General features: G+C 38.0%; 2 protein-coding genes across 4 annotated transcripts; both read right to left on the reverse strand.

The window, feature by feature from the left end:
- Nucleotides 1-493: 493 nt before the first annotated feature.
- On the reverse strand, nucleotides 494-67,678 carry ATF2 (activating transcription factor 2; the record flags this gene model as incomplete). 3 transcript variants are annotated; one of them, XM_079710168.1, is made up of 13 exons in its annotated part: nucleotides 494-751; nucleotides 2,639-2,674; nucleotides 5,191-5,296; nucleotides 15,526-15,732; nucleotides 18,964-19,113; nucleotides 36,580-36,666; nucleotides 39,127-39,241; nucleotides 40,813-40,991; nucleotides 44,342-44,470; nucleotides 44,610-44,728; nucleotides 47,792-47,888; nucleotides 60,093-60,162; nucleotides 67,647-67,678. In XM_079710168.1, the coding sequence occupies 13 exons, from the start codon at nucleotides 67,676-67,678 to the stop codon at nucleotides 525-527; spliced, it is 1,554 nt and encodes a 517-aa protein (XP_079566294.1). In that variant the 3' UTR covers nucleotides 494-524. The 3 variants fall into 3 exon arrangements, with proteins under 3 accessions (XP_079566294.1, XP_079566293.1, XP_079566295.1); XM_079710167.1 differs by lacking the exon at nucleotides 2,639-2,674; XM_079710169.1 differs by lacking the exons at nucleotides 2,639-2,674; nucleotides 39,127-39,241; nucleotides 40,813-40,991; nucleotides 67,647-67,678 and having other exon boundaries at nucleotides 60,093-60,140.
- A 36,551-nt stretch (nucleotides 67,679-104,229) lies between these two features.
- ATP5MC3 (ATP synthase membrane subunit c locus 3) lies at nucleotides 104,230-108,103 on the reverse strand. The gene is made up of 5 exons (XM_079710758.1): nucleotides 108,072-108,103; nucleotides 107,773-107,884; nucleotides 106,497-106,574; nucleotides 105,185-105,378; nucleotides 104,230-104,495 (listed from the first exon to the last, which is right to left on the reverse strand). Exons 2-5 carry the CDS (start codon nucleotides 107,809-107,811, stop codon nucleotides 104,381-104,383), a joined length of 426 nt encoding a protein of 141 aa, XP_079566884.1. The 5' UTR covers nucleotides 107,812-107,884; nucleotides 108,072-108,103; the 3' UTR covers nucleotides 104,230-104,380.
- Between the last annotated feature and the right edge of the window lie 36,076 nt (nucleotides 108,104-144,179).

Raw genomic sequence — 144,179 nt, forward strand, 5'->3', positions numbered from 1 at the left:
ATGTGCAAAATAAAAGGCAAAAAGATTAAAAGCAAATTTCTATATTTCTCTTGCTAGTGCTTTATGACCTTGTTAACACTACAAAGTCAATAGGGACTATGCAGAACTTTGGTATAAATGATATAACAATACTACCATCCCAGTTGAGGGTTAAGAGGTGGTCAAAAGAAATGGAAGTGGGAAGAGAGATTCAGTAACACCCCCATTTATTAAAACACCACAAAATTAAAAGTGAAATAAACCACAATGAATTATAATACAATTTACACATTGAGCACAGAAAAATGAATAAATCTAACAATATTTATAAAAAAAGCAAAATCAGTCTTTTTCCAGAGACTAAAAATTGTTGTTGTTCAGTCTGATCATCAACTGCTGCTACACCAACTTTAGAGCCCAATTTAATTTCAAGTAAAAAAAAAAATTTACAACCACAGACTTCGCATAAATGGAAATTGGTCTTTCCTTGATTTCCCTTTGAAGTCACTAATGAGTATCTAAAACTGCTGCACTGAGGTTTTTAATCAACTTCCTGAGGGCTGTGACTGGGAGGAAGGAGCCATGACAATCTGTGAAAGCGCAGGCTCTGTACTCTGGTCCGCCATCTGCGTGAGGACTGAAGTGGCTACAGCTTCTGCCTTGGAAGTTGAACTGACTCCATTGGATGTGCTGACAGAACTATGCTGTATAGCTTCAGTATGTGGACTACTCGGCACTGACAGGTCTTCTGAACTATCATCTTTATCAGCAGCTGAGTGGAAAAAAGGAAACTACTCAGTTTCTTAAAACAGTTGTAAGAATTTATCAGGTTGAGTCAATGCACAGAATAAAAAGTTAGATGGCATTTTACAAAATCAGTTTAGAGAAGTTGGTATGACTGGAATTGAGTAATTGAAAGGTGGCTAGAAGTCATGAAGTAGGCAATTTTGCCTGTAACAGACTAAACAAGGCACAAGCATGCACATGGAGACACCTCAATGCCCAGTGCCACATAAAAGAGAGCCGCAGAATTATTTGCTAAATAGTGTTAAGAAAGAAAATTGGGTAGGAATTTGGGAGATAGGTCTCTTATAGATATAATCAAACACTTACCCCAGCAACACATTTAACAAAACCAGTCTGTTTGCCTACATGCCATTCTTATTAAAAGATTAAAAAATTTATAACCATATGCATAAACAAAATGAATTCTAACATACAAATTATATCTTCAAATAATTCCCTCTGCAGAACTATTTTTATTCTGGCTGACTTTCCGTCTAAGGCAGCAATGGATGATTGTAACACCTGATTCTAATGATGCATACACATGAGAATAAGCAATATTTAGAATCTAAATGCCACCAGCTGTTATAGTTGCATGAATTAATTGAGATTCAAATAAAATGCATATAAAACTCAAGATACTGTAATTGAAAAGATATTCAGGAAAGGGCATTCTAAATATTTATGAAAATATATCTACCATTTTTTAGGCTTTAACAACAAATCTTCAACTTTCTTATTTTAATGGAAGAGAATCCAATAATTTCATTTAGTGAAAAATCTGATAAGTACAACACACACCAATAATTATAGTGTATGCAAGTTATGAGACACAATGATAGCATGAACGCCTGTGAACCCAGCCCCCAAGTTAAAGAGAAAATTGCTAGTAACACTCGTGCTTCTTGGAGGCTCCTCTCTTCACCAAAGGCAATCACCATTCTGATACGTATTTCTTTTACCATTCCCTTGTTTTTTCTTTGAAGTTCTACCAAATAGGTATATATCCCTAAACAGTACTGTTTAGCTTTGTTTCTTTCTGAACACTCTAAAATAATTTTTATTGTTTAGAGTGATAATAAGCTGGCTTTCTATCAAATCTGACAATACATACTGGCCTGCTTACTGATGGCCAGGTGCTCATTCTGAAAGTCAATTATTAAAAGACTGTGGACCCCACGAAGTAGGACTTACCCCATGATTTGTAATGTAGAAGACAGCGGGGGAGGAATCTGGCAAGTACAACTTTAGTTCAAATAAAATTCTTCATTTTGAGGGTTTTCTGAACTATAGTACCTCTTACAGAATTTTAATGTGATAGAATCTCACCCTCTCTATAAATCTGCTTTAAATGCAAAACTACACCACTGGATAAAAATCTGATCTCAAGATGCAGTTAAAAAAAAAAAGCACAATCAGTAATCCTTTTTAAAATTATATAAAGCAGAAAGGATACTGTTCTGATCAAGCAATAATGAATGTTATAAAGTATTTACAGTTCAGTTATATAGCCAATACAATTGTTACGCATTCACAGAAAACACTGCCAAATGACAGTTTAACTAGAGAGAACAGTAAAAAGCCCTCTATTTCACCACTATTCAACATGACAACAAAATGTCCTTTCTCTCAATGTTATGTTCTAGGGATATAACAGCTTTCAGAAATAAAGAGGCTGCTCTGTGATGAGTGGTATAAGGAAATGTAAATATATTGTGGAGGCTATGACTCAAAATGAAACAGTAAGTTGTAAGGGACAAGTGCTTATCTACCTCCAGGCTTTCAGAATTTGGTAAAACAAATCTTCAGGCTGTACAAAGAAGCAAGTACTCACTTATAAATTATGTAATTATAAATTTTATGTGCAAAATATCTTTATAGTGTGATACAGCTGCACCTATGTCCAGTTCTAGATGGTAAGGGGAGAAAAGTTACTAATATAATCACAAGCTCTAGAAAGATACAAGAGATCTTACTGCACTCACAGAGCCATTTTTGGCCCTACTTAAAAGAAACCAGCTGTTTGACAATTCACTCTCTCTGAAGTTCCACCCATGTTTCTACATATTTTCATTAATGAAAATATAAGCTCACAATTTAGGGCCCAATAAGCTTTTCTTCCCACTTAGGATTACAGCAACAACTATAATACAATGTTAATTATGCCCAGAGATCTACAGAATATGAATTAATGGCAATAAGATTACTCTTAGGTTCTACTCTTCAAGGAACCCAAACATTAAAAATGTTTTCATATTTTCATTCTCATTTTATATACTACTTGACCCTTAAGATCAACAACTGTCACGGTTTTCCCATGACTGAGGGGTTTCCTAGGATGTGGGACTTCCTAGTGTTAAAAAAGAGACCCTATGAATGTGTGACTTTATAACTGTCACCTTTACCAGCAAGATATTGTAATATTCCTTAACTTCTACTAAACCTTAGTTTTCTATATACAATGTTTTGAGTAAACTAGCATTATAGCTCACCACTATTAGCAACTGCTATGTGCTACAATGTGATGGATGAATAGTGTTAGGTATTTGTGAATTTCTCCACATTTTCTCCAAGATTTAAACATTTACTTAAACAATCTTTATATTTACCTTGACTATTAAACAACAGAGAAGTCAGATTTTTCCCAAAGACTTCAAATTTGAAAATAAAAATTTTGAAATTTCTACAAAATCCAATTATCTCCCAAGAGCTGAAGAGAACTAATTTTATGCAAGAACTACACTTACCTCAGTCAATTTGATTATCTAGATAACTGGACAGGATAAAAGATAGGAACTGTTCCCAAACCCAAAAATGTCTTATTCATTTCTTACATTTTCACAACCTCGTATACCTTCACTAAAAACTTATTAATCTAGATTTTCAGTTTGAGGATATAGCATATAAAACCATATATATATATATATACACTTAAAAATATCTTAATTGCTTAAAATAAAAAATTGGCTTGCATTTGCTGAGCATATACTGCCTGGATAACAGGGATAAAACTCTTGGGGTTATCCAATAAATTAACTAAGATTAAAAAATTGAAGATAATTTTGAACTGAATGCAATTTAAGAGTTAATTTTCCTTCTAATTTTATAGAATCACTTGTATATTTCTTTCTGAACTATCAAAATTCAAGAGAGCTGTCTTGTTAAGAAAATCATGTATGCATAATGCTGAACTCAGTAACTTCTAAAGGAAATTATGTTAAGTCCGATGGGAGCCATAATGGCCTCATCCCTGCAGCAATCATTGTTAATACAAACCCCAAACATATTTCTATATGGTTCCAATTTACTCCACAATGTGTTTCACAATCCTGTCAAAATGACTAGATATCAAAGGACTGAGATTTATTTGCTCAAAACTGACAAAAATCAATGTTCTAAATATATATGGCAACAGAGAGTTGCTAAATCTACTGAATCTTTTAAATTAAAAAATATTGCCCATTCTGATGAAACTGCTTACAATGACTACAAGTAAAGATGGTGGCCATTAAGTTTTATCGTGAGCACCTGAGGAACTGTTTGCATCCAATACAAAATGTTTCTTTCTTTTGAATTACTGACACTGGCAAATTAAAACGAAGTGGATACATATGGTTGAAACAATTTTTACATTTACAAATATCCTGAAATATCACTAAATCATAAAAAATGAAAGCTGTGGGTTATATATTATGAATGTTGCTTAATGCATTCCCAGCTCTGTTATTTGTTACAAATTTGTGTACGATGGACAGAATTGGCCATTTATTCAAGAGTAACAGCTGGTTCCAACATTGTGCACCTTATCAAAAAAGGACATTACAAGAAGGAAAAGCACAATTAACTTCTAAAATGCTGAAAACAGAAGAATCTCATTTTGAAGGTAAATATTTAAAAGGAAACTTAAAAGCAGATAATCTAAATACTGTTCTATTTTAGCATTTTTATGACTAACTAGAAGACTCAATCTAAAGATTCAGAAAAATAAAATTGCACAATGCTGATATCTAAGAAAGAACAATAGGATCTCATACCTAACAATAGGATCTGCTACAGATTAAGTGAAGACAAAAAAAATTACTAAACGGAGGCTAGAAAAGAAGTAGTGTTTCACTATGTCAGTCCAAGAAAAGTATTACTCTGAGACTATAAACAAAATATCATCAGTACTTACACTATACTTTAAATTATTAACCAACCCATTTAATTTATAGTAATCTCTAGAAAAAAGCTAGAAGTAGGAAAATTAAAAAACTCTAGATTCTAAGAAGTATATCCCCCATTCTATAATAAACTTGCAGAACTTCTGATATTTAACATTAAATATCAGAACTGCAGTCTCCACTTTTTTAATGGTAGCTTGGTTCACTCTGGCAGTATTTCACTGATGTAGCCTAAGGCTATAGGTAATGGAACATTACTCACTATGATAGCCAGATTTCTTCTGCATGGCGGTTACAGGGCAATCTTTATGAGCCAGAAGAAGCTGTTTCAGCTGTGCCACTTCATTTCTCAGCAGGGTGACTTCACTCTGGGGAAGAAACAACTTATGTACCTTACCAGCATCAGACTAAACATTTTTTACTGTTTAAAACAAGTGAAGATTAAGATATGAAAATCGGACATCTTTAAAAGAACACCAAGGAATAAACAAAATATGCTGCTTAAATGTTTAATCATTACACATTAGCTTTTATATTTTAGTATTTATATAGAACCTGCAACTTACATAAAAATTTAAATAACACCACAACTAGATAGCATATTTCAAAGTTATTTTTTACATTATCATTTGCCTTGTGACTGCTTATATACTACAGGTTACCTATCAAAGGTATTTTTTACCTGCTCTTTTTTTTTTTTTTTTTTTTTTTTTGCATTACGCGGGCCCCTCACTGTTGCGGCCTCTCCCGTTGCGGAGCACAGGCTCAGCAGCCATGGCTCACGGGCCCAGCCGCTCTGCAGCATGTGGGATCTTCCCAGACCGGGGCATGAACCTGTGTCCCCTGCATCGGCAGGTGGACTCTCAACCACTGCGCCACCAGGGAAGCCCACATGCTCTTTTTGATTATTTGAACAATTAGAAGTATCAGGGGAGTCAGGATAAAATTTCACTGACTCTATTCACTTGGAAGTAAAAATTTTGTCCTGGAAACTAAATTAAGCAGTTTTCTAGAAACTAGGAAAAGCTCCATAGGGGAAAACACAAATAACCAAAGAATCATGGATACATAAAATGCATCACAAGGCATTGTGTTGGACACAGAACCAGTGACAGCAGATGTAATGTTGAAATGGCTTAATTGCCGTTGACCTAGGCCATTTGTACACATCTAAAGTTAAATCTGATAAATCAGTGGTGATCTGTCCTACGCCTTATTACAGAATGAGCAGTTTAGTCTGTTTTGGATGCATTAATCTGACAGATTCTATGTAAAAGTTCCAAATTGAGAGAGTCCAATTAATTCCTTTGGGTCACCCCCAAATATTAACACATAAATTAGTGATAATTACCAATACTCAAGAGTTAGAAATAATATGAATTTAATAAATTGGTAACATTAAGAAATCTTAACTTACAAATACCTCTACTTATTTGGACTTACATTAACCATTCACATTTTATCCATGAACCCAAAACTAAATGAAGAAATACAGCAAAAAAAAGGTGTACATAAAAGCTCAAGCACTTCTTTTTCCATCCCTCAGTCTCTTAACCATAAAGCTGAAGGTAAAATACTTTAGTAGATTAGACTCATTATGCCTCCTTAAGTGATCAATGACAGAAACATACAAATCAAAAGAATAAAAGTTAAGCAATCCAAAGGCAAGTCTGTCAGGTCAAATAGTTCCTCACACCCCAATAACAATAAACCGTTACCCTGTATTAAAGCACAGAACAAATGCTTGTTCTTGATGCTTACAAGAACTCTGAACCATTCATAAAAAGGTTAAATTATGTTTAGAATATTGTATTTGAGACAAAAATGGGTGTATAGTGATTAAAGTACAAAAAGAAAAGGTTAAAAGTTTGCTTTAAAAAACAAGCTGTTATTTAGAAAACTAATTTCTATGGAATACTGAAGTCGTCATTAGTGTCAATATCGCTAATTATAGCTCTTTATTAATGACACTATTTATGGGAACCCATATTATGAATAATCCAACATATATTGTCCAAAAAAAAGTTTCTCTCTCTGATGTGTCAGCTTGATTTTGAGACTCACGTCTACAAGTTTCTCTCGTTAATTTTTATAATATGAAATAGGGCTGGATATGTATTTTTAGTCAAGAATACACAATCTTTTATAATCTGGTAACTGTGACCACCCTTCTCATTAGTTTGAACCTATTAAATAATCAATATTTAATCATTTTGACCTATAAAAATAGAAATTTCATAATGCTAACTAAATATATACTGTTGCTTCCATCTAGAAAACCTTTTTGCCTTGCTAATTATTTCACTCATCTTTAAGCGTCAACTCAGTACAATATAAATATGCATAGGAAAAGTTAGGTGTCAATTTCTGTGCTCCCACAGCCGTATATACATGTATGTATGTATGTATGTGTGTTTGTATGTGTGTATTTACATAGTACTTATCACACTGGATTGTAATTTTTAGTTTACTTATTTGCCACCTCTGCCAGATTGAGGTTTCTCAAGGGCAGGGATTATCTTGCTTTTTGTATCCCCAGAGCATAGCCCACAGCTTGGCATAGACTGAGTACACAGAATTACCATGGTCTTCTCTAAAATCTATTTCCAGGGGGTAAAAAACACCAAAGAAGGTGAAATGAAATAGCTTAAATAATATAAAACTGGTCAGGGGTCCTAATTTCATTATTTGTTGCCAACAACCTCACCAACGTAGTCACACTGTTAATTTTCTCAGTCTGAAAATGAAAATTGGCGTGTTTAATAGCATCACCTCAATTACAGAATTTTAAAAATCACAAATGCCTTCTCAACTAAATACTCTATAAGGACATTCATTATAAACCATATTATGAAACAAAATGCTGTATTAGATAAAATTCCTGAGCAGTTACAAGTTGATAATCTGATACAAAATAGTTAATTTAAATAATTCTGGGGATTAACCAATAAAACAATATTCCTATGCACTCAAAATTAAATATATACATTCAAAATCTCTCTTTAAATGACAGGTTTGAAACTGATGGATGGAATATCAGTTTCTATATTCAAACTTAACAGTTGGTGGTGTTTTGGTTGTTCATCTAATTAGACTACCTGGTCCATTGACAAGTGAAGAAACTAAAGATGCCACTAGCTAACAATGGGTAATGAACATTAAGGACTTCAGAGGTAAGGTATTTGATTCCTGTTACAACAACTTACTTGTATTTGTGTTAACTGAATTTAACTGGAGTCACACTTAACAGAGCAAACAACTTGGGGAAAGAAAAAAACTGGAAGAGAGGAGGAAATTAAAAATAAAACCGTTTGAACATTATAACATATATACCTAAGTGATAACAGTACACAAATATGCTATTCTTCATCCAAAATTCAAATAACCCAATTTTCCCCCTACACCTTTTAAATGACAGAAATTGTAAGAAACCCCCCCCAACAAACTCAAGCTATGCTCAATACAAATTTAGTCTAATTTTTTACATCATCCTGATCTAAAATGTTTTACAATGGTAAGAGATTTTCCTAATGGTAATCCTGAAGCTCAAGTGATTTTTGATTGAAAGGTTAAATTAAATCAATAGTTTGTATTATTATTGTATCCTAATATTCAATTTCTTTAAAAACTGGTATCAAGCACTAGACTGAAAGCAGCAAATGGGACATGGTTGCTAGCAAAGAATTGGGACTGTGAGAAATACTGCAAAGCACACAGGTGGAGTTCTGATTAGGAATAAGAGAAGGCCAAACCTTGAAGGAAGTGGATTTAGTTGAGCTGTAGAGCCCTAAGTGTGAGCATAAGCTTGTGGTCAAGATCAGGTCAAGCAGAGGTTGAAAATAGGAGGCTCATTATGGTATATAACCTTTACATTAGGCAGAATTATAAGAGTTTGCCAAAGCCCGGCCAGCATTTTTAAAATCGTTTGATAAAATGTAGGAAAATTCAACAAAATAATCCAAACATTCAAGAATTATAGTCTCATACCCATATGTATAAAGGAAAGGACTTAAACATAAAGATAGACAATATTTAGATAAGGTAGTTGCATAAATCATGACTTTAACTCTGAAATGTTTTGACAAAGAAATATCGGAAGACAGGTAGAATCAGAGACAAAAGCCTCCATACATATAATGAGAAGAGTCCTGAAGATCCTATGGAGAGACCTCAGAATGAAAAAAAAAAGAAAGCCATAACAGACCACATCCATCCATTCATCCATCCATCCATCCATCCATCTATCTATCTATCTATCTGTCTATCTATCTATATATATTTGTATTTATATAAATATATAAAACCAGTTTGCTTAAGCCAAAGTGAATCTGGAGGGGATACATGTTAAGCCATAAACAGATTTAATATTAAATGAAAAAAGAAATATTTATACCTCTACTATCTGAGGATTATTTTAAATTGGATTATAATTGGATTTAGCCTCCAAAGCCTTTCTGGTTAGTTTGTTATTTAGTATATTTGCAGAATATGTTAACTGTCTTCCTGGATCATTCTGAAGATGAAGTGAAATAAGAGACATGGAAACATTTGGAAAACATTAAAGTCCCATTCAAATGTGAGCAATTACTGATATTTTTGTCAAAGTAAAGTGTATTTGGTAAGATAAAGTAGATGCTGAAGAAAATTACTATTATGGTCTAAAAGAAAATGTAATTATTTTGGCACTGTCTATACCATTGCTCTCCTCTATTTGTATCTATTCAAAGGTTAATTACATACTGATGAACAAATAATATATTTTTTTAAACAGTCTGTCTGAAGCAGATCAGCCTGATGAAATAATGACAGGATAGCCAATTGATTAATCAGTCAAAAATTTTCACTGATATCTGACCACAGATTGATGACCATGTACTCCATAAATTCATGATCTTTGACTTTCTAGTTCAGCTACTACCCCCCAAATTAAAGAAATAATATTGGATAGTTTCTTCTTTGGGGAATTTCTCATTGCTAAAGATAAGCCAGTCTTCACAAAAATCAATGATTAAGTATCTTAACTTCCCACCACAAGTTTTAAGGGTTGTCATGGATGCAAAACCTTATACTTGAAAACAAAATAGTTCTTTAATTTTTATCTTCAACAATAGAAAAAAAGATGACAGGGTTCCTAATATTTTGCAAATATTCTGCAGAATGAATGGGAATGACTCTTTTCCTATTCTCATACTTTAATTACTTGTTTCACATCCGTCTTCTCTGCCAGACCACAAATTTTGCAAGTGTTAAGGACAATGTCTTTTTTCACAGTTCTATCCCGTGTCTAATAACATGCCCTGCACACAATAGATGCTTAATGACAGAATGAATAATAAATAATTAGCATTTTCACAGTGTAGTTACAACATACTTTTCTATTACCTCTCTCATTTGATCTTCAAAATAGTACTTATTCTATGAGTTTGACAGATGGGGAAGTAAAGTCTTGGGAAGATTTTAGTAAAGGCTAGTAAAAAGAAGTACTCAGAATAAAATGCATGAGGTAGAGGTGGCATCACTATTATCCTTTCCCCCTCTAGAATATAGTGAAAAACTCAGGGGGGAAAAGGAAAACAGTTCTATTTTTTTTCAGGAATTAAACAGATATTGTATACCATCTCCCAACTGCTGCCATTCCTTTCTATTTCAGGTGATAAATACTAAAGTAAAATATCATTTAGGTACCAGGAATAAAAGATTTGATCCCATTCCCCTTAAGTCAATGGACCAATAAGCAAAACCTTTTCCATATTATTATCTTATGAGTGAAAACTCCTCACATATCCTGCTATCAAAGAATGCTTCCATTAATTTACTGAGCTTCCACTCCACACACATTTTGCAATACCTAGGTTTTAAAAGCAAAATCCACAACAAACTCTCCAGGTTTTATCCACAGATTGTTAAGGAGCTCCTATTAGTAAAGAGAAGAGTCAGCCTTTTGTTCATAAAGGAAACGCTGAAATTCTAAACTGAAAACTAACCCCCACGATGAGTATAGCTGAAAGACAAAGACATAACGAGGTTAAAACCATTTCAAGTAAAAGACAAAAATCATATATTACCTTTAAAAATATAATAGTTTATAACCAACAGTATCCAACTCTTGGTCTATATGACCATAAATGTATCTAACACAATTTGGTAAAATTGCTCTTTTAAAGCAATGACTCTAGAAAGCTAAAATATAATTAAATTCAGTGAGTGGGGCAACAAGGTTGAATAATTAGTATTTTCTTTGAAACCTAATATATATTTGGTAAAAATATGAAGAGTCACACCTCAACACTCATTAAACCTTTTATTATATATAATATATAAGCAACCATGGGTCATTACTGCCCACTACACTACAGCTAAGCCTGTATGTCACGTGAAGGATTATTAAGGAAATGTAGAATTGATGAATGTTTTTACATAGAGTTTAATTATTTCTTTGACATTCAATTTTCTTTACAAGTCATTCTGTTCTTCACAGTTAACGGTTTTGCTGTTGGCAGACCGAATGAAATTTTTCTCCAGAATCTATTATAAGCACATTAACTCTTCATACTCTGAAAACTAGAATGTGTCACTTACTCTTTAAGAACTGTTTTTATTTTATATGACAAATAACTAAAAAACAACCAAAACATCATATATCCACTTGAAACAATAAAGTCATAATTGAGGAACCCTTTCTTCCCAAACCATCCATGCTTTCCAACCCCCTCTTCATCACTGTTACAAGCTGGTACATGTCATTCTTAAAATTTTACTTCTATTTAAAGAATCATTTCTATACTGACTTCCACACCTACACATTTATCCATCTAACTATAAACCTTTCATTAATGAAAAAGAATTATGTTACACATTTTAGTATGCAACTTTAATTTATTGAGGTGAAATTTCCATAATATAGAATTAACCATTTTAAAGTGAGCAGTTCAGTAGCGTTCAGTACATCTGCAATGTTGGGTTACCACCACCCCCTATCTGTCCATTCAAAGTAAAACCCCTTATCCATTAACCAGTTTCTGCCTATTTCCTCCTCCCCACCAGTCCCTGGAAACTACATTTGCATTTTGTCTCTATGGATTCATTTGTTCTAGATATTTCATATAAATGGAGTCATATAATTCATGACACTGTGTGTGGCTTCTTTCACTTAAGCATAATGTTTTGAGGTTCATCCACATTGTAGCATGTACTTTCACTCCTTTTTATGGCTGAAAAATATTCCATTGGATGTATATGCCACAATTTATCTATTGATGGACACTGGATGGTTGGTTTCCAGCAACTTTCTTTTTGCCCATAATAATATATTACAGACATTTTTCCAAGTTAATACATGCAGAAGGACCTTATTCTCTTTCTTTTTTGCAAAAGTATTTTTTAAAAAAATCCCTGATAACACATCATTTCACCTATCTTCATATTTTGGTATGCATCTCTAAAACTAAGAACACTTTCTTATCTAACCATGATGCCATCATCACTCAATACTGATTTTTATGCTTAGTGACATAAATGAGAGAAAGACCAATACTGTACGATATCACCTATATCTGGAATCTAAAGAACAAAACTAGTAAATATAACAAAAAAGAAACAGATATTGAGAAAAACAGAGCTTACCAGTGGGGAGAGAGAAGAGGGGAGGGGCGAGATAGGGGTAGGGGATTGAGAGGTAAAAACGACTATATATAAAATAAATAAGCTACAAGGATATATTGTACAGCACAAGGAATTTAGCCAATATTTTATATTAGTGTAAATGGAGTATAACCTTTAACAATTATGAATCACGATGTGTACACCAAAACTTATATAAGTGTATATTATACATCAACTATACCTCAATTTAAGAAGTATACTGACTTTACTGGTTCTGTTTGTAATTTGAGGCATTAACTAAAGTTATGTTCAACTGTAGAGTTTATGTTCAACTGCAGAGTTTAACTTAGTGACTTCTTGAATTTGACTTCCATTTAAAAGTTTTGGGACTTCCCTGGTGGTCCAGTGGTTAAGAATCCGCCTTCCAGTGCAGGGGATGCAGGTTCAATCCCTGTTCAGGTAACTAAAATCCCACATGCCACGGGGCAACTAAGCTCTAGAGCCTGCACGCCACAACTAGAGAGCCCGTGTGCTGCAACTACTGAGCCTGCACGCTCTGGAGCCCACATGCCACGACTAGAAAAGCCCGTGTGCCGCAAGGAAAGACCCCGCATACCGCAACGAAGATCCCACATACCACAACTAAGACCCGACACAACCAAATAAATAAATAAATAAAGTCTTTAAAAAAAAAAAAAAGTAAAAGTTTCACACTTGCTTCAAAACTAAAGTGTTAGGTAACTTTTACCTAGGTGATAAATCTTGCCTTTATTCCTCTAATCAAGAAATTTCTACCCAAATTAGGAAATATAAAAATGTAACACAATTTACAATAATGATATTTTAATCAGTTTGGATGGTAGAAAAAGCAAGAGATCAATGAAGTAAATTTTACATTTATTTTGAATGCTGAATTTTCCAAGGTTTTCTGAAATAATAAAGCACTGCTGCTATTCATAATGGTGACCAGTGCTGCAGTATAATTAAAGAAATAGCAATGTCTCATTAAAAGCTGTTAACACTGCTATGCCTTGGGTCAAAACAGAAAACTGGCCCAACCTAAATAAAGTCCAATACCATGAAAATAATACCATATACTTATATACCACTTTATAGTTTTCAAACATTTTTACTTCTTAAAAAGGCACAATAAGCCAAATTACAAAGAAAAATATTGATAAATTAATCCTATTAAAATTAATATATTTAAAAATATCTGCAAACATTCTCATTCAACTGATGTATGTAACAACCCACAGCAGTAGGACCAGCAAGTATTATTATCCTATTCTAGGGATAAGATAAGTGAGGCTAACAAAGATATCTTTAATATCATATAACTGTAAAATAGCTGAGTCATTCAGAAGAATGATTTTGTTAAGAACAGAAAAGAAAAAAATAGGTCCTCCTAAATCACTTTGTTAATGTAATATGAACATTTAAAAATTTAAATGATGATAGTTAATATTCTAACAGAAATCTGGTAAATAATAGACATATTTATAGTATATAAATAAACTGGTATCTATAATCTGTTTCACTTTAAGAAGAAAAAATTCAAGTTTTTTTCTTAAACATTACGAAAATAGTTCTTGAATAAGAATTCATTTGTCAGATAATATATTATTTCTTAACATATCCTAGTATACAAGTATTTTTTTAAAATTTTTTATTAATTAATTTATTTTTGCTGTGTTGGGTCTTCGTTTCTGTGCGAGGGCTTTCTCTAGTTGTGGCAAGCGGGGGCTACTCTTCATCGCGGTGCGCAGGCCTCTCACTATTGTGGCCTCTCTTTTTGGGGAGCACAGGCTCCAGACGCGCAGGCTCAGTACTTGTGGCTCACGGGCCTAGTTGCTCTGCGGCATGTGGGATCCTCCCAGACCAGGGCTCGAACCCGTGTCCCCTGCATTAGCAGGCAGGTTCTCAACCACTGCACCACCAGGGAAGCCCCCAACATAGAGTTTAAAAGATGTCAGCCTCACGTATGAAAAAATTTTGTTATAAAATTTACATTAGATTAAATGCTATGCCTGGTGCTAAAAAGCTTCTTCCTAAGCATTTAACAAGACACTCATATTGGTGACATTTTTAAAGATATAAGAAGAGAGCAGGTCTCATCATCAATTCTGATTACACAGAAGATTCATTTTTAACTAGGAATGGATAGCTCAGAAGGTTGACCAATAACAACTACAATTCATTAACATCAGTTTTCTAGTTGATGCTCATCAGTTGGTATTTTAGAAGTTTTTACTTGAGAATATTCACAACACTAACAACAACAATAAAAAAGGAAGAAAAAACAGAAGGAAGGAAACAGACTTAGTGCTGCCCAATACCATCATTGCAAATCTTACCAAAGACTGAACAGGAAGGAGCCTTAAAACTTTATACCCCATAAGGTTCCTAAGAAATGTATCTGAGGCACACTGGCAGGGCAGTATGAAATGATGTTTACTGCCACTGGCCATATTGTACCTGTTCTGTGGATAATTAGAGTCCTTCAGTTTCCAAAGCTGTCAATCTGGTACCTTTCACGAGCACTATATTCACTTTAAATAAAACAAACAAAACAAAACAAAATTTATAATTCAAAGAACAAAAGAACTAAAAACAAACTACAAATTGCAGCAACTTTATAGTTGTGATATAAACCAACAAATAAGTAAAATACCAGTAATATCTTACATTTTGAGATTCTTTGTTTGAACTCTATTTCACAACTTTATAAAGTTTAAGCCAGATAATTTAGGTACTTTTGTACTATATAAGTAAACACTTATATTTAAAAATTTCTTCACTGTATCAGTGTTGAAAGTTTTATATTACTTCATCTCGGTATTCAAATAGGTTTATAAAACTGCACTTTACTATAGATTCCATACACACCCAATATTGTGTCCTAAAATGTCTGTATGGCTAACTAGGAAAAAATAGGGAAAATGTGTGTTCATAATTATTAAAAATAAAAACAATTTACATATATGCACCATACCTGCAGTTGACCATTTAATGAACTCAAGTCTTCTGCTTTCTTTTCTAAAGATTGAACCCAGACTTTTCTTTTTTGTCTGCATCTTGAAGCTGCTGCTCTATTTCTTTCCAGAAACTTCCTTCTTTTTTCATCAGGATCTTCATTAGCCGCTCTTCTTCGACGACCAGTTGTATTTTGGGTCTGTGGAGTTGTGTGAGCTGGAGAAGCCTATAATAGACACAAATGAAAGTTTTTTATATTTGTACCTAGTGATTAAATTAACACAGGCAGTAAAGGGTGGCAAAGGTGAGAGCCACTAATTTTATTTTCTAAGTCTCATTGTATACATCAATATTGGGGAGCAATGTGAAAATCACCCTGTGGTTTAACAAATTCCTTGAAATAAATGAGCATTGCTAAAACAAGATTCTCACTAATTAACTATCACAGTGAATGTATTCTTTAAAGTTTGTATAGTATTTTCATTTTTATAGAAATAATACAAAGAAATTAAAAATGCAATACAAATGATCATGTACAGATCTTGTAGTTTTCCATCTTGTATTTTTCCAAGTGTACTTTTAAGCAAACATTGTGGTATTATTCAATCCTTTGATAATTATTAAGGTACTAAAATAAAAATAACTTCCTATTTAAATTCATTATGAGAAACCATGTTTTCTATGCTATTTTTTTTTTTTTTTTTTTTTTTTGTGGTACGCGGGCCTCTCACCGTTGTGGCCTCTCCCGTTGCGGAGCACAGGCCCCGGACGCGCAGGCTCAGCAGCCATGGCCCACGGGCCCAGCCGCTCCGCGGCATATGGGATCCCCCCAGACCGGGGCACGAACCCGTATCCCCTGCATCGGCAGGCGGACTCTGAACCACTGCGCCACCAGGGAGGCCCCTATGCTATTTTTGAAATAAAAAATAGCATTAAATCTGTAAATTTTCTTAAAAAATTGGTTTCTCTAAAATTAAGGAGTTGAAAGTACATACATATTTTAGTGTATTCAGCTCTTCTTCAGTTTTTGACATTTGGGGTCAGTCTTTTTCTAAGGGTCAGGTTCATATAATTATTAATGCTCATTTTCCTGGTGGGTAGAATCCCAGAGTCTAGATTTTCATTTTAATTGGTCCCCCTGCCCTGCCAGATCAGCCAGAGACAGGAATCTTCAGTCACTAGTGATGCAGTCCAGTGTTTAGGACTACAGAATAACATCTTCAAGCTTCTCACAAATCCCAAAATTGTGCCACACAACACTTAAATACAGGAGACAGTATATGAACTCTTAGAAATAGTGCAAAAGAAACAGCACTTTGTGGCCACAGACACATGATCCAAAGAAGCAGCCTGAAAAACCTCTGCTTAATGGTATTTTAAAATGATGTGAACAAAAACTTCTATCTTCTCTTAATCTATACAATAAGCAAAAATCTTAAAAACTTAAGATAAGTTCTGCAGGGAAATAACCTGAATTAGTTCTCACTCTACAAACTCCAAAAAATCAAAGTTATCATTCCTTTTCCAAGTAACTAGCATTAAATATTGTGAGGGTTATTTCATTTATACTGTATTTTAATTGTAATTAAGATCAAGTATTAAATCATTCTTTTACCTACATAATTGCAATTTAATCTTTTAGAAAAATCTTTCTATGGCTGGCTTTAAGAATGGTAACTTTGAAATATATTCTTTTCTTTATCCTCAACTTACTGATAATAGCAGGTTTTAAAATTTTACTGAATAGGAGAGAACAGTTTTTGTTTTTTGTTTTTAATTGACAACTTGGTTACTATAGCAAAGGCTAATCACAAGTATTGTAAGCAGAAACTATTACAGAGTTATATTTGTATATCATTACCCCTAACAAGGACTTGAGGCTACTTAGAAGCACATATTCCTCCTTCTCTCTCTCCTTCCAGTGATTCATTCATTCCACTTCATTAAAAAAAAATATAGGAGCTATGCTAGTGATACAGCAGTGAACAAACATAAAAGTCCTGCCCTCATGGAGCTTCATTCCAATACAATAAAATATAAAGCTATAAATGAAACCTAGATCCAGGGAAACTACAGTTAGTATAAGAAAATAAATTATATTCATTTATTTTCTTTTAAATAAACTTTTAAAGATGTAAAAGCCATACTAAGCTTACAGGCTGTACAAAGAAATAGCCATAAGCTGCATTAGGCTCATGAGCTAGTTTGCTAACCCCTGAATTATGACATGAGAACATATTCACTTTTCCCCTCTCTTGGCCCCTAAGTAAAGCTGCTTAGTGGATGACAACCACAGCTACATTCCACTTTATCTTAAGTTTCACAAAGATAAAATACAGTAATCTAAATACCTATGCTTAGTAGGCAGTCTAAAACTTGCTGTGTAACTGTGTTTCTTTAATTGGAAAGTTATACTTTTAAATGTGAATATTCTTTAAGTAGAGAAGATAAAAGGTCTAAATAGAGCTCTGAAACATTTAACAGAAATATAGTAATGCTTACTGTAGAAATATACTGCAGACTTATAGAAATATCAATCATCTAATGGGTGGTAGCAAATTAAAGATAAGTGAAAAGGGCCTCTGTATAAATAGCTGCCATTAAGCCTATCTGCTCCTTTGGTGTATTTCACAAATGTTAATTCAAGAATTGTTTGACTTATATTAGTAATATAATACCTATATACATTACTTGTTGAATACAATCAACAGAAAAAAAAGTTTTCTTTAAAAAGTATTGATGGGGGCTTCCCTGGTGGCGCAGTGGTTGAGAGTCCGTCTGCCGATGCAGGGGACACGGGTTCGTGCCCCGGTCCGGGAAGATCCCACATGCCGTGGAGCGGCTGGGCCTGTGAGCCATGGCCGCTGAGCCTGCGCATCCGGAGACTGTGCTCCGCAACGGGAGAGGCCACAACAGTGAGAGGCCCGCGTACCACACACACACAAAAAAGTATTGATGGAGGGCTCCCCTGGTGGCGCAGTGGTTGAGAGTCCGCCTGCCGATGCAGGGGACATGGGTTCGTGCCCCCGTCTGGGAGGATCCCACATGCCGCGGAGCGGCTGGGCCCGTGAGCATGGCCGCTGGGCCTGCGCGTCTGGAGCCTGTGCTCCGCAGCGGGAGAGGCCACAACAGTGAGAGGCCCGCGTACCACACACACACACAAAATAAATTAAAAAAAAAAAGTATTGATGGACATTATGCCATGTCAAACCAACATACACTCACAGAAACATTTACAGGGTGCCATGAGCAGTAACAATTGCTTGATTATTTTTAATTATTTTTTGTATCAATACTTTTACATGGAACTACCTTTTCCTAAGGCTTTTTATACACTTTTGGAATAAAATTTTACCAGAAAAAATTTTCAAAGCATATAGTCATTTAAGTTACACTGTGTTTGTTTGGTTTTTTTTAAGGATAACTGAGCACTGAATGATAAAAACAACACACATACCGGAGTTTCTGTAGTGGATGTGGCTGGCTGTTGTAATGACTGTGGTCGAGACTCCTCTGATTGAGTCCTAACCAGTCCACTACCATGACCTTTGACAGTATCGCCATTGGTAACTGGAGGATGTTGCTGGGTCAAAGCAGCTTTTAATCTCTGAAATGCAAACACCAATTTAAAAAAAACGTTTCCTGCTTTCCACCCAAATCCAACTCCCAGCATACTCTTTGGTTAACCAAAAGAAATTATTTGTTAAGGAATACATAAATACATTCGGCTTTAATATTAGTTTTGATTTATCATATTCCACTGCATTCCTAAATATCAGTAAGACAAACAGGACCTTTGGAAAGTTTGCCTGAATCTTTTTTGTCTAGTACTACTAGAGGGTTCTATACTTTGCTATTCCTAATCAATTTTGAGAAAAGAGTGAAAACTAAAAACACTGTTGACTGAAAATAACTAGATTTGTTCGACTAAAATAAGCAAAACAAGTTAATTATGTATGTTCCACCTATTTTCTCCTACCCCATTCCTATATCCCATATCCCAGTCTTTTCAGGCTCTGCCTAGATTCTTAGACCTAAATATCTTCTTTTTCAGATTTGAGTCCATTTGATCTCTGCTTGCAGGTCTGATGTCACTGCTTACTTGGACAATGACCTGATGTTGCATTTTTTAGGCCACTGCACTGACTGTCAGACTGAACCTCCTCCTAGCACCCACAGCTGGGTTTGCCTCCCTTAGGTCTTCCTTGTCACCAGTAAGCAGACCTAGCTCCAAGTCTGTCCCTTCTACTATGTTCCACTTTGCCAGTGAACTGTACCCAACTCACTGTCAAGAGTATGGCAGATCTAGCGTTATAGTGAAGCTCTAGACATTTATGGCTACTTCTTTAAAACAAAACAAAAAAACACCATTTGAGTAAAGCTTATTATTCTATCAGCAAAAATATATGAGTATCTTATCTCCTCAACCAGACAGTAAGTTCTTTAAGAGCAGAGATTGCTTTTTATTTCTTTGCATCCCTTTTAGCAACTGGTACATTGATTTGCTACATAGATGGACAACAAATATATTTGCTAATGGACAGAGAAATTGGTTTCTTTGAAAATGGCACATGGGATCTTTGGGGTGGTTTTATTGTTATGATCTATAAATATGAAATAATTAGCACAAAATAGTCATATTATAGTATCTTAGCAATGAAAGGGATCTCAGGGATCTGAGAGACCTGGGACTATTATTGATGATATTGTTCTTAATAACTCAGAAGTAGCCCTTGAGCTCAAAATACAGTTTTATAACAAAATCTGGTGAAGAGATATGTCATTACATTTTCCTAAGATCCACACTCAGGTGCACATGTGGTGGGGAGGGAGGTTACAAATACTGATATAAGAACTATGCTGCAGTCTACCCAGTGCTCCCCACACTTCCTAGAAGTCAATTAACTGCCTTGGTATCACATGCTAAAAACAGATTCTTGGCAACCTTTCCTCTCTTCTTTCCCTGGAAATAGCATAAAGGGGTAGATAATAGAGAAGAGCTTTAGAAAAAGTCTCCCAAATGATTCTAATACAATTGTTTTCATTTATTCCAACTAAGAACAATTTAGAAAATTTGTAATTTCTTTATTTTCACCTGTACATATCTTCTTACCATCTATAATTGATCCAGATGCCTTAAAAACTGAAGCACAGGACTTCCCTGCTGGCACAGTGGTTAAGAATCCACCTGCCAATGCAGGGGACATGGGTTCAATCCCTGGTCCGGGAAGATCCCACATGCTGCAGAGCAACTAAGCCTGTGCACCACAACTACTGAGCCTGTGCTCTAGCACCCGCAAGCCACAACTACTGAGCTCACAAGCCACAACTATCGAAGCCCACGTGCCCTAGAGCCCTTGCACCGCAACTACTGAGCCCATGTGCTGCAACCACTGAAGCCCACGTGCCTAGAGCCTGTGCTCCGCAACAAGTGAAGCCCCGCTTGCTGCAAATAGAGAAAGCGGCGTGCAGCAATTAAGACCCAACACAGCCAAAAAATAATAATTAAAAAAAACAAGCATATATGAAAAGATCAAAATTTCCACTGAAGCAGTAATTCTAACTAGACAAGTGTTAATAGACATTTTCTACTGCTAATCATTGTAGATTCTAGGTATGATTTTGAAAACAAAGTCAGTAGTGTAAAAAATGTTTTGTTGAGGTATAAGTTACATAAAATAAAATGAACTCTTTTTAGTGTACAGTTCTGTGAGTTTCAACAAGCACATACAGTTGTGCAACCACCCCCTACAATCAGGATACAGAACAGTTCTATTACCCCCCCAAAACTTTCCTCATGCTTCTTTCCTGTCACACTCTCCTCCCACCCACAGCCCCTGGAAACCACTAGTCTGTGTTTTGATCCCCAAAGTTTTGCCTTTTCCAGAATATCATATAAATGGAATCATACAGTGTATAGCCTTTTGAATCTGGCTTCTTTCCTTTAGCATAATGCACTTGAGATCCATCCCTGTTGTTGCATTATCAGTAGTTTTTCAATGAGTTTCTAATCAACAGTATTCCAATTTTACAGATTAGGACACTAGAGATCATCTGCCCAAGGTCACACAGCCATTAAGCTAGTTAAAATCTTAGATTTGAACATGGATCTCCTTAATTTTAAAGTGCACAGTTTTTCCATGGCATCATGTTACATATGTTATCCTACCAAAAAAAAAGGAAAAAGAAAAAAGGAAAAATCAAGAAAGAAACAAGAAAAAGGAAAAAATTAAGGAAGATAAGGAAGATAAAAATTAAGGAAGATAAGGAAATTAAGGCTGGATGGCTTGATGATTCAGAAGACAACCACAAGGGAATTCCCTGGCAGTCCAGTGGCTAGGACTCCACGCTTTCACTGCCATGGGCCCGGGTTCAATCCCTGGTCGGGGAACTAAGATCTCGCAAGCCACACGGCATGAAAGACAACCACAAAGGATTAGGAATGCCAAGTCTGATACTGCAACTGCTAAAGTCCTGTCACTCCAGGATCAGGTATGTTTTTTCCATCTTTTCTGACTGAATACTTCTTTATGAATTGCAAATAGCACCACAATAGGTTAGTATATGTAATGTATACCGTATACATATTAGCATACATAATGTATACAGCTGAGAAGACACTTTATTGTTTAGAATTTAACTCTGCCTCAAACAATCTGTGTGACTCTGAACAAATCATTTCAATCTCTGAGTCTGTGTTTCCTTGTTTGTAAAACTGGGAACAATGATAATTTCCTTGCAGGGCTGAGGTAAAAGATTAAATATAATATGCAAAATTACCTGATTCATAAAAGGATTTCTTAAGTATCAACTTCCTTACTTTTTTCTTTTTTAAAATTTATTTATTTTATTTATTTTTGGCTGAACTGGGTCTTTGTTGAGGCACACAGGATCTTTTGTTGTTGTGTGCAGGCTTCTCTCTAGTTGTGGCATGTGGGTTTTCTCTTCTCTAGTTGTGGCACACAGGCTCCAGGGTGCGTGGGCTCTGTAGTGGTGTGTGGGTTCCAGAGTGCGTGGGCTCTGTAGTTTGAGGCACGCGGGCTCTAACTGAGGCACGCGAGCTCAGTAGTTGTGGCGTGATGGCTTAGTTGCCCTGAGGCATGATGTGGGATCTTAGTTCCCTGACCAGGGATTGAACCCGCGTCCCCTGCATTGTAAGGCGGATTCTTTACCACTGGACCACCAGGGAAGTCCCTTCCTTACTTTTTTCAAAAGCAGCTATTGAGGCCTCTATTTTTTTTAGCACAGGTGTCAGGGTGAGGACACCAAAGAATCAGGAAAGTTCCTATACTTTTGTATTTTCAAAATATACTTAGAGGGAAAAAAAGTACTTAGGGGTTCATCTTAAGGACTGGTTTAGCTTCAGACATATTTTATTATGGAAAATATATTCTCAAGACCATGTGACACACTGCATCTTTCAGAATCCAGGTCAGATTCCTGGTTCCTTTTTTTCTTCCTTCTTTTTTAAACAAGCAGAAATGACCACATTAGCAGCTAAGATCCAGGAAATTGGGACACTCATAACTGATGGGCTAATGTGGAAGTGGATGGATTAAAATTAATTAGGTAGGTGACCAAAGCAGTAGTTGGCTGTAATCAGGTAGGAATACTTAGGCTAAATGGTCAAAGAACTGAAAGTAAAAAGACAGGAGTCTGAAGGTATGGGTCACATAAACAGAAGGAGGAGGATCTGAGTGTGCATACTTATATCTTTTAAAAATCAATCTATATGGGGCTTCCCTGGTGGCGCAGTGGCTGAGAGTCTGCCTGCCGATGCGGGGGACACGGGTTCGTGCCCTGGTCTGGGAAGATCCCACATGCCGCGGAGCGGCTGGGCCTGTGAGCCATGAGCCATGGCCACTGAGCCTGCGCGTCTGGAGCCTGTGCTCCGCAACGGGAGAGGCCACAACAGTGAGAGGCCCGCGTACCGGAAAAACAAACAAACAAACAAAACACCAATCTATAGCGTTAGGTTAGGGCTTACATTTCTGGATATAAAATGTACATAAATATACATATTGGCTCAGATGTGAAGCTTGGTAAATTATGTGTTGGTAAACATTTTTAAGTCCTTAGGTAGAAAACAAAGAAGCGCATTTAAAGTTTTATAGTGAAGAGCTTAACTCTTAGAATTAATGAAATACAGTAACTGCACATAGGGGAGTCTGAAGTACATAAACATCACTCTCTTGAATAATCTTTAGTAGGGCAAGTTACTACCTTATAGAGCAATTAAAAGCAGCATTCATTATCCTCTCTTGACTGCCCTAGGGTATACAGTACTCATCCAGGGAGGAAGCTCTAATGTTTACTCCATGCTGTTACACTGATTACGATGGGTCTAACTTGGAAAAGTGTGCCACTGGGTACAAAATGTAAGAAAAAGATTTTCAAGGGTTAATTAACACTGCTCTGAACTGCAGATTTTTTTTTTTAAACAGCAACGAAAACACACACACACTAAAAGAAATTACAGTGGGTTAGGTGAAGAAAGTTGTCATTATTCATATACATTTTACAACTAATATAAGGATATCTACAATCCACCCACATGTATGTTAGAGATATTTTAAAGAATGGCAACTATTTGGTCCCCCCCCCAAATTAATGAAAACATATAAAAATATTTATTTTACAGTATAAATTTGGAGCTAATCAATTAGTCCAATTACCATCTTACAGATAAAGAAACTAAGGCCCAAAGAGTGAAGCTACTTCCCAGAATCACAGAGGGAGTTATAAGAGAAACAGAGCTAGGACCAGAAATTCTGTCTATTGACTCTTACTTCACTGAACAAACATATTTTAAATAAAAGTTTTTCCAAACTAGAGCTTTTGTCTAATATTAAGTATTGTAAGTATATTTCAGTAATCATTAAGAAGAGTATCAGACACTGGTCAGTCCATTACTAAGATCAAAATTTCTATCAATAGAGAAATCTAGTTAAGTAAATAAAGACTGAATACTCAGAGAAAGTAAATAAGATTTAACAAGTCTATATTCTCTAACATGTACAATAAAAGCTACACATAATTTTAATTTTAAACTAAAGGTATACACTGAAAGAAAACTAAAATCTTTATTACTATATTTCTAAGCAGACTTAGTGCTTTAATGTTTAGAGTTAAATTTTAGTGTTATAAAATTCAACTACTATGTTGAAAACCTTTTTCTTAGAGATTGTGTCAGTTAAAGAGTAAACAGGCTCCTAGGAAGATGGTGGAAGAGTAAGACGCGGAGATCACCTTCCTCCCCACAGATACACCAGAAATACATCTACATGTGGAACAACTCCTACAGAACACCTACTAAACGCTGGCAGAAGACCTGAGACTTCCCAAAAGGCTCTTGGTGCTGCAGCCAGGAGTCAGTGCTGTGCCTCTGAGGTGGGAGAGCCAACTTCAGGACACTGGTCCACAAGAGACCTCCCAGCTCCACATAATATCAAACGGCAAAAATCTCCCAGAGATCTCCATCTCAACGTCAATACCCAGCTTCACTCAACAACCAGCAAGCTACAGTGCTGGACACCCTATGCCAAACAACTAGCAAGACAGGAACACAATCCCACCCATTAGCAGAAAGGCTGCCTAAAATCATAAGTCCACAGACACCCCAAAACACACCACCAGACATGGACCTGCCCACCAAGAAGACAAGATCCAGCCTCATCCACCAGAACACAGGCACCAGTACCCTCCACCAGAAAGCCTACACAACCCACTGAACCAACTTTAGCCACTGGGGACAGACACCAAAAACAACGGGAACTACGAACCTGTAGCCTGCAAAAAGGAGACCCCAAACACAGTAAGATAAGCAAACTGAGAAGACAGAAAAACACACAGCAGATGAAGGAGCAAGATAAAAACCCACCAGACCTAACAAATGAAGAGGAAATAGGCAGTCTACCTGAAAAAGAATTCAGAATAATGATAGTAAAGATGATCCAAAACCTTGGAAATAGAATAGAGAAAATGCAAGAAACATTTAACAAGGACCTAGAAGAACTAAAGATGAAACAAGCAACGATGAACAACACAATAAATGAAATAAAAAATACTCTAGATGGGATCAATAGCAGAATAACTGAGGCAGAAGAACGGGTAAGTGTCCTGGAAGATAAAATAATGGAAAAAACTACTGCAGAGCAGAATAAATAAAAAAGAATGAAAAGAACTGAGGACAGTCTCAGAGACCTCTGGGGCAACATTAAACGCACCAACATTCGAATTATAGGGGTTCCAGAAGAAGAAGAGAAAAAGAAAGGGACTGAGAAGATATTTGAAGAAATTATAGTAGAAAACTTCCCTAATATGGGAAAGGAAATAGTTAATCAAGTCCAGGAAGTACAGAGAGTCCCATACAGGATAAATCCAAGGAGAAACATGCCAAGACACATATTAATCAAACTGTCAAAAATTAAACACAAAGAAAACATATTAAAAGCAGCAAGGGAAAAACAACAAATAACACACAAGGGAATCCCCATCAGGATAACAGCTGATCTTTCAGCAGAAACTCTGCAAGCCAGAAAGGACTGGCAGGACATATTTAAAATGATGAAGGAGAAAAACCTACAACCAAGATTACTCTACCCAGCAAGGATCTCATTCAGATTTGATGGAGAAATTAAAACCTTTACAGACAAGCAAAAGCTGAGAGAGTTCAGCACCACCAAACCAGCTTTACAACAAATGCTAAAGGAACTTCTCTAGGCAAGAAACACAAGAGAAGGAAAAGACCTACAATAACAAACCCAAAACAATTAAGAAAATGGGAATAGGAACATACATATTGATAATTACCTTAAATGTAAATGGACTAAATGCTACCACCAAAAGACACAGACTGGCTGAATGGATACAAAAACAAGACCCATATATATGCTGTCTACAAGAGACCCACTTCAGACCTAGAGACACATACAGACTGAAGGTAAGAGGACGGAAAAAGATACTCCACGCAAATGGAAACCAAAAGAAAGCTGGAATAGCAATTCTCATATCAGACAAAATAGACTTTAAAATAAAGACTATTAGAAGAGACAAAGAAGGACACTACATAATGATCAAGGGATCGATCCAAGAAGAACATATAACAATTGTAAATATGTATGCACCCAACATAGAAGAACCTCAATACATAAGGCAAATACTAACAGCCATAAAAGGGGAAATCGACAGTAACACATTCATAGTAGAGGACTTTAACACCCCACTTTCACCAATGGACAGATCATCCAAAATGAAAATAAATAAGGAAAAACAAGCTTTAAATGATACATTAAACAAGATGGACGTGATTGATACTTATAGGACATTCCATCCAAAAACAACAGAATACATATTTTTCTCAAGTGCTCGTGGAACATTCTCCAGGATAGATCATATCTTGGGTCACAAATCTAGCCTTGGTAAATTTAAGAAAATTGAAATTGTATCAAGTATCTTTTCCGACCACAACGCTATGAGACTAGATATAAATTACAGGAAAAGATCTGTAAAAAATACAAACACATGGAGGCTAAACAATACACTACTTAATAACAAAGTGATCACTGAAGAAATCAAAGAGGAAATAAAAAAATACCTAGAAACAAATGACAATGGAGACACCACGACCCAAAACCTATGGGATGCAGCAAAAGCAGTTCTAAGAGGGAAGTTTATAGCAATACAATCCTACCTTAAGAAACAGGAAACATCTCGAATAAACAACCTAACCTTGCACCTAAAGCAACTAGAGAAAGAAGAACAAAAAACCCCCAAAGTTAGCAGAAGGAAAGAAATCATAAAGATTACATCAGAAGTAAATGAAAAGGAAATGAAGGAAACGATAGCAAAGATCAATAAAACTAAAAGCTGGTTCTTTGAGAAGATAAACAAAATTGATAAACCATTAACCAGATTCATCAAGAAAAAAAAGGAGAAGACTCAAATCAACAGAATTAGAAATGAAAAACGGGAAGTAACAACTGACACTGCAGAAATACAAAAGATCATGAGAGATTACTACAAGCAACTCTATGCCAATAAAATGGACAACCTAGAAGAAATGGACAAATTCTTAGAAATGCACAACCTGCCAAGACTGAATCAGGAAGAAATAGAAAATATGAACAGACCAATCACAAGCACTGAAATTGAAACTGTGATTAAAAATCTTCCAACAAACAAAAGCCCAGGACCAGATGGCTTCACAGGCGAATTCTATCAAACATTTAGAGAAGAGCTAACACCTATCCTTCTCAAACTCTTCCAAAATGTAGCAGAGGGAGGAACACTCCCAAACTCATTCTACAAGGCCACCATCACCCTGATACCAAAACCAGACAAGGATGTCACAAAGAAAGAAAACTACAGGCCAATATCACTGATGAACATAGATGCAAAAATCCTCAACAAAATACTAGCAAACAGAATCCAACAGCACATTAAAAGGATCATACACCATGATCAAGTGGGGTTTATTCCAGGAATGCAAGGATTCTTCAATATACGCAAATCAATCAACGTGATACACCATATTAACAAATTGAAGGAGAAAAACCATATGATCATCTCAATAGATGCAGAGAAAGCTTTCGACAAAATTCAACACCCATTTATGATAAAAACCCTGCAGAAAGTAGGCATAGAGGGAACTTTCCTCAACATAATAAAGGCCATATATGACAAACCCACAGCCAGCATCGTCCTCAATGGTGAAAAACTGAAACCATTTCCAATGAGATCAGGAACAAGACAAGGTTGCCCACTCTCACCACTCTTATTCAACATAGTTTTGGAAGTTTTAGCCACAGCAATCAGAGAAGAAAAGGAAATAAAAGGAATCCAAATCAGAAAAGAAGAAGTAAAGCTGTCACTGTTTGCAGATGACATGATACTATACATAGAGAATCCTAAAGATGCTACCAGAAAACTACTAGAGCTAATCAATGAATTTGGTAAAGTTGCAGGATACAAAATTAATGCACAGAAATCTGTGGCATTCCTATATACTAATGATGAAAAATCTGAAAGTGAAATCAAGGAAACACTCCCATTTACCATTGCAACAAAAAGAATAAAATATCTAGGAATAAACCTACCTAAGGAGACAAAAGACCTGTATGCAGAAAATTATAAGACACTGATGAAAGAAATTAAAGATGATACAAATAGATGGAGAGATGTACCATGTTCTTGGATTGGAAGAATCAACATTGTGAAAATGACTCTACTACCCAAAGCAATCTACAGATTCAATGCAATCCCTATCAAACTACCACTGGCATTTTTCACAGAACTAGAACAAAAAATTTCACAATTTGTATGGAAACACAAAAGACCCCGAATAGCCAAAGCAATCTTGAGAACGAAAAACGGAGCTGGAGGAATCAGGCTCCCTGACTTCAGACTATACTACAAAGCTACAGTAATCAAGACAGTATGGTACTGGCACAAAAACAGAAATATAGATCAATGGAACAGAATAGAAAGGCCAGAGATAAACCCACGCACATATGGTCACCTTATCTTGGATAAAGGAGGCAGGAATGTACAGTGGAGAAAGGACAGCCTCTTCAATAAGTGGTGCTGGGAAAACTGGACAGGGACATGTAAAAGTATGAGATTAGAACACTCCCTAACACCATACACAAAAATAAGCTCAAAATGGATTAAAGACCTAAATGTAAGGCCAGACACTATCAAACTCTTAGAGGAAAACATAGGCAGAACAGTCTATGACATAAATCACAGCAAGATCCTTTTTGACCCACCTCCTAGAGAAATGGCAATAAAAACAAAAATAAACAAATGGGACCTAATGAAACTTCAAAGCTTTTGCACAGCAAAGGAAACCATAAACAAGACCAAAAGACAACCCTCAGAATGGGAGAAAATATTTGCAAATGAAGCAACTGACAAAGGATTAATCTCCAAAATTTATAAGCAGCTCATGCAGCTCAATAACAAAAAAACAAACAACCCAATCCAAAAATGGGCAGAAGACCTAAATAGACATTTCTCTAAAGAAGATATATAGGTTGCCAACAAACACATGAAAGAATGCTCAATATCATTAATCATTAGAGAAATGCAAATCAAAACTACAATGAGATATCATCTCACACCAGTCAGAATGGCCATCATCAAAAAATCTAGAAACAATAAATGCTGGAGAGGGTGTGGAAAAAAGGGAACACTCTTGCACTGCTGGTGGGAATGTGAACCGGTACAGCCACTATGGAGAACACTATGGAGGTTCCTTAAAAAACTACAAATAGAACTACCATATGACCCAGCAATCCCACTACTGGGCATATACCCTGAGAAAACCATAATTCAAAAAGAGTCATGCACCAAAATGTTCATTGCAGCTCTATTTACAATAGCCAGGAGACGGAAACAACCTAAGTGTCCATCATCGGATGAATGGATAAAGAAGATGTGGCACATATATACAATGGAATATTACTCAGCCATAAAAAGAAATGAAATTGAGTTATTTGTAGTGAGGTGGATGGACCTAGAGTCTGTCATACAGAGCGAAGTAAGTCAGAAAGAGAAAGACAAATACCATATGCTAACACATATATATGGAATCTAAGGAAAAAAAATATGAAGAACCTAGGGGTAAGACGGGAATAAAGACTCAGACCTACTAGAGAATGGACTTGAGGATATGGGGAGGAGGAAGGGTAAGCTGTGACAAAGTGAGAAAGTGGCATGGACATATATACCGTACCAAACGTAAAATAGATAGCTAGTGGGAAGCAGCCGCATAGCACAGGGAGATCAGCTCGGTGCTTTGTGACCACCTGGATGGGTGGGATAGGGAGGGTGGGAGGGAGGGAGACGCCAGAGGGAGTAGATATGGGAACATATGTATATGTATAACTGATTCACTTTGTTATAAAGCAGAAACTAACACACCAGTGTAAAGCAATTATACTCCAATAAAGATGTAAAAAAAAAAAAAAAGCTTAAAAAAAAAAGAGTAAATAGTGTGTTGTGCTGACCAATCTGACATTCATGTTAAGAGGTAATCTGCTAAAAATAATTTGTTATTCAAATTCTATGTTATATGTTGTACCCCTGAAAACAAATTTTATCACATCTGTCAGAACTTGGTAGGAAGAAACTACTCTATCATAGTTCAAAGAAAAAACACAATGTTCTCTAGAAACAGTTTATGAAAAAGTCAGATCCATATTTCATATGTGCCACAAAAGCTCATCAGAGTAATAACCCTCCTTCTCCAGGGTGTTATCCTACCATCTGCTGCTCTATTACTTATCTTTATTTTGCAACTAATTAACAGCATAATCTTCTAAATTCAGCAAGTTAATTATCATTATTGTAGTCTTTGCAGCATCATCAGTCCTCGTGAAATCTTGTCTCCCCACCCCCAGAGAACATATGAAAATGAAGTACGTTGGGAGAGAGTCTGTTTCTTTGGAGTGGGCTCGTTAGGTGTTTGCTGATTAGCTTGGCGTGCAGAGGCAGGTCAGAAGAATTCTGCTGAACATGAGGTTCCATGCAGGGCCCAACTAAGTTAATGTAGGTTTCTGAACATTTGCCAAGATGCCCTCTGTCAGCTCTCAGTAGAAACCCCCTGCAGAAACCCTACCGGCTACCCGCTGTGTGCAAAGATATTCTCTCAGTTTGTCACACAAGTCTTAAAGGAATGATTCTGGGGAATACTACTCAAATACTTTACTAAATCTTCTTAAACATAACTCCTGGATGGTTAACATTTTCTTATTTAGAAGTTGTTTTTTTTGTTTGTTTTTTTTTTTGCGGTACGCGGTCCTCTCACTGTTGTGGCCTCTCCCGTTGCGGAGCACAGGCTCCGGACGCGCAGGCTCAGCGGCCATGGCTCACGGGCCCAGCCGCTCCGCGGCATGTGGGATCCTACCGGACCGGGGCACAAACCCGTGTCCCCTGCACCGGCAGGCAGACTCTCAACCACTGCGCCACCAGGGAAGCCCCAGAAGTTACTTTTTGATCACAAATATTACATAGGAAATATGTTTTATTAGAAGAGTAACACAGATAGCAAATATCTGTGGTTTAATGTGCTTAATGACCAAAAAAACCCCTAAACCTAAATCTGGTGACATCCAGTGAAATTTTGTGAAAATAGTAGATAACAGGAGTTTTCCTAGAGTATTAAAAAATACTAGGTAATCTTGTATTTGTGGACCCCCACATATATATATATTTTAAAACTACATGCTTACTTTTCCAAAGACTTAAAGTTTTAAAAAAACAAAACATAATGAACACAACTTGTCCTGAAGAAATTTCTTTGGCAAAAAAGAAGGATCTTATTTAAATATTTATAGTAGACACAAACACAACGCATATAAATCTTCCTGTAAGCACTGGGCATCTGAAAATCAGGGCACACAAAAGCATCCTTGGCTATCTTAGGATACAAATAAGTTTCTCTTTAGCTGTAGTGTGCTACTCATTCTTATGTTTTCCAATGCTGCCATTTCTCAAACATTATTTTTTAACCACATTTTAGCACAATCACCATTACTGCACTATTTAGCATGTCATTAACAGATTGTGACCACAAAGATCAAACAAATCCTTAACAGAGATGCAGAATCAAGCAGGGAGGATATTTAAAATATTTTCAAAGTGTTGAAAACAACAAAGCAAAATCCAATTGAAGCATTGAAAGAAGAAATTATAAGTTTTGCTGGGGTGCTACAGACTGGTAAACAGTCAGAAAAATTATTTAATGTGTAATGTGAATCTAGGGGATGTGAGCTGGGGACCACTCATTTGGAGAGCATGGAACTGGAATTCTATCACTGATAGAGAAAGAATTAAGTCCCATGATCGTTTATCTGATCATTAAGAAACCTCTGTTTCTTAATGATGGGATATGAACCTAGTCTCAACTTTCTCCAGTTAGAATTATACAATTATTTATTTATTTAGTAAATCTTTGATGCTTAATAAAGTAAGTAATCAATGACACTGACATTTTAGTCTAAATTTAGAAACAATCTGTAACTATTTTGTATTTTATGTTACAAATGTATCTAAAATAACTTGCCACATAGAGTAAGAGACTGCCCTTGGATTTCAGTTTTAAATGTTTGAGATTGATTTAGTCCTGTGATTTTAGTTGGAAGAACTAAGATAATCTTACTAAGCCTCTTAATAATACAGGAATATTTAAGAGGACCAACCCTCATTATATCTATAATTTAATTATTTAAGTTATTGAAGTACTTGGGAAAGTTTGTTAGACAATGAGGTACCTATAGAGAAAACAGGATATATTAAGTTTAAAATGAAATTTAGCATGTTTAATTTTATTTTAAGCCCTTTAAAAGTGATCGCTGTACAACTGGATTTATAAATTGGCCTTGAGAACTTAGGGAAGAAATAAGTTTTTGAATTTGTAACTTTATTTTTAAAAAGGAGACTCTCAATAATGGTTTTTGTGCACAAAAGTCACCATTAAGGGTATCAAAAAACTGAAAACAAGAGCCAAACACCTCATTGATACAATATAATCCTAACTGCCATACCTGTTGGAAAAAAAAAATCAGTGGCATATTAAAAAGATAAGACTTATTTTTTTTTACTCTCTTGATGATCATTGGACACATTTGCAAGAAAAATCTCAAAACTTAAGATCACATCTGCTGAATTTCTTAGTACCCAAGAAGTGTTTGTTAAATAAATAACAATCATTAGAAATAACTGTTAAATGAGGCTGACACAAAATAAATGAACATGAATTAAACTACAAAACCCAAACTATTTCCGGGTTATTCCCAAAGGTTGGTAGATTTGTTTTCTATACCAATATATAAGTATACTTGATAATGATGATAATGAAATTCAAGCACTGAAAATTCTTCAATCACACTGATTCACTGGACAATCAAATATACTAAAGGTGGTACATTACCAAACCACAATGTAATTTAATTAATATAGAAATCAATAAGAAACAGATAAAAAGCCCTGAAATATTTGGAAATTATACACTACACTTTTAAATAACCCACAGTTCAAGGAAGAAATCACAAGGGAAATTAGAAAATAAATAATAAAGATACAGCATATCAAAATTTGTGCACAAAGTTATAGCGTTAAATGCCTATATGAGAAAGGTAAAAAGATTTAAATCAATAATCTAAGCTTCTACTTTAAGAAGCTAAAAAAAGATAAGCAAATTAAACCCAATTAAGTAGACAAAGAAAATATTAAAGATAAAAGTAGCAATCAATGGTAATACAGTATACCATTAAGAAAAATAAAGGCAAGCTACAGACTGAGAAAATATTCGTGAGATATATATATATAGATATATATATATATACATATCTATATATAAACTTGTATCTAGAATATATATAAAGAATTCCTATAACACAATAGTAAAAGACAAGTAACCAAATTTAAAGAATGAGCAAAAAATATCACAAATAATGTGTGGCTGATTGGAAATGTAAATTGAAACCAAGAGATGCTGCCACAATCTCCTAGAATGTCTACAATGAAAACAATAGACAAAACCAAATGTCCACAAAAATGTGGGAACAGTTGGAATTCCCATACACTGCTGGTAGGAATGTAAACTTTGGCAAAAGGTCTGGCAATTTATTATAAAGTTATATGTATACCTACTCTCTGACTCAGCAATTCCACTCTTAGGTAGATAAACTAAATGAAAGTATACATCCACAAAGAGAGTTATACAAGAATGTGCATATGAGTTTTATTCACAACAGCTAAATAATAAAAACCACTCAAGTGTCCACCAACAGGAGAATGGATATAGAAATTGTGGTATACTCACACAATGGAAAACTACTCAGCTATAAAAGGAAACAAACTTTGATACACGCAACAACATGGATAAATCTCATAGACATATGCTTAGCTGAACACAAGAGTATATATTGATTCCATTTACATTGCTGGTGACAAATATAAGAACAGTTGGGGGAGGTGGACTGATTGGGAAGGGAAATAAAGAAACTTGATGGGTAGATGTTAATGTTCTATACCATAATAAGGGTGTGAGTTACATGAATGCACTTAAACTGTACAGATAAAATCGGTCCATTTCAATCTATGTAAATTTTACATTAAGAAAGCCTTATTAAAAAATAATTGAGTGAGGGTAGGGAGTGGTCTGAGGTACAGATAAAACAAGAATGGCAGTTATATCACTAATAATTGAAGCTGGATGATGGGTACATGGGGGTTCATTATAGAAACCTATTTATTTTGTATGTGTTTGAATTCTTCCATAACAAAAAGCTTAAAAAAAAAAAAGGAAATGGACTAATTTCTGAGTCTTTTTAAATTAAAAACAGGACAATCTTATTTACTATCCCAATTAAAGTAGGCAATCACCTAAATATGGCTATTTTATATGTTAACAATATTCTAATAAGAAATTTAATTGGACTGTTAAATTTAAGTGGGGCAATCTGTGACTCCCCATGCTATTTTGGGGCTTTCAACCAATAACTGTTTTTCATATATAAATTTGTGAAATGTAGCTTTGGTATTTTTTAATATACAAGCATACAAAACACTTTTATTCTTATTAAATTTCTTAGTGATTAAAAGAAAAAGTTATTCAGGGAAGTTTACTAAGTTTCTACAAATATGGCTTAATCTCTTATAGCCAAAAGTATTTCTTTAAATCTGATTTGTTCCATTGGAATTAATTTGTGGGAAAGAAAAGTCCACTGAATATGTAAAAATATTTTTAGATATAGTGTACAACAGGATCTCTTTAACTTCTATTTCTACTCTACTCAGTTTCACTAATTGAATTTTTCATTAGAACAGTTATGTTTAAAGTAGGAAGTGTAAAACACATTCCCAGTGAAGCTCTTCTGCTATCAAGTGGAAAAGATTCATCTTAGTTATTATTTCCATGCCTTTGACCTAAACATGCTGTTATGTGAAAAATTCCCCTCCTGGGTTTTCAAGTTCCCTCACCACAATCAATAACCAGCTAATTTTAATACTCTTCAACCAACTATTATTCATTCAGATGGTATATAAGTTTTACTATTAAAAAAAAAGTTATCCCATGCCAATTTCAGATTGATTATTTGTACTAATGGAGAATAGCAGTAAAAAATTTAAAGCCTTGCGATAATATTGATACATAATGGCTTTCATGTGTACAGATTTATATTATTAGTATGGTGCCTAGCATAGAACTGAAACAAATAATAGGTGTCTAAAAACTATCTATCGATTCATTGGTTGTAGTTAAGAAGAATTAGCTTTTAAGTGTGTTAGACTATAGAAGGGAGAATTACACTTATTTGAAAAAAACCAACCCCCCACACTCCCCATCCCACAGCAGCAGCTTCAAATCTTCTACCAAGAAAATTAGCAAGTTAGTAGGATTTGGGGCTAAGAGAGACCCCAGAAATCAAAGTTTAACCCCTTTATTTCACAGATGAGGAAAATGAGTCTCAGAAAAGTTAAAGTGGCTTGATTAGGGGTACTGAATAGCAGAATCAGGATTAAAATGAAAATACGTCTCTTGATTCCTACTCTATAGTTCATCCCTTACCACCAATTTCTTAGTGTCTGAAACATAACTCAAAAATATGGTTTTCGTTTATATATTATGTGTAATGTTTACTAACTCGTATACTATTTCAGAATTCTAGTTAATTCTGTTCTACTCATTTGTATGACTGTTTACAACCACTCATTATATCAGCACTGCCTTCAGATGATTACTTCTAGTTTCAGCTGCAATATCTCTAGCCTCCAGCAGGAGGAGAATTTATCTAAAAAGCCACACCAAAAATCAGACAAACCAATGACAAGAACTACAACTTTACTCCCAATCCATTCATTTGCTTTAAAGTATCAGTAACTTGTCACTATGCTAATGAAAGCTTTCCTTTTCCAAATTTTCTGGTTCATCTGTAATGTAATACAGTCCACGATTTTATAAAATTTGATCTAAATTGTGCATTTGAAGTGGGCTTTATTAAATGGAAAAAACTAATTTGAAACAGGCTCAAGAAATGTATAGAACAAATAAAATCCTGCTTACCATTTTTGCTTCTGACTGTACTGGTTGAGGAGAGGAAGGACCTGGAATTCCCGGAACACTAGGCACCATGGTGACTGGTCGAACAAGCTATGCAGAAGATATTGAAAAATAATTGCTAGAGAATATATTCAAAACGAGATTTGTACTTTTATTTGCACAATGGCTGCTATAATAATTTACATATTATAATCAATATATAATGCATTAATATTTACATGACAATATATTATACATTAATAGAAAATGTATATTAATATTTATATTATTAATATAAATATAATTGGTATAATTGAGACTTCATAATTAGAAAACTGTATCTCTCTCTGAACCCTTATTATCTTAATCCTGATTTACACTTCAAAAGTTGTCAATTGGGGCTTCCCTGGTGGCACAGTGGTTGAGAGTCCGCCTGCCGATGCAGGGGACACGGGTTCGTGCCCCAGTCCGGGAAGATCCCACATGCCGCGGAGCGGCTGGGCCCGTGAGCCATGGCCGCTGAGCCTGCGTGTCCGGAGCCTGTGCTCCGCAACGGGAGAGGCCACAACAGTGAGAGGCCCGCTTACCGCAAAAAAAAAAAAAAAAAAAAAAAGTTGTCAATTGTTCTGAGACACTCACTTCCCTAATCTTCAATTTTCGTAATTCCTTTTTTTAAATGATTCCTTCTTATAGAAAATAATATTTAAAGTGATTGATGCAAAATTTCTCACAGATCTGTCACACTTCCATTTTGAATGTGAAAGGAAAGAATGTTAAAACTTGTATAACTAGGCATAAAAAGTAATTTCAACAATGAATTTTGCTTTTCTAAAATATATACATATAAAATTTCTAAAATATACAATGAAAGTTCTTTGATATATTAATATAAAGCATGACAAAGAAGAACCTGATTACCTCTAATAATTCCTCTAATAATAATAATATATAACAGATTTTTCTGGTTTTTGCCTTTTTAAAAAAACCTAATATCAACACTGAATGATTATTATGTACCTAAAGTATATCTCTTTTTCATTTCAGTTTCTCTCATCACAGTTACATTTCACAGGATAACCATACAATCCCAGATACAGGACAAGGATGTTTCCCCCTTGAAAATATCCTCAGAAAAGAGGAAGTAGTCACCTTATATTTGAGTCCTTATAAAATCTCTCATTCTGAACAACAAAGTTCTGTTTGAAGACAATATATTATCTTGAAATTATTTCAATCAATGCTAATTTTGGATACTTAGAAAGGTTACTTTGGAAGAACTAGTTAATAAAAAAAGTAAATATTTAACATTAATTTTAGTATTATTTCTGAGGATGTAATCTCACCAAAGTGTTAGATGTTACTGTAAGGAGGCTTTTAAAACTAATTTTTAAAAGCTATACAATAAGTGATTATATTGTACTGATCAGAAACAACTATCTACAAGGTAAAAGAAGAAACTGTCTTTTTATTACATGAATGAATATTAGGACTTGGTGTAAGATTCTCAGTATTACAATAATAGATTCAAAAAGTGTTATACTGAAACTACTTGGGTGAGGATGAAAACAATGTGTTTTGGAAAATTGTGTGAGATTTCTTAAAAAGTGGTTCTAACGATGAAAACTTGAATGTTGAAGACACTTTTGAAGAGTCTGAATAAACTTACTTTATGAAATGTGAGAACAGGAAAAAAGGATTATTTCTAACTTATATTATTCCAAAGAATGTGCTTCTAAATATCTACTGTTATTAAATATTGTAAGTAGATATTTAATTACTGTCTATGTCTTTCAAATTTTATATATTTAACATGCCCTCAAAAAACTTTTCTTATGGATCTTCTCATTAGGAAGGTGGGGACTATCTATTGCCCATTCTACTAGACCATTTAGATTTTCACACGCTTGGGACAGCAAAGGAATTTTGTAAACCCAACCTGACCATAATATTTCACAGAGAGTGCTTTTAGAAACAATTTCTATAGTAATCAAAATAACATGGAGTTACCTGATAAGTGTTCCAGTATAAATGTCTTCTTAAAGAATAGAAACCTATGTTAATATTTGAATTCTACAAATCTAGAAAATTGAAATGGGTTGAATATGGAATAAAGTTCTTAATACTAAAAATAAAAAGAAAACAAGATTTTGAGGATGGAAAAATGTTTTCTATCCAATTATGTTTGCCTTGAAAGGTAAACGCTATCACAATAAATATCAGTGAGTAAATATTGCTCACCACTAAGTATTTTGTTGAATTCAGTTTCATAAACTAATCAAGCAGCCCCCCTTGGGCTGTATTTTCTGATTACAAAGATCAGTTTTACTATAAAGAAATATTTTTTTTTTTTTTTTTTTTTGTGGTATGTGGGCCTCTCCCGTTGCGGAGCACAGGCTCCGGATGCGCAGGCTCGGCGGCCATGGCCCACGGGCCCAGCCGCTCCGCGGCATGTGGGATCCCCCCGGACCGGGGCACGAACCCATGTCGCCTGCATCGGCAGGCGGACTCTCAACCACTGCGCCACCAGGGAAGCCCAAGAAATATTTTTAATAGTCTAAATTTCAAACTTACTGGGACTGCAGCTGGAACATGCACATTCGAACTTGTAATTGATGCAGGAATAGCAACAGGCATGGTTTGTCCATTAGGAAGATGTAACAGAAGAGGAAATGGGCCTGGTACAGGACTAAGGAAAACAAAAGAAGGGCAATTAGAGAAAAGAAATCCCTATCAATAATCTCTAAAAATACCAGAGTATTTTTACTCCTACTATTGTATCATTTAAAAATAAATTTTCCAGAGAAAGATAAACACTGTATGATTTCACTTATATGTGGAATCTAAAAAACAAAACAGACGAACAAACATAACAAAACAGAAACGGAGAACAGACAGGTGGTTTCCAGAGGGAAGGGTGTTGGAGGGATGAGAGAAACTAAGAGGTACAAACTTCCAGTTACAAAATAAAGGAGTCACAGGGATGAAATTCACAGTGTGATGAATACAGTCATTAATAATGTTATATCTTCGTACAGTAACAAAGGTGGTCAAAAGGTACAAACTTACAGTTATAAGATAAATAAGTACTAGGGATGTAATGTACAACATGATTAATATAGTTAACACTGTTGTATGTTACATATGAAAGCTGTTACCAGAGTAAATCCTAAGAGTTCTCATCACAAGGAAAAAATATTTTTTTCTTTTATTTTGTATCTGTACAAGATGATGGATGTTCACCACACTTACTGTGGTAATCATTTCATGATGTATGTAAGTCAAATCATTATGCTATACACCTTAAATGTATACAGTGCTGTATGTCAATTGCAGTTAACCCTTGAACAACAAGAGGGTTAGATGCACTGACACTATGCAGAGTCGAAAATCCCAGTGTAGCTTATGGTTGGCCTCTGTATCTGCAGATTCAACCAACTGTGGATTGTGTAGTGTGGTAGTATGTATGTGTTGAAAAATATCTGTGTGTAACTGGACTCACGCAGTTCAAACTGGTATTGTTCAAGGGTCCACTGTGTATCTCAATAAAACTGGAAAAAAAAAGAAAAAAGGACTGCAGCTCCAGCCCAAGAAAATGCCTATGTGACAGATGGAAACTTGATACCATCTTTCTCATAACATGAATAAAACACCCACAAAAAATTATACATGGTATATATACACCACTCAAGTAATTAAAAACAAAACAAAAATCTTCCAATCACTGCAAAGCACATCGTAAAATTTAATTGTTTTTAATTGCATCTTAAATGCACAATATATGTAAGCAGTGTAGAAAAAAAGAGGAAAAAAATGGAAAAAGTTATGAATTTACTTAGGACAATCTCCAACATGTTAGTTGAGAAAAATTCTTATCAACTACCTGTAAGAACTGAAAGAAATGTCACCTAGTGATAAAAATAATTTTATGTGTTTTGTGTGAAACAGCATGAAAATAAGAAACCATCTTAAAATCACATTCTATGTTGATTTGTTTTTCAAATTAAGTTTTAGATATTTATCTTCTAATTTATTAGATACTATTTATATTTATTAAAAAAAGACTACCCATTTTTTCCGAAAATCAAAGCATGCAAAATATTAACACACACACACACACACACACACACACATACACACACACACACACACACACACAAAACTAAGGCCACAATTAGAATAATTAAATATCTTAGGACAAATCATAACAAGAAAAACTTAACAATTCATATAATTCAATGATTGGCCCAAATCACTTACACGATTGGCCTGTTGGAGGACGGTGCCTGTGTGATTACAGTACTTGAGGTTGGTGAAGGTACTGCCTGCTGAATAATTACACTTGAGTCAGAACTTGTAAGCAGCACATTGGGAACCTGTAATGATGCTGGACGAACGATAGCTGATGTGGGCTGTGCAGTTTGTGTCAATGGTACTTCCTATTTAATAATGAGATAGAGAAAGAATGAAATTTAAAAATGCAAGTCAACAGAATATAACACATTTTTAAAAACAACCACAAACATAATACTTAATATACCCCCAAAGTATATTAATATTTAAAGTTAATTAAAAGAAAACTGTAGAAGCCACTGTAAAGTTTCAGATGCAATGTTCATATTTTAATTTAAAAACATCTTGAGTGGTTTTTCAGTACCATTTGTTTTACCATCAATCTAGAAATAAGTTAGGCTGGGCAACTTGGCTATATAACTCCATGAGAATTTAAGTTAAAAAACAGAAATACAATTCCATTCTCATGGAAGCATAGAACTTAAAATCCAGAAGGGATTGCCTAGTCCTACTCCATCATTATACTATATAAAGAAGAAATAGGTCCAGGAGACTGTTTTATAGTTGACACAAATTCAATAGTAGAATACTTACAAAATGGTATTATAGTAAGGGCCAAAAAATGTTAAAAATTTTTTTAAGTAATACAAATATTTGCTAATTTCAGGTAACTACCTCTACATTATCAATAATTTCTCAGTATCAAAAGGCCGAGTAATATTGATACCTTGAATGTAAAAATAAATAACTATTGGAGTAACATCTTTCCAAAGTAAAGGAAAACACAGAACCTTATAGATGGTCTTTTCCCCAATTTTACAGATTAGAAAACAGAGATTATCCAGGACTCTGTAACTAGTTACTGTAAAAATTGGGTCTACTATGTTCTTTGAATTGGCCTTTATACTGCCATTTATTATCAAAATCTTATTAAGCTATACAGGAAGAAAGATAAACTAGTACTACTGGGACTACATTTATTTGACAAGTTTGAGAATTTACAACATGCCCTCAAGGACTACTGGGAAGAGAGACAATAAACAAGTAAAACAAACAAGAATATTTCAGACTGTAATGTGTTACAGACTAACAGCAAAACATAAGAAATCATGAAAGATTAACTGAGGGAAGGTTGGACTTGGCTCCTTTGATAGCATAGTGAGGTAAGGTGAGCTTCTTTGCAAAACAGCATTCGAACAGGTACTGAAAAGATAAGGAGGAGAGCATTCTAGGGAAAAGGAATCAATATCAAGAGCAATGTCTTTGAGGTAAGAAGAAGCTTAGAATACCCGATGAACACACCAGAGAATGGCATGAGGTGAGGCTGGATGGGTAGGTAAGTCCAGATCAATGAGGGCTTATAGAAGGAGTGTGTTACCTTAAATGCAATGGCAAACCATTGAAGGATTTTAAGCAGGGAAGTGACATAATGTATTAAAAATAAAATAGCCTATGGAAAATAGGTTGGAGATTGAAGTAGAAAGTCCAGGTAATCGTTAAAAATTATATTAACATTATTAATATATTAACTATATTAAAATTATATTAATATTATTTATATATTAACAAATAATAATTGTTAACAATTATTAGAAGGTAATCGTTAACAATCCAAGTAAAAGATGATGATGGATTGGACTAAAGTGGTGACACTGAAGATAAAAGAGATAAATTAAGGATATATTCAGGAAGTAGGTCTAGTAAGATTTGTTACTGGTTTCGGTGTGAAGGAAAAGAGGGAATTAAGTATTCTTTATTCTTGGCCTGAGCAACTAGATGGATGGAAAGAAGTTTTCCCTGTTTTACCGAGACAGGGAAAACTGTGGGAAAAAATCAAGGGCTCTAATTTAGACATACGATGTTTAAGATGTCCATTAGACACAGAAAAGGAAATGTCAAGATGGAGTTGGATATGAATGTGGAAATCTGGGAAATATCTGGGTTGATATAAATTTGAAAACCACATAGATGGTTTTTAAAGTTATGAGTCTGGATGAGAGCACTTAAGAAAAAAATTGAGAAAGAAAAGAGAAGGGGGCCCAGAACTTACTTTTTACAACTTGGAATGACTATGCTGTGCCCAGGGGGAACTAATGACTGAGGAATGCAGGAAGAAGAAATACCCCTAAAAGAGGCTAAAGCAGCAATCAACAGGAAAAAACTGCTGAGTGTGAAGGGACTGAAATACTTTCTAGGAAAAAGATATTTATATCAAAGATTTAACAGCATTTCTTATAATTGTGATAATGTGGAAACAACCTTTATGTCCAACAAGAACAAGACAAGTAAATACATTAAGGTAATGATAAAATAAAGTGCAACCATTAAAAATTATGACTTTGGAAAATTTTCTAATGACATGGGAAAATGTACATTAATGTATATAATGTATAATATATGTATATTACATATAATATATGTATATATGTAATGTATATAATGATATAATGTATATAATGTATAATGTATATAATGATATATGATATAAATGTTTATATATACATTCTATATATATACATTATGTACATATATATACATACATATGTGTGTGTATATATATATATACACATAATGTATATAATGATATAAAAAAGTAAACTGGGACTTCCCTGGTGGCACAGTGGTTAAGAATCCACCTGCCAATGCAGGGGACACAGGTTCAATCCCTGATCCGGGAAGATCCCTCATGACGTGGAGCAACTAAGCCCATGCACACAACTACTAAGCCTGCACTCTAGAGTCTGAAAGTCACAACTACTGAAGCCCGTGCACCACAACTACTGAGCCCACGCACTGTAACTACTGAAGCACGCGTGCCTAGAGCCTATGCAATGAGAAGCCTGTGCACCGCAATGAAGAGTAGCCCCCTCTCACCACAACTAGAAAAAGCCCGCATGCAGCAAGGAAGACCCAAAGCAGCCAAAAAAAAAAAAAAAAAAGTAAACTAAGATTCCTCTTTGTATCCTATAACTATTCACTTATATATGTATATTTTTATGTATAAATGCATGCATATATCTAGGAAAAATGTTTCAAAATACTAGTAATTCTTATCACTCAATTATGGGCTAAAAGGTAGTTTTTATTTTTCTTTCTTGATTTTTCTATATTCTTAAACTTTTTATAACGAGAGTGTACTTTTATAACAAGGAAATGAAAAAAACACAAAACACCTAAGGTCAAAGCATTTATTCCTAGGTAAATAGTCACTTTTTCTGCCTTACTTCTAGCTCCTCTGCCATGGCTATTCTATTCTCCCCAATAATTTTTCCGTGTGTGACAAAAAATGAATTATCTATAAAGGTACAGTCTTCTTTCCCTGAAATTTCTGAGTATTCAAAGGCTTTCACATATAATAAGACTATTACAACCTGACACTGATTTATGTATAATTTATTACGTTAACATTTTATATAGATCAAATATTAGACTTTACTTAGAAAGCTGATTTTTTTCCACTTAGTTTGTGTTTCTACCATAAATATAAATTTCTAACCTTCTCATCACTGGTAGTAGACTCTGGGTGAGGTAAAGGACTATCCTGGTGAGTTGTTTCTACAACAGAGGGCTCCTCAATTTTGCTTCTTACGATAGGTGTTGCAAGAGGAGATAAATCTAGAGGCATCTAAAACACAAACATTAAAGAAAATGTTAGGAGTTTAAAAATAGCCAATCAGTGTATCTAAACTAAGAAAGCAGGGAGTGAAAACTATGATTACTGTTCTGTCAGAAGCACTGTTTTAATTTCATGGTTAACAACATACTTTTTTAATGTCGTCTTCTGAGGCTTTCTTGAATTCATTCTCAAATGGACTTGCCAACTCATTAAACAAACCCACTTCTTCACAGTTTTTCAAGAATCTTGTTGGTGTTGGGGTCTGATCTGAAATAAATGTCAAGAAGTAAACACATAGATTTAAATATACAGGACTCTAAAATATAGCTAGTAAATTAACAAATTAGCAGGACTGGTTCAGTCAGCTGTTAATTCTCTTTGGAAAGACCTCTTCCTTTAAAGCAAACAAAATCTGGTTAAGTTTTTGTTGCAGTTTAAGGTATTTCCTCCAACTTTATGAACCATAAAAGTATGAAAAGAAGTACTTCTTGTTCCTTAGTCCACACGTTCTCTCTGAGTGACATAAACATCCGCTACTCAGAGATCAACTACTGTCATTATCTAACACAAAATTTTTTAAAAATTTACACTATTAAAACTTACAAATGCATAAAATACATGCAATTTGGGGAAAACTTGGACAACAGCATGTATATTTGCTTTAACTTGGCCCTTCTACTAGTGTTCATAATCTATTATGAAAGCAAGCTTAAGATAAAACAGTCTTTAGTAGGTAGATCAAAATACTAGAAGAAAAAGAAGGTTAAAACAAGAGCCCCCCGCAAACAAAAACTAAAACAAAACCCTCCTTTTTAAAGCTAATTTTCTGTTTTAAAGCATTTTTCAAGCTTCGTATGAGGGGCTATGTAAGAGTTATATGTCTAATGTTCTAGCTTAATTCCTAGGCAGCAGAGAATTAGTCAAACTGTGCTTTCTTGAAACTTGAAACATTTTAACTACATTTGAATATGTACTCACACTAGGTGCATTAAAACATGTACTGAATATACATGTGAGCATGTATTAGTTACAGAACAAATGCCACTTAAGATCCACGTTGAATTGAAAAAGAGCAAATTTATGAATTTTGCCTGTTTAGTCTTATTATTTTCAAGGCTATTTACTCAGATTGATTAGAGTTGGTAGCACATTCAAATTCTATTCACATTTTATATATTTTAGGGCATCAATTTTATAGGTTATATCAGGAATCAAGCTTAAACTAAATAAAAGTATAAGGATAACTCCTGGTTTAAGATAAAATACTCATAAAACCTTCTGTGAAATTAAAATTCATATATTTTTGTTAACTATTGGGTCCCCAGAGTGGGCATTACTTACTGTTTTATCTTCACCCTCGCCCCAACATATTCCCAGAGTATTAATATGTTTACTACATATAAATATATTTAACACTAAAATGACCTACTTGTCATACACATTAGATATAATGTAGGCCTACCTCAGACACTATTAGTATTATCAAAATTACTGAAGGACTTTTATTTTGTCTTCATTTTACCTAATAGTTAGTCTGCAACATATATAATCTCTACCCCCAAAAAGACTTCAAAATGGTATTATAGTAAGGGCCCAGCATACTTGTATCAACCTAGGTCCATCATGACTGAATTAGTAAACTGAACATAAATTTGACTCTTCTGTTCATGCCCAAAGGGTTTGTCTATCTAAGCCCAAGAGAAGGCTATTTTGTATTAAAGGGAGAGAAGTCTTAAAAATAAAATACATATGGAAAAATCATTTTTATCAGTGATTACTATAATGATCAGGCTTGAAAAGAGAAAAGTCAACACAGGCACAATTGTTTAAACATGCACATGGCTTATGGCTATTGATCATCAAATATATACCACATACATCATGCATTATATTTATACAGTAATGCTAAACTACTCATCTCAAAATATATTAGTAAAAAAATGGTCAAGTGCTATGTTTGAATGTGTTCTACTTTTCTACTGCATTAAATGTAAACAGGACAGTAAGTTCTAGAAACCAATCTCAAAATATTTTTGAGTTAAATGTTACAGAGAGAGATATGGCTCTAAGGCAAATTCTAGAGAAGCAAAGACCTTCGTGCCTAGGAGAGTGAACCTTCAGGCTGTTGTTATCTTGTTTGTGTTTTGGTTCTCTCTCCTACTATCTGATGTATAGTGTTTTAAAGAAATGCATACCTCACTCTTGTCTGCTTCCTTCTACTTACAGAAATGAAGATATGTTGAATGTTACCCTACATTTTTCCTAAACAAATTGTTTTTTGGTAAATTATCAACATTTTTACCTCCAGTGTTTTCAATGCAAAAATCTTGATACCGAATGACAAGAACCGTCTTTTTTCCTCATTATCTCTCCAAAGCATTGCATATGACAATTTGATCTCTATGTTGGGTAATAATTTAAAAGTATTAATAATATTCAGTATACAGGTATATAATTCTAGATTTACAAATAGTATAACCTAAGCTTTACAAGGGAAAAAATTAAGTTAATTTGAATATTTATGTGAATCTGTGGTTATGACACAAAAAGGACTGAAATTTATATAAGTATATTAAATTTTATATAAAACTGTTTTCTTACCACACTTATAAAATATACAAAATGCAATGAAATTAAATGTTATGTGTGTGTACATATACAGAGATATGTACATATATATATTTAAATACCAAAAAAGGGGTAGCTGATATAGCATGGAAGGACAATAAACCAATGCATGAATTGGGTTTCTCTTTTTGCATACTGTAAGATAATCGTCTGCTTAGGTGATACTGCATGTTCATAGGAGCAACATACAAAAATAAAAGCACCGACTGAATTTAAGCCCCCTTTATTGAGAGTATTTTACTAACACAGATGTTTAGTCCAAAAAGAAACATAAACAAAATCCTAATGAACAAGTCTGCTAATTGCTCTTTCTCCAACAGGAAGAGCCTGATCATCGTCTAGCTTCGCATAGCATTGTAAAGCAGGTGTAAACAGCTAAAAGAAACATTGACTAAACATCACATTAGTTCAACTATCAGTTAAATGTAAATTTTGGAAATGGTATGAAGGTTCCCAGGTTTCTAATTAACTTCCACAAAAAATGACATTAAAATCTACATTTGAAAACCACACAAAAAGAGTGAAATGAATGGTCAGAAGGAAACATAAAAATGTAATGGGTAAAATACATGTTGCCAACATTTATTGTAAATGAAGTCATTGGAATATCACCAGACTATATTATTTACAGAGAATACACAAAAATTGTGCACATTCCAGGTGAAATATGTATATAAGCTATTAATAAAAGCATATACTAACCAGCCACAATGACACTGTCATTACGTGCTGGACCAAATTTCAGTGTCATCTCATGTTTATGTTTATGGACAGCCAAATGATCCTCGTTGGTAAAACGCTGTGGCAAAAAGTTTTAAAATATAGTTAAGATTTTCAATTTGATCAAATAAGTTAAATGATAAGGAAATTCATTTCCACAACATGTAAAACCACCATTAAAAAAGAAATAGCAGTTTGTTAACTATAAAGAACCTACTGTTAGTATAGATAAACATACTAGATCTCAAACAATCATAGAGAAACACATTACCCAAGAACAAGCAATTCTGATATAATACTAGGTCACATAATTCATTTTAGAGCATTTAAAAACAAAACCTGAGGCAAAGAAACTTTATATAAATTTCATTTGGACACTAAAAATAGACCACTATTAATTTTTGCCATATCATAGTAGAAATATATACTCCATGGTATAATGACTTTTGAAGAAAGCATTGTATTTTACTTAGATTTCAGGTTACTTACCACTTTTAAAACGAAAACTTTCCTATAAAAATATTACTCCTGGACAAATTAAGAGGTAAATCAGGTTCTTTATGTTATCACATAAAAAAAAGAATGCCTCGATTATAATCCAGCAAAGAAATAGTGGCCAGTACAATAATAAAGCAATTAATCATTTTAAAATAAAATTAAGGATTTCCCTGGTGGCGCAGTGGTTAAGATTCCACCTGCCAATGCAGGGGAAACGGGTTCTAGCCCTGGTCCGGGAAGATCCCACATTCCGCAGAGCAACTAAGCCTAAGCCCGTGCGCCACAACTACTGAGCCTGTGCTCTAGAGCCCAAGAGCCACAACTACTGAAGCCCGCGCACTGCAATTACTGAGCCCACGCGCTGCAACTACTGAAGCCCATGCACCTAGAGCCCATGCTCCACAATGAGAAGCCCATGCTCCGCATTGAGAAGCCCATGCACTGCAACGAAGAGTAGCCCCACCCTGGCTGCAACTAGAGAAAGCCTGCATGCAGCAAGGAAGACCCAACGTAGCCAAAAGTAAATAAATAAATTTTTTTAAAGTAAAATAAAATAAAATTTTAACTTAGAATAAAGTGATTCTTCATTTTTTTATCGCATTCTTATATAAAAAAATTATTTTTAAAACTACACTTAACTTGGATACGTCCTGCCTCCCAAAGGTGACATATTTATGATTACAATATAATAAATACATTGTTTAAATACCTCCTGACTGTGTCTGGATATCAATCTTTATAAAGATGCTTCCTTATCTTTAGCAACATTTATAACCGAAAATAGAGAGCACTTACTTTTTGTTATTTCAGAGCAAGAATTATAAAATGCCAAATTAAGAGATCTAAACTCACTCTCTAGTCTATATCCTTACAAATGGGATGTAAAATTATATATATTTGAACTTGGTTCCTCTGAACCACCAAAAATGGATTCTTTCTCTTTGGTCTCACCACCCCACTATCCAACTCACTACATCCTTTCATGCAACAAATGATAATAGCTTTAGGGTAACCTTAAAACAATGTAAAAGGATGAAATATTTCTTTCCATTATGTTTTTTATTCTAAATATTAAAAGTATGACCTATATCATACTTAGGCCAGCCCACAAGCCCACTGTAAAAGTTAATCCCTCTCATTTATATCCCATCTTGCTCTGCACAGTGCCTGGTTATAGCACCTATCAATATGATATTGATATTTTTGTATTTCCTTTTAAGTAGGCTGAGCTCCTACTATTTGAGCTCCCCCAAATTTAGCATATAGTAAGTAGTCAATAAATGCCAACTGAAAGAAAGAACTCCTTACAATTAAAGAATTGAATCTTCAAGCCCAGTCTAAAGGAAAAACAAAAAACCACCAAACCACAGACTGCTCCTTAAGATGAATTAAACCTTTAATTTAATTTGGCTGTATAGTGCTCTCATGTAAGTATGCTTACCACTAAGTCTTTAAGTTACTGTACACCGGTGGAAAATTATTATTATATGACCCCTCTTCAAAACCTGCTTGTATTCCCATTGTAGGTGAGTGTCCAGATGCAAACAGTACCTCTATCCCTTGACTTATTCATTTACTCTTCAAACATTTATTGAGTACCAACTATAGGCACTGGGATCATAATCCAGCTCCTCCCCACTCAAGTGCTATTTTCCTATTGCTTCATCATTGTAAGAATCCTTTCCAAATTGGAGAAATAAAGGCTTCCCTGGCGGCGCAGTGGTGAAGAATCCACCTGCCAATGCAGGGGACACAGATTTGAGCCCTGGTCCAGGAAGATCCCACATGCCATGGAGCAACTAAACCCATGCGTCACAACTACTGAGCCTGCGCTCTAGAGCCCGCAAGCCACAACTACTCAGTCCGTGAGCCACAACTACTGAAGCCCAAGCGCCTAGAGCCCGTGCTCCGCATCAGGAGAAGCCACTGCAATGAGAAGCCCGCACGCAGCAATGAAGACCCAACACAGCCAAAAATAAAAAAACAAATTTACTTAAAAAAAAAAAAAGAAATAGTCATCCTTTGATAGATCGAATAACAAAGCTCTTGGAGAATGAACATAGCTATAGCATTTACTTGTGTTACTTCATTGTTTTTTACTTTTCATTACAGTTTCGAATGTCTTACAAGTATCTTTTTTTTTTTTTTTTGCTTGAATGTCTTACAGGTATCTTAAAGCAAGATTCACGTTATGTTCCAAAGAACCTAACAACGTGGCTTTCTCCATTGAGGGCAATCATTAAACATTTGCAAATGAATGCATTTTGGAAGAGGTCTTAGATTTTAAAACAGCAGTCAGCATAATTAACAGATAGTTATGTGCTAAGAATTTTTTATCCTAACGGTATCCTCTGCTTGGATTCTGGTTTGAACACAAATATCCAAATCAAACAGCAACTACATATAGAATAAATAACATTATGCTTTATACAAAACATGTGAAAACGGCACCGAGATTGATTCTAAGTGAAAAGAAACAGCTAAAAGGATCCTAAAAAACATTTAGGATCATATGAATAGTAAGAGGAGAAATGCGAGGAATATGAATTTACAAAGTCTCATGGAGAATGTACAGATCAAATTTACCTGAATGCTATTTATAAAGGAATTGTTGATCATATAATGACATTATTTATATACACGAGTAAAATACACTGAAACTGACACTTGATACAGGTGAGTTTAACCTTGGCTATCACCTGAGAAAACTTATTTATCTCTAACAAGAAACTTAAAAAAGGCAGTCACCAGGAACATATATATTGTAAAACACATTCTTTCTTCAACAAACACATGAAGTAGCTATTACAAGCTAACGTTTTTGCAGAATCTCTTTGAACTGCTTTCCCAGACAAATTAAGAATTTTATTCTAAAAATAAGCTTCGTAGAAAAATTATAATGATACTGCTAGTGATAACATATTGAATTCATACAATTTCTTTCTTCCAGGCAATTGATAGTACAACTCCAATGCAAAATGTTATTGATGTGTAAGTGTTTTGTTAAAGAAGACTTTGAGCATATAGCTGAATAAACAATGGGAAAAGCAGTCAAGAAAGGTAGGATAGGCCAATCATCTCTCTTAAAAGGTTAAAAAGGATGGGTAACCTGACAGATAGGAGGGAGGTGAAATAGCTGCTTCCATAATAAATTAATTTAAGCTCTGGTATCTGAGAAATCTGTGTTTCCAAGGCTTGAACACTCTTACCAGAATTAACTTCCTAAGAAATCAGTCATTCTGCATTTAATACATGCATTCATATCCATGATATAGATTATTATTCCTATTTAAAATAGATTAAATAGGTACTAAGTTATAAAGCCATCAGGCCAATAGCCCATTTTACTACTTCTTTAACTAGCTGAATTATTATTATTATTATTATTTTTGCGGTATGCAGGCCTCTCACTGTTGTGGCCTCTCCCATTGCGGAGCACAGGCTCCGGACGCACAGGCTCAGCGGCCATGGCTCACGGGCCCAGGCGCTCTGTGGCATGTGGGATCTTCCCGGACCGGGGCACGAACCCGTGTCCCCTGCATCGGCAGGCAGACTCTCAACCACTGCGCCACCAGGGAAGCCCTAGCTGAATTATTTTATTCAACATCAGGAAGTTACTAATTAAACACACACATACACACTCCCACTCTCACACCTTCACTGAAACTTTAGATTAAATAAAATGATTATCTCCTTTGTAAAACAGCTTATAACGTATTAACATTCTACCAAAGAAAGAATTTTCAATAAGAGTATCACCAAAAGCAAAGATACTATCAATAAAATGAGTTTCAATGTTAAATGAATCTTTCACTAAATTATCTCAACTTTGTCTCTTTTACTAAATTCAATGGAACATCATGTTAAAACAAATGAAATGAATAAGACCCTTTTTGTGAAATACCTAATAGTGACTGAGTGAGCATATGAAAAAAATTGTAATATAAAGAGTCAAAAGTTAAAATCCTCTGCATTGAATTCTATAAGTCTCTCTCTCTGAGATGACATTATCAACAAAATGTATTAAAAAATTTTAAGACCTATTTGAAAATTTAAGTCCATTAAGTTTTTTAAGGCTGAAATTCAAATTTGGAATAATGTTATCACCTACTAGTGACAAAAAGTAATTTGTAATACCACCAATAAATTGGTGTTTCTAAAATCAATTCTTATTAGAATTCCTGATTTCCTAGGAAATACTATTTGAATCTAGAGAGAGACTATACCATTTCTGTTCTAAGCAAGATTTAACAAATGGATGATGTTGACCTTAGCCGGATTATCATTTTGGCCAGTAACAGTTACAGGGTATTATTATAACATAGAGATTAGACTATTTTAAGTATCTTAGGGAACAAATATAGGCCAAAAAATAGTTAATAATACCTAGGATTGGAGTGTTCATGATGAGAACGGTGCTTAGATAAATTACTAGTGAAAATACATTGTTTTAGCTTTTAAAAACAATATGCAAAATGTATGAAGAACCTTAAAAATGTGTATACATTTTCACCCAATAATTTGATTTCTAAAAATGTATTTTGAGGAATTAATTAAAGATGCATATAAAGGGTAATACAGAAGAATACTCACCACAATGTTGTGATTTTTTAAGGCCATAATAATTAATTTTTAGGTCATAAAAGAGGAATGGGTAAATAGATTATGGGACACATTCTGGCAATAGAATACTACACAGGAACTCAAACCCATGTTTTCAATTAACACACAAAATGCCCATAATACATATAGTGTCATCTGCATACAAATAGAATATAAAACTATATGTGCAGTATGATCCCAATTTTGTTTGAATAAATAAAAGGAGGGAAGGATATAGGAAATACACCAAATGTTAACAGAAGTCCTCTCTGGATTTTATTTTTTCCTTTTGTCAACATTTTCAGTGATGCTTTTGTAATTATGAGAAAATAAAAACCTTTAATGTTAATTGAAAAAAAATACATATACAAAGACCTGTATTCAAATATACCTTGAAGCCTGAACATTCTATTTAGGGATGTTTCACTATAAATGTTAACACAAGAGTAGGCTTGGGTTCAAACTTATCTTCAATATTTGCAGGTCCTGTGACTGAGAGACATTCAGTAATATATTTAAGTTCGACTGCTCACTTGTAAAATAAGGCCAGTAGCACCCATTTTATAGGGCTGTTGCAGGATTAAATGACATAACCCACATAAGCTTCTTAGCACAGTGACTGGCTAAGTTAAAAAATGTTACTACTGTTATAACTGTTTTTATTACTATGACAACTATTATATGAAACTTTAATTCCTCAAATCCTTTTTGAAACAAGTTGGAGCACAAATAATAGACATGGTATATATACACTTGATAAATATCTGAAAGCTCTATTCTGTGGTTCATAAGCAACTTTTTTGTGTTTCTCAGGTAGAGCTTTTTGTTGTTATTGTTTTGAATAAACTTTTTATTTTGGAAAACCTTTAAGTTTACAGAAAAGTTGCAATAACAGTACAGAGAGTTCTCACATACTCATTACTCAGTTTGTTTCCCCAGTGTTCTCATCTTACATTACTGTGGTACGTTTGTCAAAACTAAGAAACCAACATTGATATATTACTATTAACTAAACTCAAGACTTTGGTAATTTCAGTATTACCCAGCTTAACCAGACTCAGGCTCCAAATGACTTTTTGTTAGGTTACCAAATTCAAAATCATCTCTGAAAACTATGACAAGGACAGCCAGCTGTCTCTCAATATCTATTACTCTTTTTCCTTCAACAAAAGAACTTCTGAATTTTAGGTGAGCACTTGGCTGCCCAGGACAAAGACCACATTTTCTAGCTTTCTTTGCAGTTAGGTGGGCATATGATTGGGCTGGGACCAAAGAATGAGTGAAAATTATATGCATTACTTCCAGTTAATGCTCCTAAAATGATGGGTGTATACATGCTGTGTTTTGCTTCCCCTTCTCCCTCCCTTATTGCTGGAATATGGACTTGAGTCAGGAGCTGGAACAGCCATCTTGGAGCTAAAAATGGAAGTAGCATGTTGAGGGTTATAGAACCAGCCAGCCCTGGGACTCCTACTTCCCAGTTATTACATAAAGAACAAACTGCTCAATCTATTAAGGTTGAGTCTTTGTTTCAGTCAGCATCCTAAGTAATACAAGTCTCTTTAAAACAATGTGCCATAGCTTCTAAAAGTGATTTCTTTTGTGTAATGGAATGAACAGAAATGTAGTTTTTTTATGGTGACCATATCAAAGAAATGTTTGTATGTCTAAGTTTTGATATGCTTCCTTTTCTCTATTCAAACCTTCCACACCTCTTCCCGCCTTTTCACTTTCAGTTACTATGGATAAATTGTCTATGGTCCTTTCTAAGACCAGTCCCTTCATTTGAACACCGGATCCCATCCTCTTTTAAGGACCCCATTCCTGCAGTAGTCCCTCCCTCTGCAGTGTCAAATATGCTGTGATAGTCCCACCTTAAAATTCAAAACAAACAAAAAAACTCCATCTTCAGTTCTCCTCCAGCAGTTACTTTACTGTTCCCTTTAAGCTAAATTCCAAGAAAAAGGTATCTTATAATGTCTCTACTTCTGGTTCTCCACATTTACTCGTCAGGCTAACTCCAATCTCACTGTTGTCACTGCTGCTTCACTGAAGCTACTCTTAGCAAGGTGTCTAATAATCCCCATTTTTCTGAATCCGATAATAAATACTGAATTCTCACCTTACTCTATCAACTATATGACTACACTGTTCCCCCACACTTTGAAATACTTTTTCTACTTGACTTCCAGAACACAATTTTCTTCATTGTCTGCTTGCTTCTCAGTCTCCTCTGCTACAGCTTCCCCCTCTTTCTGACTTCTGCACACTGGAGTGCCTTAAAGCTTAGTTCTCACCCTTCCTCTCTATCTATACTATTTAAATACAGAAGTAAAACTAAAGAAATATGGGGATTATAGATGATCAAAATGTATTACAAACCCTGACAATGGAAAAATTATTATCAGCCATCAAGGGAGAGGGAAGAAGTAAGAGGAAAAGTGAATGTTAACTCCCTTCGTAACAGGGAGTCTAAAAAACAATTCTAACTTCTTCTTAATGTTTTTCATATTTTTAAAAAACATTAGGTCTTTTAAACAATCTCTGATACACATACATACATATGTTCTTACATTCAGCAACAGGTTTCTTTTTCTTCTGTTGCATTTTAGTAAATTAAAAAGAAATAGTGTAATAAACCCCTTTGCACATTCACCCAGCTTTAGCAATTATCAACCTATGATCCATCTCATTTCATCTCTACTCACCATTCACCCAATGGATTTTTTTGAGGCCAACCCCAGAAATTATTTTACCTGTAAGTATTTCAGTATTTGTCTGTGACAGATTGTAAAATATGGCCACAAATTCCTTCCATTATGATATGTACCCTCCTTCCTTTGCAATGTGGTAAGACTGGTTCTCCCATCCAGAGGAGGGTATCTATTTCCCCACCCCTTGAGTCTGGGCTGGTCTGGTGACTTGCACTGATCAACAGAATGCTGCAGAAGTGATGACCTGTCACTTCCAAACTGAAGCTTCAAGAAGCTTTATAGCTTTTGCTTCTATTCTCCTGGAATACTACTGTCCAGAGACTGACAGGTAACAAAATATATTGAACATATATCTAATAACCTTGGGCATATGTCTTTTCATAGTTTTGACAGTGCATCTTTGGGATAGAATCCCAGAAGTAGGATTGTTGGGTCAAAGGGTAAATGCATGTGTAATTTTGCTAGATATCGCCAAACTCCCTCTAGGGGGTGTGCCATCTTGCACTTTTACCAGCAATGAATGAGAGTGCAAGAGTGCTTTTAATATCACTGAAGTAAAATGGTTGCTGCTTTGCCAAAAGTATAAACATTCTTATGGTAGAAAATGTCAAAATAATCATAGACTGATTTATAGGCAGGATCATTAGATGGAAATGTTGCTGATACATATTATGAGGAAGAACAATGGATGACTTTTGGGCCTGATAAAGTGCTGGAACACCCTTATTATGTTCATAGAAGACCTTAGCCCTACGAAGGGTCTCTTCTTGGCGGGCTAAGAGGTAGTCTACCTCTCAGTCTCTTGGCCATTTGTGCCATGGACACAGACTGGGCATGTGCAAGGCAGTCTGCTGTGAGAACTTAAACAATGAATATTAAAAAGTTCCCAGACTTTCTGCATCTGGTGTTGACGTGAATAAACTCTTACTTTACCCCGGGGATGTGCTGTGTAATGTTCCATTTGCCTCACCCCATCAGCAAAGGAAGCAAACCTTTAATAGTGTCTATAAACAGTCTGGATATGCTTGAACAGATTGTGTAATTTTTCTCAGCAATTTTAAAATATCTTCTTGACCTGAAGACTATCTCATTTCCATTTGCCTTATTTCCCCTAATTTTACTGAGTCATTCTTTCACTGGTTCTATCTCCCAGATAGGGAGAAACGACAGCCTGGCCTTGGGAGTTGGAGCGGAGGCAGAAGATGGAAGGGATAGTTTTGGCGCAGAGGCACCAAAAACAGGGAAGGTTGGATGGTACTAATTCGACTTCTTGGGTTCATCCTGAAATCAAATCCCCCCCGATCTTTTGTTGGCTTCATTTGGAAGCTCTCTTAAGTAAATTTAAATATAATTCTTTTTATTTAAAATGGTGTGTATATTACTAAAGACTCAATCACAAAATAACAATTCCAACTATTTTAAGCAGAAAAGGATAGGACAAGGAATTAGGGACTGGTTTGAGACTGAGTTTCCATGAATGATTCCTAGAACAACACAGCAAAACTGGTCATGGTCCAAAGGCTGGCTCTAGAAACATATTGTATTAGCTGTAATCCAGGGATTAAAGAATCATGCTGTGTCTGTCCAATCCATTCCAGCAAAATGGAGGACTTGAGTAATACCACCTTTCCATTCAACTTGGTCCCAAATCCAAGGAGTAAATGTAATTTACCAGAATGAGTAAATCTGGTTGGTGGAACCTAAAATCATACCCAGAATTCTAGCTGAAAAGGATTTTAGAAATGGCAATTTTTAGCTTTCCTGAATTTATAGAAAAATGTATACAAAATACATCCCCAAAAGATATGTCAAATCAGTCTATTTCTCTATTTGTCCATTATTACCACCTAGTCAAAGCCACCACTATCTCTCTGACTGCTGCCAGTCTCTACTTTCACTATTAGCTCAGCAATAGCTTTCATTGCTCTCTGAATAAAATCCAAATACCTTATCACAGTCAACAAAAGCCCTACAGGTTATGGTCTCTTTTTATTCCCCTACCTTTCTGACATCATCTCCTACCCTTATCCTCATTAATCACTATATGCTCCAGCCGCAACAGTCATCTTTCTGTTTTAAACACACCAAATCCATTTCTTCCCTACCAGCCTTTATATTTGCTGTTCCTTCAGTCTGGAAAACTCTTCCCCCAGGTATGTGCAGGGTTTGCTCCCACATCTGTATTCAAATGTCACCTTATTACAGAGGCATTCCCTGACCAACCTATCTAAAATATCACCAACCCTGGTAACTCCTACCTTTACCCTGCTCAACATCATTGTACACCATGTAAATTAAAATCTTTATATACCACTATACCCTCATCAGAATGATTAAAATTAAAATACTATCTAAAACAATCCTGAAAAAGAACTAGATTGGAGAATTTACCCTACCTGACTGGAAGGCTTACTGTAAAGCTAAAGCAATCAAGACAGTATGGTACTGGCATAAAAGTTCACAGATTGATGAAAGGAACAGAATAGAAAGCTAAGAAATAGATCCACACTTACACAAATCATTTGATTTTCAATAAAGGGGATGAAGCAATTTAATGGAGAAAGGAAAATCTTTTCAACAAATGACACTGGAATATCTGAGAAACCATATGGAAAAAAAAGTGAGCTTCAACTCCTACCTCACACTATACACAAAAATTAATTCAAGGTGCAAGAGACCGAAATGAAAAACCAAGCTTTCAGAGGAAAGCAAGGGAGAATATCTTTGTGACTTAAGGTTAAGCAAAAGTTTCTTGGATAAGTCACAAAAAACAACAACAAAAGAAGAGAAAAAATTAATACATTAGACTTCATTAAAATTAGAAACATCTGTTCATCAAAAGATACTATTATGAAAATCATGTTGGAAACCACAGACCTGGAGAAATATTTGATGATAGACTGGTACCCAGGATATTTAAAGAACTCATACAACTCAATAATTAAAAGACAGGCAACCTAATTTTTAAAAACAAGTAGAAGATTTGAAAAGATATTTCACAAAAAGTAAAGTATACGAATGGCCAATAAGCACATGAAATAGTGCTCATTTTTTCATCAGTCAACAAAGAAATGCAAAGTAACACTTTATATATCAGTATACACACAATGAAAATGGCTAAAATTAAAAGATTGACACCAAATGTTAGCAAAGATATGATACAACAGGACCTCTCATAGACTGTTGGTGGAAATGCAAAGTGACACCTCTGTTTTGGAAAGCAGTTTGGCAATTTCCTATTATATATTACATATGATCCCACCACTACTCTCCTAGGTACTCACCCAAGAGAAAAGAAAGCATGCATTCATTCAAAGACTTATACATAAATATTCACAACAGCTTTATCTGCAACAACTAAAAACTGGAAATAAGACAAATGTCCATAAACAAGTGAATAAATAAACTAGTGGTGAAATAAGGAAATACTGTTCCTCAATGAAAAGGAATTAACTACTAATCACATAACATGCAGAAATTGTAAATTAATTATGTGGAAGGAAAGAATCCAGTCAAAAGTACATACTGTATGATTCCATTTATATAAAATTCTGGGAAATACAAACTAAACTATAGTGACAGAAGGCAGATCAATGGTTGAGAGGGATGGGAGGGAGGTATAACAAATAAGCATGAGGAAACTTTTCGGGATGATGAATATGTTCACTATCTTAATTGTGGTGATGGTTTAATGGATACATACATATGTTAAAATGTATCAAACTGTACACTATAAGTATGTGAAGTTTATTGTATATAAATTATACCTCCATTTAAAATATCAGCTAAAGAAAACAATGAGAACCAAAGAAACACTTTAATACCTATTTATGATTTATAATTTGTATATTTAAGTACTCTGTAATTTTACTACACATTAAATTTATTCTTTCATTCCTTAGTGTCTATAGTTATTTTAAGATTATTATAACAGTAATAGATTAATAATTTAATGGCCTATAAAAAACACTGAAATATTATTTTCTGTAATAACACTAAAATATTATTTTCTAAAAATGCTTCCACACATGCTCTATATTAAAAATGTTATACTTAAGAACATTAATATATTAGTGATATGCTCAGAGGTAAACATTAGTTATTTTCACAAGAGTTCAGCAAGTAAACTAATTTTCATAAAAGATAATGTATATCTGATTTCCAATTAGGCAATTCACAATGATTTTCAACCAATAATGGTCAAATAAATATACTTTTAAATCTTGGATTTTCTCCAGGTTTTCCATCTTTCCCTTACAAGACTTAATTTTTTTTCCATATTAGATTGTATTTTTTAAAACTCAGATGTGCTATTGAGGAAAATTAATTTCTTCCCCAAATTTTTCTGGGTTATTTTCATTCTAACTCCAAAATTATACAAAACACTGTAAAAGAATCCTTTTAATGACAACATATATTGTCATAAGTGTTTTACTAAATATGAATATACAAAACAATTTATATATTACCTGGCCACATCCAGGGGCAGTACATAGAAAGGGTTTGTCATCACTCATATTCCACAGGTCCTTGTATTGCCTATAATAAAACATTAAGAAATGGCTAAATGTTTCACAGTACAGATTTTTAAATAAAGAACAACTTAAAATGTAATATTATTTGATTTTCACTAAGCTTATCACCTTCTATCTGAATGTGAAGCAAAACACTTTTATTGACATTTTAACCCCACCTTCCATTTTCTTATTATGAACAGAGACATGTAAAATGCAGATTTTATACTACAGAAAAAAATATTAGGGGGCTTCCCTGGTGGCGCAGTGGTTGAGAGTCCGCCTGCCGATGCAGGGGATGCGGGTTCGTGCCCCGGTCTGGGAAGATCCCACATGCCGCGGAGCGGCTGGGTCCGTGCGCCATGGCCGCTGAGCCTGCGCATCCAGGAGCCTGTGCTCCGCAATGGGAGAGGCCACAGCAGTGAGAAGCCCGCGTAACGCAAAAAAAAAAAAAAAATATTAGGAACCCTGATCTATCAGGCTAAATCTTTCCTGTTCAGTAGCATAAGTGCAGAAAGAATGAAATAATTAGAAGATAACCACTTTAAACCCCAATGAAATCATGGACTAGGTAACTATCATCAACGTCTGATAAAACAATCAGGAACAAAGGTGACGGGAACTTTATAAAGGCTGGGTCAGGTTGACAGCATCTGAACTCACAGGTCAGTCTTAAATTAACATCACTAAAAGTGAGACAAACATTATGTGCCCCCTGATATGATGCAACAGAAAGCACACAAAGGATTCTTGGGGGGAAAAAAAGTCAAGCCTGAATCTAATCAAGCCTCTCTAGATCCAACTACAGGAAATATAGGAGATAGAAAAACATGTCAAAAGGGGAGACAGCAGAAGCAAGAAGAACTACAATTCTGCAGCCTGTGGATCGAAAACCACATTCACAGAGACAGACAAAATGAAAAGGCAGAGGACTATGTACCAGATGAAGGAACAAGATAAAAACCCAGAAAAACAATTAAATGAAGTGGAGATAGGCAACCTCCCAGAAAAAGAATTCAGAATAATGATAGTGAAGATGATCCAGGACCTTGGAAAAAGAAAGGAGGCAAAGATGAAGAAGGTGCAAGAAATGTTGAACAAAGACCTAGAAGAATTAAAGAACAAACACCTAGAAGAATTAAAGAACAAACAAACAGAGATGAACAATACAATCAATAACTGAGAACTACACTAGAAGGAATCAATAGCAGAATAACTGAGGCAGAAGAAAGGATAAGTGACCTGCAAGACAGAATGGTGGAATTCACTGCCGTGGAACAGAATAAATAAAAAAGAATGAAAAGAAATGAGGACAGCCTAAGAGACCTCTGGAACAACATTAAACACACCAACATTCACATTATAGGGGTCCCAGAAGGAGAAGAGAGAGAGAAAGGACCCGAGAAAATATCTGAAGAGATTATAGTTGAAAACTTCCCTAACGTGGGAAACGAAACAGCCACCCAAGTCCAGGAAGCGCAGAGAGTCCAGGCAGGATAAACCCAAGGAGAAACATGCCGAGACACATAGTAATCAAATTGACAAAAATTAAAGACAAAGAAAAATTATGGAAAGCAACAAGGGAAAAATGACAAATAACATACACGGGAACTCCCATAAGGTTAACAGCTGATTTTTCAGCAGAAACTCTACAAGGCAGAAGGGAGTGGCAAGATATATTTACAGTGATGAAAGGGAAGAACCTACAACCAAGATTACTCTACCCGGCAGGATCTCATTCAGATTCAACGGAGAAATCAAAAGCTTTACAGACAAGCAAAAGCTAAGAGAATTCAGCACCACCAAACCAGCTCCACAACAAATGTTAAAGGAACTTCTCTAAGAGGGAAACACAAAAGAAAAGGGCCTAGGAAAAAAACCCATAACAATTAAGAAAATGGTAATAGGAACATAGATACTGATAATTACCTTAAACGTGAATGTATTAAATGCTCCAAGCAGAAGACACAGGATCACTGAATGGATACAAAAATAAGACCCATGTATATGCTGTCTACAAGAGACCCACTTCAGACCTAGGGACACATACAGACTGAAACTGAGGGGATGGAAAAAGATATTCCATGCAAATGGAAATCAAAAGAAAGCTGGAATAGCAATACTCATGTCAGATAAAATAGACTTTAAAATAAAGAATGTTATAAGAGACAAGGAAGGACACTACATAATGATCAAGGGATCAATCTAAGAAGAAGATACAACAATTATAAATATATATGCACCCAACACAGGAGCACCTCAATACATAAGGCAACTGCTAACAGCTATAAAAGAGGACATCGACAGTAACACAGTAATAGTGGGGGACTTTAACACTTCACTTACACTAATAGACAGATCATCCAGAGAGAAAATTGATAAGGAAACACAAGCTTTATCTTTAGACCAGATAGATTTAAATGACATCTACAGGACATTCCATCCAAAAACAGCAGATTACACTTTCTTCTCAAGTGCACATGGAACATTCTCCAGGATAGATCACATCTTGGGTCACAAATCAAGCCTCAGTAAATTTAAGAAAACTGAAATCATATCAAGCATCTTTTCTGACCACATTGCTATGAAATTAGAAATCAGTTACAGGGAAAAAAACGTAAGAAACACAAACACATGGAGGCTAAACAATACGTTACTAAATAACCAAGAGATCACTGGAGAAATCAAAGAGGAAATCAAAAAATACCTAGAGACAAATGACAATGAAAACACGATAATCCAAAACCTATGGGATGCAGCAAAAGCAGTTCTAAGATGGAAGTTTATAGCGATACAAGCCTACCTCAAGAAACAAGAAAAATCTCAAATAAACAATCTAACCTTACACCTAAAGGAACTAGAGAAAGAAGAACAAAAAACCCCGAAAGTTAGCAGAAGGAAGGAAATCATAAAGATCAGATCAGAAATAAATGAAATAGAAACAAAGAAAACAATAGCAAAGATCAATAAAACTAAAAGCTGGTTCATTGAGAAGTTAAACAAAATTGATAAACCTTTAGCCAGACTCATCAAGAAAAAGAGGGAGAGGGGCTTCCCTGGTGGCGCAGTGGTTGAGAGTCTGCCTGCCGATGCAGGGGACACGGGTTCGTGCCCAGGTCTGGGAAGATCCCACATGCCGCGGAGCGGTTGGGCCCGTGAGCCATGGCCGTTGAGCCTGCGTGTCCGGAGCCTGTGCTCCGCAACGGGAGAGGCCACAACAGTGAGAGGCCCACGTACAGCAAAAAAATAAAAAGAAAAAAAAAAAAGAAAAAGAGGGAGAGGACTCAAATCAATAAAATTAGAAATGAAAGAGAAGTTACAATGGACACTGCAGAAATACAAAGCATCATAAGAGACTACTACAAGCAACTCTATGCCAATAAAATGGACAACCTGGAAGAAATGGACAAATTCTTAGAAAGGTATAATCTTCCAAGACTGAACCCGGAAGAAACAGAATATGAACAGACTAATCACAAGTAATAAAATTGAAACTGTGATTAAAAATCTTCCAAAAAACAAAAGTCCAGGACCAGATGGCTTCACAGGTGAATTCTATCAAACATTTAGAGAAGAGCTAACACCCATCCTTCTCAAACTCTTCCAAAAACTTGCAGAGAAAGGAACACTCTCAACTAATTCTAAGAGGCCACCATCACCCTGATACCAAAACCAGACAAAGATACTACACAAAAAGAAAATTACAGATCAATATCACCTATGAATATAGGTGCAAAAACCCTCAATAAAATACTAGGAAACGGGCTTCCCTGGTGGCACAGTGGTTGAGAGTCCTCCTGCCGATGCAGGGGACACAGGTCCGTGCCCCGGTCCAGGAGGATCCCACATGCCGCGGAGCGGCTGGGCACGTGAGCCATGGCCGCTGAGCCTGCGCGTCCGGAGCCTGTGCTCCGCAGCGGGAGAGGCCACAACAAGGAGAGGCCCGCGTACCGCAAAAAAAAAAAAAAAAAAAAAAAAAAAAAAAAAAATACTAGGAAACAGAATCCAACAACACATTAAAAGGACCATACACCAAGATCAAGTGGGATTTATCCCAGGGATGCAAGGATTCTTCAATATAATGCAAGTCAATTAATATGTGTGATATGCCATATTAACAAATTGAAGAATAAAAACCAAATGATCATCTCAATAGACGCAGAAAGAGCTTTTGACAAAATTCAACACCCATTTATGATAAAAACTCTTCAGAAAGTGGGCATAGAGGGAACGTACCTCAACATAATAAAGGCAATATATGACAAACCCACAGCAAACATCATTCTCAATGGTTTAAAACTGAAAGCATTTCCTCTAAGGTCAGGAACAAGACAACAATGTCCACTCTCACCACTATTATTCAACATAGCTTTGGAAGTTTTAGCCAAGGCAATCAGAGAAGAAAAAGAAATAAAAGGAATACAAATTGGAAAAGAAGAAGTAAAACTGTCACTGTTTGCAGATGACATGATACTATACATAGAGAATCCTAAAGATGACACCAGAAAACTCCTAGAGCTAATCAATGAATCTGGAAAAGTAGCAGGATACAAAATTAATGCACAGAAATCTCTTGCATTCCTATACACTAATGATGAAAAATCTGAAAGAGAAATTAAGGAAACACTCCCATTTACCATTGCAACAAACAGAATAAAATACCTAGGAATAAACCTACCTAAGGAGACAAAAGACCTGTATGCAGAAAACTGTAAGACACTGATGAAAGAAATTAAAGACGACACAAACAGATGGAGAGATATACCATGTTCTTGGATTGGAAGAATCAATATTGTGAAAATGTCTATACTACCCAAAGCAATCTACAGATTCAATGCAATCCCTATCAAATTACCAGTGGTATTTTTTTTTTTTACAGAATTAGAACAAAAAATCTTAAAATTTGTGTGCAAACACAAAAGACCCCGAATAGCCAAAGCAGTCTTGAGGGAAAAAAACAGAGCTGGAGGAATCAGACTTCCTGACTTCAGACTATACCACAAAGCTACAGTAATGAAGACAATATGGTACTGGCACAAAAAGAGAAATATACATCAACGGAACAGGATAGAAAGCCCAGAGATAAACCCACGCACCTATGATCAACTCATCTACAACAAAGGAGGTAAGGATATACAATAGAGAAAAGACAGTCTCTTCAACAAGTGGTGCTGGGAAAACTGGACAACTATATGTAAAAGAATGAAATTAGAACACTCCCTAACACCATATACCAAAATAAACTCAAAATGGATTCAAGACCTAAATGTAAGACCGGACACTATAAAACTCTTAGAGGAAAACATAGGAAGAACGCTCTTTGACATAAATCACAGCAAGATCTTTTTTGACCCACCTCCTACAGTAATGGAAATAAAAACAAAAATAAACAAATGGGACCTAATGAAACTTAAAAGCTTTTGCACAGCAAAGGAGACTATAAACAAAACGAAAAGACAACCCTCAGAATGGGAAAAATATTTGCAAACGAATCAATGGACAAAGGATTAATCTCCAAAATATATAAACAGCTCATGCAGCTCAATATTAAAAAAACAAACAGCCCAATCAAAAACTGGGCAGAAGACCTAAATAGACATCTCTCCAAAGAAGACATACAGATAGCCAAGAGGCACATGAAAAGCTGCTCAACATTACTAATTATTAGAGAAATGCAAATCAAAACTACAATGAGGTATCACCTCACACCAGTTAGAATGGGCATCATCAGGAAATCTACAAACAACAAATGCTGGAGAGGGTGTGGAGAAAAGGGAACCCTCTTGCACTGCTGGTGGGAATGTAAATTGATACAGCCACTATGAAGAACAGTATGGAGATTCCTTAAAAAACTAAAAATAGAATTACCATATGACCCAGTAATCCCACTACTGGGCATATAACCAGAGAAAACTGCAATTCAAAAAGACACATGCGGGCTTCCCTGGTGGCGCAGTGGTTGAGAGTCCACCTGCTGATGCAGGGGACACGGGTTCGTGCCCTGGTCCGGGAGGATCCCACATGCTGCGGAGCGGCTGGGCCCGTGAGCCATGGCCACTGGGCCTGCGCGTCCAGAGCCTGTGCTCCACAACGGGAGAGGCCACAGCAGTGAGAGGCCGAGTATCGCAAAAAAAAAAAAAAAAAAAAAGACACATGCACCCCAGTGTTCACTGCAGCACTATTTACAATAGCCAGGTCATGGAAGCAACCTAAATGCCCATCGAGAGACGAATGGATAAAGAAGATGTGGTACATATATACAATGGAGTATTACTTAGCCATAAAAAGTAACAAAATTGGGTCATTTGTAGAGATGTGGACAGACCTAGAGACTGTCATACAGAGTGAAGTAAGTTAGAAAGAGAAAAACAAATACCGTATATTAACGCATATTATATGTGGAATCCAGAAAAAATGGTACAGATGAACTGGGTTGTAAGGCAAAAATAGAGACACAGATGTACAGAACAAACGTATGGACACCAAGAGGGGAAAGTGGGGGTGGGGGTGGGATGAATTGGGAGACCGGGATTGACATGTATACAGTAATATGTATAAAACAGATAACTAATAAGAACCTGCTGTATAAAAAATAAATAAATAAAATTTAAAAAGAATCTTCTAACCTAAAAAAAAAAAAGAAAAAAGAAAAACATGTCAAACAACATCACCAAGCTGGAATTAGCCAAATTCTACAGGACAAAAGACCTGGTTTCTTCAAGAAACAAACGTCATGGGGAACTAAAGAAAAGAGGAGGTAGAGGAGGGGAACTGTTTTAGATTAAAAGAGGTCTAATAAACATACTAAACAAAATGCAATCTGGGGACTTCCTTGGATCCTGATTTGAACCAAACAACTACAAAAAGACATTTTTGAGTCAAGATTATTTTCCTACTTTTTGATATAGACTTAAAGTTTCCAATTATTCCTTCCATTAACTTGTAGGTTTTTGTTTTTGCTTTCTTCATAGAAATTACATATAACAACTATATTTGACAACTAAAAATTCTGTAACATTGTTTCTTTTTCAACACTAGTTTGTTAACCTTTCAGAAATAAGTTTCTCTTCAGGAACAGAGATGACAATCACTATTATGGCCAAATTTGGGAAGTGCTAGAATACTGTTTTTTGGGGGCAAGACTTTTCAGACTTTATGTTCAAGAGAAATGACCAGAAAGAAGAGCACCTAGAATACAGCATTTTTGCCACATCCATTTTCTATTTGAACCTTTTTCACAGAACATCTCATGGGACTAGTATTATCTGGAACTCATTTTAGGAGAAATCAAAACCCTAAAATATGCTTATGCTTGTCATAGTTAAGTGTATTTTGATGCTCTATTTGATAATTTTAAAATACAATAGAAGTAGTAGCTAAACTACATACTAAATAAGTATTTTCTTATTTATGAAAAACACTTGAAATATTTATCTAGAAATAACCTATGAGAATTTTTATAATCTAAAATATGAAAAAAGCACAAAATACCAAATATTGCATACACACCTGGCAGAATTCACATGTAACTTGAATTTCATAAGTTGTACAACTTATCACGTCCTCTTTTTCATGGCAAGGATACTGAAAAATGAAGTGGTTTCACACTGTTAAATATAGTTTTGAAACATTTCTTGAAACATAGTAAAACAATAAAAACACTCAAATAATTACACTCTTTGTAACACTACTGTCATCCAAAAACCCACTCACTATTAAGAATCTTTATAATAGAGCACTGCTCCTAAAATATGAACACCCATATAAATGCCTTAAACATAGGTATTAATATATCCAACTCCACCATAAAGAGGGTAAAGGAGAAACATTTAACTTAGCCTTTAGGGCTGTGGTTGAAGAGCAGTAATTAAAAGAGTGAAAATTCTGACTTTTGACGTCTGATGAAAAGATGAGATCTAGTATTTCAAAATATCTATTCAGAAAGCTTTAAGTTTTAAAAAATGTAGTCAGTGATGGTCTGGTTCTCAGCCTAATTCATCACTATTTGTCCCAAAATGTAATGATAGTTGATCTTTATAAGAAGTTCCCTCTTCCCTAACTTTATAGCTTACTTATTTGACATTAGCTTAAGGACAAGTACAACATAGTTGATCTATACTGATGGCTGATCTATATAAGGAGCTCCCTCTTCCCTAACTTTACAGCTTACTTATTTGACATTAGCTTAAGGACAAGTACAACATACTTAAACTATGTTTAAACTATGAGGGTCAGTGGCTCATCTTTAAACTCTGCTAATCCTCCATTACATTCACTGAAACCCCATGTAGTGGCAAACAGAGTTAACTATATGCTTATCCAAATAAGCCAATGGTACACATAGAAAATTTTTATTTTACATAATTTTGCTTATAAATGTGGTGTCAAGAATGTCCTGCTCAGGAAAATTGGGTAATTCCTATGGGGAAATGTGTAAATAGCTACAGTTCTGAGTCCTGGAGTCAAAGATGGTCTGATATAGGAGAAAGGAAGAAGAAAGTTCTTTTCCTGGTCCCAGGCAAAACTTCTATTTATCTGGTAAGGTTACATTTCATCATTCACATTCAACTTTACCATGTTGCCTGTGAGAAGAGGGGAAAAAACACTAGAATAATCCAAAGGAAACCTATAAGAGTTATGCTTCAGTCATTACCAGTAAAATGTGAACTCAATGAAGACAAGAAACTTATCTTTGGGTTAACTACCTGAAACAGTGCCTAGCTTATAGTAGCATTTACTCATTAAATATTAAGGAACGAATAAACAGCCGTATGATATGAAAAAGTCAGATAAATTTAGTTTATCTAACTCAAAAAACTTCTAAAACTAATAAATGCAGTTCATATTGCTTTGAAAAATCAAAGCAATATTTAAACTCAGTTAAGTTCAAGAAACATTTAAACACCAAACTCATGGCAAGACACAAAGGTGAAAAAACAAACAGTCCAAAAACAAAACAAAACAAAACAAACAGTCCCTCCACTTTGAGAAACTTTCAGTCAAGCAGAAGAAAGAATACAGAAATATAATTTCAATTCAACTTGGTAAGAATAACAGTTAAAATATTAAAAATATACAGGTAGGGGCTTCCCTAGTGGCGCAGTGGTTGAGAGTCTGCCTACCGATGCAGGGGACATGGGTGGGGTGTGTGCCCTGGTCCGGGAAGATCCCACATGCCGTGGAGCGGCTGGGCCCGTGAGCCATGGCCGCTGAGCCTGCGTGCCCGGAGCCTGTGCTCTGCAACGGGAGAGGCCACAACAGTGGGAGGCCTGCGTACCGCAATCAATCAATCAAAATATAAATAAATAAATAAATAAATATATACAGGTAGTGCAGGGACCAATCCGATAGTTCTAGAAAAGCTTTGAGGGAATTAACCCTTCGTATCCTCCTCTCTGATCTTTTCCACACCCCCCCTGACTACTATTGTCCCATTCTTCTACAAAAGGTGTTCCTTACCTGCAGTAAGGAACTTCTATAGTTCCTTTCCTACAGTTTAGGAACTAGACTATTTCCTAGCCAACCAATAAAAATTCCCATTCCTTATACTATTTCCTAATACCTAGCTGAGGTCTGTAAATATAAGTCAAAGAAAGTAAAGAAGGACTTATGGATTTAGCCAGAAAGTGGCCAAATCTCAGACCATTTGAGATTCAAAATAAATGATAGTAATAGATCATACTGTGAATAAAATAGGATTCCATTAATCTGATATAAAAGATACATACCAATGTAGAAATGAAAATTTGATAAGATGTTTACATCCTCTCAAAGTATCTCCCTATAATATACATTTTAATTACTAAAGGCAAAAGAGTAATATACAGTACAAAAGCCTGGCAAATATCACTTTACTCAAGTGATCCAAGTTAACAACACTAAACATAAGGAAAATCAATATCAATATCATTGCAAGCCTTCGGTTGCAATGAGGAGGACACAGCATCACTTTCATAACAGTCATGCCAAAGATACATAACCTGAGTCTAATCATGAAGAAATATTACACAACACCAAATTGAGGTAAACTCCTCAAATAACTGGGCCATAATCTTCAGAAGTGTCCAAGTCATCAAAGTCAAGGAAAGATCGAGGAACTGCTTCAGATTGAACAAGACCAATGAGACATGATAACTAACTGCAACATGAGATTCTAGACTGAATCCTTTTGCTATAAAGGACAGACATTATTGGAATAACTGGCAAAACTTAAATGTAATCTGCAGATTAGATGGTAGCAATATTTCAAAGTTAATTTCTTCTTCTTTTTTTTTTTTGCGATACGCGGGCCTCCCACTGCTGTGGCCTCCCCCGCTGCGGAGCACAGGCTCCGGACGCGCAGGCCCAGCGGCCATGGCTCACGGGCCCAGCCGCTCCACGGCACGTGGGATCCTCCCGGACAGCACAAACCCGTGTCCCCTGCATCGGCAGGCGGACTCCCAACCACTGCACCACCAGGGAAGCCCCTAAAGTTAATTTCTTGATTTTCATGGTTGTATTATGGTTTTGGAGGAGAGTGTCTTATTGTAGAAAGTAAAGTATTTGGGCGAATGGGACATCATGCTAGCAACTTACTCTTAAAAGGTTCTGGACTAAAAAACTTAAAAATAAAAAAGGAAAAACTTACAGAAGGAGGGACTTCCCTGGTGGTGCAGTGGTTAAGAATCCACCTGCCAATGCAGGGAACACAGGTTCGAGCCCTGGTCTGGGAAGATCCCACATGCCACGGAGCAACTAAGCCCGTGCGCCACAACTACTGAGCCTGCACTCTAGAGCCCGCTCGCCACAACTACTGAGCCCGTGTGCCACAACTACTGAAGCCCGCGTGCCTAGAGCCTGTGCACCACAACGAAGAGTAGCCCCACTCGCCACAACTAGAGAAAGCCTGCGCGCAATGAAGACCCAATGCAGCCAAAAAATAAATTAATTAAAAAAAAACTTACAGAAGGAATTTAAATTATATATAAATAACATGCACTGTAATAATTCAATATATAACCATTATATAATTAGTATCATGTAGTTTTCAGCAGTAGTTTTGAGAAAAATACTAAAAATACACAGATTCTCTAACAATTCTCTGCTTGCTTCCAGTTTATAACCTTCATGTTATGAGATGTCAAAGAACAGGGACTTCCCTGGTGATCCAGTGGTTAAGACTCTGTGCTCCCAATGCAGGGGGCACGGGTTCAATCCCTGGTCGGGGAACTAGGATCCTGTATACCTCACCACGCGGCCAAAAAAAAAAAAGAGAGAGAGATGTCAACAGAAAAACTATGTTCTGTACTGAAAAGTTAAGAGCAAACTTAGTAGAACAATTTCTGTATCTGAATAAAGACTCAAAGGGTAGTGTTAGACAATTATTTGTCCTATAGGTAACTCCCTTGTTTAAAATCTGAAATGTGAGTTAAACCTATTAAGCAAAATAGACAATCCTTTAGGCTGTAGTATCACTATTCCCATGCCATTTTGAATTGTATCATTCAAATGATGCAGCTGATTAAAATATCTGCTTTTCTTACATCTCATCACAAACAAGTAAGAAGGAAACCAATTCACTTCACAGAAAATAGTGTGAGTCAAGTGGGAGCAGGACATTCCTAAGATACTGCTGGTCTCCCCCGAAGGGGACAGCCAAGCCCTGTCTGTCTTGGGTGTTGACAATGTGGACAAAAATGTCCAAAGGTATGACAGGATCTATCCTCTGCCTCTCTCCACGTTCCTCACCAAGAAACGAAGGACTTGTGACTCTCAAAAATATTTGGAAGAAAATTTCTGCCCATCTCCACTATCCACTCATTCAGTCTCCCAAATAGGAGGAGAAATAACTTGGTGAACTTGAGAAAGGGGTTATTATGGATATGTAACTTAGGGCCCTCTTGGCTCCTGAGTTCATTTCTCACAGAAAGATATGGGAAAGACTATAGTCCTTCACTACATGGCTGGGTAAACATCTAATCTGTAGACCTCCCTAACCCTCTGGGGTGGGGCATCCACTGTCTTTACACTTGGGGTAAAAGTTCATTTCAGGCTTAGGTCCAAAACATGTTCTCCAGTCCAGACCTATCAGCAATAAAGCTGGTATCTATTTTTATTCTTTAAAAATTTTTAACATATAAATCATTTTTGGACAAAAACACACGCCCCTGGTAAAAATCAAACAGTACAAAAGGATATACAGTATAAAGTAAGTCTCCTTCCTTTTTTCCCACCCCTGACCTCAGTCCCAATTTCCAAAGATAACCACTCTTACCAGTTACTATGTATTTTTCCAGAGATAATCCATGTATTTACAAGTATATTATATACGTGTATATCACATACAGCTGGTATTTTAATCCCCCCATCCACCAAAAAAAAGAAAATAGTGTGAGTAAATGAATCTTTGAAAATAGGGGTGGGGGGAAATGAAACAATTTCTGGTGACTAATTTCAGAAATCACTAGAGTCTAAAATGTGAATTTGACTGATCTTCTAGTTAGTTATAGAACTACAAATGCTGTAACCTCTTACATTTAAAGCATGTACTTAAGTTTCAAAGCAGATTTCTAAAATATGGATATTACTAAATGTTACACACAATGTACAGAATTCCCAAACGTTTCTAATACGAATAATTTATTTTATGAAATTTATTTGGAAGACATCTGACTATTTTGTACCCGATACTACATTAAGAATAAGAAAGATGGTCCCTGACCTCAAAATCAGATTAGTAAGGAAAACAAATAAGTGAAAATAGTAATACTAATTCAGTGATATACATATAATAATAGATATACACAAGCACTATGGGAACATAGGGGAATAAAGGGTATACTGGAGCTGGTCATCTCTCCTCTGCACCCATAATCCCCTCTTAGAGCCAGACTGCCAGCAAAGGGCAATCCTGTATTTCCATGGCCTGACATACCTGTTACAGGTGAACCAGAGGAGACACCTGAACAGTCAAGCCAATCAGATTACCTCTTCAGGAAATGTGTAAAAAGAAAAAAAAATAATAATAAATCAGCCAAACAGAGGTATACCCTAGACATTCAAAATCATACTCAGGACTGGTAGACATTTTCTGCCATGTTCATACTGATAAATTAATGAGGGACTTCGCTGGTGGTGCAGTGGTTAAAAATCTGCCTGCCAATGCAGGGGACGCGGGTTCGATCCCTGGTCCAGGAAGATCCCACTGCCGCGGAGCAACTAAGCCCGTGCACCACATCTACTGAGCCTGCACTCTAGAGCCCGTGAGCCACAACTACTGAAGCCTGCAAACCTAGAGCTCATGCTCCACAACAAGAGAAGCCACCGCAATGAGAAGCCTGCGCACCGCAACGAAGAGTAGCCCCTGCTCGACACAACTAAAGAAAGCCCGCGCCCAGCAATGAAGACCCAATGCAGCCAAAAGTAAATACATTAATTAATTTTAAAAAAAATTAATGAAAGCCAGAATGGAGTAGGCACAGAAAAACAGGGACGAGAAACCATGTAGCCAAGATGAAGGAAAGAAGTTTCTGCAATGCCTGACTATGCTTTCTGTGATTGGGTCATGTGAGAATCTTCTGTATCCTGATTATGAGCTTTTTTTTTAGGTTGAATTTATCTGATTTTCTACCCCCTACTAAGACTAGTACCTAGCCAACCCTGAAGAGAGGGTCTGTGAAGGGTACTGAAGGAAGTAATGCCTGGGCTTAGTCTTCTCAAAGAAATAAGAGATGATGTTTTGGGCAGAGGAGACAGCATGTAGAAGCACACTAAAGCAGAGTACACTGAACGATCTCTAAGAACTTCTGACGGCTAAAGCATGGGATATATGATTGACGGGAAGAGAGGTGAGGCCAGAGAAGGAAGCATATCTCAAAGGGCCTTTAATACCCCAGTAAGGAGTCTGGAGTCCAACCTCACTCCCCCATCCCACCCGCACCCTGAGGTTATAAACTATGGTCCTGCACCAAAATGTTGAGCTAAGAAAGTTTTTCCATTTTTTAAATGGTCAGTGGGTAGGGAAGAAGAAGCAACAGAGACTATATGTGACCCCCATAAAGCCTAAAAATCTTACCTGCCTCTTTAAAGAAAAAGTTTGCTTAATCCTGCTGTAAAAAATGGAAAGATTTTAAATAGGTGAATTAGATAATCAAAGGGGCATTTTTGCAACATCTCTAATGGAAGTGTGGAGGATGGATTGGTGAGAGTAACACTAGGCATAAGAAAACCAGTACACGTTACTACCAGATTCAGGAAAGAGAATGATGGTTTATACTCAAGCAGTGCCAGTCAAAATGAGAGGAAAGGACAAGTTATGGAAAAAAATGTTCTTATGATAAGGCCTCTAATCCTTAACACTGTCTGCAGACCCTTGCGTGGACTGACCTCTGCCACCCACCCCAGTCTTAATGATACCTTGATCCCCTTGACTGTAGTTAGGCAGCTCCCTCTCTCAGCCTAGAGTGCTCTGACTTCCCACTCATCTATTCCTTTCTTAGTTAATACCACTCACCTCTGATCTTCCTCCATCCACTATCCCCCTACCCTGAAATTCGGATGTCTCATTTACTTATTCAGTCAATAAATATTTATCGAGCACACGCAAGAGGGTAGGATTAACTCCTGTTACTATCCTTACAAAATCCTCGGAGAGTTGGGACTTTCATATTGGAACTCTTTGCTACAGAGGGCTCCCTAGTCAGACAAGTTTAGGACCCTCTGGGTTAAACAAAATTACATACTTTTACGTAAAGTCTTCAGTGTGCTTTTACATGCTGATATGCACTGTAGCTCCAAAAGGATATTTCCAAATTCGCTGAACCTTAGGAATTTTTTTTACTAAACACTATCAATATGGTAGGACAACTAGCATTCTGATGACTACCGTCTGGAAACACCTCTTGAACTTAATAATATTTGAGAGACAATCACAAAATAAAAGACCACTTTTGCAGCAAAAGCTTAAAATTTCTTACCTTTCTAGCTGGTGGGCCATGAGCTTTATTTACTCTTCTGCCAGGAATCCCTCAACTCTAATCAAGTAAGCGGTGCTTCTCAAGTTTCCATCTAAGTATCCCTAGGGCAAAGGAGAGGCAGAAAAGAGCAAACTCATTACTCTGCAAAATCTAAATAACTCCAGGAACTTCCCTGGTGGCGCAGTGGTTAAGAATACGCCAGCCAATGCAGGGGACACGGGTTTGATCCCTGGTCCGGGAAGATCCCACATGCGGTGGAGCAACGAAGCCCAGGTGCCACAACTACTGAGCCCGCCTGCCGCAACTACTGAAACCCACACGCCTAGAGCCCGTGCTCTGCAACGAGAGAAGCCATGGCAATGAGAAGTCCACACACTGCAATGAACGCAACCAGAGAAAGCCCACACGCAGCAACGAAGACCCAACACAGCCAAAAATAAATAAATAAATAACTCCACTACAAAAATTTGTAAATATTTTATATTTTAAAATGCATGTGTATTTTGCCTTCTATTCCATTATTTTTAGTACAAAAAAATTAAGGTTCCTTCCAAAATCTTTAATGCTCCAGGAAGATGTTTACCTTGTGGCCTCCCATAACTCCTGGCACACTGCCACCTATCAGATGTGTAACAGTTTCAAAGATGGAAGCATGGCAATGGAATCTTGGTGAAAAGAGAAAAATAAAACTTTTTAATATAACAGAAGGAAGAGGTAGTCACAGCTGATCCGTGAAACAGCAGTGCTGAATCTTGAGCATCAAAATTCTTAAGAGTGGAGGTTAATGGTTCTTCTTGTGCCAGTGTGCTTCACACAAGTGTTTATGTACTTCTTATTTGGAAGTGACTTTTTTATGCCTGTATCAGTTAGGATTAGGTTCAGCTGTGAGTGAGAAAACTCAAAATAATAATGGCTTAAATGAGTCAGAAGTTTATTTCTCTCACAAGAACACAGGCAGTCCAGAACCGTGATCACTGGGAAACCAGGTTCCTTCTGTTTCGTTGTTCTGCCATCCTCAACATGTGGCGTCCCCTTCACGGTTTAAAATAACTGCTCAAGGTCTAGCGGGCTTCCCTGGTGGCGCAGTGGTTGAGAGTCCGCCTGCCGATGCAGGGGACACGGGTTCGTGCCCTGGTCCGGGAGGATCCCACATGCCGCGGAGCGGCTGGGCCCGTGAGCCATGACCGCTGAGCCTGCGCATCCAGAGCCTGTGCTCCGCAACGGGAGAGGCCACAACAGTGAGAGGCCCGCGTACCGCCAAAAAATAAAAATAAAAAAAAAAATAACTGCTCAAGGTCTAGCCATCACATCAATAGCAGGAAGGAAAATGGTGAGATGAGAGATAGCCTCCCTTTAAGGACACTTCAGAAATCTTACAGGAAACTTCTATTCTGGCCAGAACTTAAATCACATGGCCATAGCTAGCAAGGAAGATGAGAAATACATTCCTTATTTCACCACATGCTTAGGAAAAAAACCTGGAGCATCTACAATAAGGAAAAAGAAGAGAATGAATATTGGTGGACAATTAGTTGTTTCTGTCATCATATGCAGCTCATTCTAAAACGTAAGATGATTGGATACCTTGTAGAGATGTCTTATCAGTCCACTGAAGGGAGCTTTCAAAGGTAGAAACTCCTGCCAGTGGCCAAGGAGCATGACCAATGTTAATAAGGACTTCTCTAAATATGCAAGACCAATCTGTAGGTGACAGAGTAAGAAGGAAAACTATCTGAAGACCAGAGTAACAATATAAGAGTAAAGCAACAACCTAAATAGTTGTAGTTTAGGAGGATAAACTCACTAGGCAGTCCACAAAACTTAGGAATGATTACATGGGACCGTTAGGTAAGTAATGGAGTGCCTAAGGTGAGATTGGGTAAGAACTTGGCAGAAAGTTCAGTTACCAATTGCATTAGGAAAAGGCAGCGATCCCAGGAGCAAGACGTTAAAGTGAAAGTTGACCTTCCCTTACCTGAGGGCTGAGCTCCCATGCATGAGGGCCAAGTATGAACTTGGAGATTTCCTTATTGCACAGACTGTTGAAAAGAAGGGTTGCACTTTACCTTGAATAAGGTTGGCCAAAACAGCCTTAATATGTTTAAAACTTTTGATGCAAATACCAAAAGCTATAAGGACTCTCATTTCAAAATCAGCAACGAAATTGTTTTATATACAGACTGTTCCTTAAAGGAAAAGGGACCAGAACAGGATATTTAGCTAGACAAATGTAAATTTGGGACTATGAATGGAGCAGCAATTCAAAGGACAAATGGCTCTGTGGGATAAGTGTACTTATTACTGAAAATAATCCACATATAAGTGGATCCATGCAGTTCAAACCCGTGTTGTTCAAGGATCAACTGTACTTATAAAAGAATGGTGTCAATATCTTGAAAAGCCAGAAATTATATTTTTTTCAACTATCTAAACTTATGAAGAAATATTTTAGGAATCAACTTAGAAATGTGCAAGAGTACACAGTTTATCAAATTTCTTTTCAGGAGTACATATATGAGTGTATTAGGCAGAATGGCGCCCCAAAGATGTCCATACCCCAATCCCTGGAACTTACGAATAGGTTATGTTACATAGCAAAATGGACTTTGCATATGTAAAAATCATCACAGATTCTAAAATAGGAAGATTATCCTGGGTTATCCAGATGGCCCAATCTAATCACATGAGCCATTAAGAGTGAAGAACTTTCTCTGTCAGAGAGATTTTGGCAGTAGCAGAAGTCAGAGATAAGCATGAGAGAGACTTTACCTGCCATTACTGGAGGGAGCAGCACTGAAAGCATTTCAACTTCTATGAGTGAAGACTAACCCTGGCTGACAGCAAGTAAAGAGGGACCTCAGTCTTAAAACTGTATGCAGTCAACAATCTAAATGAACTGGGAAATGGATTCTTCCTCAGAGACTCCAAATAGAAAGAAAGAATGCAGCTCTGCTAACATACTGATTTTGGCTTTGTAAGACCCTATGTAGTGGGCCCAGCTGAGCCCACCTGGACTTCTGACAAACAAAAACTATGAGATAAATTTGGGTTGTTTTATGATGCAAAGTATGTAGTGATTTGTGAAACAGGAATAGAAAATAAAGTAAGCAAAAATGCTAATGTACTCAGGAGGACAGGCTTGTAGCCCAAGGAACCGCACAGATTCAGAGTTTTCTCTGTGCTCTAATTTCCGTCTCATATCTTGGTAAGTGTCACAAAATGCCAAGAAATGATCCTAGAGCTCACACTAGGAACAGCAATATGGTCATAATAACGAACTTAAACCTAAGAAGTTGAAAACCTGTAGCTATAAGCTAGCAGGAATTCATTCCCCTTTGAGTTTCTAAATTAGGAAAAATTTTAATGGTATGATTTCACTCCTATCCCCTCCAGGAAGAAAAAATATACTAGTTTCAGGATTGTCAAAAATAATAATTGAGGGCTTCCCTGGTGGCGCAGTCAGGATTGTCAAAAATAATAATTGAGGGCTTCCCTGGTGGCGCAGTGGTTGAGAGTCCGCCTGCCGATGTAGGGGGCACGGGTTCGTGCCCCCGTCCGGGAGGATCCCACATGCCACGGAGCAGCTGGGCCCGTGAGCCATGGCCACTGAGCCTGCGTGTCCGGAGCCTGTGCTCCACAACGGGAGAGGCCACAGCAGTGGGAGGCCCACGTACCACACACACAAAAAGTAATAATTAAAATAATAATAATAATAATAGAAAACAATACTGTATATGTAAAATATATCAAGTACAGTGCATGGTACTCATATACTATCTATTCAGTTTATTAGAAGTTTTACTGTATTTTGACTTTAAGTGTACATTTTCCTAATACTTAATTAATCTAAATCTTACTACCTTCATTTTTAAAGCCAGAAGCTGAGAACTACATAGTTTAACTTTTAGACAGAAAATTTTTAAATTAATCTTTAACCCATGAATTTGATGTTATCCCATAAGGTTATTTGGTACATAATGTTTTACTTCATCAATGTAAGGAAGTGAGAAAAATATAAGTTCCGCTTTAATGAGGAAAGCAGCAGTTTTTGATTGTTTACTACTCATAGGAGACATGACAGATGTTCTTCATACATATCACAACTCCCAAGAATATACCAAAGTTTTGATGGAATTCCTCAAAGTTGATGGGATACATGAAGAGCATCACAGACTTTTCTCAATACTGTATTCATGAAAGTACATTATGAGTGCAGTTGGCCCTCCGGATTCAACAAACCTCAGATCAAAAATATTTGGGGGCGGGGGGCTTCCCTGGTGGCGCAGTGGTTGAGAGTCCGCCTGCCGATGCAGGGGACACGGGTTCGTGTCCCGGTCCGGGAAGATCCCACATGCCGTGGAGCGGCTGGGCCCATGAGCCTGCGCGTCCGGAGCCTGTGCTCCGCAGCGGGAGAGGCCGCAGCAGTGAGAGGCCCGAGTACCACACACACACAAAAAAAAAATTGGGAGGGAAGAAATTCCAGAAAGTTCCAAAAAGCAAATCTTGTATTTGCCTCCTGCCTGGCAACTATTTACAAAGCATTTACATTGTATTAGGTAACATAAGTAATGTAGAGACGATTTAAAGAATACGGGAGGATGTACTTACGTTATATGCAAATACAATGCCATTTTATATAAGGGACTTGAGCATCAACAGATTTTGGTATCTGCAGTGGATCCTGGAACCGAACCCCACAGATACCAAGGGATGACTGTATGTGAATAGTGAAATCAGCCCAATATCTGAAAATATTATTTAATAATATCAGTAGTCCAATTTTTAAGTCAAACTTCATTTTTTCAAGTGAGTCTTGATTATTCCCAGACCTTTAATTCCTAGGTGAATTAAGGTAAGCAAGTTCTTGTTTTATAGTTTAAAATTACAACAGACAACATTAGAAATATATAAATACAAAGAATTTAAAGATTAATGGTTATGACTTCCGGGTAAGATGGCGGAAGAGTAAGACGCGGAGATCACCTTCCTCCCCATGGATACACCAGAAATACAGCTACACGTGGAACAGCTCCTACAGAACACATACTGAACGCTGGCAGAAGACCCCAGACCTCCCAAAAGGCAAGAAACTCCCCACATACCTGGGTAGGGCAAAGCGGAGAGATTCCCGCACAGAGGAGCGGTGCCTAGCGGCACTCACCAGCCCGAGAGGCTTGTCTGCTCGCCCGCCGGGGCGGGCAGCGCTGGAAGCTGAGGCTCGGGCTTCGGTCAGAGCGCAGGGAGAGGACTGGGGCTGGCGGCGAGAACTCAGCCTGAAGGGGGCTAATGTGCCACAGCTAGCCGGGAGGGAGTCCGGGAAAACTCTGGAGCTGCCGAAGAGGCAAGAGACTTTTTCTTCCCTCTTGGTTTCCTGGTGCGCGAGGAGAGGGGATTAAGAGCGCTGCTTAAAGGGGCTCCACAGACGGGCGCGAGTCGCGGCTGAAAGCGCGGAGCCCGGAGACGGGCGTAGGACGCTTGGGCTGCTGCTGCCGCCGCCAAGAAGCTTGTGTGCGAGCGCAGGTCACTGTCCACACCGCCCTTCCGGGAGCCTGTTCAGCCCGCCACTGCCGGGGTCCCGGGATCCAGGGGCGGCTTCCCTGGGAGAACGCACGGCGCGCCTCGGGCTAGTGCAACGTCACGCCGACCTCTGCCGCTGCAGGCTCGCCCCGCACTCCGTGCCCCTCCCTCCCGCCTGGCCTGAGTGAGCCAGAGTCCCCGAAGAGGCTGCTCCTTTAACCCTGTCCTGTCTGAGGGAAGAACAGATGCCCTCCGGCGACCTACACTCAGAGGCGGGGCCAAATCCAAAGCTGAGACCCAGGAGCTGTGAGAACAAAGAAGAGAAAGGGAAACCTCTCCCAGCAGCCTCAGAAGCAGCGGATTAAAGCTCCACAATCAACTTGATGTACTCTGCATCTGTGGAATACATGAATAGACAACAAATCATCCCAAATTGAGGAGCCAGGAGTCAGTGCTGTGCCTCTGAGGTGGGAGAGCCAACTTCAGGACACTGGTCCACAAGAGACCTCCCAGCTCCACATAATATCGAACGGCGAAAATCTTCCAGAGATCTCCATCTCAACACCAGCACCCAGCTTCACTCAACGACCAGCAAGCTACAGTGCTGGACACCCTATGCCAAACAACTAGCAAGACAACAACACAACGCCACCCATTAGCAGAGAGGTGGCCTAAAATCATAAAAAGTCTGCAGACAACCCAAAACACACCACCAGACGTGGACCTGCCCACCAGAAAAACAAGATCCAGCCTCATCCACCAGAACACAGGCACTAGTCCCCACCACCAGGAAGCCTACACAACCCACTAAACCAACCTTAGCCACTGGGGACAGACACCAAAAACAACGGGAACTACGAACCTGCAGCCTGCAAAAAGGAGACCCCAAACACAGTAACATAAGCAAAATGAGAAGACAGAAAAACACACAGCAGGAGAAGGAGCAAGATAAAAACCCACCAGACCTAACAAATGAAGAGGTAATAGGCAGTCTACCTGAAAAAGAATTCAGAATAATGATGGTAAAGATGATCCAAGATTCTATTTCCAAGATCCAAAATCTTGGAAATAGAATAGACAAAATGCAAGAAACAGTTAACAAGGACCTAGAAGAACTAAAGATGAATCAAGCATCAATTAAAAACACAATAAATGAAATAAAAAATACTCTAGATGGGATCAATAGCAGAATAACTGAGGCAGAAGAACGGATAAGTGAGGTGGAAGATAAAATAGTGGAAATAACTGATGCAGAGCAAAATAAAGAAAAAAGAATGAAAAGAACAGAGGACAGTCTCAGAGACCTCTGGGACAACATTAAATGCACCAACATTCGAATTATAGGGGTTCCAGAAGAAGAAGAGAAAAAGAAAGGGACTGAGAAAATATTTGAAGAGATTATAGTTGAAAACTTCCCTAATATGGGAAAGGAAATAGTTAATCAAGTCCAGGAGGCACAGAGAGTTCCATACAGAATAAATTCAAGGAGAAACATGCCAAGACACATATTAATCAAACTGTCAAAAATTAAACACAAAGAAATCATATTAAAAGCAGCAAGGCAAAAACAACAAATAACACACAAGGGAATCCCCATCAGGATAACAGCTGATCTCTCAGCAGAAACTCTACAAGCCAGAAGGGAGTGGCAGGACATAATTAAAGTGATGAAGGAGAAAAACCTGCAACCAAGATTACTCTACCCAGCAAGGATCTCATTCAGATTTGATGGAGAAATTAAAACCTTTACAGACAAGCAAAAGCTGAGAGAGTTCAGCACCAACAAACCAGCTTTACAACAAATGCTAAAGGAACTTCTCTAGGCAAGAAACACAACAGAAGGAAAAGACCTACAATAACGAACCCAAAACAATTAAGAAAATGGGAATAGGAACATACATATCGATAATTACCTTAAATGTAAATGGACTAAATGCTCCCACCAAAAGACACAGATTGGCTGAATGGATACAAAAACAAGACCCATATATATGCTGTCTACAAGAGACCCACTTCAGACCTAGAGACACATACAGACTGAAAGTAAGGGGATGGAAAAAGATATTCCATGCAAATGGAAACCAAAAGAAAGCTGGAGTAGCAATTCTCATATCAGACAAAATAGACTTTAAAATAAAGACTACTAGAAGAGACAAAGAAGGACACTACATAATGATCAAGGGATCGATCCAAGAAGAAGATATAACAATTGTAAATATTTATGCACCAAACGTAGGAGCACCTCAATACATAAGGCAAATACTAACAGCCATAAAAGGAGAAATCGACAGTAACACAATCATAGTAGGGGACTTTAACACCCCACTTTCACCAATGCACAGATCATCCAAAATGAAAATAAATAAGGAAACACAAGCTTTAAATGATACATTAAACAAGATGGACTTAATTGATATTTATAGGACATTCCATCCAAAACCAACAGAATACACATTTTTCTCAAGTGCTCATGGAACATGCTCCAGGATAGATCATATCTTGGGTCACAAATCAAGCCTTGGTAAATTTAAGAAAATTGAAATTGTATCAAGTATCTTTTCTGACCACAATGCTATGAGACTAGATATCAATTACAGGAAAAGAGCTGTAAAAAATACAAACACATGGAGGCTAAACAATACACTACTTAATAACGAAGTGATCACTGAAGAAATCAAAGAGGAAATTAAAAAATACCTAGAAACAAATGACAATGGAGACACGACGACCCAAAACCTATGGGATGCAGCAAAAGCAGTTCTAAGAGGGAAGTTTATAGCAATACAATCCCACCTTAAGAAACAGGAAACATCTCGAATAAACAACCTAACCTTGCACCTAAAGCAATTAGAGAAAGAAGAAAAAAAACAACATCCCAAAGTTAGCAGAAGGAAAGAAATCATAAAAATCAGATCAGAAATAAATGAAAAAGAAATGAAGGAAACGATAGCAAAGATCAATAAAACTAAAAGCTGGTTCTTTGAGAAGATAAACAAAATTGACAAACCATTAGCCAGACTCATCAAGAAAAAAAGGGAGAAGACCCAAATCAATAGAATTAGAAATGAAAAAGGAGAAGTAACAACTGACACTGCAGAAATACAAAGGATCATGAGAGATTACTACAAGCATCTCTATGCCAATAAAATGGACAACCTGGAAGAAATGGACAAATTCTTAGAAATGCACAACCTGCCAAGACTGAATCAGGAAGAAATAGAAAATATGAACAGACCAATCACAAGCACTGAAATTGAAACTGTGATAAAAAATCTTCCAACAAACAAAAGCCCAGGACCAGATGGCTTCACAGGCGAATTCTATCAAGCATTTAGAAAAGAGCTAACACCTATCCTTCTCAAACTCTTCCAAAATATAGCAGAGGGAGGAACACTCCCAAACTCATTCTACGAGGCCACCATCACCCTGATACCAAAACCAGAGAAGGATGTCACAAAGAAAGAAAACTACAGGCCAATATCACTGATGAACATAGATGCAAAAATCCTCAACAAAATACCAGCAAACAGAATCCAACAGCACATTAAAAGGATCATACACCATGATCAAGTGGGGTTTATTCCAGGAATGCAAGGATTCTTCAATATACGCAAATCAATCAACGTGATACACCATATTAACAAACTGAAGGAGAAAAACCATATGATCATCTCAATAGATGCAGAGAAAGCTTTCGACAAAATTCAACACCCATTTATGATAAAAACCCTGCAGAAAGTAGGCATAGAGGGAACTTTCCTCAACATAATAAAGGCCATATATGACAAACCCACAGCCAGCATCGTCCTCAATGGTGAAAAACTGAAACCATTTCCAATGAGATCAGGAACAAGACAAGGTTGCCCACTCTCACCACTCTTATTCAACATAGTTTTGGAAGTTTTAGCCACAGCAATCAGAGAAGAAAAGGAAATAAAAGGAATCCAAATCAGAAAAGAAGAAGTAAAGCTGTCACTGTTTGCAGATGACATGATACTATACATAGAGAATCCTAAAGATGCTACCAGAAAACTACTTGAGCTAATCAATGAATTTGGTAAAGTTGCAGGATACAAAATTAATGCACAGAAATCTGTGGCATTCCTATATACTAATGATGAAAAATCTGAAAGTGAAATCAAGGAAACACTCCCATTTACCATTGCAACAAAAAGAATAAAATATCTAGGAATAAACCTACCTAAGGAGACAAAAGACCTGTATGCAGAAAATTATAAGACACTGATGAAAGAAATTAAAGATGATACAAATAGATGGAGAGATGTACCATGTTCTTGGATTGAAAGAATCAACATTGTGAAAATGACTCTACTACCCAAAGCAATCTACAGATTCAATGCAATGCCTATCAAACTACCACTGGCATTTTTCACAGAACTAGACCAAAAAATTTCACAATTTGTATGGAAACACAAAAGACCCCGAATAGCCAAAGCAATCTTGAGAACGAAAAATGGAGCTGGAGGAATCAGGCTCCCTGACTTCAGACTATACTACAAAGCTACAGTAATCAAGACAGTATGGTACTGGCACAAAAACAGAAAGATAGATCAATGGAACAGGATAGAAAGCCCAGACATAAACCCACGGACATATGGTCACCTTATCTTTGATAAAGGAGGCAGGAATGTACAGTGGAGAAAGGACAGCCTCTTCAATAAGTGGTGCTGGGAAAACTGGACAGGGACATGTAAAAGTATGAGATTAGATCACTCCCTAACACCGTACACAAAAATAAGCTCAAAATGGATTAAAGACCTAAATGTAAGGCCAGACACTATCAAACTCTTAGAGGAAAACATAGGCAGAACACTCTATGACATAAATCACAGCAAGATCCTTTTGGACCCACCTCCTAGAGAAATGGAAATAAAGACAAAAATAAACACATGGGACCTAATGAAACTTCAAAGCTTTTGCACAGCAAAGGAAACCATAAACAAGACGAAAAGACAACCCTCAGAATGGGAGAAAATATTTGCAAATGAAGCAACTGACAAAGGATTAATCTCCAAAATTTATAAGCAGCTCATGCAGCTCAATAACAAAAAAACAAACAACCCAATCCAAAAATGGGCCGAAGACCTAAATAGACATTTCTCCACAGAAGATATACAGACTGCCAACAAACACATGAAAGGATGCTCAACATCTTTACTCATTAGAGAAATGCAAATCAAAACTACAATGAGATATCATCTCACACCAGTCAGAATGGCCATCATCAAAAAATCTAGAAACAATAAATGCTGGAGAGGGTGTGGAAAAAAGGGAACCCTCTTGCACTGCTGGTGGGAATGTGAATTGGTACAGCCACTATGGAGAACGGTATGGAGGTTCCTTAAAAAACTACAAATAGAACTACCATATGACCCAGCAATCCCACTACTGGGCATATACCCTGAGAAAACCATAATTCAAAAAGAGACATGTACCAAAATGTTCATAGCAGCCCTATTTACAATAGCCCGGAGATGGAAACAACCTAAGTGTCCATCATCGGATGAATGGGTAAAGAAGATGTGGCACATATATACAATGGAATATTACTCAGCCATAAAAAGAAATGAAATTGAGCTATTTGTAATGAGGTGGATGGACCTAGAGTCTGTCATACAGAGTGAAGTAAGTCAGAAAGAGAAAGACAAATACTGTATGCTGACACATATATATGGAATTTAAGAAAAAAATGTCATGAAGAACATAGGGGTAAGACAGGAATAAAGACACAGACCTACTAGAGAATGGACTTGCGGATATGGGGAGGGGGAAGGGTAAGCTGTGACAAAGCGAAAGAGCGACATGGACATATATACACTACCAAACGTAAGGTAGATAGCTAGTGGGAAGCAGCCGCAGAGCACAGGGAGATCAGCTGGGTGCTTTGTGACTGCCTGGAGGGGTGGGATGGGGAGGGTGGGAGGGAGGGAGATGCATGAGGGAAGGGATGTGGGAACAGATGTATATGTACGACTGATTCACTTTGTTATAAAGCAGAAACTAATAAAAAATAAAAATAAATTAAAAAAAAGATTAATGGTTATGAATATGAATAGTGCTAATGAAAGTTTTTACTAATAACATCATTTTAGATTTGGTAATCATATCAGCTATACAAAATAATGTCCATAGCATTAATTTTGCCCAAGGTAGATGTATAAAATGTACCTAATGATCATTGCTTTTCCTCACTAAGAACTTGTCTTTGTAAAAGTAAAATAGAAACTCACAGCTCACCAAGAATTACAATAATTCATAATCACCGCTTAGGAGTACATCAATAATTTCTCATTATGAAGAGAGCACAAATAAGATACAGATTATGTACAATTCCCATTACAACACTAGTAAGCTTACCTCCCCCCACACCATGCAAAGTACATCAAAATTCCGGTAAATGAAAGAGATATTACCTCAGAAGTAACCCTCAATCCAACATCCACACTTCAACAATCATTAAAACCTATCTTACAATGATAAAAGATACTAGTGACTCTCAACACCATGATTGAGAAATGATGCTATACTTATATTAAATAATTAGTAAAGAAATCAAAAGAACATTAGAAGTGTGATGTTTTAATTTAGTCATCTCTTCCACTTTAGAGAGGAAGAAATGAAAGGTCTCACAGAAATGTTTATAGTGGGATTGGTGGAGAAGAAAATGACAACTGGATTGCATGCAAATCACAGTATCATGACTTTACCATCTCAAAATGTGTATATGCTATACTGCACGAGTTTTATATACACAAAGTCTCACTTGGGAAGAAGGGATGTATATGGAACAAAAAATACAAGCTATTCTCTCACATGGATTTATGAAAATTCTAAGGTAGTATTATAAGTTCCACCACAAATTGTAAGTTCCTAAGGAAAACTCAACATTATTGCCAAAGCTACCAAATAGATGACTGCTGTACTGTCTTCAAGCCACACCACATGCATGCCTGTTGGGGTTGTGATGGATTATTATTATTTTTAAATGAACTTTAACAATTATAATTACCATACCGTATACTGAGTACTCATTAAGTTCCTGACACTGTTTCAAGCATTGTATACACATTAAATATTTGAATGTTCACAACAAGGCTATGAGTTAAGTATTATCTTTAAAGATAAGGAAACTGAGGCACAAAGAAGTTACATTATTTGCCCAAGGTGACACAGATAATAAGTGGTAGGCTCATGACAACCTGATTAGTAACTACCCTAAGACACTGATTATATACTTACAATGAGCCAGAAGATAATACTGAGGAAACAAAAACACAGTCAATTTGGCTGTAACATACACATTCTTTATTTGAAGGGTTACCTATATGGAATGTCACTATGAAGTTTAATAATTCACAAATGTATAGTTCAGAAAGAAGCTCTTATATTAAAACGAACTAGCATAAGACATCCAATGTGTAAACTATGTAAAACTGCAGAAAATTTAAGGATTATTGCTACTAGGATGTCAAAAGTTTCAGTAATCTTTAAGAGAAATAAAATCAGTGAAATGACAGAAAATATGAAATATACGTATCTGTCCCAGCACACAGATCACTGGCAGACAAATAACTACACACTGATATAGTCAACTAAATGAAACTTCTTCAGAAGTTTTATGTCACTTACATTAATAATTCCTAGTTAAGTAATCCTACTTTTTTTTAATAAGCACAACTCCAAAGTTGGTAAAATTATGACAAAGTTGATGCAGTAACATTCTGATGACAGTGTAAACTTGCTCAACTCTTTGGGGAGGCAAAAATTTGGCAACTGTAGAAACATTTATATCCTTTGACCTAGAATCTCATTTGAGATTGGTATCTACAGAAACAATTCAAAATAAAAGATCTATGCACAGAGATGCTTAATTCAATGTTAAAACAGGCAGAAACTGAAAGTTATTTTCCTGTTGGACCTTTAAAATTGAGGCAATTTTAGGGACTTGGCTGGTGGCGCAGTGGTTAAGAATCTGCCTGCCAATGCAGGGGACACGGGTTCAAGCCCTGGTCTGAGAAGATCTCACATGCCGGGGAGCAACTAATTCCATGCGCCACAACTACTGAGCCCACGTGCCACAACTACTGAAGCCCGCGTGCCTAGAGCCCGTGCTCCGCAACAAGAGAAGTCACTGCAATGAGAAGCCCGCGCCCCACAGAGTAGCCCCCGCTCTCAGCAACTAGAGAAAGCCCGCGTGCAGCATTAAGACCCAACGCAGCCGAAAATAAATAAATAAATAAACAAATCAATAAAAAACAAACACCTATGTTCTAAATTACCACAATATTATACTTTAAATAATTAAAAACTTAATGGCAGTAGCATCCTCTCAGAACAAGATTAAACACGTCTTAGGAGAGAGCATACACAGCACTGTAAATCTGGAATATTCTTACAAACTATTTTACAAAGATTAGGATTCAATTATCAATGACCTTAAAGACCCATGAACTTTTTTGTTTCTTGATCTGAAGAAGGGCATCTCTATTTTTGAACACACTTTACAATGAGGTTCCTGCAGTTCTGAAAACAGTGTTTACAGTGGATTTTTCAAGTCACTGTAACAAATTTAATTTTAATTACAAAATATCACTGCTATTGCATTTGTCTTTCAGGACACTCAACTCTACTCGGATGACTTTTTAACAAGCTTCTCACCTTCACAGTTTTGGTACAACAGACCAAGGATATAGGCTTTCCGATTATGCCTAGAAGGACTATTACTGACAGTGGTTATAAATTTCTTCAGATAGGACAAAAAACGCGCTCAGAGGAACAGTTTTTGTTCTGATTTCAAATATATACATTAAATTTATTTACTGTTACTGTCTCCAAAATTTTAAATTCCTAAGAAATTGTAACTTTCACATAATAATTTACGGATTAGTCAACAGGCCTAAGGTCCATCAGGAGTAACCCCTTTTACTCCAAAATGCTCACAATAGTTTTGCTCTTGGCCTGACCAGTTTTAAAACTCTTCATTAAACAAAGACAATTTTATACCACTTAAAGGCACAAAAATAGTTCCCATCTCTTCCGTCCTCTGCCTCCTTCTAGCGTCAGTTCAACCAGCGAACACAGAAAACACACTCTCGGCCCTGGTCCTCAGACATCAATTAAAAAAAAAAAGCACAGGTGATTTCCCTACAGAACGTTTGCAGTCCATCCAGGAAGGTTATAAAAAAAAAGGGGGGGTGTAAAATACCAGAATCAATCTGCACCCGCACCTCAGCCCCGCCCCATCTGGAAAAAGCGGGGGGTGGCGGGAGTGTGAAGGGGCAGAAAGGGCAGAAAAGGCCGAGGCTTCCAGCTCCCAGGTTCTGCATACCATTTGTTCCATCAGCTCCCACCGCAGCCAGAGACCCTGACCCTGTTTTCGGCCGCGCCTCCTGATCCTCCTCCTCGCCACCATCACATACAGTCCCCAACCACTGAGTGGGGAGACCAGAGCCGGCCCTCTTCCTGTTCAACCCAAGGACTGAAGGGGGCTCTCCCTGCACCCTCGGCAAATCCGACGTGTGCCCCAGAGATCTCCAAACTGACCAGACAAGGGGACGATATAGCAGGGGGAGGGGTCTAAGAGGAGCCGTTATTCCTTTTTCCTCCTCGTCAGGAAAGCGCGCGAGCGGGGAGGGGCCGGAACAACAAATGCCAGTTACCTAACGGTCCGGCCTGTTCGGCCGGGCTCCCGAAGCCGACGCCGCGCGAGCCGCTAAAGCTGCAGCACAGCCACAGCTGCCCCGAGGGCTAGGCACGGGCAGGAGCGCCCGAGGTGATGGGAAGCGGGGGGTGGGGACTATGGTGAGCGACGTCGCCATGTTAGTGCCTTCTTTCTCCGTATCCCTACCGTCTCCAGTCCTGGGGCCCTCTCCTCATCACTACTCACCTTTCCAGGTCACTAGTTCATGCTTCTTTCAGTCGCTGGGGAGACCCGAGCTCAGCGGTGTTTACAAACCACCCCTGGAGGAAAGGACTGAACCGCACTTTAAAGGCCACGGGCTCCCACAGGCTTCCGTCCTCTCTCGCGAGATCGGACTGACAACCCTTCTCTCCGCCCCACTCCCGGCATCCCTCCTTTCTTCTCGCGCCCCTCCTCTCCACGCACACGCCCCTTCTTGCCTTCCTTCTGACAGAGCGCCTCCGGATCAGGTGGTTCAGTCAGGCTTAAGGAAGGGGGCGGGAACCAAAGAATACTCGGGCGCTGGTTATTGGATACAGAACCCGAAGGGCGGGAAGCAGTTCTGGAGGGGGCGGGACCAGGGAGTTAGAAGAGTGGCGTCTCTGCAACCGGAAGCTGCGGAAGGCTGTGATTGGCAGCCGGCTGGAGGTGGGCGCGAGTGTAGGGCGCTGGAGCAGGTGGATGTTGAGGTCGCGTGAGGAGGTTGATGGTGTGCAGGAAGGAAAGGTGAACTCTGGGAAGGCTGCCGGTGGCGGGAGAGAAAGCAGGAGGAATCCTCTGAGCCCAGATCCGGAAACCTGGTATTTCCGTTGCTGTCACTTCCCGGCCCTTGGTAGGAAGAAGGGTAAAGCGTAGGGAGGCGCGCACCGAAACCCACCTTCCGGCTGCACTGAAGCCTGAGAAGGAGAGCTTCGGTTTAGAAGACGCGGAGTTTGCTGGAAATTACCCCCTAAGCCCCCTACGCGCCTGAAACGGGGAAGCAAGATGTCAGTTCCGAAATAAATGAAAAAGCCTTTACCATGAATAGCGTTTGTTCGAATTTTACTAAGCTGTAGCTGGAACTGATTCCTCCGGCTCTTAGCGCCCAGTACAGTGTATGATGTTAGCATATAATTATGTTCTAAGTAACTTACTAAAAGGAAATACAGTGCCTTCCACTATATCTCCCTAACAAAATAGTGCAAGAGGAAAATCCTCCATATTATGGTGTATCCTATTTTATCAATTTTCCTTTACTTAGCAGTTATAGATAAAAATATATCAATTTTAGTAGAGATAATTCCAAACCTTTAAAACATCAACAACTCCGTACTAACACTTGAGAGGACCAAAGGACACCAAATTAATACGGCGTAGAAATAGCACTCTTTCCATAATACTGTCCTACTGCTTAATAGGCCGATGCAATGCCTAGGAAATATCTGTCAAGCTTTGAAAGTAGCTGTTTAAAAAGAAGGGGGGAGGAGGTAATCATTTGATTAACATAAAGAACAAAAAAAGACCGTATTTATTGCTCTTCAGTTGACACAGATACATTCCTACAAAGAGAAGTGCTGAAAATATTTCTTAATGTTGCTCTATGATTCTCTTTACAACTTAAATGTTTCGAATGTTAAAGGTAGGGATATTGATTGTTCAATAAATACACCCTAGCACCCTTGAAAAGTATGATGGGGACCCTGCGAAAATTTGCATTATTTTTTTAAAAATCACGTTTTTTTCAGTGCCTTGTTTTCCACTTATTAAGTGATGATTTCTAGTCTATAGCAAAATTATGTATTAAGTTTACATATGAACATTAAATGCACTCAAACATTATCTCCAAACTCAAATGAAACTGAAATTGTTGGAAGATTGTGGGGCATAGTATTTGAGAGTTAATGAACCTGCAGTTCAATAATGGTATCTGCCATAAAAGTGACACTGTAATGGCACTGGACCTTTTAGCAGGTTTCTGGCCTCTATACATGTATGTAAGCCAACTCACCCCTCTTTTAAAACTAATTTCATTACTCAAGAGACCTGAAAGAAGCCAAATTGACACTGTTTATGTCTCAAGTTAAAATGAAAGTATCGGGCTTCCCTGTTGGCGCAGTGGTTGCGAGTCCGCCTGCCGATGCAGGAGACACGGGTTCATGCCCCGGTCCGGGAAGATCCCACATCCCGCAGAGCGGCTGGGCCCGTGAGCCATGGCCGCTGAGCCTGCATGTCCGGAGCCTGTGCTCCGCAACGGGAGAGGCCACAACAGTGAGAGGCCCGCGTACCGTGAAAAAAAGAAAAAAAAAAAAATGAAAGAAGTATCATCTCTACATAACATTAGTAACATTGTAGTAGTGTTAGAGTAGTGTAGCACTGATGATTAAAACCTCAGCAGTTCAGATTACTGATGATGAACATGGTGATGGACAAAATGTGTGACTGATAGATCACAAATTGTTAGGTCTAGAATATATTCACTAAAATGACACTTCTCTCCGTCCCCCAAAATGTCTAATGTGAGCAAATGAGTTATAAATGTTATGGCAAGTAGACAGACTTTTTTTTTTTTTTTTTTTGCGGTATGCGGGCCTCTCACTGTTGTGGCCTCCCCCGTTGCGGAGCACAGGCTCCGGACGCGCAGGCTCAGCGGCCATGGCTCACGGGCCCAGCCGCTCCGCGGCATGTGGGATCTTCCCGGACCGGGGCACAAACCCGTGTCCCCTGCATTGGCAGGCAGACTCTCAACCACTGCACCACCAGGGAAGCCCTAGATAGACTTTTTAAAACAATTATTTTCCATTCACTTATATCAAAAAATTGAAATTCTCTTCTCCAGTTTGATTCATTTTCAATTGGCAGTAGGTTTGGTTTTAAATTTCTCTTCCTCATCCCTACTTCTCTAGTCCATTGCCAAGCAGATAATCATCTACATAATGAGCTAGAACATGTTATTTAAAAAAAAAGTCTTTTGGGAGTCCTTTTAGACAAGAGAACAATCATTTAGTAATACAAATAGTACTCTGATCGGTTGTGAGAATATAGTTTTGCTAATTTTCTAAAGAGAAAGTATACCAAGAATGAAAAAATATAAATGAGCTCAGAGGGAAAAATAGGTGAAATGGATGCAAATCTGTTATATATACATGTAGGCAGCCTGGCATAGCAAAGTGACTCACTTTATCTACATACTTCTAGTTCCACAACAGTTCCTTCACTATAGCTTTTCTTCTACAAATGGAGAAAACATTCAGTGTAGACAAAATGAATGTAGTCAATATTTTCAGTTCTGATCCTGTGAACATAATTATAAGCTCACTGTTTACGCATATCCTCATAAAATGCTTTGCTTTTCAATTTTTTTCTCACTTCCTCATTCCTCCATATCCCCAACAGTCCTAAAGTTGTCTACAATCTTCTTTTTACAAATGCAGGCAAATTCTGGACTGCTTCTTGCCTGTCTTATTGTTCCACACATATATCTACCCAACTTACTCCTAAGAAAATTAGCGAGGATCTGGTGAACCATCTTTTAGAACTCATCATGACTTCTGAATAAAACTGGTATTCCTTAGATACAAGGCGAGGCTATTTTAAGATAACTCAGGACTTCCCTCGTGGTGCAGTGGTTGGGAATCCGCCTGCCAATGCAGGGGACACGGGTTTGACCCCTGGTCCGGGAAGATCCCACATGCCGCAGAGCAACTAAGCCCGTACACCACAGCTACTGAGCCTGCGTGCCACAGCTACTGAAGCCCATGCTTTGCAACAAAGAGAAGCCACCACAATAAGAAGCCTGCGCACCACGTTGAAGAGAAGCCCTGGCTCGCCGCAACTAGAGAGAAAGCCCACGTGCAGCAATGAAGACCCAACGCAGCCAAAAATAAATAAATAAAATAAATTTTAAAAAACCCTCATTTCTGTCGAAAAAAATGTCCATTACTAAATACCACAAGAAACAATGGTGGTCTCTAAATGCTCTCAAAACCTTCCCAATGACACAGAATGGGGTATTTCCACCTTGTTTACAAGTATTATGTGGTTGTTAATCAATCTGTTATTGCTCATAAGGATGCTACTAAAACTCTGCTCTATATATATATATATATATATATATATATATATATATATAAAAAGAGAGTGAAAAGGGAAGATTTAATTTATAAAACATAGTTTCTGTTTGTCTGTAGCTAAACAAAACATAGCATAGTCCAGGGCCTCCCTTATGTCTGCCTTGGACTACATTTTCACAGGTATCCTCAAGATGCAGCTCAGTACAGTGGTTTAGCTAGGATTTTGCCAGTGGGACAGGAAGGGTGTGTGTATGTGTGTCTGTGTGGTGTGAAAGGTGTGGAGGAAGCAGGACATGATTATCCACCCACCTGGTATCTGAGATGAGGACAGCATGGCCCCAGACATTTTAGTTGACTTTTTGGTAGCTTCTATTTCATGGCAGATCTTCTCTCCCTCCCTATGACAGCCAGGGTTTTCTTGCATATTGATGAAATGACCTGTAATAAGTTACTTCTCAGTACCTGTCCTCAATATGGAAATTTCCATTCTGAACATGTCAAGTGCAAGGAAGACCACTGTCCACATCCTACCCCCAATCTTTGGTTTCTCAAAAGAATTTATAATTAACTGTGTGTGGCATTGTGGAGAAAAATTAGAGGGCTGTATTTATCTTCAAATTACACCAGTAAGCTTATGCCAGCTACAATGACACCAGCCCAAAGAGAGAGAATGGAATTTAAGGGCCTTGTTTTTGTGCCTCATCTCAATGTCTTCTCTTATCTCTCTCATCCCACTCCTTATAAAGAGGGCTTGTCATCATTCTAGTCTGGCATCATTTACTATTAACTTATCAGTAAAAGTAGATAGAACCACTCCCAGAATAGACTTTTATCTGTCATTTGTGTCTACCCTTCATGACTCCCCACAACTAGTTTATCTGTCAACCTAAGGCCCAAATAATACCAAAGCCATGAATTCCTTATTTGCCAGAAACCAAGGAATGTCTAGTCATATGGACCCTCCCGGGCCCTTAGACTAATACTTAGCTCTTTCCAGTTACCTTCTTACCTTGGACACAGCCTCATAGGTTAACTGTCAACCAAATGCTCTGTCTCTATAGTTTATTATTCATAGTGTCAGTATTTATTGAGCATGAACATGCCAGGCACTGTTCCTGGTCCTGTAACTACAACAATAAAGACAAAGTCCTCTAAGGAGATCCTCATGGTGGGAGGAGGGCGTGACACAATACATATATAAATACTAAGATAATTTAAATAGTGATAAGTGCTATGGAGAAAACAGAGCAGGAGTGTGATAACATGCAGTATTATAAGCGTACTCCTTTGATACAACTTTAGAGGACTTGAGAGCTACAGACATTTTAGATATCTCTAGAGAAGTAGGTAAATGCTTTGAACTGCCCTTTAGATACAAGTCTTAAGGGAATAATACTGAGCTGTCCAGCATCTGAGAGACTCAGCCAACCTATGCAGCCTATGCTTTGAGGAAGCAAATCCTGGGACTCTTCTATAAGAGGAGCAGGTCCTGGAATTTCCAGGGCTGGGAAGTGCTGACTAAATGATTTTTTAAAAAAGCAGCCACTGACAACAACCATGAGTCCTCTTAGGAGTTTCTGCCAAGATCAGTTGTAGGATGCTAACTCATGTTAATAGGCGGAACCATCAGGAGCCCTTGGATGTACAAGTCCCTGTTGATCTTAGGTCAATTCCTCTCTTCAAAATTTAAGCTCCTTTGAGAAAGAAGCTCTAAGTTACAAAACATATAAGAGGAGATAGAGTACTTACATCATTTGGGAGAAAGAAGTACAGATTCTTGCCAGGAACCTGGGCCAATTTTTAGAGATTATAAACAGATTGATACCTGAAAGGATATGACCTAGGGAGACAGGTTACTCTCAATTTACAAAATTGACATTTCTATAGATTTGTAAGTGAGATGTGTATTGCAGCCTGTTTTCTCACTGACAGATTAGACCAGTGGTTCTCAAACTTTTTGACTTTGGGACCCTACACCTGATAACAACATCTTAACATAAATTACACTTTGGGGAAAAATAATTATATTTTCTAAAACAAAAATGGAAGAACGACATTGTTTTCATTTTTGCAAATTATGTCATGGCTTAGTAGAAGATAGTTGCATTATTGTATCTGTTTCTGCATTTGATCTGCTGCAATATGTTGTTTTGGTTGAAGTGTATGATGAAAATCTAGCCTCACAGAGCTATGTAAATGGAAAAGGGAGGACCTCATGAACTCCCTGAAAGGCTCTTGGGGCCCTCAGAATTCTCAGACCACACTTTAAGAATCACTGGATTAGCAGGGCATTGCAACAGAGAGGAGGAAACAAGTCTTCCAATGAACCAGTTGACAGCTTTTTGAAAGATAAGGAGTCTGAGTCATGACATGCTGGGAATCATAGTATTCTGGTAGTGCTTCTTCGAGAAGCACTGTAAACTTTGAGTTTTATGTATATACAGATCATCTGGGTTCCTTGTTAAAATTCAGATTCTGATTCAAAAGATCTGATGCAAGGCTACAGAACCTATAGTTCTAACAAGCTCCCAGGTGATGCCATGGTGCTGATCCATGGACATCACTTTGAGTAGCAATGCTCTAGTAAATTATGATATACACATCACCAGAAAACCTATAGGAGAATGCACGAGTAAGCTTGCATGTGTGTGTGTTGTGTGAGGGAAGTGTAGGATAGGGATAGGTGGAGGAAAGAGAGAAGTATAAATAAATGCATGCTATCTACCAGTACTTTTTAAAAAACTATTTAAAAGATGCTATTGTTTTTTATAAATCCTATACTATGACAAATTTTCACTACTACTTGTCAACCAGCAAAGCAAACTAAGGCATAATGTTGCTATGTTTGTTGAGGCAGAGGAGAATGGTATTAGATCTGAAAAAAAATAAGTTTTGCCCCTAATAATGTAAAGGATTGGGCAAGTAATTGATGGATTATGCGTTAGTCTTAAGTCCATAGTATTAGCAGTAGAGCAACAGCATGAAATTATGCAATTTATATGTGCTCAGCATGTAGAGAATTCAACAACTCATTTATAATTTCATGTGTAGAAATCATATTTTAAAAGGCTTTGCAGAGGATAGTACTGCAACAATACAAACTTTTCCTTACTTAACATGCAAAACAAACCATATTGGCTAAAATTATCAAACAGAATTTTGCAGTACGCGGGCCTCTCACTGTTGCGGCCTCTCCCGTTGCGGAGCACAGGCTCCGGACGTGCAGGCTCAGCGGCCATGGCTCACGGGCCCAGACACTCCGCGGCATGTGGGATCTTCCTGGACCGGGGCACGAACCCCTGTCCCCTGCATCGGCAGGCAGACTCTCAACCACTGCACCACCAGGGAAGCCTATCAAACAGAATTTAAAACTTGCAGTAGAAGCATGAGATAGTTTATTTGGTTATTAAATGTTATTTCCCATTTCTCTACAATCTTTCCTTAAACTTAACTTCAAGGACATTAATTTGTACCCAACTTCAGCCGCTTAACAACCTGACCACAAAATTTGGTCATTCCTTAGACCTACCTTACTTCTAAGATCTGAACTCTGAAATTTAAAAAATTTCTTGTCTAGTTTTTGGTGCTTACTGAAATGGATCTTCAACCTTATTGCAACCTCTGAGTCCTTGATCCCCCCCTTTTTAAAAATATTTGATAAAATACACACAAAATTTACCATCTTAACCATTTTAAGTGTACATTTCAGTCATATTATAATAAATATATTCATAATGCTGTGCAACCATCACCACCATCCATCTCCATAACTCTTCTCATCTAGTAAACTAAAACTCTATACCCATTAAACTATAGCTGCCCATCCCCCTCATTTCCCTCATCTCAGCCCCTAGCAACCACAATTCTACCTTTTGTCTCCATGATTTTGACTACTCTAAGTACCTCATATAAGTGAAAACATACAGTGTTTGTCTTTTTGTGACAGGCTTATTTCACTTAGCATAATGTCCTCAGGGTTCATCCACAGTGTAGCATGTCAGAATTTCCTTCTTTTTAAGGCTGAAAAATATTCCACTGTATGTATATACCACATATTGTTTATCCATTCATCCACTGATGACACTTGGGTTGCCATTTTAGCTATCGTGAACAATGTTGCTATGACTATGGGTGTACAAGTATCTCAAGACCTTGCTTTCGATTCTTTTGAGTATATACCCAGAAGTGCAATTGCTGGGTCATATGGTAATTCTATTTCTAATTTTTTGAGGAACACCATACCATTTTCTACAGCAGCCATACCATTTTACATTCCTACTTACTGTGCACAATGGTTCCATTTTCTCCATATCAATGCCAACATTTGTTATTTTCCATTTTTCTTTGATAGTAGCTATTCTAGTGGGTGCTTGGTGGTATCTCATTGTAGTTTTGATTTGCATTTCCCTAATGATTAGCGATGTTGAGCATCTTTTCATGTGCTTGTTAGCCATTTGACTATCTTTTTCTGGAGAAATGTCTATTCAAGTCCTTTGGTCATTTTTAAATTGGGTTGTTTTTTGTTGTTGTTGAGTTTTAGGAGTACTCTATATGCCTGGATATTAATCCCTTATCAGATATATGATTTACAAATATTTTCTCCCATTCTGTGGATTGCCTTTTTACTCTGCTGATGGTTTTCTTATTGCACAAATTTTTTTAAATTTTCATGATGTCCAATTTATCTATTTTTTTCTTTTGTTGCCTGTGCCTTTGGTGTCGTATTCAAGAAATCATTGCCAAATCCAATGTCCTGCAAACTGTGCCGTTTTCTTCCAAGAGTTTTATAATTTTAGGTCTTACATTTAAGTCTTTAATCCACTTTGAGTTAATTTTTGTATACAGTGTTAAATAAGGGTCCAGCTTTTTTCTTTTGCATGTGGATAGCCAGTTTTCCCAGTATCATTTGCTGAAAAGACTGTCCTTTCTCCATTGAATGGTGTTAGCACTTTTGTCAAAAATTATTTTACAAAAAAATATTACTCAGCCATAAAAAAGCATGAAATATTGCCTTTTGTAGCAACATTGATGGACCTAGAGAATATTATACGTAGTGAAGTCAGACAAAGAAAGACAAATACTATATGATATCACTTATGTGTGGGATCTAAAAAACAATACAAATGAATCTACATACAAAACAGAAACAGATGCACATAGAAAACAAACTTATGGTTACCAAAGGGGAGAGGGAGGGCAGAAGGGACAAATTAGGAGTATGGGATTAACAGATACAAATTACTGAACATAAAACAGATAAGCAACAAGGATTTACTGTATAGCACATGGAATTACATTCAGTACCTTGTAATAACCTATGATGGAATATAATCTGAAAAAAATAATTGAATCACTTTGCTGTACACCTGAAACTAACACAATATTGTAAATCAACTATCCTATACCAAAAAAAAAAAGAGTAAAAAAAATATTTGGCCATATATGCAAGGGTTTATTTCTGGGCTCTCTATTCTATTCCATTGGTCTATTATGTCTATCTTTATGCCAGCACCACACAGTTTTGATTACTGTAGCTTTTGTAAGTTTTGAAATCAGAAAGTTCATATTTTTCTTTTTTTGACTTTCTCCACATCTTCCTTTAGTTCTTTGATGATCTTTTTTTTTTTTTTTTTTTTTTGCATTACGCAGGCCTCTCACTGTTGTGGCCTCTCCCGTTGCGGAGCACAGGCTCCGGACACGCAGGCCCAGCCGCTCCGCGGCATGTGGGATCCTCCCGGACCGGGGCATGAACTCGCGTCCCCCCGCATCGGCAGGCGGACTCCCAACCACTGCGCCACCAGGGAAGCCCTCTTTGATCATCTTTAAGACAGTTGTTTAAAAGTCTTTGCCTAGTAGATCTGCCATCAGGTCTTTTTCAGGGGCAGATTCTGTTGATCTTTTTTTCCTTTTAATGAACCACATTTTCCTGTTTCTTTGAATATTTTGTGATATTTTTTGTTGAAAACTGGACATTTGAATCTAATAATGTGGGATCTCTGGAAATCAGATTCTCCTCCTTCCCCAAGATTTGTGCTTTTTATTAATTGTTGTAGGTTGTCTCTGTGCCAAGGATCAACCTGATGTGTAAACATAAGGTCTTCTCAGGTCTTTTCTGAGTCCATGACTTCCCTTGGGCACAAGTGGTCACTGTCCTTACTCCTGCTCTGCACTTCTTTTATTCACATGTACTCCATATCATATACCATACCTTTCCCCTTTTCAAGCCCACAAGTCTCTCTTCAGGAGTATGCTTCAATCTTGTATTAGAATTCTATAACAAAACAACATACCAACTTCCCCCAAATCAACTTTTTCCTTGTCATCCCTAAGATAATCATACTAAAAATCAAAGCATGGGCTTTGGAATCAAAGATGACCTGAATTTGGATCCTGACTTTGCCACTTAATGGCTATGTAATTTGGGGAACTGTTTAACTCCTCTGAGCCTTTTTACTCTGCATCTTGGAAACCAATCCCAATTTTGCATGGTTGTCATGAAAGTTAAATGACATAGTCTATGAAGTCCCTAGGATAGGGAATGGCACTTATTTGATGCACATACCCTCTCCTCCTCCAACTGGTTCCCATCAAAGCCTACGGATACGACTTTTGTAGACTCTTTTAAAAAAAATACTCATTGCCGCCATCCTAGACCGGACCCTCGTTGCCTCTCAGCAAAACTACTACAGCAACCACTGACCATTGCTGGCTCCCGTCTGTCCTACACTGTTCCGGTATGAAACGTTCTGGGCTCTACACCTTCAATGGCTGGCTGTGGTCAAATGAATAAAACCCACACTTCTACATCTGACAAATTACATAATTTGGCCCCAGTTTACCTTTGCAGCCTTATCTTACACTATTTCCCTTCCATACCCAGGCAGCTCTTTGTTTCTCACGAACCTTAGCACATGCTTTCACTAGCTAAGATACCCTTATTCTGGCCTTTCTTCATTCCACCAGTTCAAGGTTTATATTAATGTGTAGAAAAATAACTCTTCTTCATGTGATTCCACCGTTAGAAAACTCTTTCTACTCCCCTGAACATCTTAGTACTTCCTGCCACTCTTCTGGAACTCACCATTCTACTTTGAGTTTTAGCTATTTCCATACATGTCTAGTGTTTTCCATACATGTCTAGATGACAAGTTTTTCTTTAGTTCAAACATACACTTCATACTCAAATCTGTATTTTGGGTTAATCCCAAAGGCATTAAAAATACCACATTCCTGCAATGAAGAAAGGTAACAACATGTTACAAAATATGAAGTATGCCTGGAAGTCTGAAATACCTTTAGGTATACTAAATAAATACAGATGAATTAGCACTCTACCACTCTTGGGTGCTCGTCTCTTGGGAGTTTTTAAAAAGGCCAAACTTATCAACATGGAAAACTCATTTGGTCTTCAATGCAAAAACGTCTTTATTGGACTCTGTTCAGAAACTAAGAAGTTAGTGAAAAGCATACACCATTAATATTTGCTTATAAGGCTGGTAGTACTTGCTGCAAAAATGGCATACAATAAACATTTCTGCTGTCAAATAGATGTATTCTAGTGATATACTTTCAATGTCAAGAAATTTGTTACTCCAAGTAAGGTAAAATCGCCTGTGGTTATACTTCTAAGTTATACTGATTTTCTGAAGAATTTTTTTTTCCTCAGTAACTTGGAAGCCAGGCAGCCACAGCACAATTTCCTTTTAATTCTCAGGGGATTTCCTCAGCTAAGGGCATGTCTTATAAGAAACCTGTTCCAGAATCAATGTTTCAGGCCTCTTTAAACACCAAACCAGCAGTAAGAGCAGGTTTTTTGTTTGTTTGGCCTAAAATGAACTTGTAACAGAGGACTGGTTAATCTAAGTATTTCCCTAGGACTTAAAAAATTTCATATGATTTTACACTATGGACTTTGTGTTAATTGTACAGTACTTCTTCGTAAACTGTAGTAAGATATGTATTTTCTTTTAACCAATTCAGTGGCATTCAGTACATTCACAATGTTGTACAACCATCACCAGAACACCGGTTGCCCCAAGAGGACCTCCCACACCTATTAAGCAGTTACTTCCCAATCTCTACTCCCACTAGCCTTTAGTAACCACTAATCTACTGTCTCTATGGATTTTTTTTTTTTTTGGTGGCACTGCGTAGCTTGTGGGATTTTAGTTTCCCAACCAGGGATTGAACCTGGGTCCTCGGTGGTGAGAGCGCAGAGTCCTAACCACTGGACCACCAAGGAATTCCCCTGTCTCTACAGATTTGCGTATTCTGAATATTTCATGTAAATATTCAGCCTTTTGTGCTTGGCTTCTTTCACTTAGCCAAGTGAAAGCACTTTCACTTTCATGTTTTCAAGGTTCACTCATGTTGTAACGCTCATCAGTACCTCATTATTTTCTATGGCTGAATAATATTCCATTATATGGATATACCACATTTTATCATCAGTTTATCCAAACATCAATTTGGTTGTCTCTACCTTTTGGCTATTGTGAATAGTGCTGCTATGAACATCTGTATATAGTTTTTGTTTGAATGCCTGTAATTCTTTTGGGTATATACCAAGCTGTGGAACTGCTGGGTCATATAATACATGTAATATTTCTTTACATTGCTAAATTCAAATACTGAGTAGTACTATTTAAGAAGATAAGTGAAGGTTCCAGGAAATTATGTAACATAGACTAGGTGATTAACCAACCAGAAAGTGGTAGTAGCTCTCTCTAGCTCTTTAGTGTTTTTGACCCTTTATAGAGAGTGGGAAGGATACAGATAAGTTAGTGATCCTCAAATAATGTGCACAAAAATTACCTGAGAAACCTTTTTAAAAATGCAGATCGCTGAGTTTCAAGGCCAAAGACTCTAATTCAGTAGGTCTGGAGCCTAGGGATTTGTACTTTAGACATCCTGGGTGATTCTGATGGAGATGGGTCTTCCCACTGCACTTTGACAAACCCTTGTAGCTGATGGCTTTTAACTGAAATCAAATTAGGTAGAAGAGATTAAAGGAATAAAATGACGTTTTCCAACTGTCATCCTAACCTTTTACAGAAACCCTGAAACTGTGATGACAAATAATGTAATGGTACAATATATTTGCTAGGGGGAAAACTCAGTCTATAGTAGCACCCCTTTCTTCATTTTAATAGGCAAAATTTGACCAATAAGCAACACGTAGTATTAGAAACAGAATACTATTGAACCAACTGTCATTCCCAAGACTCCAATTATAAACATTTGTTGGTATCAAAGATAAGCAATGCTTTAGCAACTTTGGGCTTTAAATTTAAATTCAGTTTACTTTTTGATATTTGGTTTTTAATGAGAGCCGTGTTTAAGCAAGAAACTAGCTGCTAGTTAGATCGAGTTTCTTCTTAGAAGACAGATAAGATTCACTACAGACACACAACTGCTTAACGTGAGAGACCTACTGAAAAGTAAAAATCACCTCCCTAATCCCAACACCCATTTAATAAGGCTTCAATTCCTAAAAACCCAACATGATTTATTTTTAGATCCAGCTGTGTTAAGACCAGCCAGGTTAGTCCTGGAAGGTGATTCTGCTTCCAAGTATTGTAATTCACGTTAGCCCTTAAAAACACAAAACCATCTTGAGCAATTAATATCTTGATTTAATTAATATTTCATAGAAGCTCGAAGCACTCAAACATTTCCCCTTTACATGAATAAACAAAAGCCCTATAATTTACAATGTTCAGAACACTATATAAAAGAATTCCCATAAAAATTACATTAGGATCTTTTCCATCACCAGGGCAACTGCAGTAGTTTCCTCTGACTTGTACAGCCTCTGCCTGAATACATGTTCTTTTTTGTGATGATCTAAATTTAAATTAGGTAAGTACAAATCACAGCAAAAATTAAAGTTTTCATCTTTAATAACTTTGGAAATAACGTACATTTTCATGACACCAATGCTACAGTTTTTGGAGTCACAGTAAGATACACAGAATTACATCCGTAATTAAGATGAGTGCCAACATTTCAAGCAGTAATTTGTTACATGGCAAACAAAATCAAGAAAGCAACCATCAAACAAAAGAGACCCATAGCTTCAGACAAGGCAAATCCCAGGATAGCATATGAGAACAGCTGCTGTTTCAGCGAAGGGTTTCTAAAAGAGACAACACATATCATTGTTACTTTGAAATATTATTTGAATTTAACATGGTTGGTAAATGTTAAAGAACCAGATTACTAGCGTGAGAAATCTTTGTAAACTGGAAAGTACCGGAACAGTGTTTTGCCTAGATCTCTTTTGGTTCTGCCTTTGACATTCCTTTCTCCTCATTCCTAATCATATGGGGAAAGGGAGGCACTGTCTCTCTATATCAATATAAATGGTTAGTCTTCATCCATTTTGAGGGATTCTGACATTCTTCTTATCCCCGTGAAAAGTATATTCTATACTTTTTAAGATTTGCTAGTTTAAAAATAATGTCTTAAATAATAAAATGGAAGCTGATATTTTTAAAGCATGAGCTCTCTTAATTATATTCCCACTACAACTTAAAAATTAAAGAGTGCAGACTCTGAAGTCAAAGTGAGTTAAAAATTATTTTCTGACACTGGCTTTGACTTTGGGCAAGCCGTATAACCTGTGTCTCTAGTCCTTCACAGGTAAACCAGTGTTTCTCCAAGGCGTGTTGGGAGCAGTCAGATAACTGCATGCAAAGACCTCAAAATATAATGCAAGACACAGACAGGCACTTAATACAAAGTAGCTATGATGATTTCACTAGTTTTCTAAGTTTCCAATTTCAAGCATGTTTGTAAACTAGTTTATTCGGCAACAGGAATTACCTGGCGTAACCAATGATGAGGCTGCCAAAGACTGTGCCAATACCAGCACCGGAACCAGCTACTCCTACTGTTGCAGCACCTGCACCTATAAATTTGGCCGCAGTATCAATGTCTCTGCTGACTGCACTGGTCTGGAACTCCCTCTGGATTAACTGAGACACACCATTCTGGGCCCCATTAAATACCGTAGAGCTCTAGAGAACAGGAAATAAAGGCAAAGGTCAAATCAGCAATCACAGTTAGCTATTTTAATTACCGTACTGTCAAAATGATAACCACTTCTCTATTTTTGTAGCTGAGTTTGAATAGGTGGTGTGGCACACCAGAAAAATCTGGGGCTTAGAATAATTCCCATCTTGCAGAACAGGAACAGCAATATCTACACCGCATAAGGTTTTTGAAAATTAAGAAACAGTGTACGTGCATATGCTTTTTATTTTAAATTAATTTATTTATTTTTGGCTGCATTGGGTCTTCATTGCTGCGCACGGGCTTTCTCTACTTGCGGCAAGCAGGCGCTACTCTTCGTTGCAGTGAGCAGGCTTCTCATTGCAGTGGCTTCTCTTGTTGCAGAGCACGGGCTCTAGGTGCGCGGGCTTCAGTAGTTGTGGCATGTGGGCTCAGTAGTTATGGCTCGCAGGCTCTAGAGCGCAGGCTCAGTAGTTGTGGTGCACGGGCTTAGTTGCTCCACGGCATGTGGGATCTTCCTGGACCACGGCTCGAACCTGTGTCCCCTGCATTGGCAGGCGGATTCTTAACCACTGCGCCACCAGGGAAGCCCTGCATATGCTTTTTAACAGAGTAGGCTGTTCAGTAACTGTTGCTATCATAATCTTAAATACAGGCAACTCAAAATCATATACTTGGGGCTTCCCTGGTGGCGCAGTGATTGAGAGTCCGCCTGCCGATGCAGGGGACACAGGTTCGTGCCCTGGTCCGGGAAGATCCCACAGGCCGTGGAGCGGCTGGGCCCGTGAGCCATGGCCGCTGAGCCTACGCGTCCGGAGCCTGTGCTCCACAACGGGAGAGGCCACAGCAGTGAGAGGCCCGCGTACTGCAAAAAAAACTCCAAAAAACAAAAAAAAAATATACTTAAGTATATATACTGACTATATTTCTTAGCCAATTCACGTGGATAAGTTTTGGATACAGGAGTTTCTTTCATTGGCTCATTCTCTGCAAATTTTTTGGATGAAAGGGTGGAGAGGACTCCCTCAGACCACTCATTAATGAGGTTTTTCCCCTTTACTTTAATCGAAACCATAAGGCTTATTTGGTAGTGTTACTTAATTTCTATTATTACTACATTTACCTCTCCAGTCCTAGCCTCTGGTCGAGATAACACTGATGCAGAAATTGGTCTGTATGCAACTCTGGATCCAGCTCGGATCTGTTAATGAAAAAAGATTCCATGTATTAAGTAAAAATACAGATAAAGCTTCAATGACCCTTCTTGCAGCATGAATTCTAGAAAGGCAAGCTGCAAAAATGAGTAAGAAAACTTATGACTTTTCTCTATTGATTCTTATCTTGTCTGTTTGGGCATTTTTCAAGGCACGAAGCAATTTTAATAAAGTTGTTAATGCAATTTTAAAGCTTGCTTCATAATGTATTTGTGATATTCTGAACAAAACTTCTAAGAACAATTAGTTTAAAAGAATAAGTATTGCTTTTAAAATTTCAATTATTGTAGCGCCACAATTCAGATCAGAAAACCAGCAATAAAGACCCCACATTCTTTGGTTAAGTTTAAGTGGATCAACAAGTAGGTACAACAGCACTATAAACAGCGTGTCATTTTAAATAGCCCATTAGTTAACATGAGCTCCCGCTACTTCTAGGATATTCCTATATGTCCATTAATCATAGAATTAAAAAGCAGTTTAAGCAATTCCACATCAGTGGAAGAACAATCGTTGAAATACTCTGACCATAAGGACACGTTCCAGTCCACCTTCTCCGCCCTTGAGTGTGCACTAAATTAAGGTCACAGAAAATCCCTTCAGAACCAAGACTTGATTCTCTAAGACAAACCCCCGAGATCTTCACTTCACCAAAAGTGTCCAAAATGGTTTTGGAAATAACATCCCAGAAGCAGGAGGAGAGATTTTCGGGTCCTGCACCAGCCGCCTCCGCCCACACAGGGTGAGGCAAAGTCCCTCCCTCTGCAGCAGCGAGACTGACCTACAGATCAGCAAGTGAGAGTGCAGCCGCGACGCTAGGCCTCGGAGGCCCCCTCCACCCTCCACTGCACCCCAACCCTCGCGTGGCCGCGATCCAACAGGGTGTCGGAGGAGGTGGGGTGGGGGGCCGCTCCGGAACGAGGGGCAAGGAGGGTTTGACCTACACCGAGCTGGGCCAGACAGCTAGGCCTCGGCGGCTCTCCACCCCCCGCGTGGAGGGGAGGAGCGGAGTGAGAAGCCCCAGGAAGAGGAGGAAAGGGAGAAAAGGTCACACAGGTTAAGGGGCTAGGGAGAGCTGTCCCGAGAGGGCGGTGTGTCCTGCCCCGAGGTGGCCCGTTCAACAACGTGGACGCCCGGGCCAAGTGGTCGGGGCCTCGAGCCCCCGGCCCAGCCTGGGCTACGCACCAGAGCTGGGGTGCAGGCGAGCTTGGCGCAGGCGAACATCTTGCACTCTTCGGGGCGGCGCGGCTGGAGGACTTGGGTGACAAGCGACTAGGGCTCCTCTCCCGCTTCCTCTCTGCGGAGGCAAAGAGGCTTAAGGTCAAGTGCCCTCCGAGGGCCCGTCCTTCCACCCAGGTCCCGCGGGCTCCCGTGCACGCGGTCAGCTCGGGTCCCGCGCCAAGCGAGGCGACAGTAGAATGAATGGGTCCCTCCTGGGCGCGGTTCCACTTCGGCCAGGTCCGGCTCCCGCGCCCTCCGCTTACCTTCCCGGGAGGTGGCGGCGGCCGAGTCAGCAGAGGTCGAAGAAATGGGGCTGGGCGCGCAGGCGCGGTCCGGCTCTTATCCGCGCCGGGGCACCCGGATGCAGAAGGCGGGGAATCGGGTACAGCTGGGAAGACGCTCAAGGTCACTGTGTAACAACTTTATTGGTAACCAGTCGGGAAAGGCAGCGACAGCCGCCCAGAGACGGACTGAGGAGCAGAGGGTGGCGGAGAGACAAAAAGAAGAAATAAAGACCAGCCCAGGCAGAGAGAACCGAACAAGTTGTTTCGCCTTTGATCTAGGCTGGTCGGAGGATAGTGGGACTTTGTCTTTCAGTTGATGAGATTTGGCCTTTTATCAGTTGCTAGGTCTCTTTCATAGAGGAGCTCCCTTCCTGGTCATTCTCCTCTGTGAAATGGGACTCTGTGTGGGGAAACCGTTCATTCTCTGCTTGGCAGAAGCAATTAGGGTTCCCAGCAAAGTGAAAATACATTTCTTTAAAGGAATATGGAAAAGGTTCCAGAGTCTGGAATAATCTTTTGGGTGAAAGTGGGCCTGACCTACTGGGACAAAGGAATAAGCAAATGAATAGATCTAAGAGCTTCATGACTTGGGCACAAAATTGCCTCTTGGTAAAGTGAGGCAGGTCGGTTTTTCTCCCAGCCCCATGGTTGGGAGAATTAAGAGACTGTAAATGTTTTTTCATGTAGGGCCAGGGACTAAAGAAAGTCTGAGTATTTTCAAAACTGACCCAACTTTAACACTTGTTTTTGGTAACTGTGGACGTCAGATGAATACAGAAATGTCTCAGAAAAATGGCTCTTTCTGGACTTCTGTTAAGTCCTTGAATTCTGTAAATCTGACTTAATAGTTCTAACAAGTGGCTATCAGAGGTGATGCAAGTCAACATAAAAGAATAAATATCTAGTATGCCCAGCTGATGGGATGGCTGGGGACTGAAATCCCACCCACTTGGCCTAGAGCCCTGGTACAACATGGACCCAGAGGATCACTTCTTTTTCTAGTTGGCACAAAGGTGCAGTATCATCTAGCAGTAATCCTGGGGAGAAGCCCTCAGAACTGAAATTTGAAGAATGAATAAGACTTTGGCACTGATCTAACTTCACAGGCAAATGCTTCAAAATCACACGCGAGCTAATCATTTTAGTTTCAATCTCTTTTTAAAAATTAATTAATTAAATTTTTATTTTTGGCTGTGTCGGGTCTTAGTTGCAGCATGCGGGATCTTCGTTGCAGCATGCAGGCTTCTCTCCAGTTGCAGCACGCTGGCTCTCTAGTTGAGGCGCGTGGGCTTAGTTGCCCTGTGGCATGTGGGATCTTCCCGGACCAGAGATTAAACCCATATCCCCTGCATTGGAAGGCGGATTCTTAACCACTGGACCACCAGGGAAGTCCCCAGGTTCAATCTTTAGCCCATAAAATAGAGATAATGCATACGTGCAGTTCAAAGAGAAATTATTAGTATATTTTCTCAAGTACTCAGTTCTTGCCTGAAGTATGTGATAAGATGTCCTGTGATGCTTAAAGTAGAATAAACAATAATGCTCTGTATTAGTCAGAGTTCTCCAGAGAAACAGAACCAGCTGGAAGAAAAACTGACCTCCCTCAGTAGGATCCTACGAGTTCTATGTCTGTGGACCCTGAGTAGTACAGAGCACTATTGTTTATATATATATAGAGAGAGACAGACAGACTGACAGGATGACCATGAGGAATGGGCTTATGTGGTTATAGAAGCTGAGAAGTCCCATGAGCTGATATCTCCAAGCTGGAGACTCAGGAAAGCTGGTGGTATAATTCAATTGGAATCTGAATGCCTGAGAACCAAGGAGGCCAATGATATAAATCCCAGTCTGAGAAGATAAGATGGAATGTCCCATACCAAAGCCAGACAAAGATGTCACAAAAAAGGAAAACTACAGGCCAATATCTCTGATGAACATAGATGCAAAAATCCTCAACAAAATACTAGCAAACAGAATCCAACAGTACCTTAAAAGGATCATACACCATGATCAAGTGGGGTTTATCCCAGGAATGCAAGGATTCTTCAATATATGCAAGTCAATCAATGTGATACACCATATTACAAATTGAAGAATAAAAACCATATGATCATCTCAATAGATGCAGAAGTAGCTTTTGACAAAATTCAACACCCATTTATGATAAAAACTCTCCAGAAAGTGGGCATAGAGGGAACCTGCCTCAACATAATAAAGGCAATATACGACAAACCCACAGCAAACATCATCCTCAACAGTAAAAAACTGAAAGCATTTCCTCTAAGATCAGGAATAAGACAAGGATGTCCACTCTCACCACTATTATTCAACATAGTTTTGAAGTCCTAGCCACAGCAATCAGAGAAGAAAAAGAAATAAAAGGAATACAAATTGGAAAAGAAGAAGTAAAGCTGTCACTGTTTGCAGATGACATGGTACTATACATAGAGAATCCTAAAGTTGCTACCAGAAAACTACTAGAGCTAGTCAATGAATTTGGTAAAGTAGCAGGATACAAAATTAATGCACAGAAATCTCTTGCATTCCTATACACTAATGATGAAAAATCTGAAAGAGAAATTGAGGAAATACTCCCATTTACCACTGCAACAAAAAGAATAAAATATCTAGGAATAAACCTACCTAAGGAGACAAAAGACCTGTATGCAGAAAACTGTAAGACACTGATGAAAGAAATTAAAGATGACACAAACAGATGGAGAGATATACCATGTTCTTGGATTGGAAGAATCAACATTGTGAAAATGACTATACTACCCAAAGCAATCTACAGATTCAATGCAATCCCTATCAAACTACCACTGGCATTTTTCACAGAACTAGAACAAAAAATTTCACAATTTGTATGGAAACACAAAAGACCCTGAATAGCCAAAGCAATCTTGAGAAAGAAAAACAGAGCTGGAGGAATCAGGCTCCCAGACTTCAGACTATACTACAAAGCTACGGTAATCAAGACAGTATGGTACTGGCACAAAAACAGAAATATAGATCAATGGCACAGGATAGAAAGCCTAGAGATAAACCATAGGAACTATAGGAATAGCTACTACCTTTGGCTGAGGAAGAGTGAATAGTAACGAAAAACTTAGAAATTTAGAGGAGAGGACCTGGCTGTCACAGGAACTTGCAGTTCACTTGTGGTGAAGAAACTTGCTGAAGGCACAGGCCACAAGTGAACCATGAGGATGGCTGAAGTGAACACAACCAGGCCTCTGCTGCAAGCCAATCCACCTGAAGAAGAAAGGAAAGTCCTTCCTCCTCTTCTGGCCTCACAGTGTCTTTCCAGTGCCCTCTATTGGCCAAGCCTAACATTTTGCCAGTTGTCATAGCAGAAATGCCTATTGGGTCCAGTTGTAGAATAGAAACAAGGCATAGAAGGATGGATTTCTAGTGGAAAAGTCATAAATTACTAACTAGCACAGATGGTAAGATTCTCAAGGGCAGGGATTAGGTCTAATTTGTATTTATGTCTTCCACAGCACCTAATGTAGAGTATTAAACATAGTAGTCACTCAGTAAAGTTTGCTCAGTAATAAATAGGGTACTTAGTATGTTTGAAGTAATTTGCAGAAACTTTATTATTCTTCTCTTTTAACTAAAATTTTAGGCCATTGGGACAAATTAGAATGACCTCTAGAATTTCTTTTTCTTGCTTATACTGCAAAATTCAAACTTAGAGAACTTGAGGAACATATTTTTGCTTTGTGGCATGAATTTGTTCAAACAAACATTTTTTCTGTGCCTAAGAACGATTCTGTGTTTATATTCTCATGTGCCTAAAGAATTCATTAAAAAAACAAAACAATAAAGCCCTCTATTGACCTGTTCTATGATACAATAGAATATTGGCAGGAATGGGACATCAGCTGAAGCAGAATAGGCCCTGGGCTGGGTTGTGAGGTAGGGAAGGTCTGTCTGTGGTTAACCTTTCCCTTCTTTTCTCAATGCCTTTGGTCCATCCTTCAGCAACTTACTTTCTCTGCCGGCACCTCGAACCTTCTTGGTGTCTCCTGGCTATGTTAGGCTCTCCATGGTGGCACCTACTGAAGCCATCTCTTTCCAGGCAGTGTCCAGCTTCTGAACTCTTATCCATGTAAAATCCAACTTATTGCTTGCTTCAGCAGTGCATATACCAAAATTATAATGATACAAAGAAGACTAACATGACACCTGTGCAAGGATGACACTCAAATTTATCACGTATTCCATGTTTTAATAATTTGCTACCATTTCCCTCACAGGTGGGGAGGGATGTGAATTCATCTAAGAAAGGGAGAGAATAACAAATGCATTTCCTGTGTTTAAAAAATAGAAGGTTCATCAATGGTTACCTATGGTGGAAGGAATAGATTAGAGAGAACAAGAATAGAAGCTAAACCTCTTTGAATATGCTTTGCTTTCTGGATTTGAATTTGGAACCATGCAAACCATTTATAGAAGTAAAAAAAATTTTAAATCCCTACAAATTGAAAGTAAATGAAACAAATGAATTTAACTGTATCTAGTTGGTAACATAACCACACATTTACTTTTTGTAAGTACAAAGGGTCTGCAAATGGATAAAAAGACAAGCAACTCCTAGATCATTAGATCATCTGCTTTATGCACGCCAGCCTCTTTGTTATTCCTGCAACATGCCAACCATATTCCCCTGATAGAACTGCACTTTTCATTCCTTTAGTTTGGAACACCTTATGTTTATGGCTTAACCACCACTTCATTCAAGTCTTTGCTCAAGTCACTTCTTAAGAGAGGATTTCCTGGATCCCTTACCTAACCTTATATTTCTCCATAGCAGTTATCGCTACCTGGCATTATTTACTGCTTGTTTGTTTGTAGCTCACATTAGACTCTAAGTGTATGAGGACAGGGACTTTGTTTCGTTTATTGCTGTATCCACATAGCCTACAACTTGCTTGGCCCACTAATAGGTACTCAGTACATTTTTTTTTTTTTTTTTTTTTGCAGTACGCGGGCCTCTCGCTGTTGTGGCCTCTCCCGTTGCGGAGCACAGGCTCCGGACACTTAGGCCCAGCGGCCATGGCTCACGGGCCCAGCCGCTCCGCAGCATGTGGGATCTTCCCGGACCGGGGCACGAACCCGTGTCCCCTGCATCGGCAGGCGGACTCTCAACAACTGCGCCACCAGGGAAGCCCCTCAGTACATTTTTGAGCAATGAGGTTGGAAGGAACTATTAAATTTTCTTCACATACCTCTGTATTATTTGATATGTTACCATAAGCATTAATTACTTTAAAATGTAAAAAACCAATATGTTAGGAAAGTTTTAATACTTCATAACAATTGATAAATGTATTATATTATCCCTTCTATGGCACTTGCATTAATGAAACCAAAGGGAAGCATTATTAAATGTTGAATTTCAGTTTTTGGTGATGGGCTTCGGTGTCCTTTTTTTTTTGCGGTACGCGGGCCTCTCACTGTTGTGGCCTCTCCCGTTGCGGAGCACAGGCTCCAGACGCGCAGGCCCAGCGGCCATGGCTCACGGGCCCAGCCGCTCCGCGGCATGTGGGATCCTCCCGGTCTGGGGCACAAACCCGTGTCCCCTGCATCAGCAGGCGGACCCTCAACCACTGCGCCACCAGGGAAGCCCTCGGTGTACTATTATATTCAAACTCTAACCTCTCCATGGTAAGGCTATTCCTGTTTTAAAGCATCACGTGGGTGTGGGTGTGGGTGTGTATACCTTCTTATCTATATATTGGCTGGAGTTTCTTGTATGTGATAGGAAAGTATATTGTCAGTTTCAGCTGTGTGTGTGCGTGTATATAATTTTTTTTTTTCTGGCTGCGCTGCGTGGCATGTGGGATCTTAGTTACCTGATCAGGGATTGAACCTGGGCCCACAGCAGTGGAAGCACTGAGTCCTACCCATTGGACCACCAGGGAATTCCCTTGGCTATATTTTAAGACAACCAATTGCAAATGTAAGTCATTATTCTCTTTCGAGAAATTAAATCCATTCATAATCAATGGACCCAGATATTGAACTTACTGTTAAGAGATAAGAGATTTCACAACACTAACAAAATGTTTGAGAGGACTTTTGCTTATCAATTTTTTTGCTACTCTAGCCTCAGTGAGGTCTTTAAGGGTCATATTTCTAGTCCTAGTGCTATGTGATAAATGAAGGTCTTACATCAATTTAGGGAATTACAGGGTTTCCATGTGGTACAAGTGCCCCATGCTGAGTAATGCTTTGTTTTCTTTCCACTTTGGGATTATCGTGGCTCTGTGTAAGAATAATATGGTTACACGGCACGAGTCACTCTCCTTGGCCACCTCTTACATCACTGATTTTAGTCAGTTATTCCATTAATTTAGTCAGTTATTCCAGTTTGTTCAGACAAATAGTCTCAGACTTTTCCTTACCAATCTCACCTATCTAAGAATTTCTGATCTATGGGCTTTACTACCAAGGTTAGTTTCCTATGTCATGTCCCCAAGCCAGGGAATTTGGCTTACAGTAGTGATGGCTCTGTATTAATTTTAAGGGAAGCATGGTTTTCAGAGGCAAAATATCAAGGAGACACATTTCACAAAATGGGGTCTATAAACCTTAAGGTTCATTTAAGCCTCAAGGATTAAGTTAGAGTGCTTGCTGAAATTGCCTTTCTTGATTTGAACTAGAGGAGAGCATAAGCAAAATGTGTAAGTTTTAAATATAGCAACTTGTATTTGAACTTGAAGTGGAAAACATGGCCAGAAAAACACCAGTGGTCAATAACTATAGGAAAAGCAAAGTTCATAGTAGATAAAATCTTTAATTTAAGAGGTCCTATTCCCTCATTGTGATGAGAACATTCCAGTTTGGAAAGTCACACGTGGAAAAGCACTTCTTTTATCTGGTCATATTTTTGCTCAGTCTTATACAGTATTATGGGGCTGGTCAATCATTCAGGAGAATGGCCATATATTCATGGTAGACACAGGTTACTGAACTGCAGATTCTATCAGTTGCTCCAGGTTGTTCTTTGGTGAGATTCCATCTGCCTTTCTTGACCATTTAAGGGAGTTCTCTCAGCTTGTTCTACCAGAGAAGTCCTACCAGCTGAGGAATACAAGGAGACCCCCTATAGGAGTACAGCCTTAAAGGATCAGGGAAACTTTTCAAAAGGCCCTGTTCTATTTTACCTTAAAAAAATCCTGCAGTGTTTATATGATACTCTATTGTAGAAATTGAGATAATTTAAAATGCTTTAAATTACCAATTAAATTACTTAATTCTCCCCTTTATTATTCTTCAGTGAAACTGATGTACCTACCAGGAGATAGGTCGTGCTAGGAAAGCATGGTTTTGCTCACTTCTTACCCAACCATTGCCTACTTCAAGATTGCAAGGACCTCAGCTTTAGGAGGAAGGATTTATTGTCAGACCTTCCTCTTTCTGGTCTGCTCAACCCATGGCCTGTGGCCATGGGTACATTAATAGAGGGTACATTAATACACAACAATATGGTATGTATTATATACCAGGTAGATAGTCCACCTTTCTGAAAACTTACTGAACTGGCAAACTGTATATAATCCTTTTATTAAGATCCAAAAAATTTTAATTTCTCAAGAGTTAACTTTAATCAAACCCTTCCACTACACCGTTTCCTCACTATCTTTCAACCTCTTGGCAAAATATCTTAGTGTTTTTTACATTACATCCTACGTCTAATCAGCATCAGTTAACCTCATCTGATCAACAGCATGACAGCATGTTGAGAGCTCTGGGGAATGAACTGGAAGGGAGGGACCAGGTATAAGGAGTTCAGGTTAAACTCAGAGTCGGAAGTGGTAACTTCTTCCCCCATACAAAGGTTGTGACTTTTTCAGATAAATTTGGAGGGTGCTTTTGGTAGGCAGAATGCCCTTCCCCAAAGATGTCCATGTCCTAATCCCCAGAATCTGTGAATATGTTACCTTAGATGGTGAAAGGGACTTTGCAGATGTGATTAAGTTAAGGGTTTTGAGATGAAGAGATTATCCTGGATTATCTGGGTAGGCACAATGTAATCACAAGGGTCCTTATAAGTGAAACAGGGAGGCTGGATAGTCAGAGAAGGAGATATGACCCTAGAAGCAGAGTCAGAGTGATACAGCATGAGAAAGACTCTGGCTGTTACTGGCTTTGAGGAAATGGAAGAAGGCCACCAGCCAAGGAATTCAGGCAGCCTCCAAAATCTGGAAAGGCAAGGTAATGGATTCTCTCCCAGAGTTTCCAGAAGGAATGTAGCCCTGCCAATACCTTGATTTTAGGCCAGTGAGACCCATTTCAAAATTCTGTCCTCCAAAACTGTAAAATAATAAATTTGTGGGGTTTTTTTAAGGTACCCAGTTTGTGGTAATTTGTTATAGCAGCAGTAGAAAACTAATACAGAGGTCAAATTTTGGTGATTCCAGGCATGGGTCAAATCAAGGAGATGGGATGGGGCCTTGACTTTGGAACCAGGCAGCCAAGGTGCCCAGTGTTATGTGGCATGGGCCATTCATTATGGATCTTAGGTTAGTACAAGGCCTGGGAGATGATTAGCAGGGGTGTGTTCTGACAGAAGAGGACATGATCTCCAAGAGCATAGTAGGTATACTAGCCAGCTTACTGGCTATCCTGGGCACCCAAAATTTGGAGGACAAAAAAAAAAGCCAGGTACCCAAGAAACTGGACAGAAGTATATCAAAAGAGAAGACTGATATCTCTAGGCAGGCAGATATAGGAAGCTGGTATATAACAGTGCTGCTAAAATGCTCTTGAGCATAAAGCAACAAAATATACTTTCTGAACCACAGTGACTTCTAGAAGAACTAGAAATATCTTTCCAGGTTGGCCTCCAAATTGCTCTTAGGGTAGAAAACCTGCAGGAAGAGGGCAGCTAGAGGAGAATCACTAATGATAGGCTGTTGGCCAGAAAGGGAATAGAGGGAGGGTCAGGAAACGTGGGCCAGTGTCAATTCAATGATGAGTCAGTGTCACTGATAGCTTATTGCACAGTAAAAGTCACAGGCTTCCTAATTCATGCTTTTTGACTATTCAGAGGTCTGATCTAGGTGGTACTATGAACTAAGTCTAGACACATTCCTTTCTTTTCTTCCCCCACTGAGACTACCCTATTTAGGCCAATATCTCATTAGTACTACTCTCCTTTTTTTTGGCTGCACGGCTTGAGGGATCTCAGTTCCTCAACCAGGGATTGAACCCAGGTCACAGCAGTGAAAGCGCCGAATCCTAACCACTAGACCACCAGGGAACTCCCATATTACTCTTACTTAGTCTACTTGTCTTCATTTTTGGTCCTTCAGATACATGTGTTATTCATTCATTCGTTCAACAAGCATTTTATTTATTTATTATGTATAATTGTGAGACTCCTTTCCATAGATATTTTCTTTGCTGAGAATTCTAGAATAAAATATGTAGTAATTAATGTAAAATTAAAAGCTTTCATGTTTTTCTGGAACCCTGCTAGTCAGTCTGCTATTAAAATCCTCTGGTCTGGCCAAACAACCATCCTCCAAACAGCCATTGCATAAGAGCCTCTTTGTAACTCTGGCTGCTTTGCTTTGGCAAAGCTCACAGGGACCTCTTCAGTTACCTCTTACATATATCAACAAAACGTATGCTATGCAAATACAAGTGAAGGTTAAAAACAAAATAAATAGGAGGCAGGCTAGGTGGAATGTTAAGAATTAGGACCAAGTGTTCTTAACTGTCTCTATTTGCTATTGTTGCTCCAAGATTATCTGGACAAACAGCATTTCCCCTGAGATCTGCTAATTCCTTGCCACATTACAGTTCTCCTGCCTTGGAGTTCTTATTTAATTTAGACCTCTAGCATGCCAGAATATAGACCCTTGGCTTACACATCCCATGCTTTGACATCCAACCAATTTTCTCTTAAAAACAAAAAGAAAAAAAACCCCACCAAAACTATCCTTCTAAAATTATATAAGTAATATATGACTACAGGCTTGTAAAAATCTAAACAGTATAAAATTATAGACAATAAAAACTATAGCTCTTATATATCCTCCTCCCCAATATTGTTTTCCTTCTCAGAAGTAACCATTATTAACCACATAGTGTGTACCTTTCTAAATTTTTCACTGTATTTTTATATAGTAGTACACAAATTTATGAATATAGTTTTAAATTTTCTTAAATAAAAATTTATATCTTCTTTTCAATGAATAGTGCTGGGAAAACTGGATATATATGTGCCAAATAGTGGGACCCTTACCTTATGCCATATACAAAAATTAATTCAAAATGGATCAAACACCTAAGTGTAAGATCTAAAACTATAAAACTCTTAGGAGAAAACATAGGAGAAAATCTTCATGACAAAGGATTTGATGATTATTTCTTAGATATGACACCAAAAGCACAGGCAACAAAACAAGAAATAGATTAACTAGACTTCATCAGCATTAAAAATTGTATGCATCAAAGGACACCATCAAGAGAGTGAAAGACAACCCACAGAATGGGAGAAAATATTACAAATCATATATCTGATGATAAGGGATTAATATTCAGAATATGTAAAGAACTTCTACAACTAAACAACAAACCCCCCCAAACAACCCAATCCAAAAATGAATTCAATAGACATTTCTCCAAACAAGATATACAAATGGGCAATAAGCACATAAAAACATGTACAACATCACTAGTCATTAGGGAAATGGAAATCAAAACCACAGGATACCACTTCATACCTATTAGAATGACTATTATCCAAAAAATGGAAAAAATTGTTGGTGAGGATGTAAGGAAATTGCACCGATAGTTGGAATGTAAAATGGTATAGCTGCTGTTGAAAACAATGTGATGGCTCTTCAAAAAGTTAAATACAGAATTACCATATGATCCAACAATTCCACTTCTAGGTATATATACTCAAAACAATTGAAAGCGGGGACTCAAACAGATACTTTCACACCAGTGTTCATAGAAGCATTATTCACAATAGCCAAAAGATGGAACCAACACATATGTCCATCAACAAATGAATGGATAAACAAAGTGTGGTATATACATACAATGGAATATTATTCAGCCTTAAAAATAATGAATATTATTATTTTAATACATGCTACAACAAAATACACACTACAATGAAATTAGAACTTCTCTAACACCATATACAGAAGTAAACTCAAAAGGGATTAAAGACCTAAATGTAAGATCAGATACTATAAAACTCCTAGAGGAAAATATAGGCAGAACACTCTTTGACATAAATTGTTTCGATAGTTTTTTTTGTCCCGTTTCCTAGATAATGGGAACAAAAGCAAAAATAAACAAATGGGACCTAGTTAAACTTAAAAGCTCTTGCACAGCAAAGGAAACCATAAACAAAATGAAAAGACAACCCACAGAATGAGAGAACATATTTGCAAATGATGCAACTGACAAGGGATTAATTTCCAAAATACACAAACAGCTTATATAGCTCAATATAAAAAAAAAAAAACAATAAAAAAACGGGCAGAACACCTGAACAGACATTTCTCCAAAGAAGACATACAGATGGCCAACAGGCACATGAAAATATGCTCAACATTGTTTAATTATTAAAGAAATGCAGATCAAAACTGCAATGAAGTGTCATCTCACACTGATCAAAATGGCCATAATCAAAAAGTCTATAAATAATAAATGCTGGAGAGGGTGTGGAGAAAAGGGAACCCTCCTACATTGTTGGTGGGAATGTAAATTGGTGCAGCCACTATGGAAAACAGTATGAAGGTTCCTTAAAAAACTAACACTAGCGTTACCATATGATCCAGCAATCCCACTCCTGGGCAGACATCTGGAGAAAACTCTGATTCGAAAATATACATGCACCCCAATATTCATAGCATCACTATTTACAATATCCAAGACATGGAAGCCACCTAAGCGTCCATCAACAGATGAATGGATAAAGAAGATGTGGTACACACACACACACACACACACACACACACTAGAATATTACTCAGCCATAAAAAAGAATGAAATAGTGCCATTTGCAGTAACATGGATGGACCCAGTGATTATCATACTAGTGAACTAAGTCAGACACAGAAAAGCAAATATCATATGATATCACTTATATGTGGAATTAAGTCAGACAGAGAAAGGCAAATACCATATGATATCTCTTATATGTGGAATCCAAAAAATGATACAAATGAACTTATTTACAAAACAGAAGCAGGGGGCTTCCCTGGTGGCGCAGTGGTTAAGAATCCGCCTGCCAATGCAGGGGATATGGGTTAAGCCCTTGTCCGGGAAGATCCCACATGCTGCGGAGCAACTAAGCCTGAGCGCCACAACTACTGAGCCTGAGCTCTAGAGCCTGCAAACCACAACTACTAAACCCACGTGCCACAACTACTGCAGCCCGTGCACCTAGAGCCCGTGCTCTGCAACAAAAGAAGCCAACGCAATGAGAAGCCTGCTCACCGCAAAGAGGAGTAGCCCCTGCTCACATCAACTAGAGAAAGCCAGCGCGCAGTAATGAAGACCCAACAGAGCCAAAAATAAATAAATTAAAACAAACAAAAAACCCCCAAAACAGAAGCAGACTCTTAGACATAGGAAACAAACTTATGATTACCAAAGGGGAAAGGGGGAGGGAGGGATAAATTGGGGATTTGGGATTAACAGATACACACGACTATATATAAAATGGATGAACAAGAAGGACCTATTGTATAGCATAGGAAACTATATTCAATATCTTGTAATAACCTATAATGGAAAAGAATCTGTATATGTATATAAATAAAACTGAGTCACTTTGAGGTACACCTGAAACACTGTAAATCAACTATACTCAATTACAACAAAAAAAAAAGAAACAGGCTTTGGAAAAGTGAGCTTTTAATAAAACAAAAATTATGACAAAATATTGTATCTCAGCAAAACATTTTTTTGATACATGCTACAACATGGATGACATTTGAAAACATTAAAATAAGCCAGATGCAAAAGGATGAATATCATATGATTCCTCTTATATGATATACATAGAATAGGCAAATTCATAGAGACAGAAAGTAGGATAGAGGATACCAGGACTGAAGGGAAGGGAAATAGAGAGTTATTGTTTAATGGGTACAGAGTTTCTCTTTAGGATGCTGAAAAAGTTCTGGAAATGGATAGTGGTGATTGTTGTACAAAATGTAAATGTACTTAATGCCATTGAACTGCACACTTTAAAATAATTTTTAATATAAATTTGTATATAAAATTTATATTATGTACATTTGAACTAAATAAATAAGTATAATATATAATGATAAATATAATAAAACACCCCCAAATTATACCTTGCTTTTTCAACAAATACCTGTTAGTATTATTTCAATTTCAGTGAACACACAGCTACCTCAATCTTTTAAAAATAGTGTTTACAATTTTATAATGGAGGGACTTCCCTGGTGGTGCAGTGGTTAAGAATCCGCCTGCCAATGCAGGGGACATGGGTTCAAGCCCTGGTCTGGGAAGACCCCACATGCCACGGAGCAACTAAGCCCGTGCGCCACATCTACTGAGCCTATGCTCTAGAGCCCGCAAGCCACAACTACTGAGCCTGCGCTCTACAGCCCGAGTGCCACAACTACTGAGCCCACGTGCCACAACTACTGAAGCCCACACACGTAGAGCCCGTGCTCCGCAACAAGAGAAGCCACCGCAATGAGAAGCCCGCGCACTGCAACGAAGAGTAGCCCCTACTCACCACAACTAGAGAAAGCCCACGCGCAGCAACGAAGACCCAACGCAGCCAAAAATAAATATGGAAATAAATTTAAAAAATTTATAATGGAAAATTCAAACATATTAAAAAGCAAAGGGAATAGTATACTAAATTCCCACCCATCACCCAGCTTCAATGGTTATCAACGCGTGGTTAGTCTCGTTTCTTCTGTTCCCCCTCTCAGCTACTCCTTTTCTCCTCTATCTGCTCTACCTCATGTTATTTTGAAACAAATTCCAGAAGTCATAATATTTAAATAATGAATGTTTAAGTATGAATCTGTATAAGGACTCTTTACTGAAAAACATAACCACAATATCATTATCACACCTAAAATATTTAATAATAATTCCTTAATCTCAACAAATATGCAGCCAGTGTTCAGATATGCCTGATTGTATTATAATATTTTTTAGTTGGTTTGTTGAAATTAATAATCTGTACAAGTTCTACACATTGTAATTAGTTATATGTCTTTTAAGTCGTTTTTCATCTATAGACTCTCCATCACTCTTCTTTCACCTTTATTAGTTGAAGAAACTCAGTTGTTTGTTATGTAGTGTTTCCCATAATCTGGATTTTGCTAATTTTATCCTCATGGTGTCATTGAACATGTTCATTTGAACTCTGTGTCTCCTGAAAATTGGTAGATAGACCTAGAGGCTTGATCATTTTTTCTTTCCTTCTTAAAATAGCTTTTGTAGGTTGTGTTGTGTACTTCCTATGTGCACCATTTTGGAGGCACACGATGTCTGGTTGTCTTTTTTCTGATATTAAAATCGATCAATAAGTTCAGCTTGATTTATCCATTATAAAGCTCCCCATCAGCTTCCTACTTAACAAGTTTAGTGCTCATTGATGATTATTTCATATGTCCATTATTTCATTAGGATTGAAATATGGCGATATTCTTTTTCTATTATTTCTTCTTCACTTAGCTGGAATTATTCTACAAAGAAAAACTTTCCCACATCAACTATTTTTTTTTTTTTTTTTTTTTTTTTTTTGCGGTAGGCGGGCCTCTCACTGTTGTGGCCTCTCCCCTTGCGGAGCACAGGCTCCGGAGCACAGGCTCAGTGGCCATGGCTCACGGGCCCAGCCGCTCCGCGGCATGTGGGATCTTCCCAGACCGGGGCACGAACCCGTGTCCCCTGCATCGGCAGGCGGACTCTCAACCACTGCGCCACCAGGGAAGCCCTCACATCAACTATTTTTATTATCTTGTGTTAGTTAGGACAGAAAAGGCAGAAGAAATTGTTGATTCTTTCCCTTTATTACAGTTTTCAGAATAATGAGTCATAGGTAATTTTAAACCGTCAGGAAATGAGTACAAGAGTGATTTAGCCCATGGATTTAGAGTGGGGGATATATCTTTAAGGAAATTTGGATGATTTCTGTCTTTGAAAGAAGCCTGTTCTAGGTGACCTGTAAGGTCCGTTTGAGCTCAAAATTTTTCTTATTCGTGAAAAACATTTATGCTTTATTTCTTAATTTTGGAAAGAATTAGTTAATATATTCTAATGTTCTTTAGAGTGTAAGACATTCCTTTAACATATAGCATAATTTATTTGCCAAATAATTGGCAATAATTTTGTGGGTTTATTTCAAAGTACTGGAGAGTTAGCTAATATTTTTGGGGGGACTACTTCATTATCTTTAAAATTTTTTATGTAAAAAATTTAAGCTACATTTTTTAACTTTAAATATTAAACAAGGAAAAATTGCAAGGAGAGTGGAGAGAACTACTGTTTGCCCTTTACCCTGACTCACCAATTCTATCATTTTCTACACTTTTGCATATTCTCTCTTATTCCCTCTGTTTGTATACACACACACATGCACATGTATGGTGTATGTGTATGTATGGTGTTGTCTTTATACATAGATATGTCTATATCTCTCTATCCACATATGTACACAGGTGTTATATATCTTATTTATTTTTCCTAAACCATTTGAGGGTAGGTTTCATGCCTCATGGTCCTTAATATTTCTGTGCATATTTCCTAAGAACAAGAAGATTCTCTTACATAATCACAGTTCAGTTATCAATTCAGAAAATCTATCATTAATAAAATATTTTTATTCAATCTACAGCCCACATTTCAATTTCATCAGTTGTCCCAATTAGGTCCTTTAGAGATAATTTTTTCCCCTCTAATACAGGATCCAGTCCAAAGTCACTTACTGCATTTAGTCACTGTGCCTCTTAATCTGTTATCATCTAGAACACTTCCTTAGCCTTTCTTGGTCTGTCATGACACTGACATTTTTGAGGAATCCAGGTCAATTTCATTCATTTTTCCCTGCCATAACCATATACATTACTCAGTTCTCATCATAAATAACAGAAATTGCCTATGGCTGACTGAGCAGGAAAGGAATTTATTAAAAAGGCATTGGGGAGCTCCTTGACATATCTCAATAAATCATTTTATTTTGCATATATATATATATATATATATATATATATCAAACCATATTGTTTACACACACAAAAAAGTGATATTTATTGAGCACTTCTAATGTGCCACTGTCCCTATTACACTATAAGTATTGTCTTATCCAAAACATGACCCTATAAGATACTCCTTCAAATACTCCTGAGTCCCATTTTGAAAATGAGACGATTGTGGATTAGGGAGGCTAAGTGGCTTGCCCAAGGTCACACAACTAATATGGGGCTGAGTGTTCAAAGTCAAGTTGTGTCTGACACTAAAGTCCAACCCTCTTCAGTTCCACAGTTTTATGTGGCAGCATTACTTGAACATTTTCCCGTAAGATATTTTCTAGAAAATAAATGATCTGTGATAACCTGAAATATTAAATATTGTTTCAGTAGATATTATATAATAAGAGGTACATGCTGAAAAACATTCACACTTTTGTATAGCTTTTTTCCATCTTTAAAAATGCTTCACAGACATGACCTAATGCTAGAGTTACTGGCCAGAAAATCCTCAGCGTGCACATCAAAATGTACCCACTTGGGGGCACCCACAATGCAGCTTTTCTGCCTGTTCTCCTGCCCAGAAGCTTTAAGCCCTGCAGAGCTGGAGTTGAGCCAGCTGATGAGCTCAGGCTGCTCTACAGGACTCAGACAGCAGGATCTAATTTCTCAAGGAAGCACCTCCTGTATCTCCAAGTGGGGAGAATATCTTCCTTAGCCTGTTGCCTGAACAATAAATTGTTACGTGTTATTTAAAACATTAATAATTAGTGCATTTGCTACAGGCCAAATGTACTAGATACATTATTAGGATTTAACGACCAAGACCTAAAAATAATTTGCTGATTAAAAATGATATATTTGTCCAAAGGGGTTTTTGGATTTATGCTATGCCAACATTAGGCACATAATAATTAACAGGGGTAAACATAAACAGCAGGGGTAAAAATGTGTCCTACAATCAAGCTAAATGTTTCAAACTGATTTTGCATGTGTGTTCACCTGAGGCATGCTGTCTGGTGATCCCTAGAGCATGGAGGGCTTCTACAGGTGTTACTGCTAATATAATCTCTAGGTCAGTCATTTGGTCTTCAGCTGTATCAGATAGTAGAGATGCTTCTGAAATATACTGTCAAAGATGTCATTGACCCAGATGTAGTTGCCGAGACTGCCTAGAAAGGGGTTATTATTCTAGAACATAAGGAGAGAAGATATGGAAAATGAGATTCTACTGGACGTGGCTATCACAGTGTCTTTTATACCCACCGCCTCTGCTAAAGAGGCAGATGAAGGTGGCTATGTTTTGTACCATATAAATCTGCCTTGCACCAGAGGGGGCCAAAATATCGACTGGAGAGCAGCTTGCGGGGTGATCTGGCTCAAAAAGCACTACTCAAAGAGGGACAAACTGGACCAATCATGTGCTCGCTTGTGGGAATCTGATTTGGGATACTGAACACGAAGTGGGCAGCAGTAGGAACTGATGTGGAAGGAGTATAGAGGGGGGTACAGTGTAGGATAGAGGCCAAGAGCAAAGCCAAGTATGAGGAAGCTAAGCTGTGAAAAAGGTGAGAAAAGTTAAGTGGAAGCTGTGAGAAGGAGAAGATAGAGCAGAGAAATCCAGTCTTTTGCGGGAGGAGTATTAAGAAGTTTGAGGAGAAGCAGAGACAGGGAGAGGCGGAGCCATGTGCAAGTGGAGCACTTGAGAGGAGAGTCATGGCTCTTGTTCCCGAGGGTCCTTGGGAACAGTTTGGTCCCTGTTCCTTGACTGCCATGAGATCCTGGCTCCATCCTGAGTCTTATAATAAACAGCCATTAATTGTGCAAACTTGAGTGAATATCTGTCTCTCTCTAACCAAACTAACCAGAATAGGAGTAATGTGAGAGAAAAATATTACTGCTTCCAGAGTCCTTTTTGAAAAAGTGTGGTAAAATATACATAAAATTTACCCCTTTAACCATTTTTAAGTACACGGTTCAGAAGCATTAAGCACATTCACATTGTTGTGCAACCATAAACACTGCCCACCTCCAAAGCTTGTTCACCATCCTGAACTCTGTACCCATTTAACAATAACTCCCCCTGTCCCCTCATGCAGCCCCTGGCAACTACTATTCTACCTCTGTCTGTATGAATTTGTGCAGAGTCCCTTTTGAATGAATAATACTGGTAGTAAATGGTTATTATTTATAATTTATATAAATTATATTTACATTAGTTAGGATTTAAAATATTGGTATCAGATTGTTAAGATATTACTTATATTATTGGTATTAAATGGTTAAGTATATATATATTTAATATATTTGTTATAATAATACATGTATATGTATTATTTATGGTTAAGATATTTATTTTATTTAAATGGCTAAGATATTATTATTTATCTGGACAAAACCACTGCCCAGAGTTTTGGGGGAGCTGGAGTTATCCCAAATAGCCTGGAATGTTTAAACTATTGATTGTGTGCAGTCAATTAACTGCATAAGGAATACAAATCACACAGGAAAGTGTCTGGGATGTTAAGCAATGTCTTTAGCCATGTTCTAGCAAAGGGGTTGGTATGTTTCAAGGAACACTCCTTGATGTCTGAAGTAAAATGACCCTCCTTGGGAGGGAAAGACTGAGATCTGCGAAGAAAGGAGGCCAAGGAAATTGTGGGTTAAAGTCTGCCATCTCTATATGGCTAGAATAGAATGATTATACCAATTTGATTCCTGAAGACTACTTTGGAGACATCCTTCTAAGAGGCTTCAAGGTGTCATAGACTATATATTTTGCCAGTGGTTGTCCTGGACCCTCAACAGTGTGGGTCTATGAGGAGATGAGGGTAAGCTTAAGCTTTTAGGGAACAAGGGTTTGGGGGGACTGACCTGACAAGTTTCTGAGGAAGATATGGCCCAGAAGTCCAAATCACAAAATGCAAATTAAGGTATCAGATAAGGGGAGCTGGGATCCTGCAGCTAGATTCTCTGAGCAGTAGCTATGCTGGTGATACTCAATGGCTGATGTCATTTTGGTTCTGATGAAAACAGGATCCTAGACAGCATGGGGGGGATCAGGACATGGTCCAAATCCTGGGAAAAATAGATTGACCAGAACTAGGTAGACTGATAGAGTCCCAGCCAGACAAACACATTCAAGGCAGCGCTGGACTAGTGAATAAACCAGAACTGGTGTCAAAAGCCCCTTCCTTCCAACTGAATATCTATGACAGGGATTCGTGTAGAAGTCTGCTGTTCATCCCTTCCAGGTAAGACTGATGAAAGGAGAGAGAAGCAGAACCTAATTATAGCTATGTTTGGTTCTCTTTAGCATAACGAGAGGGTGGGACTGAGCCAGAAGGTGGAACATGTCAACTGCCCATATCTGGGCTTGAGCACACAAAACAGAGAGTGTGACAATCAGCGTCTTGCTGGGGAGTCTAGAGGAGTTCCATGGCTTTATTGATTGATCCCCTCTTTCAGACCATCCAAGTAAGGCTAAGCAGGCATTGTCCTGAGAACGTGCAAATTCCCTACTTTGTAGACCGGCAACCAAACTCTGGACACAGAACGAATGTGTTTGATCAAGGCATTCATGCTGAAAGCTGACCTGGAAGATGGTGTTGTGGCACTGGCCACTGGGATTCCACGTTATTCTGCATACTTTGTCCATCCCTGTTACATGGCACTCAGGTCCTCCTTTAGTAGATCTTGTTAGCCGAGCTGTTAAGAGCCTTGTCAGCAGATAGCCTTCAGTTGCCAGCCCCTTCATGAATTACCTAACAAAGGAGAAATAGCCATGCCTGAGGTCACCCTTTCCGGGGCAGCCCATATCCAATGACTGACCAATGGGGAATATAAAGACACTGACATCTTGGCCCAATGTGAGGCAACTCTGAAGGGCTATTCTAGCTCCAGCACTTCCCACAGAGTCACGTGAGGCAGCTTGATTTCTCCCTTTGCCCAGTTTTACTTCTGTCCCTGCTCTGGTCTGAATGTTTGTGTCTCCCCAGAGCTCATATGTTGAAATCCTAACCACAAAGGTGATAGTATCAGTAGGTGGGGCCTTTGAGAGATAACTTGATCATGAAGATGGAGCCCTTATGAAGGGGACTGGTGCTCTTGTAGAGAGATTCCACAGGGCTCCCTAGCCCCGTCTGTCATGTGAGGACACAGCAAGAAGGCTCTGGCTATGAACCAGGAAGAGGTTCCTCACCAGAAAATGTGACCATACTGGTGCCTAGATCTTGGAATTCCAGTCTCCAGAACTGTGAGAAATAAATTTCTTTTGTTTATAAGCTACCCACCTGGTGGTGTTTTATTATAGCAGCCCGAACAGACTAATATAGCCCCGTTCCTTCCACAGGTGCTCATCTCGAGGGTATTCCTTTGTAAACCTCCTTGCCATGGGCCTCAGTTTATATGTTGCTGCTCATTCTTAGTTCTTGTTCTCAAGTCCCTGTACTGGTGACTTGTCTTATGCCCCAGTCATCACACTGGGGGCTGGTCCTGTTCTGATTTGTTCTCTATGCAGTTGCTGTTGCCATTTGCTTTCCATTAATTTGAGGACATTGAGCAACACTGGCTAACTGCCAGTAGCATTCCTCAGCTGCGTGCAGCCAGAAATGTTTCCAAATATTTCCAATCCCCCAAGCTTGTTGTGCCACTCTAATTGAAAACCACCCTGTGTGCACACCTTCCTAGGGTGCCGGACTTTGCGCTGAATGCAGAGTGGAACCTCGTTGTCCGAGGGCAGAGCATGCCTCACCAATTCCCTGTTTGTTGCTGTGCCCTGTTCTGTTCATCCGTTCAGGATCGTTGAATGGCCACTCATTCAGTAGGTTGGGGCCAGGGGAGACCAAGACAAGGGAAATGAGGCCCAGGGCTAAGAACAGGTCCACACAAAGGCATCGTTAGATGTAACCATTGTTAATAAGAATAGTGACCACTTACTATGTGCTTCCATACATTAATTAGCTCACTTAATTTTCATAACAACCCTATGAGATAGATGCTATCGTTCCTCCATTTTATAGGTAGGGAAATTGAGGTAAAACACAATTAAGTTACTTGCCCAAGGTCACACCGCTAGTAGGTGGTCAAATTGAGATTCCACCACAGGAAACAAAGTCCCATCACTTAACTTCTCCCCTTAATATTGTTTCCTTTCAGTGTTAAATGGACTTCAACAGAGTCCCGAGTGGTACAAAGGGCCATCACTATCATCTTACAACAGATTAGTTGCTGAAAAATGGAAGGGAAACCAAATATTTGTTGGATAAGTCTCATTTTCCAAAGAATTATACTGATTTCATCCTTGAATCTGAGTTTTCATTGATTCAGAGCTTCCCAGCAGTGAAGTTGGTCTGCGTGAGATCCTGATCTCTTGCCCTCAGACTGGCCAGCTGGCAGTAACCTCTCCCATTCACTCTAGTGGAATGTGCAAATATTATCATGCCTACGGGTGCCTTGATGTGACACTGGTAGTGAAAGCATAGCAAATTAATGGGTATTTCAAGTTTTCTTGCTCTTGCCCTCTTGGCTGAATACTTTAATACTAAATGTGCTGGGTAAGTTTGCAGCTTAAAGGGGCTTTTTTCCCTCTTTTTATTATCTCAATTTAGACCATGTGAAGTTATAATTTTCTGAAATTAGATTTTTTCCTGGCTTGGAAGAAGGCAAGGTTTCAGTATTTAAGAGACACAGAGGAGTGAGATACCAGTAGAATAGAGTTTTGGGATATTACATTAGAAGGTGTTGAGTTCATTGAGATTAAAAGAGCACACAGGTGGGGGGAGAGATAAATTAGGAGTTTGGGATTAACATATACACACTACTACATGTAAAATAGATAAACAACAAGGGCCTACTGGAAGCACAGAGAACCATATTCAACATCTTGTAATAACCTATAATGGAAAAGAATCTGAAAATATATAACTGAATATATGTATAACTGAATCACTTTGCTGTACACCTGAAACTAACACAACATTGTAATTTCACTATACTTCAATTTTAAAAAATGGTTAAAATGTTAAAAAAAAAAAAAAGCGCACTGAAACTGGAAGTAAACTTCAATATGGTGCTGCAAGAGAGGGTGATCTTGAAGGTAAGTGACTCACAGAGCACATAGGAATTTGCAAAAATCCACAGATTACATAAACTTTATCTTATCCAAGAACTGAAAGCAATCAACCGAAGAATTATTTATGCAAAGATCTATACAAATGTTCTTTCAATAAAGACTTATCTGCATTTGAGAAGGTCTGAAGTATTTCTCCTCAAAGCCTGCTCCATGTATCCCAGGTAGTTAGAACAGGGCTTCTCAAACTTGCTGTCCCTTAGAATCAAGTGAGGAGATTTTTAAAACTCTTGCGGCACAGGCTGTACCCTATACCAATTAAATCAGAATCTCTGGGCCTGAGACATGGGCATCAGTCTTTTAAAAAATTTCTCAAGTAATCTGAACATTTGAGAACATTGTTTAGAGCAGTGGTTTTCAAACTTGAGCTGCATTAGGATCACCTAGAGAGCTTGTTAAACCACAGCTCGCTGGTTCTCACCCCCAGAGTATCTGATTCAGTAGGTCTGGCGTGGGGCCTGAGAATTTGTAGATCTAGCCATCTTCCAAATGGTGCCAATGCTGCTGGTCCAGGGAACCACATTTTGAGAACCACTGATTTGGAGAATTATTTACATATTCATTAATGCCATCTGAAGACATGTTAAGTCATAAATTTTTTTGCTGGGCAGCTTAAGTAGATGCAACATCCTTGGAAAGGAATCTAACCACAGTTGTGAGCTCACTGCACACACTGGTTCTTTGGCAGGGCTACATTCATGCCCATCTGTTAGGCTGGCAGCATGCCCTCAGAGAATGTGCTATGCCAATTTCAGCAGGGCATAGGTGCTAACCAAACACGGTTGTGTAGGGATGGTTTTCAGCACACAGCGAGCGCCGTTTCTTGGGCCAGGCAATCCTGCTGTTTGCAAACAGCTCCAGTCTGGGGCCACATGCTTCCTTACATCTGTAGGTGCTTGAGGACATGATTAAAAAATAATCAACAAATGGTTGATTATATTTCTCCCTCAATCTGCCTTAGCATTGTAATTTGGCATGTAGGGAAGCACTCTCTCTTCGGTGAGCTGGAAGCCATTCCTAAGGACTTTACATATGTAATGCTTGAAAACGGCAAGATTTGGATGAACTGCATGTATTTGTTTGTAAATATCATCATTGGGTTTTTTTTTTTTTTGCTTTCTTTAAAATTTTCTTTATCTTAAAATTTATCTTTTTTCTTTGTTTTTAAATAAAGGTTTTCACTCTGTTTCTAAGCTAGGCTTTTTTCCCTTTTATCACCAGTTTTCTGAAGTCTCTGATTTGACTTTTAAAATATGGAAATGTCTTATTAAAAAGCTAGACTGGGAGTGGGGGAGTTTCTGCTACAGAATTCCAATTACATTATAAATCGATTACATTGATTATAAATCAAAGTGTATTTATTTTTTTTATTTTTATTTTTTTTACTTTTATTTTTTTGCGGTACGCGGGCCTCTCACTGCTGTGGCCTCTCCCGTTGCGGAGCACAGGCTCCGGACGCGCCGACTCAGCGGCCATGGCTCACGGGCCCAGCTGCTCCGCGGCATGTGGGATCCTCCCGGACCGGGGCACGAACCCGTGTCCCCTGCATCGGCAGGCGGACTCTCAACCACTGCGCCACCAGGGAAGCCCCCAAAGTGTATTTATTATTTCATTTGTCCCATAATCAAACCTGGGCTTTGAGGAGATCTTTGAACATTTTTAGATTAAAACATTAGTTTTCAGATTAAGAATTCCTTGAGCACTTTAAAATAAATACAATGTGAAACAATGAAAAAAGAAATTCATTGATTTATACGAAAGAAACCCACTGATTTCTGCAAAATCTTTTAAGAAATCATACAGATTATGCTGGGATTGTACAAGGGAAACTAGGGCTGGGAGAATGAAGGGGCAAGGAAAAATGAGAAGAGACAGCCCTCTTTCTTTACTATGGTTTGGATTTTTTTTTTTTTTTTGCGGCACACGGGCCCCTCACTGTTGTGGCCTCTCCCGTTGCGGAGCACAGGCTCCGGACGCACAGGCTCAGCGGCCATGGCTCACGGGTCTAGCCGCTCCGCGCCACATGGGATCTTCCCGGACCGGGGCACGAACCCGTGTCCCCTGCATCGGCAGGCGGACTCTCAACCACTGCGCCACCAGGGAAGCCCTATGGTTTGGATTTTATATTTGATTAAGTGGACTAGAAAGAGCAGTCAGAATCTGAAGCATTATGTACCCCAAATTCCAGGGAAAGGAACCTCTGGCCATGAGACCTAAAGCAAAACAGAATAATGAATTGTGACTATGGAAAATCATTTTTATCAACTGTTCCTACCTGATTCAATGAGGAAAGTGGACTTAGAAATGATAGCCCCCTATTAGCCTCTAAAGCCCTTGGAAGGGTCTAGACGTTTCCTTCAGAATTCCCACTGAAGTCTCCATTGACCATCCCTCCAACTTCTGTATACAAGTACTTTGTTTCAATTTGAAGTTAAATTAAGGAAAAAAAGCCTTATTATAATTGTTATCTTCTTCACTAGTAATTATTTTTCAAGAAAAATTTTTTATTCCTTTATACTTTCAAGGTTGGATTTGTGGCTAAACTCAAATACGATTTGGGGAATGTGCCTACGGATGCATCTAGCTTGTACATCTTTCCTTTGAGAAAGTATGATCCAAGAGAGAAGTACACAGCTTAGAAATGAGTAAAAATCTTGGGCAGACAATCTGTTCAAAAGTTGAGAATCATCTGCACACAGGAGTTTTTGAATAGGAAATCAGCACATTCGGTATACTTTTCACACACTCTCAGTTGGGATGTTATGCACTTCATAGACTAAATTACTATTCCACTGCAACCTTAGGGAAACATTCCCTTGGAACAATTTCTAATTATCTGAATAAATCCACTTCTGTATAGAGAAAGGAAGAAATGGAAAAAGCCAAATATATCAAACATCTGAAACATTAATTTAAAACATTTTATGTAGTATTCAAGTAAAACTTTTAAAATTTCAAAAGGTAAAAATTATTTTATAGTAAAGTTGCAAAGTCTAAAGGCCAATTGGTGGCTTTCTGAAAACATCTTTACTGAGGTATAATTGACATACAATAAACTGCCGATATTTTTTTTTTTTTTTTTTTTTGCGGTATGTGGGCCTCTCACTGTTGTGGCCTCTCCCGTCGCGGAGCGCAGGCTCCGGACACGCAGGCTCAGTGGCCATGGCTCACGGGCCCAGCTACTCCGTGGCATGTGGGATCTTCCCGGACCGGGGCACAAACCCGTGTCCCCTGCATCGGCAGGCAGACTCTCAACCACTGCGCCACCAGGGAAGCCCATAAACTGCCGATATTTAAAGTGTATACTCTGGTAGGTTTTGACATATGTATACACCTGAATGCAACACCACCTTCAAGACAGTGAACACATCCATCATGCTCCAAAGTTCCCTTGATGTCCTTTGTAATCCCTCCCTGCCCACCCTCACCCCCTCCCCTCAAGCAACCACTGATCTGCTTTCTGTCACTACTGATTAGTTTGTATTTTCTGGAGTTTTATATAAATGGAACCAAACAGGGTGTACTCATTTTTGTCTGAATTCTTTCACTCAGCATAATTATTCTGAGATTCTTTCTCAGTTGGTGGCTTTTTATCCCTGATTTCAAATAGTCTTTAGGTAAAGTGAGATTTAGCTTTGCATTAGGATGACATAGGATCCGTCCAATAGAAGGCCAATCAACTGGAATTGTAAGTTGGAATCCGTGTAGCCAAGGAATTAGCAGGCAGTCACATTTACCTATAATGTCAGAGTCCATCTCAGTTGGGTTTTGGGTTGTGAGTAAAGGAGACATTTTCTGGTTAACTTACAGGAAGGAGGAATTACTGGAGAGATAGGGATTGGCTTATGGAAAAAAAGGAAAATGTGAACAACCAGGACCCTGTAGTGCCATTTCAAGCCATATTGGAGCCTGAGGCAAAAGAAAACATCAGTAACACTGATCTTATCTTTAAGATTTTGGTATTTTGTTCATCATGGAAGTGTGCATGAATTTTGATTTTTTAACCTATTGCATTACATTATTATTTGCATTGACTACTGAGTGTTTTGGAGCACCTCTTAAATTTCGTGCTCCAGGTCAGTGCCTCGCTTACTTCACCCCCTCACCCTAATCCTGGCCCAGGCTCTGTCTGGATGAAAAACGGGGGTAGCTCTGGGTTCTAAGTAGGAGGCCAGTTTCTTTGAGGCATGGCGGAAGTGCAGGTCAGCCCTCACTGCTTTACTCACTGTTTTTTCAAGGTTCAAATTCCAGGAGCCAAGATCCTGATTGGCCCAAATTGGGTCACAGCATGTATCTAGTCACTCCAGTCTCAAATACGAGTCATTTTATTATTATTATTTAAACAGTTTTTTCATTTTAAATAAACTTTATTTTTTGGAGTTTTGTGTTCATAGCAAAATTAAGAGTTCCAATATTACCCATTCCCCTTCTCCCCCCCTCCACACTCATAGCCTCCTTCACTATCAGTATCCTGCACCAAAGTAGAAATTTGTTACATTGACACTACATTGCATTATCATCTAAAGTCCATAGTTCACATCAGGGCTCATTCTTGGTGGTGTACATTCCATGGGTTTGGACAAATGTATAATGGCATGTATCCACCATTATAGTATCATACAGAGCAGTTTCACTGCCCTAAGAATCCCAAGAGTCATTTTAGACTTCCTCCTTCTAGCTAATTATTCTCATCTTTAGTGATACTCCTTCCTGAATATAATTTTGGTTTGTTCATTCTTTTCCTTATCACAACCTCAGAACTGTGAAAGAATAAATTTCTCCTGTTTTAAATTATAGTAAGTGCCCTATATATGAACCTTCATGTTGGGAACTTTCAAAGATGCGAACGTGCATCTGGTTCAAACAAGGAATCAGAACCTGTGTCATGAATGTCAAGCGTGAGTGAAATTGCAGCTTGCCCTCCATCTCCTATTGCTGACGACCCTTCTGCTCTACCATCTCCCACCTCCTCTCCCTCCTCCAGTCAGTAGGTCTTCTTGCCTGTTCACTTGATGCCAGCCCCTGTATACCAGCTATTGTACTGTACTACTGCACTTTTCAAGGTACTGTACTGTAAGACTAAAAATGCTTTCTTTATTTTTGTGTTTGTTTTTTATGTATTATTTGTATGAAAAGTATTATAAACCTATTACAGCCGATTGTGTTTGTTGGGCACCTAAGCTAACTTTGTTGGACTTAACAAATAATGGACTAACGAATGTGCTCTCGGAATGGAACTCGTCCATACGTAGGAGACTTACTGAACCCAGTTTGTGCTAATTTGTTATAGCAGCCCTAATAAGCTAATATACCACTTCACTCCCACTAGAATGGTTATGATAAAAAAGATAGACAGAAGTGTGGAATTGTGGAGAAATTGGAACCCTCATATATTGCTGGTGGGAATGTAAAATGGTGCAGCCACTTTGGAAGACAGTTTGACAATTCCTCAAAAGGTAAACAGAGTTACCATGAAACCCAGCAATTCAACTTCTAAATATATATCCAAGAGAAATGAAAACTTATGCCCAGATAAAAATATCAGTGCTTATAGAGGCATTCTTTTTTTTTTTTATTTTTTTTTTTTTTGCGCAGTACACGGGCCTCTCACTGCTGTGGCCTCTCCCGCTGCGGAGCACAGGCTCCGGACACGCAGGCCCAGCAGCCATGGCTCACGGGCCCAGCCGCTCCGCAGCATGTGGGATCCTCCCGGACCGGGGCACGAACCCGTGTGCCCTGCATCGGCAGGCGAACTCTCAACCACTGCGCCACCAGGGAAGCCCCTAGCGGCATTCTTAATAACGCCAAAAAGTGGGAACAACCCAGATGTCCATAAACAAAATGAGACGTATCCACACACTGGAATATTATTTGGCAATGAAAAGGAATAAAGTACTGACCCATGCCACAAAATGGATGAACCTTGAACACATTATGCTAAATGAAAGAATCACAAAAGACCATATACTGTATGATTCCTTAATATGAAATGTCCAGAACAGGCAAATCTGTGGAGGCAGAAAATAGATTAGTGGTTGCTTAGGGCTGCGGGTGGGGCATGGGGAGTGACTGCTAATGGACATGGTATTTCATTTGGGGGCTGATGAAATATCCTAAAATTAGACAGTGATGATGGTTGTACAACTTTGTGACTATACTAAAAACCACTGAAGTGTACCCTTTAAATGGGTGAATTTTATGAGATGTGAATTACATCCCAATAAAGCTGCTAAAAAGGAATCCATTCTTCTGTGAATGCTTTTTATTTTAGCTGTGCTGAACTCCCTTTGCTGTTTCCCACCTCTGAGATCTTATACATAGTGTGCCTGGAATGTTCTCCCCAGTTTTGCTACCGGTAAATCCTGATTTATTCTCAAAACCCAGTTTGCACATCCCCTCTTCTGGGAAGCCTCAGTCCTCCCAGGACTTCTGGGAAGCTTCAGTCCTCCCAGGAAAGTAAGCACTTTTCCAGGCTACATCTTTTTTTAATTGAGATATAATTGACATACAACTTTATATTAGTTTCAGGTGTACAACATGTTTTGATATTTGTATATGTTGTGAAGTGCTCACAATACGTCTAGTTACATCTGTCACCACACACAGATGAGAAAATGAGAACTTTTTACATCTACTTTCTTAGTAACTTTCAAATAAACAGTACAGTATTATTAGCTATAGTTACCATGATGTACGTTGCATCCCCAGGACTTATTGATCTTATAACTGGAAGTTTGTACCTTTTGACCCCATTCACTGATTTCACCACCCCCCACCCCTGCCTCTGGCACTCTGGCAACCACCAATCTATTCTCTGTAGTATCTATAAGTTTTTTTTAAATTCCACATATAAGTGAGCTCATACAGTATTTATCTGACTTATTTTACTTAGCATGATGCCCTCAAAGTCTTGCCTCAATTTGGTATTTGGGGAACAGTTGCACATTTCTCCCTGTATCACCATTCTTTGTTTGCCTTTTGCTTTGGTTTCGCCTGTGGATTGTGCTCCTCTCTGAGGAGGAGGAACATATCTTACCACGTTTGCATCTACCCTCAGTGCTCATCACTGTGCCTGGCACATAGCAGGCACTCAGGGAGTGCTTGCTAAATCTAACTGAATAATCTGAAAGCATATGGAGCAAAGCTCAAGAGTAAATAGCAAAGAAAGGATTACAAAAGGTTGTGGTCATGAACAGCATTTCCTAATTAAACTGCTAAGAATTTGGTAATAATTTGGTGTTTGAGGTGCCTATGGTTATAAAAGCTCTCAAATGTATCCTTTTATTATCCTAGCTATACTTCCAAAAGCCAGCTAGCTTTTAAGCTTTCATTCTTTCTTTTCTCCTACTCTCTTTCCTTCCCTCCCTCCCTCCCTTCCTGCCTTCTATTTTATCCCTGAGTCAACATATGCTTGTTTTTTCCTATTAAAAAATTTAAAAACTCTCCATTTTGAAATAATTTCAGGCTTACAAAAAAGACTGCAAACGTCAAAGAACTTTCATATGCCCTTCATCCAGCTTCTCAAATGTTATCTTACAAAACCACAGTACAATGATCAAAACCAGGAAATCAATATTTATCAAATACTATTCACTAACCTACTGGTCTTTTTCAAATTTTTCCAATTGTCCCATTAATGTTCCTTTTCTGGTCCAGGATCCAATACAGGATCAGAGTCACGCCTTTTCAATCTCTTCCAATCTGGGACAGTTTCTCAGTCTTTCATGACCTTGACACTTTTACAGAGTACAGGGCAATTGTTTTGATGAATGTCCCTTAATCTCACAAATGCATAGCAGATACTTTTTGTAGGAGCTGTGCTAGTCTCTGGGGTGATTCAGTTTAGGTTCAGTCTTTGCCCCCAGGAAGCTGGTCTTACAGTGAAGAGGAGCAGAGATGTACAAATTAACAGGTAATTACAATATAGTGTAATTACAGTACAGTGCTATAATAGAGGTAAACTCTGAGCATGAAGAGGGTATTAGAAGTGGCAATTGGCTATATCTTGGGGGTCCTGGAAAGACTTCTTGCAACGGAATATCTCATCCAAGAGCGGAAGGATGAGGAGGTGATCAGGGCAGAAGGTGGGGGTCATAGACAGAAGACCGTTCCAGGCAAAATTTAACCCAACAAGTATAGCAGAACACTGCAGTCATTTTAAGGAATAGCCTAAATACTCATAAAAACCTTTATAATCAGGACCACATTTGAACATGTTGAAGAAATCTGCTTTGACCTTTTCTGTCTTGTCAGAATTCATTAAAACACCCTTGACATTCTGACATTCATCTCTGTACTTTGGCAAATGCAGAAGTTCTGATGAGAAAATTGACTTTAAGAAGCACAATGAATGTGAAGCTAAAGAAAAAAAAATTTATGGAGGTGAATTAATACAAGTAAATTCTGAAGTACATGAGCCTCTGAAGAGAATGATTAAGGATGGTATAAAGGGAAATTAATTTATTGGAGGGACTCTGGCCCTGATCATTGTCAAGAAGTAATCACATAAATGTCACGATCAAGTCAGACAAAATCATGCAATTGTGTAACCTTTTTGTATCTTGTACTACCCAACAGGAATAGTCCCCACTGGAACACAAGAGTTATAATAGGTTTGTGTTAAGAGATAGCTGGCCAGACTCATTTAAAGATGGGCACCTGTATGTTGACTTGTGAACCAGAGCCTAGTCTATCATCACTCAGGGTCAAGTGTTTTTGGTTAGGAACCTTTGAATAAGATTCTTGGCTGTGAGTTAAACACATTATTTAAGGATGGAGCTATAGGTAAACTGTGCATTCAGAACAGACCTCCTCTTCTTCTCCTCCGCCTCTTCCCCACACCCCACCTCCTCTTCCTCTTTGTTATTATTTTTTGTTCTCTACTTTCCCTTCTGGTAACAGCCTTTCCCCTACCTTACTCCACCTGCCAAAACTTGACCAATCATAATTTCTTCATCTCTTTGGCCACTGTGATTGGCTTGAAGAGTGGGAATAATACTTCATCATGGCTAATCAGAGCCTTTGGCTGGGATATTTCAAATAGGATCTAGAAAGAGAAGCCTCATTCATCTCTAGTGGTGGAGTTAAACAGGCAGGAGTCTGGAAGTTATAATTAGAAAAATGTAAATGATTCTGACTAGATTCAGGTTAAAAAAATCTGGTCAAAAAAGAATGCCATTAGAAATATAAAAAGAGTGTTTTGTTTGGTGTCATTGTGAGCTTGTGAATTTTAACATATAAGTTGTGTTTTAAACACTTAATGATTATTCTTCTGAATGCTCAAACTACCCTATCTTTGGTCAGTGGAAACCTTTCAAGTTGGCTCCCGAGAACTGTTGATGCAACTCTAACTCTATAGCTTCCTCACTTTCAGTTGTGATATGTAGACTCATCCTGTACATTTCCTGTTCCAATCAGGAGATAGCTATTTCTCCAAGGATCTTTGGTTTGTTCAGTGGAAAACAATATTTGGAGTCCACAACCTCTTCCCCTTTGTAGGATTCTAGGGAACTAACTTATGATATTGAAAACTGTTACAGGGAAAATAGCATTTATATTGTCTTTTCCATTTGAACTGTACCTCAAGATATCAACAGTTCATAAGGGGAAGTTTTTCTGTTCTGTGTTTTGTTTTTCAATAGAAGTATTTCAGCTAACAAAAGAAGATGGACTGGTATCATTAGAATATCACTATTTTCCATTCCGTTTTGAATTAATGGACCTGGGCAATGATCATCAATGGCTGTTAGCATCTCAAAAAGAGAGACAGCTAGATGTTATGTACTTCTTGATGGAATTAGACTACATTAACAATGAAGTAATCTTGCCACAAAACAGTTGAGTCTATTCAAGTGTCTCACTATAACTACCAATTTATAGAAAATATAAGGGACAGAGGAATATGTTACACTGTACCACAGACATTCAAACAGCAAAAATCCAACCTTAGGAAGCCTATATGATCAAAACCTGACTTCTTCGACAACAACAAAAACATTTCCAAAAGGTGGGGGGGGAAAGAGAGAGGGAGAGAGAGGGAAAGAGAGAGAGAGAGAGAAAGAGAGAGGGAGAGAAAGAAAGAGAAAGAGAGAAGTATGGAAAGGAGGAGTAGCCTACAAATTAAAATGTACTTGAGACATAGCAACCAATTGTAACAGTTATTGAATATTGACTATTGGATATTGATTGTAATTGGTTATTTGGAAATTGACCCAAACAAACTGGAAACATTTATAAAGCAGTTGGGGAAATTTGAACACTGACTGGAGAATTTTGATACTAGGACATTGTTTTTTTACATATTATTAGGTTGATGAGGGTATTATGGATCTGGTTTTACAAAGAGTTCTTTCCTTCAGAGATTCTATGCAGGAAGTAATATAATATCTGAGAATTTTCCTCTAAATAACCTGTGGGGAGTGCAGGGTGGTGATGTAGCTGAAACAAAATTGATGAGCTCAGTGGTGGGTACATTGGGATTCATTATATCATTCTCTCTATTTTGTATATGCTTGAAGATTTCCATAAGACTTTGTTTTTAATTGAAAAGATAATCTACCACCTGGGAAGAGATATTTAATGCCTAGAACTTAAAAAAACAAATATATAAAAAGAAGTTATTAATATCAATAAGAAAAAGGCCAAAATTCCAACTTAAAAATTGGGCAAAGGATATGAATAGGCAGTTTATAGAACAAACTCTAATGATTATAAAACACATTAAGAGATGCTCAGCTTTACCACTAATCAAGAGAATGAAAATTAAAATCACATTGAGATATCTTTGCACAACTATTAGTTTGGCAAACATTAAAATGCTAAATGATACCACATGCCGGAAACTTTGTGGAGAAATGGGAACTGTCCCTTGACTTGGTAGGAATTAAAATTTTTATATCCACTTTGGAGACCAACTAGGTAAATAGTAAGTCTGAAAATCTGCCCATCTCCCAGAAATGAAAAATTACAAGACACTTGCATTCTTCACCTTCTGTAAAGATGGGATGCAGGTGTCTGACCCAGTCTGCCAAACAGGTACATCAGCTCCAAACTTTGAATCTGAAAATGATGTTAAAAAGTAAGGACCAACAGAATGACCATCATCAAAAAATCTACTAACGATAAATGCTGGAGAGGGTGTGGAGAAAAAGCAACACTCTTGCACTGTTGGTGGGAATGTAAATTGATACAGCTGCTATGGAGAACAGTATGGAGGTTCCTTTAAAAACTAAAAACAGAACTACCATACGACCCAGCAATCCCACCACTGGGCATATACCCTGAAAAAACCATAATTCAAAAAGAGTCATGTGGGCTTCCCTGAGGGCACAGTGGTTGAGAATCTGCCTGCTAATGCAGGGGACACGAGTTCAAGCCCTGGTCTGGGAGGATCCCACATGCCGCGGAGCAACTAGGCCCGTGAGCCACAACTACTGAGCCTGCGTGTCTGGAGCCTGTGCTCCGCAAGAAGAAAGGCTGCAATAGTGAGAGGCCCGCGCACCGCGATGAAGAGTGGCCCCCGCTTGCCACAACTAGAGAAAGCCCTCGCACAGAAACGAAGACCCAACACAGCAAAAATAAATAAATTAATTAATAAACTCCTACTCCCAACATCTTCTTTAAAAAAAAAAAAAAAGTCATGTACCACAAAGTTCATTGCAGCTCTATCTACAATAGCCAGGACATGGAAGCAACCTAAGTGTCCATCAACAGATGAATGGATAAAGAAGATGTGGCACATATATACAATGGAATATTACTCAGCCATAAAAAGAAACGAAATTGAGTTATTTGTAGGGAGGTGGATGGACCTAGAGTCTGTCATACAGAGTGAAGTAAGTCAGAAAGAGGAAAACAAATACCGTATGCTAACACATATATACGGAATCTAAAAAACAAAACAAAAAAATGGTCATGAAGAACCTAGGGGCAAGACAGGAATAAAGACGCAGACCTGACCAGAAATACAGCTACACGTGGAACAACTCCTACAGAACACCTACTGAACGCTGGCAGAAGACCCCAGACCTCCCAAAAGGCAAGAAACTCCCCACATACCTGGGTAGGGCAAAGCGGAGAGATTCCCGCACAGAGGAGCGGTGCCGAGCGGCACTCACCAGCCCGAGAGGCTTGTCTGCTCGCCCGCCGGGGCGGGCAGCGCTGGAAGCTGAGGCTCGGGCTTCAGTCAGAGCGCAGGGAGAGGACTGGGGCTGGCGGCGAGAACTCAGCCTGAAGGGGGCTAATGTGCCACAGCTAGCCGGGAGGGAGTCCGGGAAAACTCTGGAGCTGCCGAAGAGGCAAGAGACTTTTTCTTCCCTCTTGGTTTCCTGGTGCGCGAGGAGAGGGGATTAAGAGCGCTGCTTAAAGGGGCTCCACAGATGGGCGCGAGTCGCGACTGAAAGCGCGGAGCCCGGAGACGGGCGTGGGACGCTGGGGCTGCTGCTGCCGCCGCCAAGAAGCCTGTGTGCGAGCGCAGGTCACTGTCCACACCACCCTTCCGGGAGCCTGAGCAGCCCGCCACTGCCGGGGTCCCGGGATCCAGGGGCGGCTTCCCTGGGAGAACGCACGGCGCGCCTCGGGCTGGTGCAACGTCACGCCGACCTCTGCCGCTGCAGGCTCGCCCCGCACTCCGTGCCCCTCCCTCCCGCCCGGCCTGAGTGAGCCAGAGTCCCCGAAGAGGCTGCTCCTTTAACCCTGTCCTGTCTGAGCGAAGAACAGACGCCCTCCGGCGACCTACACGCAGAGGCGGGGCCAAATCCAAAGCTGAGACCCAGGAGCTGTGAGAACAAAGAAGAGAAAGGGAAACCTCTCCCAGCAGCCTCAGAAGCAGCGGATTAAAGCTCCACAATCAACTTGATGTACCCTGCATCTGTGGAATACATGAATAGACAACAAATCATCCCAAATTGAGGAGCCAGGAGTCAGTGCTGTGCCTCTGAGGTGGGAGAGCCAACTTCAGGACACTGGTCCACAAGAGACCTCCCAGCTCCACATAATATCAAACGGCGAAAATCTTCCAGAGATCTCCATCTCAACACCAGCACCCAGCTTCACTCAACGACCAGCAAGCTACAGTGCTGGACACCCTATGCCAAACAACTAGCAAGACAGGAACACAACGCCACCCATTAGCAGAGAGGTGGCCTAAAATCATAAAAAGTCCGCAGACACCCCAAAACACACCACCAGACGTGGACCTGCCCACCAGAAAGACAAGATCCAGCCTCATCCACCAGAACACAGGCACTAGTCCCCTCCGCCAGGAAGCCTACACAACCCACTAAACCAACCTTAGCCACCGGGGACAGACACCAAAAACAACGGGAACTACGAACCTGCAGCCTGCAAAAAGGAGACCCCAAACACAGTAACATAAGCAAAATGAGAAGACAGAAAAACACACAGCAGGAGAAGGAGCAAGATAAAAACCCACCAGACCTAACAAATGAAGAGGTAATAGGCAGTCTACCTGAAAAAGAATTCAGAATAATGATGGTAAAGATGATCCAAGATTCTATTTCCAAGATCCAAAATCTTGGAAATAGAATAGACAAAATGCAAGAAACAGTTAACAAGGACCTAGAAGAACTAAAGATGAATCAAGCATCGATTAAAAACACAATAAATGAAATGAAAAATACTCTAGATGGGATCAATAGCAGAATAACTGAGGCAGAAGAACGGATAAGTGAGGTGGAAGATAAAATAGTGGAAATAACTGCTGCA

The sequence above is a fragment of the Hyperoodon ampullatus genome (assembly GCF_949752795.1).
Source record: "Hyperoodon ampullatus genome assembly, chromosome: 8".
Taxonomy (NCBI): Eukaryota; Metazoa; Chordata; class Mammalia; order Artiodactyla; family Ziphiidae; genus Hyperoodon; species Hyperoodon ampullatus.

Bases quoted from the DNA above. Each gene is read 5' to 3' on its own strand.
- ATP5MC3 (XM_079710758.1), bottom strand. From the start codon at position 107,811: ATGTTCGCCTGCGCCAAGCTCGCCTGCACCCCAGCTCTG. The intron at 105,379-106,496 runs GTAAATGTAGTA...CCTGTTCTCTAG, and splicing joins CAGAGGCTAGGACTGGAGAG to AGCTCTACGGTATTTAATGG. The intron at 104,496-105,184 runs GTAATTCCTGTT...TGTCTCTTTTAG, and splicing joins CTCATCATTGGTTACGCCAG to AAACCCTTCGCTGAAACAGC.